This window comes from Salvia miltiorrhiza, chromosome 7 (assembly GCF_028751815.1).
Source record: "Salvia miltiorrhiza cultivar Shanhuang (shh) chromosome 7, IMPLAD_Smil_shh, whole genome shotgun sequence".
In the NCBI taxonomy this organism is placed as follows: domain Eukaryota; kingdom Viridiplantae; phylum Streptophyta; class Magnoliopsida; order Lamiales; family Lamiaceae; genus Salvia; species Salvia miltiorrhiza.
Genome location: NC_080393.1, coordinates 14,533,674 through 14,642,678, shown reverse-complemented (window position 1 = coordinate 14,642,678; position 109,005 = coordinate 14,533,674). Strand labels below are relative to the sequence as shown.

Here is a 109,005-nt window from a genome sequence, read left to right as displayed (position 1 = left end):
GGGTGGAATACTATCGGTCTGGAGCAAGGATAAGTTTGTGGCAACTAGTAAATGGAACGTGACGGGGGCTGTTATTGTTAATGGGATTTGGCTACAAGGAGGCCTGAATTGTTGTTTTGTTAATGTGTATGCGCCCATGGGTACCACCGAAAAGGAATCTTTGTGGGATACATTACAGCTCATTGCTCTTCAAAACAAAGAATCTTGCCTGTGTTTTCTTGGCGACTTCAACGCAGTGCGTGATCCGGGAGAAAGGGTGGGGAAAGGTGCTGTCTTTAATCAAGCAGATGCAAGGTCTTTTGACGCTTTTATTCGGCAAAGTAATCTGCTGGAAATCAGAACACAGGGGAGAAAGTTTACGTGGTATCAACCTGGTGGAGGATGTAAGAGCAAACTAGACAGATTTATGGTCAACGAGAAATGGATGCAGGAATGGCCGGACACAGTCGGAAGGGGGCTTCAGAGATCAGTGTCGGATCATTGTCCGATCTTCCTGACTACAAAAACCAAGAACTGGGGACCCAAACCTTTTAGGTTCCTCAATTCTTGGCTCTCCCACCCAGATTTTGGCGCGTTGGTAAGGAAATCTTGGGATGAAGCTAAGATTGAAGGATGGAGCTGCTTTGTGTTCAAAGAGAAATTGAAATTGGTGAAGAGTGCGTTGAAAGAGTGGAATCTGAGGATTTATGGCAACATTGAGCACGGATTGACAGATCTTAAGGATGAACTTCAGGAGCTGGACATTTTTGATGACACCTTTGGTCTTGAGGAGAGTGAGACAATCAGGAGAAATGAATTACGAGCAAAGATTTTCCTTAAATCTAAAGAAAAATGTAGTCTTCTCCAACAAAAGGCGAAAGTCAAATGGGTCAAGGAGGGCGATCTGAATACTAGTTTTTATCACAAAGCAATTGTTGGGAGAAGAAAGAAGAATGAAATTGCAGGGCTTGATGTTGGGGGCTGCTGGATCGAGGATCCAAAGACCATTAAGGAGAACGTCAAAACGTTCTTCGAGAATCACTTCAAGAAGACGCCGCGTGTCCTACCTATGATACCGGGAGATTTCACTGCTCGGAGAGTTTCTGCAGCGAATAATGCGGAGCTGATCAAAACTTTTTCAGAATCAGAAATTAAAGAGGCCATTTGGAGCTGTGACGGTGACAAGAGCCCGGGACCGGATGGCTTTAACCTCAAGTTCTGGAAAGCGTCATGGGAGATTATCAAGAAAGATTTTTTAAAGGTGATGACTGAATTTCACTCCAATGGCAAAATCCCTCGGGGATGTAACTCTTCATTCATCGTTCTCATTCCTAAAAAAGAAGGAGCTTCCTCACTTGAGGAGTTTAGGCCTATTTCACTTATTTGTAGCCTCTACAAAGTCATAGCGAAGGTTTTGGCGAATAGGATGAAACAGGTCATGGATTCAGTTATTTCGGATAATCAGAGTGCCTTCATTGGCGGTCGTTACATCCTTGATGGGGTCGTGGTTCTAAATGAAGCAATCGCGGAGGCTACTAAGAAGAGAAAAGGGAGGATTATCTTCAAGGTGGATTTCGCGAAAGCATATGACTCCGTCGAGTGGGATTTCTTGGATTTAATGCTTGAAAGAATGGATTTTGAACCATTATGGAGGAAATGGATCCGAGGTTGTATCTCCTCGGCGACGACGAATATTTTGGTGAATGGTTCTCCATCTGGTGAGGTGTGTTTAGAAAGAGGATTACGGCAGGGGGATCCGCTTTCCCCATTTCTATTTCTTATTGCAGCGGAGGGGCTCCACTCTTTGATCACGAGAGCTGTTGAGAAGGAGCTGATTAAGCCGGTAAAGGTAGGAAATGATTACATTTCAATTACGCACCTCCAATACGCCGATGACACGGTCTTCTTGATGGAGGATGATGAAAAAAATGCAGTGGTAGTTAAAAGGATTCTCAGAGTGTTCCAGCTACTGTCAGGGCTTTCTGTGAATTTCAAAAAATGTTGTCTCTTCGGAGTTGGGGTCGAGGAGGATAAGATCGAGAGGATGGCGGCTGTTTTGGGTTGTGATGTAGGCTCCTTACCTTTCAATTACCTCGGTATTAAAGTGGGTAGCAGGGGCAAAAAGGTTGCTGATTGGAAATACTTGGTTGAGAAGGTGAGAAAGAAAATCGATTCGTGGAAAAATGGGAAGTTCTCTCTCGCGGGCCGAGTGACCTTGGTGAAGGCTGTGCTTCAATCTATACCGATTTACCAGCTCTCTTTTACCTGTTTACCAAAATCAATTGTGAGTTCTCTAAATGCTTTACTTGGTAATTTTCTGTGGGGAGGGGGTTCTAGTAAAAGTGCGATTGCTTGGGTGAAATGGAAGGTGCTTTGTGCTTCAAAAGATGAAGGAGGCTTGGGGCTTAAAAATATTGAGTGGTTTAATCAGGCACTTGTCGTTAAATGGTTGTGGCGGTACCTTACTGGAAGGGACATGCTTTGGGCTAAAATTGTTAGGTCCATTTATGGTGAGGTTGAGTGGGGAGAGACAGGTATGGAAAACGCGGGGAAAGGTAGATTTAGAGATGGGTGGTGGCCGAAGATCGTTTCTGCGGCGGGAGGGGCGAGCAATCTTTGGTTTGTTCAAAATTTGAAGCCAAAGGTGGGGGATGGGAAGACCTTTAAATTCTGGAGTCAGTGGTGGGTTGGACAAAAGCCGTTGAAGTTTACTTTTCCTAGACTTTTTCAGTTGAGTGCTAATAAAGAAGCTGCAATCTGTGAAGTTGGGGAATGGACTGATACTGGATGGTGTTGGGATTTAAGGTGGAGAAGAGAGCTATTTGAGAGAGAGAGGGAAGGAGTTTCGGAGTTGCTTAGCCTTGTTTCTGGTACTAATCTGTGTGCAGGTAACAAGGATGGATGGACATGGAGTGGCGACATCGGGAGAGGCTTTACAACCAAGTCTGCTTATGAAGCTATTAAAGATCAAGCAAACGAGACTACGGAGGCGGTGGAGGAAACTGATATGAGTACGAAGGTGTGGAAGATCCCTATTCCAAACAAAGTCAAGCTTACCGTATGGAGAATTTTGAAGAACAGAATTCCGACGTGTGACAATCTCTCGAGAAGAAATGTGAAGTTGTGTGAAGTCGAGGTGGGATGTAACGCCTGTTTTCATCGGCAGGAATCCACGAACCACTTGTTGATTCACTGTCCAAAGACCTCAAAGGTATGGGAAGCAATCTTTCAATGGCTCGGAGTTAGCATGGCGCAGCCATACGACGTGTCCTCGCACTTCCAGTTCTTTACTAGTTTGAGTGGCCGGAAAAGAAATAAGAAGCTATTGATGGCTCTTTGGTGTTGTACTACGTGGCTTATTTGGAAAATGCGTAATGAGAGTAGATTTGAGAACAAAATATGGGAGAGTGCAAACTTGTTTGGAGAAATCAAAGCTAGAGTGTGGAGTTGGGGTAGAATTTTTGGTTTTGTTAATGATGGAGTTGGGATTCATAGGTGGATGTCGAATGATGAACCACCGATGATTTTGTAATCTTCTTGGTACTACTGGTGCCTTTTCGTTCTATAATATTTACTTTCCTTATCAAAAAAAAAAAAAGTTAATTCCACGTAAATAAGATTTTGAAAAGCATGATTTTGACAAATAACAAAATATTTGATGATTATCCAAAATCATTCATATTCGACATTTTCACATGGCTTTTGAAATGTTCCGTTTGTACCTTCTTTTAGATTTTTTATAAAGTTATAATATCCACAATTTTTCCAACCAAATTAGATCAATGTAGGGGTGGAGCAAAATATCGAAAAATCGGTATACCGCACTTACCGTACCGAAAAAATACCAAAAATACCAAAATTTTCGGTATGACAACGGTATCATTTTCCCCATACCGCGGTATACCGATATATACCGATATCGTAGTATATGCCGAAAAACCGGTATATACCGTTGTTTCGGTATATACCATGCTACGATATATACCGCGGTATCGGTATATACCGAAAAAACCCGTATACCGTCAGAATAAATTATATATATATATATATATATAGTGGTAAATTATTAAAAAGTTTTTTTTCATAATTACTAAAAAATTAATGACAACTTATAAAATATATATTTATTAATAATTAAAAACATGTAAATAAATTGAATAAATATAAAATAAATTGCATCTATGTTATTTAACTAAAGGACTTTGAAAAATATACAAGTATATTATATAACTATACAAGTATGAGCTACATATATATCTATATTTATATGTCTACATACTATAATTCTAATTCTAGAATAACTATATCTCTAGAATAAGTTACATTCATGTTATATATTAAATTAACTAATAGATAATAATAAGTCATAAGTAAATTTTGAAAAGTAAATAAATTGAGTAAATATAAAACTCAAGCAATAATTACAAGGTCTACTAGGTTATTGATGAAACTAGAATATCACTATATAGTCAATTATAATATATAACTATATAAGTGTGAGCTATATAGTTATATTATATATGTAGACTATAACTATAATTTTAGAATAAGTTATTTCTACGGATGTAAAGTAAACAAATCGAATTGAAGCGAATATTATTGAATTCGATTCACATTCGTAAAAATAATTTCATATTCCAATGGTTACTCGAATATCTTTCAAATTTTATTTGATATTCATATTCTATTCGTACACTGATTCTTGAATATTCGAATCGAATCAAATATCCGTTTCAATTGTTTACAAGTATATTTTAAACAATATAAATCGAAATAGTACTTCCTACTATTTCATTTGACTTCTTACTATTTAATTCAAAATATGAAATACTTTCGTATAAATTGAATTTGAAATCAATGTTTTTAATGCTTTGATTAATATTAATTTTTATTTAAGTAAATATTATTTTTTTTTCTTTATTTTACTTTATATCTATTTTATTCTTTATTTTTAAATACTTAATCGAGCATTATGATTTTAGAATCATATTTGATAACTAATCAAATCAAACAAGATATTCATATTTGTATTCGAGTTAATCACAAAATTTCGTATTTGAATATCAAAAATTTGAATTGAATACCAAACAGAACCAAAAATATTTGATTCATTTAATTAAGGGGAAAAAATATAATTATGTCATTTTTCTAATATAAATAAAAGCAATTAATATCAAACAATGAAATACTTACTATATTTTCATTAAATTATTATTCAATACTCATTAAATCCTTGAATATAAATAAAAATAATATAATGCATTATTTAACAATATATCTCATAAAAAGATAAACAATAATATAACTATTTATTAAGTATTAGATACATAATATATATAATTTCATTGTTATCTAAGTTGATAATTTAACTTAATTATAGCGTACTAAAATAATTTTAAAAGTTATAGGGTTACGTATATATTATGTTATATATAATAAAAAACTATATACGTATTATATATTACATATATTGATATTAATACACCAATAATTTCGATATACCGTAAGGTATGGTATACCGACTTTCGGTATGCTATACCGCACTATCGGTACGACAACGGTATGGAAATTCTCATACCGAAATTTTCGGTATGCCGATCTTCGGTATACCGAAAAGTACGGTACGGCAACGGTATGGAAATTCTCATACCGTAATTTACGGTATGGTATACGGTATGACGGAAAATTTTCGGCATACCGTACCGATCCACCCCTAGATCAATGTATACCCCAAAACTTTGTATCTATGAAACAGAGTATTCTTTTTTTTCTAATAGGAATATTGTGAATAATTAAAAATAATATTCTTATAATTCTCATGAATATTTTAAATTCATAATTGTAAATTCAAGTAAAAGTTGTGTTAGTATTTTCAATAAATAATACTAATAGTTTTTATTTTACAAGTGTTATCATTTCTTTGTAAAGTTTGTAATTTTCTTATTATGTTGCACATGTGTGTGTCTATATAGGGGTGAGTTAAAATAAGAACATTTTTAAGTGTATAAAATAGGAACAAATCCTGTTCATTAGATCTTGGTTGATCTTGTGGCTTGAAATTTGCCTAATCAGAACATAATTCATAACAAAAGAACTTCAGATTCGTGCATAGAATATAATTCGTAATAAAAGTACTTTCAATTAGTAATAAGAAAAACGTATGAATTGCAAGGGAAACAGTTACGAATTTCGGATCTCCATATAATTTGATTTGGACCATTAATTCATTATGATCTAATGGACATCATTTGTTCATATTTTATACATTTAAAAGTGTTTTCATGGTAGCTCACCCCTATATATATATATATATATATATATAGGGAGAGGTTCAGGAAAGAACCATAAATAAAAGAAGACCGGAGAACCATTTTCAGCCATTCGATCATCAAGATCTACGGTGGATGCATCATCTTGTTGGATGAATGCAGATCCTGGGTTCGAATCCTGAAGGGAGCATTTTTTTTTATTTTTTTTAGTGCATTAATTTTAACAGCGGATGCATTAATTTTTACAATGAATGCTTTAGATTTGATGGTTCTCCCGTTCTCACAAATAATGTAGTTCTCTCTGGAACCACACCCTATATATATATATATATATATATATATATATATATATATATATATATGTTTATTCTTATTTTGATTCATTTTTATGTGCATGCATATGATGCTTTATTGATGTGTCCTTGCTCAAGTTGAGGGTGTTTTTGAGATTGTTTTGGCTTGATTGTAGGTTCGTAGTGGCGGTGGATAAGGAAGGAAGAGTGTGCGCATTGTGAGAAATTTTTAGCCTTTTTTCAACCCGGAGCACAGGGGCCGCAGTGACCCCTGCGCCTGCAGTGGGCTGCGCTCGCACCAAGCCTATGCCCGCACAGTTCAAGAGCCGTAAGCACACCTCTGCGGCCTTCGTGCACAAGTTTTGGAGCAGTTATTATTTTGAAAGGGTGCCAGTTTTAGAGAGATAGACTTAGGGCTCCAAAATTCTCTTGTTTTCCTGATGAATTTCCTTGTGTTTTAGGATTGAAAAACAGATTGTGAACTTAGATTTAAGATTTCTGTAGTTTAATTGTGCTTTGTTGCGTACTTTAAGTTTGGAAGTAATTAGATATTTTTTGCTTTTCTGTGATGCTGTGTATCCGATCAGATTCCGATATCTTCTAGTAATTTATTTCAGAATGTTTCCTACTTGCGTAATTAAGAATTTGAGTTTTACTATTTTTGATTATGTATTTATTTATAGTATTTACTGTGCATTAAGATTCTAGGGTTCATTTATGCAAAATTAATTTTTAGCTTTTACGTAATTGAATTTCTTTTCAATTCTTATCTGCTTATGAATTCATGCTTTATAGGATTTAGAATTATCTGCAAGTTTATCTTCATTGATGTAATCACGTATTTATTTTCTTCTTAGATTCTGCTCTAGTTTTTATTTTTCAGTACAGTAGAGTTAGGAGCCAGACCCAAACTGTGATTAGAATGTTTATGATTTATTTCCTTTCTCTTTCTGTGTGTGTAGTACAAGTGTTCTCCCTGTTTAGCTTTCCTTGAGAATCGACTTGGGTTAGCTTACTACACTATAACTGATCTCGTTCTCTTGCGAGTCAACTTAGGTGTTTTAAGTTGAAACAATATATATATAGGGGATCGCTCCAATAAGACCCCATATTTTTAGTGAGACCTGAGACACGATCTCGTGCGTTTATTTCATCAATCCTATGGCTGATATTGTATCTAGAGGGAGAATTTTTTTTCTCAGGGTTCGAATCTTGGAGGGACCGAAATATTTTAAATTTTGTTATTCATCAGTATTTAGTACATTGTTCATTGGTATATATTTCCTTGTTCATCAGTTTATATGTCTTATTCATTACCAATTTTTTAAATTTCGTTATTCATCAGTATATACTGCCTTGTGGCCATTGTTCATCGGTATATGCGTCTTATTCATTGTACTCAATATCTCACGAAAAATAAAGGGTCTCATTGGAGTGCACCCCTATATATATATATATATATATATATATATATATATATAGGAAGAGGTTCTAATAAAAACCTCTGTTAAAATGAGAACTAGGAACCTAATCTTGACCTTTTAAATATTAGATCTAGTGGTTAGGATTTAGTCAACAAAAGAAACTGTGCATCTATTATATTTTATTGTGCAATTAAAAAATATGCAATTTATGCAATTGAAACCAACAATGCAAAATACTCAAGCAAATCGAAATTGTGCATCTATGCAATTGAAACTGTGCATCTATGCAATCGAAATTGTGCATCTGTAGTTTAATCTCAGCCCTCTATTTTATTTAAATCAATGGTTTTAAATTGGTTCCTAGTTTCATCTTAAGAGGTGTTTTTATATTAACCCTACCCTATATATATATATATATATATGGAGAGGTTCAAATAAGAACCACTAATAAAATAAGAACGGAGAACCATTTTAAGCCATTCGATCATCAAGATCTACGGTGGATGCATCATCTTGATGGATGGATGCAGGTGCTGGGTTCGAATCCTGAAGAGAGCAAAAAAATTATTTTTTTCGGATGCATTAAATTTAATAGCGGATGCATTAATTTGTATAGCAGATGCAGTAATTTTATTGGTTCTTATGTTCTCACGATAATTGTGGTTCTCACTATAACCGCACCATATATATATATATATATATATATATATATATATATATATATATATAGGGTTGGGTTCCGGTGGATCCCTATGCTTATAATAGATCCGTAGATCCAAATCTAGACCACACATTTATGACATGTGGCGCATCAAGATGGTGACACGTGGCAAGGCATTTCAAGGCAAAATCTGGAGAGGGGTAAAATTGGAATGTAATTTTCGAAATTCAAAAAAAAAAAAAAATTATATTTTCTCAAAATAGGTATATTTTAGACGCATAAAGTTTCATACGAGAATGCATGCACTTTCATATAAAAATGCATAAAGTTTCATATAAATATGCATAAGATTTCACCCCACCCCAACCCCACCCCCCACACCCCAGAACCCCACCCCACCCCAGAACCCCACCCCCACCCACCCCCCACCCACCCCCCCCAAAAAAAAAAAAAATTTTATTTTTTTAAAAACTGATTTTCTGACCACTGACCCACCCCTACCCCCACCCCCACCCCCCTACCCCCCCCCCCCCAAAAAAAAATTTTTTTTTTTAATTTTTTTATTTTCTCAAAAACTGATTTTCTGACCACTGACCCCCCACCCCCCCCACCCACCCACCCCCCACCCCCCCAAAAAAAAATTTTTTTTTTTGAAAATCAGTTTTTAAAAAAATAAAAAAATAAAAAAAAAATTGGGGGGGGTGGGGGGGTGGGGGTGGGGGTGGGTCGGTGGGGGGTGGGGGTGGGCCAGCAATTAGAAAATCAGTTTTTGAAAAAAAAAAAAAATTTGGGGTGGGGGGGGGGGTGGGGGGTGGGGGGGTGGGTCGGTGGGGGGTGGGGGTGGGGGTGGGCCAGCAATTAGAAAATCAGTTTTTGAAAAAAAAAAAAAAAAAATTGGGGGGGGGGGGGTGGGGGTGGGGAGGCAGGGGGCAGGGGCTGGGGTGGGGTGGCGAAACTACCAGATTTATTAAAATGAAATGCATTTTTTGTATAGTTTAATGCATTTTATGTGAAAACTTTATGCATTTTTGTTTGATTTTATATGCATGTGAAACATGCCTATTTTTGGGGGGTGGTAATGGGGAGGGTTGGGGGGTGGTGTGGGCTGGATTGGGGGGTGGTATGGGGTGGGGTGGTGAAAATACCAAAACTGGAAAAATTAAATGCATTTTTCTGTTCAAAGTTATGCATTTCATGTGAAAACTTTATGCATCTTTGTGTGAAACTATATGCATCTAAAATATATCTATTTTGAGAAAATCTAAAAAAATATATATTTTTTTTAATTATTAAATCCGAAAATTACATTCCAATTTTACCCCTCCAGATTTTGCCTTGGAATCCTTGCCACGTGTCACCATCTTGATGCGCCACATGTCATAAATGTGTGGTCAAGATTTGGATCTAGGGATCTATTATAAGCATTGGGATCTATATGATCCCATTCCTATATATATATATATATATATATATATATATATATATAGCTCAGGATTTCTCCCCGCTAATGGATCAGATTGCACCAATAGAAACCCGTTTTCTCCTATTTATTCCAAAATAAGAATTCAACAACCTCTTAATCAAAATAACAAAACTATTCATACGTTGTTGAATAGAAATAAGGGATTCCAATCGCTGATAATTTTGTCATCATCCAATTGTTTTTGAATAGGTCCATTAATGATGTAAAATATCACAATCATAATCCGATAAAAGAATCAATTCAAATTACAAAAGATCCTGTAATTCCAATTAAGAATTTGTCGAGGCCTTTAGGAATTTGTACCCTTCTCCAGACACCTTAGACAATTTGTAGAACCCTCGATAAAGGAATTAGAGTCCGGGAATTCATTAGAGGAATGTTTCCAATTAAAATAGTTTGTTCTTGCATATCTCTACTAATTTTCCAAATTAATCTCACGGATACATATAATTCAGAAGAATGTGTGAGTGATTCATACACAACATTTTGAATCTTATCAAGTGGCTTTTTTATAGCCGAAATAAACGAAATTGGAGTTTTCTTTTTTGTATTAATTGTTGCTTGTTTTCTTTCATTATTGTAAATAAATTTATCAATAAATTTTTTTGTTAATTTAAGAAAAAATTCTGTATTTATTCTGGGAATATTAATGATAGATACAAATATATCTGTATACCCTCTATTTTTCGTGAAATATTGAGTACAATGAATAAGACATATATACTGATGAACAAGACAATATATATTGATGAATAACGAAATTTATAAAATTGGTAAGTAATAAGACATATATACTGATGAACAAGGTAGTATATATTGATGAATAACGAAATTTAAAATTTTTCGCTCTCTCCAGAATTCAAACCCTGAGAAAAAAAATTCGTCCTCTAGGTACAATATTAGTCAATAGGATTGATAAAATAAACGCAAGAGATCGTGTCTAAGATCTCACTAAAAATAGGGGGTCTCATTGGAGCGCTCCCATATATATATATATATATATATATATATATATATATATGGGGCCGCTCCAATGAGACCCCATAATTTTAGTGAGATATAGGGTACGATCTGGTGCGTTTATTTTATCAATCCTATGGCTGATATTGTATCTGGAGGGAGATTTTTTTTCGCAGGGTTCGAATCCTGGAGGGAGCAGAATATTTTAAATTTTATTATTCATCAGTATATATTGGATTGTTCATCAGTATATATGTCTTATTCATTACCAATTTTTTAAATTTCGTTTTTCATCAGTATATAAATCTTGTTCGTTAGATATACGTCTTGTTCATTAGTATTATATGTCTTATTCATTGTCCTCATATTACACGAAAAATAGGGGGTCTCACTCTCCAGTATAGTGGTAAAGTGTATTGGTTTTTTTTTTATCAAGTAAAATTTTATTAGAAAAAGGACAAGGTACCAGCAGTACCAATACTAGAACAAGAAGGGGATCTTGTACTCACAGGAGCACCAGGTAGAGAGAAACATTTTCTCCCACAATTTGAAACCACTTGTTCCAACTCCACATACGTCCTTTAATTTCTAAAACAAGATGATGAACTTCCCAAGCCTTACCCTCGAACCTACTCTCATTCCTACTTTTCCAGAGCAGCCAGATTGTCCCAACCCAAAGAGCCTTAAGAAATTTTCTGCTCTTTTTTCCCCTACCACTGTGAATGAACGAAGTAAAGTGTTGAGATAAACCTTGGGGCTTCGCGGTTTTGATGTTGATCCACTGCTGAATTTGATCCCAAACTAACTCAACCTTCGGGCAGTGTAGGAAGATATGCTCCGCCGTCTCTTCTCGTATCACGCATCCATTGCACCACTTCTCTTCAATTCCGATCCCCACATTTCTCTTCAACAAGTTGTCACACGTCGCCAGTCGGTTTCTCAAGCATCTCCACGCAGTCACCCTAGCCTTATGTGGAGTCGGCACCTCCCAAACTTGAGCCAACACCTCGTTATGAATTGAAGGTGCCTCGCCTTTCGCCGTCACAGCTGTATCATACGCCGACTTGGTTGAAAAGACTCCGTCTTTTGCCGCCTTCCACTTCCAGCCATCCTTCTTTCCTGGACAAGGAGCAAGTGCAGAAATAGACAACATTAGAGAATCGACCATACCTTTCTCCCTCTCAAGCAGCTTCCTTCTCCATGCAACCTCCCACACCCACTTCCCTCCCTCCCAACTTCCACACTCCCCGACCAACCCGTTTTTATTCACACACAAATTGTACAGCCTCGGAAACACAAATCTAAGTGGTTTACTATCCACCCACACATCATCCCAAAATCTAATGCTCAAACCGTCCCCGAGAAAGCGAGAAATATTTTCAGAAAACCACCCTTCCTCCACCCCCCCTCCCTTCTCCACAATCTTCGACCACCACCCATTGTTCCTGCCTCTCGCTCCAAGCGTGAACCCCCCCTCTTCCTTCCAAACCAGGTTGCCATAAATAGATTTGACAACCCTCGCCTACAACGCCTCGCCCCCCACCAAGAACCTCCACAACCATTTCATCACCAACGCTCTATTAAACCATTCTAAATTCCTAAACCCCAAACCACCATCTCGCTTACAAGAACACAAATCACTCCATTTAATCCACGCAATAAACCCGGTGTCCCTGCTTTCCCCCCACAAGAATTTTCTAACAACTGAGTTAAGAGAATTCACGACTGTTTTAGGAATAAAGGAAAAGGACAGTTGAAAGACTGGAATAGCTTGCAAAACCGTTTTCACCAGAGTGATGCGCCCTGCCAAAGAGATAGCTCTTTTCTTCCAACCTGCGATTTTCTTTGAAAGACTGGTAAAGTGTATTGGTAGTGGAGAAAAATATGTTATAATTAGTATTGAGAGTGGTGAAAATGTGAAAAAGTGTTATAAATAGTATTGGGAGTGGTAAAAAAGTGAAAAGTAAGAATAAATAAAGTATTATTAGTGGTGGGGTAGTTGTCCAAAAAATGAAAAGAAAGAAAGATGAACTTATTTGGAGGACGTCCCAAAAAGGGAAAAGAGAAACTTATTTCAGGGACGGAGGGAGTATATATTTAGAGAATGCAGAATGCGTACAAATAAGTCAATAATTTTTTCGAATAAATCAAATGTTCCGGATGAATATATATTTTCATTTAGATTCAAATTTTAGAGGGGACGAGTTTTTCAATATATTAAATAAATTCGTCTGTTCATGAGTTAAATTTTTTAGCAATCCTCGTAGTTGTCCGTTCAATATATTTTCGTTTGGTATATGTATTCGTTATTCTCTCGATATATAGCAATCCTCGCGAAACCACACTATATTATATATTATATATCAGCGTTTGTAATGCTTGTAATATTTTTTAAGATAAATTAAATTTTTGTATATATTACAAAAAGTGAGAACGGTCACGAGCAGCAAGTTACCAGATTGATTTAGGTAAAGTGTGAATAGTCCCACAAACTAAGATCGAATTGTGTGCCAGATGAGCATTTCGTTAGCATGAGAATTACAAAATCGACCACCCCAACAAAACAAGATATCATCAAAAAACACAGAGAAATAATATATATATATACACACATATGCCACCAGAGTTCATTAAATAAAAAAATAATGCTTCTAATCTCTAATCACTGAATACAGATTGAAAAGAATATTGACATCATTCGTTTTGCTTGTATGCCAATCTACTTCACAAATATATACCAGAGAGTGTAGTGGTGGTGGATGCGATTAGAACAAAATAGTCGCCTACTTATTCGTTTGATTTTATTTTTAAAATCTACAAAATTCAAAAATATTTGTTGGATTTTTTTTCTGAATACATTTTATAATGTAGAAATAGAGGTAGGCGTGTGGTATTTAGTATATATAAGCAAAAGAGGAAAATCGCTCCCATATATAGCACAATGATCAACTTTGATATTTTGTGAATTTACCATTATGTGAAGGGAAAAAAAAAGATGACCGACTCTCAAAGGAGATTTAATGAGTACTAAATTTTCCGTATCATAAAATTGGTGGGACTTTAATTCCAAGCGCAGGACGAATTAGGAAATAATTGTATTTCGAAAGTGGGGTCACCAATTATGCAGTGCCACGTGGAAGGTTGATAAGTGCATTTAGGGATGCGACAAGTGGGAATTTCATGGAGAGGGTGTCACAAATTTAGAGTATAAGCTCTCTTTTATTAATGGAGGCTGTTTATTTCATTATTATTTGAAAATTTTATTCGATAAATTTCAGTATTATCTACACAAATTGGAAACTAATCCTTAGATAACCTTTGAATTTTTACTTTCTACCCCCGACATCATGAATCTTGTGACAAACATATTGTTACATTTTTTCATCTATTTTATTCAAGTATGGATAGAAGCAAATTTATGCTAAAAATATAAATAATTTTGACATAAAATATTCCTAAAGAAAAAGTTAGTTAAATTTATGGCAACATTCATGTTCCAATCCATGCATCCAAGAATTCATGTGCACTCTTTACTACAATAAAAGCATAGCTGACTCAAAAGAGCATTAAAGCATGAATCTTGCAGCTCACAATTTAGGGTTTACAGTACTTTAGATTTTTCTATCTATTACATATAATTAAATATTCAAAAAAATTTATCTAATTCAATATATATATATATATATATATATATATCGAATTACTCAACAGATATTATCTTTAATTTGTAAGAATAACATGCCTCTATATTTACGCACCAGTATTTTTTTTTTTAGAATATTTACGCACCAGTATTAATTACTTGTTTTATATTGATATTTTTAGCCTTGGCAAATTATTTTCATTTTAACTGTCGATCTTTTTCAAAGATTCATGAAGTCAGCAACTCTTCACAATATTCGTGTGATAAAACTCAATATAGTAATTGATGGTTAAGTCATCGTAGTTGTTTTTGAGTTAGTTTCTTTTGTGATGATTCATGCTCATCGTAGATATTTATATTCATTCAAATTTAGACGTTTTAATTTATTATATGAATGGGAAATTATTGCTCTTACAAACACAAATAATTCTTTTTCATGGAGTATATGGTTGCAGAAAATTAATTATTTACTTTTTTTTAAGTTAAAATAATCCTAAATTAGAAAAATTATTCTCAAGTGGACCTTTCAAATCTAGTACGCAACCGGAAACCCCTACATACCATATATCTCTAACTAGATACTTACTACTTCCATCGATCATAACGAACCAATCTTGTCTGTGTTTGAAAAATAATAATTACAGAATTTTAACCTAACTTTTGGGCAGCTTTCACTTAATTTCGTTCCAAAATTAATTATTTCGCCTTTTTCAGTTGGGGCAGGGGAGGGGAGAAATAATTGTGACTAAATCCGAAACTTCTCACTCTTTCTTATGTACGTATTTTTTAATTTAACATTATGGATTTTGAACCAAAATTTTTGTTTCAAATTTAAAAATAATTTAGTTAGTTTTTGTACTTTCAATAAATTTAAAAATAATTAATATGATCATTTTTATTATTTTTTGCAGTTTTTGCACTTTAAAAATAATAAAAATTAAAAAGGTAATTACAAAAAATCTACATTGTGGAGAAAAAAATAAAACTAACTAAATTCTTTTTTATTTTGAACTAAAAAACTTAAATAAATTTATTTTTAAAAGTATTTAACCATATTTTGTCCGGACATATAATTTTATCTAAATAACATTATTGATTTTTTAACACTGAGAATATTATCGTCGCATGAATGTTCTGAACGCAAAAATCCATTCAAGAAGAAATTGATCACGATATGTGGGGATTTAGGAGGTTCTTTCCCCACAACAATTTAAAATAAATTAAAATTGCTAACCTTTTATTTAGTACTATTTCTTAAAAAAAAAATAGCACCTCATGTTGCCGATTTTTTTTTTAATTTTAGTTCCCCACAAATTATTTCAAATTCCGCCCTCTATCACAATCATGAGATTGCTGTCACTATATCTTATATTCCAACCAATTAATTTTCCTAATATGAATTAATTATATCCTTCAACGTTCTGCATTACCTCATACTTTATTCTTTAAATATACTTCCCCTAAAACAATAACAGTATCTACTGGTAATGTAATCATTAACCACATAATTTGAATGCATCATATAAGCATTAATAATATAATTATTATGCTACCTCCAAGCATTAAAATATGGGCGCATACATGCAGTACATAATAATGGGCGGGGGTCCAAATTCTTGAAAAGTACTAATAATAATTGAAACAATACATTAACTTTGCAACATATAATATTCAATTCTTTTACCTACGGAATCTAAATAATTTTTTTTATTTATTATTAATTTCATTATCGTTAAAAAAAAAAACAGAGCTGCTACAAATTAATAAATTAATGCGAGGCAGTATGATAATAAATCAATAGTACAATAATTCGACATTCTTTCTTTCTTTTTATCTACATTTCGAAGTGGATTTTTGGATCTATTAATGTGGTTAGAAGTTGAAGATGGAAATTAAGAATCATGCAGAATTATAGTTCTTATATTAATTATTGACTGTTGAAATCTGAGGCAATTTGCTGGCAATTCAAATCAATAATTCTGTTCATCCACAGGATTAGGGGGTTATTGGGGGATTAATCTTTCATTGAGTGTAGATATTGCGTTAATGTAAGACGGCATAATCTTGTAAATATAATAATATCGAGTGAAATATTAGATATTCTTCATTAACTTACATAAATAGTATTAATCGAGCATTTGGATTTTCGTCGTTTAATGTATTTTAGGCGAGTTTCATAAAGTTGGCGGGCTTCACCATTTTTATGGAGTATTATTTACTTGTTTTTCTTACGATTCTCATCATAAATAACCTTAGTCGCTAATTTAATGATGTTTGCTGACACTAATTCAATTTGACGTATCATATCAGTACCATATATCTATACATAATCCAAAATGCCAGGATTATAGGAGAAGTAAAACAAGAATTAGAAGCAAAATCTGATAAAAATGTATAAATTTTTTAAATAAAATATTGAAGTTAATTGGGTATATGTTTTAAAATATCACAATTGTACCCAAAGGCTGTATTGAATATACTATTAATTATATATAGTTTTTTCAAAAGATTGCATCGAGTTGAGCTACTCTAATTCGATATTCAAATTAATTATAATTTCATAAAGAAAAAAGGATGAAGTAAACAAAGATTAAGACAATCTTTGTATATTATTTGAAGCTAAAATCTGAAATATATATGTTGACACTCGTCCATGAGATATATCTACTCGACGAAACTCTACACGTACTCTCATTGTTTATATGAAGTTCATCTTATGTAAATATATTGTACTACAATATTTTATATAGAATTCTCATTTACCTTCCGTGTATTAGTTGTTATAAAACATATTTACCAGTTGAGTTTTAATATATTTTGAATATTTTCAAAAGAAATCACTAAATAACATAAGGGGCTAGTACCGCTCAAAAAAAAAAAAACATAAGGGGCTAGTAATATAAAATTTTAGTGCGTATGTGTTGATCTAGTGGTAGTGTGGAAATAATGCCTAAAGTTAAAGGTAAAAAATTCCAAGTTCGAGTCTACTATCACGCTATCTTTAAATTTGCTTGTTGATAACGCGTTAAAAAATGTACAATTTTATCTTTTGTATTTAGGGTTAATTTCATATAAATACATGAAGTATATTCAATTTGATTTTTACTAACACCGTTTTTTTTTTGTTCAATTAAAATACATGAACTCTTAACATTTTGAAATTTGGTTCAAATTGAAATTCCGACAACAATTAATCCTATGTGGATGCCAAAATTTTATAGGTAGCATTTCAGCAGATAATTAAAACAATGTGTTTTATATAACATAAAAACGATGTCATTTTCTTTCACTAAAATCATGTTCTCTGAACTCTACTCACAATACAAATGAAAGACAAAGAAAACAATATAATTTTATGTAATAGAAAAAATACAGTGTTTTATTTTCCTGCTAAATTGCCATATCATAAAATTATGCCGTTTACGTAGAATTAATTGTTGTGAAATTTTTAATTACAATAAAATTTTAAATTATTAAAAATTCAAGGATTAATTGATCGAAGTATAAGAGCATCTCCAGCCGTAGAGCCTCTTTGGGGGGCTCTAAGGAGATAGTCACCTTAGACCATATCCCACATTCATGAGCTCTAATTGTTTCATTTTCATTTTATTCTATTTTACCTCTTTAATTTTGAAATCTAACATTTCATTAAAATAATAATAAAAAATAACTAAAACGAAATTGCAACAATTAAATAATATTAAATAATTAAAATAAAAGTTATATTATAAATTAAGTAAAAAAAATCGAAAGAATTGGAAAATTTGATTTTGTATTATATCACACGTCGAAAGTGTAAACTTATCTACAATATGTAGTATACTATAAAACAGAAGCTACAATATATTGATTTCGTATTGTATCTCAAATTGGAAAGTGCATGCTTCTCTACAATGCAATGCACTATAAAATGAGAAGATATATTAAGATGATTTTGTATTGAATTCGACATCGAAAAGTGTAAGCTTATCTATAATGTGTAATACACTATAAAAAATTAAGCTATATTTAATTAAAACTAAAATTAAACACAATTTTTTTTAAAAAAAAAAATCAACTTAAAAAAAAAATTAAAGGTGCGTACAAGCATGCACCGTAGACTTTTACCTTAAAGTCGAGTGTGAATTTTGGAGCTGAAGATCGAGTCAGGGGTGCAAGCGCGGCGGGGTGCGATGCGAGGCAAATCGAGCCTTTGCACTCGGTGGAGATGCTCTGAGTATTAATTAAAAGTTAAAATATGATGCAATTAATCCTTTTATTTATTTATCTAGAAAGAAAAGTAGTATGAAATGTCCGGTAAATTTTGTGAAAAGTACCAACAACGCTGCATGGTGATGAAATTTAATAAAAAGGGATAATAAAGGTGCGATTCCACGCAAAACAGATTTACATATGTCTTCTTCTTGTCGAGTCAAAATCATACGCTAAGGCGTCTTAATTCTATCTTCGAAATTTTTAAAACGTGTACATTCATCATTCTATAGTTTCCAAACATAGAATTAAATACGGATTTAGATGTAATTATATGTGTAAATAATTTCTTTGATTGTGGTAAAAATTCCCAAAATATGAAATGTTACAATTAATGTAGTACTAAACGATTTTATATTGGTAAGGAATTTTCACAGGTTATTATTATGAGTGGCCGTAGGCCGTAGAGTAGCTAATGACCTCTTTCTCTCTCTACAATTTAAAGCAGAGAGAGAGAGAGAGAGAGAATCTGATGCCAGCGATGAAGTAGAAGGATGAAAGGTTTCTCTGTGAGGCCAAAGCTGGCATTTGTTGTTTAAAGCCCCTATCCTCCTCTTCTCTCCTATTTACTTGCCTCACTCTCTCTCTTCTTCATTTCTCTCAGATTTGCAGTTCCTCCCTCTCCATAAGAGGGTAAATCCTCATTAAAATGTGACTACTTTTTCACCCATATATAACACAGCCGCAGCCGGAGCCAGTTCTTCACGGTTAATTCTTCCAATCCACCAATGGCTGTAGCATCTACATCTTCCACCACCGCCGCCGCCGAGAAGAAACACTGGTGGCTCACCAATAGAAAGGTATACGGTTCACTCAATTTCTCCTCAACCAATTTTATGTTATTTTTGCACAACACGGTATTTGATTTAGCGAATGCAGATTGTGGAGAGATACGTGAGGGAAGCGAGGATGTTGATCGCGACGCAGGAGCAGAGCGAGATTGCGGCGGCGCTCCGCCTCCTCGAAGCGGCGCTGGCTGTCGCGCCGCGCATGGAGGTGGCGCTCGAGCTTAAGGCACGGAGCCTGCTGTACCTCCGCCGGTTTAAGGAGGTGGCGGACATGCTTCAGGACTACATTCCTAGTCTGAAAATGGTGATCTCCGACGACGCGTCGACCACCGGCTCGTCCGATAACTCCTCGACTCAGCTGTCTAGGGAACGAGTCACGCTCCTTTCCTCCGGCGGCGGGTCCGAGCCGGCGTGTACATGCTTCTCTGTCTCGGATTTGAAGAAGAAAGTTATCACCGGTTTATTTAAGAACGTGGAGGAAGCTGGTCAATGGAGGTATGAAATGACAATTACATTTTGTATTTTTGTATGAATCGATACTAGTATAAAATGGAGTAATAATTAACGATTAATATTGACTGATACAGTACAAATTTAATTGAGAGATGAAATTTCAAAAACAATAGCTTGTAGATCACGCGAAACCACTGGCCGCCATTAATGAAATCTCACCAAATCATATTTGATCAGATTCAATAATTTTATGAAAAACGAGTTATAGTGGAGTTACAGCTGACTCGGTCTGTTACGCATTTCATCGAACAGGTACTCGGTGTTAGGCCAAGCATGCTGCCACCTAGGTTTAATGGAGGACGCATTGGTGCTCCTGCAGACCGGAAAACGCATGGCCACCGCCGCGTTCCGCCGCGAGAGCATTTCTCTCTCCGACGACATCTTCTCTTCCAACAAGCACCCGCTCTCCGGCGAGAATCACCAGCCGGAGAGGCCTCCGAAAACCGAATTCGAGAGCATCTCACACCTCCTCTGCCACATCAAACTCCTAATCCGCCGCAAGACGGCCGCGATCGCAGCCCTCGACGCCGGACTCTACTCCGAAGCCGTCAGGCACTTCTCGAAAATCCTCGACGGCCGCCGCGGCGCGCCGCAGGGATTTCTGTCGGAGTGCTACGTCCACCGCGCCTCCGCCTTCCGATTGGCCGGGCGAATAGCGGAGGCCATCGCGGACTGCAACAGAGCCCTAGCGCTGGACACATCATGCATCGACGCGCTCGCCATTAGAGCGACATTGTTCGAATTGATAAGGTGCTTGCCGGATAGCCTCCACGACCTGGAGCATTTGAAATTATTGTACAATTCGATTTTGCGCGACAGGAAATTGCCAGGCCCTGCTTGGAAGCGGCAGAACGTTCAATACAGAGAAATTCCGGGCAAATTGTGCTCATTGGCGGCAAAAATCCAGCAGCTGAAGCAGCGGCTGGCCGCCGGCGAAACAGGAAACGTCGATTATTACGCCTTGATCGGATTGAGGAGAGGTTGCTCCAGATCGGAATTGGAAAGAGCTCATTTGCTGCTCATGCTGAGACACAAGCCTGATAAATCTTGGAATTTCATCGATAAATGCGAATTCGCGGATGAGAAGGACGTGGATTCAGTGAGAGATCGGGCGAAAATGTCGGCGTTGCTGTTGTACAGAATGATTCAGAGGGGGTATAGTAGTTTAATGGCGACGATTTTGGAGGATGAGGCGGCAGAGAAGCAGCGGAAGAAGGCGACGGAGGTGGCAGAGGTTTCTGCCGCGGTTGCGGCGTCGTTTCAAGGAGTGTTTTGCCGGGATCTTGCAACGGTTGGGAGTTTGCTTTCCCAAACCGGGTTCAATAATCCGATCCCGGTGAAATACGAGGCACTGAGTTGTTAATTAATAGTAATACACTTGAACTTGAGGGGCATTGATGATGAAGGATAACGATCATAACGTAATCTAGTACTACAAAAGAAGATGCAATGCAAGGGACTAATTTCTCGTGGGCGGGACAAATTTTGCTTAGATTTATCATATTTTGTGTTTGCAAAACAATATTGGTATAATTCTATTTTGGTATATGTACAGATTTTATCTGAATGATGATAGCTCATATAAAATTCTAGTTTGGAGCAATATTGTTTAGGTGTAGAATTAGTTGCGCGTCGTTATCTGTGACTTTGAGAAACCTCAAAAAATGGGTGGTGGGAATTAATGAGAGGAGTAGGGTATGGGTGAGCCATTATTACTGTTGCCAATTGCCAGAGTTCATGGGTTGTGACAATCACTTCTTTTGCATGACATCTTCAATTTATTACATCCATATCTTCTCAAATTATTATACGGATAAGCCCATCAACTCTCTACAAATTGTCAAATGCTGCACAATTCTAAGATTTTGGTCGATACCAAATTACCAATACAATACAATTATACAAGAATCAATTCTGATATTCCCCAAGCGTGCTACTGCAATATATATTCTTATCCGGAATCTTATGTAGGCAAATGGGCTTTATCTCTTTGGGATGATAATCTAGTTGTAAAATGAATATTTTTTTTAATTAAAAGTCTTAAGTTTTAATCTTATCAATGATGCATTTATAGGTTTTAGTCTGTTATATTTGGATTTCAATAATACTTTTATAGATTTTAATGTTTTTCAAGTATAATTTACGTACCGATCTTGTGCAATTTGCAAACAATTCCACAAGAACATGAGAATGTGCATCATAATTTGCAAAACGATTGCACAAGATGGATTTTATCACATTGTCCGTGAGAGTACTAATGCATCCACTTGTTGTCGTTTAGTTCTAAAATCACAATAGAATTCATTACTATCAAAATTGCTTAATTTTGCTATTGAATAGTGTAAGAGTTCATCAAGTAGAATTTTTTTTGGACTTTCTTGTGTAGTTTTGGTAGTGACAAGCTAAAGAAATTGTCCATATTCAAGCTAGGCAACCACCTTCATAAAAAGCTTTTGGCTTTTCAAAAGCGAATAAGTAAAAAATCTCTTGAACCAAAGTCAAACCATAATAAGAAATGCATGTGTCCAAGTTGAACGAAATTTTTCTCTGAAAAGAAAAAAAAAAAGAAAAAAAAAAGCAAAGGAAATCTCTAGAATTACCATAAAACATTTCTTACTTTGTAGTTGTCGACTAAATCGGTTGAATTGCCGAAGCAGCATATGCATTTGATACTTTTTTCTGAAACATCTTTTGCCTATATTTCATCATTATTTATTTACGGAATTATAAATTTGTAAGATTGAATGATTGATGCACCCAACTATAAAAAATCAGGGAGAATAAAATGCAATTCAATTGGAAAAAATGCTTAAACCTTACTTTCTTCGGCTCATTAAATATGATTTATTTCTTTTCTATATGGAAATTAAGAAGATGTAAATTCGATAAAAATGGTAAAACACGCAATTTTTTAAAAATTAAATATTGTCTTTGTAAAAATGAGTCATTTTCAGTGGAATGACTTAAAAAAAAAAGTCATCATCAATAAGACGAATGAAGTAATAAATAAGTTGGTGATTAGAATCACTATGAAGATAAATGTGGAACTAAATCCTTCTTTAAAAAAAGGAAGAAAGATAACTATAATAAATATGGGTCTAAAACATTTTTCGATATAAAAAGTGGAGTATAACTATTGAAGGCTTCTATCTCAATAATAATAAACTACTAGTTGTATCTCCATGTAGAGGGCGGGATAGCATGATATTAATATGTACTCTCTTCCTCTCCTAAAATTATCCTAAAATTATGTTTTTTTTGTTGAAATATATGTTATTTTTATTTTTGGATACTATTTTATATATAATTTAATAAATTTTTCTTTAATGATCTAATAATTTTAATATGGGATCATTTTTTCACTATCAAAATCTTTTATATTTATTTACAACACACTCAATAACTTTTTCAATCGATCACTTTTATTAAAACTTGCGCCAAAAGATTCTAGATATCCATATAAGGGATGGAGTAATTGAGTAAGTATTGTTTTGAGAATATGCACCCATATAGCAATATTTGGAATTGAAACCCAATATTTGGCCCTCTCATCTTAAAAACACAAATTTCGATCATTTTTTACAATTTCGAATTGTATTATTCTTACTTTGAGCGGACCAGATCGGAATGGGCGCGCGGGTTCGGGTGGTACTTTTGACACTAATGTTATAATTTATTATTAATAATTCATTATCATGAACAATTTCCCTAATTAATTATAATTGATCACTAATTTTTAAACTAATACTATTAAATTTAATAAATAAAAAAATGAAAAAATTACTTAATTACAAATAGCCCTAGGGCTGACAATTTTTGACACGACACAAAAGCACGATACAAAACTATCCAAAATTAATGGGTTAGTGTCAAGCCATATCAGGTTCGTATCCTTATCGTGTCGACCTGATAATTTCGTGTCAGGTTCGTGTCACCTGATAGAGTTAATATTATTATTTTTATTAAATATTTATTTTATATTTTTAATTCTTTCTACACTTTAACCTTTAGGGTTTCGGTGTTTAATCAAGTTTTAATCAGATCGTGTCGTTATCGTATCGTGTCAACACGATTCAAATCGTATTGTTATCGTATTCGTGTCGGGTTCGAGTTTGAGTAAATCGTGTCGGGTTCATGTTTGTGTCGAGCACTTCCTTAACAGATCGTATTTAGACTTGGCCTCATCAGATCGTGTCGATATCAGATTGACCCGATAACAATTCGACACGCACGATTTGACAGCCCTAAATAGCCCCCTTCAAGTAATTAATGTAGAGTTATGTTTTCCATTAAATGATTAAACTAAATGCCCATGTCTGCCAAATTAGTTAAGAAATAAAAATTTATATTAAAAATTAAATAAATGTAGAAAATAATACTCCATTCGTTCACGATATCGTTTCCATATTGTGGACGACACGAGTTTTAAGAAAATTATATTTGTGGATAGTAATTGATAATAGTGGGTATTGGTGTGAGTGGAGTTTGAGTCACACTGTAAATATGTGCAGGAAAATAAAGTGTTATATGGACCATACTGCTATAAATGGAAGTGGAAATGGTATTATGGATTAATTAAAATGTCAAAAGTGGAAAATGATATTGTGGACGGATGGAGTAGTTTAAATGAAATTAAAATTATTAGCAAGAAATATACTATTGATTTGAGTATTTTATCATATGAATTATGCAATCTCAAAAAAGAGAACAAAGAACACTTAATTGGAAACTATAATTTCGGACAACATTGGAAGCAGATTGCAAGAAAGATGAATAAATAATTAAAACTTTAATTAGTGAATGAAATTAAAAAAAAAAATCATAATTTATACTAGCTAGTTCATAAATAGATAAAATCTTTTGGTATAATATGCCAATTTTTCTTGGTTTTACACTGTGCATATTCTTACTGTTTTTCTTTTAGAGAAGAAAAAATTTATTAAACAAAATCAATTATATAGATAGATTATAGATAGATACAGTATATGTATGTATTCGTGATAGCATGGGAGATGATGGACGATTTGAACTTCATTTGAAATATGAACAGAAACCTTTAAAATTTATGGGAATTGAAAGGGTGTGGTTCTAGAGAGAACTACATTATTGTGAGAACGTGAGAACCCTCAAATCTAATGCATTCACTGTAAAAGTTAATGCACTCAAAAAAATAAAAAAAAAAATTGCTCCATTCAGTATTCGAACCCAGGATCTGCATTCATCCAATAAGATGATACATCTACCGTAGATCTTGATAATCAAATGGCTGAAAATGGTTCTCCGTTCTTTTTTTTATTTATGGTTCTTTCTTGAACCTCTCCCTATATATATATATATATATATATATATATATATATATATAGGGTGCAGTTATAATGAGAACCACAATTATCGTGAGAACATAAGAACCAATAAAATTACTGCATCTGCTATACAAATTAATGCATCCGCTATTAAATTTAATGCATCCGAAAAAAATAATTTTTTTGCTCCCTTCAGGATTCGAACCAGCACCTGCATCCATCCACCAAGATGATGCATCCACCGTAGATCTTGATGATCGAATGGCTTAAAATGGTTCTCCGTTCTTATTTTATTAGTGGTTCTTATTTGAACCTCTCTCTCTATATATATATATATATATATTGAAGAAGAAGAAAAAACAAATAAAAAAAAATTAAACTTTCATTTTGGCTTAATGCGAAAGTTTAGACCCACAACTCTTCTTTAGTAAAATTATTAATTAATTAGTAATATAACTCGATTTAAAAGACGAAGTTTGGAAGTACAGAGTTACTTTTGTTGGTTTTAATTTTATATTGAAATTTGAAAAGAAGAATTAAATGTGTAATGACAGTACATGTTGAAATGGGAAAGCAGCATTAATGAAAATTGAAATGAGCCAACCTGTAGCTGTAGCTACTTCGTCACCATCACTCATATCACCACTAAATTCATGAATCAAAAAAATTAAAACCAAAATATTATCTTCCTCCTATTATCAACGATTGTTATTGTTCACACTTCACACGATTATTAAAAAAATTAATGATAATGATTAAAGGATAAAAATAATAAAAATGAATAGATCGACTTAAAGATAGTGGTAACCATGAACTTGAATATAAAACTTTTGACCGCATTTTTTTAACATGTGCTTAAATTTTGTTCATTGCTTCTTATAAATTGCAGATGGATCTCATCGTTAACTGCATTTTTTACATATACGTAAATTATGTTCATTAATTTTGTGGGAATTCATAATTAGCTATAGATATCTTCTTGAAGATTGGGGATCCATATTTACCAACTACTTAATTACTGTAATCATTTCTTTGAGTTCTATAATTAGAAGTGATACTACATCATCTATACTAATATAAAAGCAGAGTTTTCTGCAGCAGCCATTTCCCGCCAATCAGCCCAGCCTTTAGCCCAATGGATTTTGCTTGATTATCGTGCACTGGATTAAGAGAGGGTCTGCATTTTGGCTCCAACATCAGCACGATTTTGAATTTGAAATTTGGAGCCCAAATTTCAGCAGCCATTTCCCGCCAATCAGCCCAATGGATTTTGCTTGATTATCGTGCACTGGATTAAGAGAGGGTCTGCATTTTGGCTCCAACATCAGCACGATTTTGAATTTGAAATTTGGAGCCCAAATTTCTTTTCAGCCAACTGTTTTCGAAATTCTATAAATACCACTTCATTATCTTCTAATTCTTCACACTTAACTTCTGGGATTTAACATTTGTAATATTTCTCATCCTTCTTTTTTCCAAAAAAATTATCTGATTTCGCACTTGCAATATTCTTTTGTCTTCTTCGAAAATTTCTATATGTTTCCTTTTGAATCATTTCTCTAATTGCTGCAGAGAGCCTTTCCATGGAAAGAGTTATTCCACTTATAAGTGGCAATGAGATGATTTATCTGATTTCGTACTTTAAAGATTCTCTTGTCTTCTTCAAAAATCTTCAAAAATTTCTATTTGTTTCATTTTTAATCATTTCTCAATATTGCTGCAGAGAGCCTTTCCATGGAAAGAGCTATTCCACTGATAAGTGGCAGTGAGAATGATGAATATTCTTTATGCTGATTTTTCAAACTTCACTGCATTTCGAAAAATTCTTTTTGTTGTCTATTTGAAAACTTTTTGTTTGATTTTCTATAATGAATATTCTGTATGCTCATTTTTCTATCTTTACTACTTTTCAAAAATTTCTTTTTCTTTGTCTACTTGAAAACTTTTTGTTTGCTTTTTCAAAAAGATGTTTGTTTGGAAATGGCTAAGCTATTCTGCAATGACAAAGTTGAATACATGATCATTTGTACAAAAATAAAGTACTTTGCGTTATTGCAGAAAGAATTTTCATAAAGTGATATGTAATCATTTTTTCCATGTTAGAATGTTTATATGCTAAGATATAATTTTTCGTATCACATTTTTAAGGAACCAAAAAAGGATCTAATATTTGTTTAATTTTTTTAAATGATTTTAGAAAAAAGTTGAAGATGGCTCCCCTGTACACCAATATTGATGCACTGGTGACAAATAAAACAACTCAAGCCATAAAAGTGCGCTGTGTGCGAGTGTACAATAGATACGTTGCTGGCTCAAAGTCCGAAATAATTCGAATTGAGTGTGTTGTGCATGATGAACAGGTTTTTGTAGTGTGTGTGTGTAATTGTATTTGGTATCAGATAATTTATTACAAAATAGTATTATATTAAAAAAAACTATGAAAGATATATGCATGTTCATTTATAAAAATATTGTTCAAACTGTTATATTTGAGTGTGTTGTGCATGATGAACAGGTTTTTGTAGTGTGTGTGTGTAATTGTATTTGGTATCAGATAATTTATTACAAAATAGTATTATATTAAAAAAAACTATGAAAGATATATGCATGTTCATTTATAAAAATATTGTCCAAACTGTTATATTTGAATGTGTTGTGCATGATGAACATGTTTTTGTAGTGTGTGTGTAATTTTGTTAATTTATTACAAAATAGTATTATATTAAAAAAAATTATGTAAGATATATGCCTGTTCATTTTTATGCAAATACCCACCTGCTTACCAATAAATACTAATATGCTTACCAATACTTCCCTGCAAATACTTCCCTTCATTTAAAAAAAAAAACTTTTTTCGTATGTCTATGAAAATACTTCCCTGCTTACCAATAAAATATGCAGTACAGTGTTGTCCTTTACCTGAATCAGTGCAAATCAGTGCATTCCTGTTGCATAACAATTCACATGTTAATATATTTGTAGGGAACACGGATACAATTGAGTGTGCCAAACAAACTAACCAAAATGTTTGGAAACAAACTTAAAGAAGGTTTGGTTTATCAAATAATGAATTTCATGGTCAAGAGAAATGGTACGAAGTGGAAGGTGACAGATCATGTGCATCGTCTTGAACTCACGCCAAAAACCATGATTTCGGAAGTATTTCCAAAGTGTTTTCCAAACTATAAGTTCTCATTCAAATCATTTGAGGATATTTCTTCAATTCAGACTACTGATTCAGTAGGAATGTTTGGTATGTGTTTTATTTTTTTGGTATTTGTGGGTTTATTGGTACTACAATGTGCAGTTTGGTAACCTTGGATTATTTTGTAGATGTTATTGGAGTGATAGCAGGGAAAGGGTTTGTGAAGAATGACTCCGAGTCAAAAATGGTTGAATTAAAGTTGGAGGATCAAAAGTATATGTTAATCTTTATTTAAGTTTTCACAGTATAATCATTATGTAGGTTTTTTGTTATTATAATATGATTTTATTTAACAGCCACAATCAAATCTACTGCACTCTATGGGAGGACTATGTTGATATGTTCCTCAATCAAGCTGATGCTGCAGACACAAGGGTTCAGATTATTATTATTCAGCTTTGTCGCCCTAACTTTTATCGTGGTATGAATTTTGTTTGATTTTTTCAGGTTGTATGTTGTGGATAATATTAATAGCTAACTTTGATTGTATGTAGGTGAGATGCGAGCATGCACATCTTACAATGCTTCTCAGATTTTTCTAAATTCTGATATTCCCGAAATAGAAGATTTTAGGAAGCAGTAAGTGTTTCATGATTGTGTAGTGTTGATATGCATTTTATAATTGTTGTTTTTCTTTAGTAATGTGTTGTTTATGTGTAGGATCATTGGGAATCAGTCATTTTCAGCCAGGCTTGAATTATCATTTGAAAAAAGTGTTGTTCAAACTGATGATTTCTTCAATGGAAACATAGTTGTTAAAACGCTCGATGATATTTTCACAGTTGAGGTAATGCATTTAATAGCTAAGAAGAGTAAATTTAGGAAAGATTATGTGTTTTAACAAAAGAACAGTTTCTTTGTTATGATTTTTGGCAGGATGGGGAGCATTGGATCTGTGCCAAAATAGACAATGTTGACTGTTATGCACAATGGTGTTATAACGCTTGCAGAAAATGCACAAGAAAAGTGGAAAAGAAAACTGGAAGATTTTATTGTGGTAACTGTGACAAATATGATGCAGTAGTTAATAAGAGGTTAAGTATATTAAATGCCATTAGTATTTAATTTATTCAATATGATTTAATAGGATGTATTGTACAAGTTTATTAAATTTTTCATATGTGATTTATATCTATTATAGGTATCAACTGATTTTGAATGTGGTTGATTGTACCAATAATGCTTCTTTATTGGTGTGGGATAAGGAGGCTGTGGCCTTGGTTGGGAAAAAAGCTGTGCAAATATCAATGAATGACAAAGAGGCAGCTGATGCCAAGATTGTTCCAAAGGAGATTGATGTAGCTTTGAATGAACGAGTTGTTATGTTTAAGATACAGATGAGATCAGAAGCATCTTTTGTGGAGGATAAGCCATACACAGTTACTAAAGTTTGCACTGACCAACTGGTCATTAATCATTTCTGGAAAGAGAACGATGTTTGTGGGCTTTCTGCGACCCTGGAGGATTTGTCTGACAAAGGTTATTTAGAGCAGTGTGAGTCTTTATCTCAAATTTCAGATATAACAATGGCTGGAGACCTTGGAAAGGTATTGTGTACTTGTGTATTTAAATTGTTGTGTTTCTTACAATTGGTTTAGTCACTGAAACCTAATTTCATTTACTTAAATAGGATTATGGAGATGGGAAAAGCACCCCCATGACTGTTTCACTTGCAGAGTCGCATGTTTTATCAAAGATTTCCCAAATTACAGATATATCAGCTGCTGAAGAGCTTGGGAAGGTATTGTATACTTGTGTATATTAATTGTTGTGTTTTTTACAATTGGTTTAGACATTGAAATGTATTTCATTTCCTTAAATAGGATTATGGAGATGGGTTGAGCACCCCCATGAATGTTTCACTTGCTGAGGTTTCAATGTCAGCTTTCGGGAAGGTATTGCATGATTTATGCATATCAGTATTTGTACTTTTTAATTAGTGTTTAGTTACTTTAAAATTATTTATTGTTTACTGAAATAGGATGGTGATGGGATGATCACCCCAAAGGGTGAAACATTAACCCAGAGTGCTGCATCATTGAAGATTATTAAGGAACCTAATTGCCATGAATTAGTGAAGAGGAAGCTGCTAACTAAGGCTGATATTTGTGGGATGTCTGCATCTGCAGAGAATTTGTTTGACAAAGGTTACTTGGAAGATTGTGAGTCCTTATCACATAACACTGATGTTTCAATGGCTACAGTTTTTGGGAAGGTATTGTATGATTTATGAATATTAATATTTGTACTTTAAATTAGTGTTTAGTTACTTTAACATTTTTTATTGTTTACTGAAATAGGATTGTGAAGATGGGATGATCACCCCAAAGAAGGTTACACAGACTGGGAGTGATGCATCATCGAAGATTATTAAGGAACCTAAGTGCCATGAATCTGTGAAGAGGAAGCTGTTGGATGATTTCACAAATGAAGAAAATGATAGGAAGAAGAAGGCGAGAGCTGTGAAAGTGAAGATTGAAAAGAATTGACGAAGCAAATCCTTTTGTTTTTTGAACTGATCTGTCTAAGGTTCTAAGTAGGAATGGTCATCTTAACTGTTATTTCTATTACAAACTCTATGTTGCAGTACTTTTGTTATGTTAGTTTTGGTTTGATTGCAAATATTGATGCTTACTTGAGTAAGCATCATATAATTTGCAGTCAATAGATTTAGATGACCTTATGTATGAATCTAGCAGTTTGTGTTGGTAGTAATTATTTTGTTTAATCTGCATGACCTTATGTATGAATTTGCCAGTTTGTGTTGGTAGTAACTATTTAATTTTATCTGGTAAATGTGATTTAGTTTTAAATGTTATTTCTATACATTTATAATCATGTTTAACCAGCATCATTAACTAAAGTACATAATTTGCTAAGAATTATAATATTGTATATATGCTATAATTATTTCAGTTTTATGTTACAGGCCTATGAACTTAACTAAATATTAACTTATACTAATTTACTTTACTGGTGTAAGTCAAAGTTAATAATTTGTACTATATCTATTTACTGTGGTTTAATAGATAGAAAGTACAATCCTATATGAGTTACATATTCAATTTACATCAAATTTCTCTTGACCATGAATCTTATTTTCCAAAGTATTAATTACAGCTTTTATATATTTGAAAGTTTGATATTTAATGCACCTATAGATTTATTTTTTAATTATGAGATTTGAAGTTTGGATTGTATTCGATTTTTTTTATTATTACAAGTTTCATATTTAATGTACATATTTTTTTAACAGAGACAATATTTTACATGCAGAGATACTATAATTAATGCAGATATTGTATTTTAAATATTTATGTTATCAAACTGATGTTATAATGTATTAACGTTGAGTTGCTGAATTGAAATTTTATTGAGAAAAAGAAAAACGAAAGTAACAAAGAAAATAATGTATTAACGTTGAGTTATTACATAAATAGATAGTAACAGGGAATTAAAAACATCTATTCAGTAATTTCTTAACTCATTTCAAGTTTTTGAAAATAAATATATCATTAAAAATATTTTCAATTCAAGTTATTAAGAAGTCTTATATCTAATATAGGATATCATATAAAAAATATGATCTTTTTTTTTCAAATACAGAAATTATAATCTTATATGAATTACCTCTTCAGTTTATATTAATTTAATGTAAACTGAATTTGTTTTTTTGAAGTGTGAATTTAATTACTATTTCTTGTGTATTTGAAGCTGATATCATATGATTTAATGCAGAAGTAGTTTTATTTTTTCGTTAAATGTCATTCAGTGTCTATGTTTAATATTTATGTTATCAAACATAAACAAATGACCGCCGGGCAGGTCTACTCCATTAAATTTGAAAAAAAAATCACATAATTGACCACCAGGCAGGGCTACTCCATTAAATTTGAAAAAAATAATCACATAATTGACCACCAGGCAGGCCATCTCCGTGATCACCAGGCAGATCACACTCCATTCAAAGTCTAACATAATTTACAAGTAAGGTGATGTTACCTTATGCATAGTAGCCACAATATTTCATAAGGATTTTGTATGGTGTTTTGATCTTGGAGCCACAACATCAGTATATGACCTGTATTTTTAAGCATATAAATCAGTAAAATAGGAGATAGAGATATTTATGGGTAGATCATAAGTATATGGGCTGTACTTTCAACACAGTAAACTTTTCATAAATTTAAAGATATCTATGGTTTAAGATACTAATGAACTCAAAATTGAGAAATATGAAAGTGAGGATTCAATGAACTCAATACTAATGAAACTTTACATAAAGTTAAAATTTCTGTATTATGAAAGTGAGAATTCAATGAACTCAATATTGAAAAATATAAAAAGGAACCCAAAATTCCCAAAATGTCACATAAGATATATAAATTTAGTTTTATGAATATAATATTAAAATTTATAAAATTCTATTATGTATATATATATGTGAGTATAAGTCTGATCTGGGTTTTAAAAAGCCCGAGGCGCATGAGGCGCAAACATGCCTCGGAGCCTAGGCGCAGGGCTTTAAGCGCAGGCGCGGGCTTTTCGTAGGCGAGGCGCAGTAAAGCCTAAAAAATTCTAATATATTTACCTAAGGTAAGTGACGAACTGACTTCTAGAATTTAGATAATGGGTAATTCACTAATTTGTATATAAATTAATATTTAATAGATTAGTTCATATAGTACTAGAATATCCTAATATTTTAGAATAAATGAGCTGTATACCTCCTGCACACCACACTAATTTGCCTCACTCTTAATTAATAATATTTTATTAGAATAGTGGAATATCCTAATATTTTAGAATAAATGATATACAGCTGTATACCTCCTGCACACCACACTAATTTGCCTCACACTTAATTAATAATATTTTATTAATTAAGCCCACACTCCATGCGCCTCGCTTAGGAAAAAAGTTAGCATGTGTTGTTATTTCCTAGGAACTGTGAGGAGGTATTATCTGTACTGTCTTGACATTTGAATACTTGCAGGTTAATAACCACTGGATATTAGCTAATTAACTTTTATATAAATAAGTTTTGTAATAAAGGCTCATTTTTTCTCATCTGCAGATTCACTTACAGTGCTCATATTAGCAAATCTCAGAAGCTTATATTACTCAAGAACAGTAAAGTTGAAGTTTCTTTACTTTTAACCATTTTTGTTGTGAAAGTGATTATATTATTCTTCACCTTTTTTTTATACGAGTTTTTTTATTGAGGAATTTTTTTTATAAATTTTTACTAATTTTTTCACATATTTTACAGGTGATTCTAAATGAGAAAGCTAACAAAATCGTTGAAGATTACTGGCGTCAGATCAAATGCAGAAAATTCTACTGGTATTTATTATATTTCTATCTTTGTGAATAATGTATGAAAATGAGTTCTTATCTTGATATTGGTTCTTCATTTTTGCTGTAGATCTTGAGTAGACAGTGAAGTTTTTATCTGCATAATAAACTTCAGTAGATCTTCACGTTTCTGTTTTTTGCTCTCCATTATTTTTTACATTTCTGTAAGAAAATCACATAAGTTTGAGTATTAGTAAGGAATGTCTTAGATAAAGTGAAAAATATACAACAAAGAAATTAAGTACACAGGAGGTAAGATACTTATCTTTTTTTGGCGGATTTTTGTACATGAAAATTGTGCTTAAACTGTTTGGAAGGACATTTAGTTAGTAAGTATCGAATTTCTGGTAATACAATTTATTGATGAATATATTGAGCTATAAATTACTACCTCTTTGGCCTTCTTATAAAGCCATTCCATAGGTAATTGTTCCTTCCTGTAGATCGAACTGGGGGCTCTGAAATTTTTAAATCAGCGTCTTCAAATCTGAAAAGGATTCGTGTTTTGGTGTTAGTTAATTTTGAAACTTTAGTGTAAGTCTAAAGTAAGGGTTAAGAAATCTCGGTATTTGTACCTTTTTGCTCATACTCTTCGGATCTGAAAGGATTCGGCGTTTCTGGTTCTTGGCTTCACCAATTGTGCATGTAGTGTCGGTAGGCGTGGCTGCACTTGCGAGAGACTTTCAGATGTTGTGAGTTTTAGGCTCTGTATTTGTACACACTGAATAAGCGAGATTTCTAAGTTTTCGAAGGGATTTGGATCAAAAAATTGGTAGTTGTGTAGCTGTAATTGAAGTTTGTGGATGGTATTGTGGAATAGTTTTCAGATTTGGATGTGGAGAAGGATGGGATATGCGGGGTATGGAATTAGGGTAAGAATTTAGAGAGAAGACTCTAGAATTCTAGAGTGAAGCGGCGCCTCCTAACCTTTAGAATGAAGGTGGACTTGAAACCCTAGAAATGAAGTTCTCTCTATTTATATTATTGTATCTTTATGGCATAATAAATTTAGTTGTTGTGGTAGTTGGCAGCCATATAAGATAATTATAATTTATAGTTTTTTGTGGTAATAAGAATGATAGGATATTAGATTGTAGTGGGTTCGAGAATAATAAGCCTGATGGGCTTCATATATGAAAAATCATGGCGTTAATTTATTTAATTCATGTCCAAAATTATTATTTTTAGTTTGGGTCATTTGTTTGGATTATCATCTTTTTTCTATTATATTGCTTCTATTTTTTGTTTGTTAAATAAGAAGGCCCGCATTAAGCGAGAGGCCTGCTCTTATATCATTGTTCCACTAAAAAATTTAATATCTCCTCCCCTGATATTATTTAGCTAGGTATTATTTATCTTAGTTTTATTTATCACCATTTATCTCAATTTATATATCAAACACTGTGTTCAAAATTATCATATTAATGTGAGTTGTTGATTCGTATGAAAATACGTGGATTATTGAATATTTTGCATTATTTGTTCAATTCCAATATACGTAACTATCTATTATGAACAACAACTTAATCAAAAATAGCAGAAGTATTATCATTTAAAAAATAATTAGAAACAACATAAGTATTGATACACATATATGAAACTATGTAATTTATATACAACAAAGTTAAACTGATAATTCAAATGTGACATTAAATTGAGTGTGTATATATATATATATATATATATATATATATATATATATATATATATACACGCATATCAAACTATTATACTATAATTTTTTATACAGTATACTTATATGTATATTGTCCAATCACTATGAAAAACAAGTTTTAGTTAATTAGGGTTTATTATATTATTTTGTGTTTGTGTGTGTCTGTGAAAATGAATAACAGACTTTTTAATTTTAATAAATTTATGTCGAAAATTCTTGATATATTCAACTATTCTATATTATATTTTTATGCCAGATTTGCTAAAATATGTATACTTCAGTGTTAAATTTAAAGCGATTAACTTATAAAATTCTTATTTTGTGTTGTCATTATTTGTAGATGTTGAAAGGTCTATCTCTTCAAATGTTGTGGAGAATGTAGATAGTGTTGTTGATTTTGAAGACAATGGTTCGAAATTTATCATTATTGATAAATTTAAAAAGCAAAAGAGATCTTTTTGTGTATCTTCATCTCCAAGTGATAATTCCATTATTGATCGTCGCAAGAAGAAGAAAGTTGAAAGTCAAGGTGATTAGTTATTGTTTAGTAGTATAAATTTATAATGATGTTATCTATATATACATGTCAATTAATATTTAATTTTATAAGTGTTGTGTTGTTTACAAATGAATATATATATATATATATATATATATATATATATATATATATATAAAGAACATATGTTTCCTATAATTTGTGAGTTTATATATATTTATCGATTAATTTTTTATATATGTTATGTTTCTATCATGTTTTATATATAGTTTACATTGTTTAGTAGTAATTCTTTAATGCCTCAAAAGTAATTTATATATATATATATATATATATATATGTGTGTGTGTGTGTGTGTGTGTGTGTGTGTGTTAAAATTTTAATTTATATTTATATTATGTTAGTTATTTTTGTGTAATACTATTGCAAGTCTTTGAAAGGATTCCAATTTTGCTTACTGTGAACATATTAAGCAAGTGTATTATATTTTTAGGTAATTCTTTATATTAAGGAGTACAACTTATGAAATTCAAATATGTTTACAATAAGTAAGTACATAGTTTTTTTAAAATATATGAATGATAGCATACATTGTATGAATAATTTAGTGAATGCTATTTGAGTAGAAGTTTTTTTACCGATTGGGTACTTATATTTTAGTTGCTTTTTGAAAATAAGTATGATAGTGCTTTGCATTTTCTTTTAACTTATTTTTGTACTTTCGAGTTATTTATATTGACAAATATATTTTGATTTTTTTTTTTTCAGAATATTGGGATATTGGAGATGTTGTTCATGAATGTGAACATTGTTTTGCATTTTTTTGGTATGAAGAAAGATTGGCGAAGACTGTTAATTCTACAAAACCCAAATATTCATTGTGTTGCATGCATGGAAAAATTGAACTTCCAAAAGCTATGTGTCCGCCAAAAGTATTATATGATCTTATTTTTGGAAATAATGCCAAAAGTAAGCATTATCTCCAAAATATTAGATCTTATAATAATATGTTTGGATTCACATCAATGGGTGGTAAAATTGATCACTCGATAAATCAAGGCAATACCCCTCCGATTTTTCGATTGCATGGGCAAAACTATCATCTCATTGGTAGTTTGATGCCTATGGAAGGTTGTCCTCCAAAGTTTGCGCAGTTGTATATCTATGACACAGATAATGAAGTTCACAATAGAATACTTTCAGTGAGGTAATTTATTTCATTTGTGGTTTTTTTTTTACAATATTTTATACATGTAATTACTTTATATTTATAGTATTTTAATATTGTTTCAGGGATGTTGGAAATTTTAATGAATTACATACTGAAATTGTGCGTGATTTGCAAGCAATGCTTGATGAACAAAATGTGTTGGCGAAGTCATTTAGGATGGCTAAGGATCGATTAAGGGATGCAATCCAGCCAGATGTGAAATTGAGATTGATTAGTGAAAGAGGGAAAGATGCTCGAACTTATAATTTGCCGTCTACGTCCGAAGTAGCTGCACTTATTGTTGGAGACATAGATGATTCAATGGGCAATAGAGATATTGTTATTGAGTTCAAGAGTGGAAAATTGAAACGAATTAATGAGCTTCATCCATCGTATCTTGCATTACAATATCCATTGTTGTTTCCATATGGAGAAGATGGGTATAAATGTGACATTCCATTTGCAAAGGGTGTTGAAGAAAGCAAATTTTCGCGGAAGAAAATAAGTGTGAAGGAATTTTTGGCCTATCGATTGCATGAAAGACGTGGAGAATTTTCTATATTGTTCTATTGTCGACGTTTGTTTCAGCAGTTTATTGTTGATAGTTACACTATGGTGGAAGCTGGTAGATTGAACTTTTTTCGTTATAATCAAAATAAATTGCGATGTGATATGTATAAAGGTTTAGCAGATGCTTTGATACGAGGTGAGAGGGATCCAGCTATGCAGGGAAAACGAGTGATTTTGCCGTCTTCTTTCATTGGTGGTGCACGATATATGATTCAAAATTACCAAGATGCTATGACTATTTGTAGTTGGGCTGGATATCCGGATTTGTTTATCACTTTTACTTGCAATCCAAAGTGGCCAGAGTTAGTTAGATATCTTGATGCTAAAGGTCTAAAGTCAGAGGATCGGCCCGATATAGTTTCCAGAGTTTTCAAAATAAAGTTAGACAATCTAATTCATAGTGTTCGCAATGATCGAGTATTCGGTGTGGTCCGAGCAGGTATTTATATAGATTATTTTCTTTATACATATATTTTCATGAATTCAATATATATTCTAAATTAAACTTTCTTTTCTTAGTTGTTTACACAATTGAATTCCAAAAACGAGGATTGCCACATGCGCATATTTTGCTATTTATGGCAAAAGAGGATAAACATCCTGATGCTGAAGATATAGATAAGATCATTTCAGCGGAAATTCCAGATCCAATAGATGATGCTCAATATTATGAAGCTGTTAAAGAATTCATGGTTCATGGTCCATGTGGTGCCCTCAGAATTTCATCGCCGTGTATGATGAATGGTCGTTGTACGAAGTATTTTCCAAAGAAATATGTTGATGCAACAACTGTTGATGATGACGGATATCCTGTATATAGAAGGCGGAATAATGGGCGCGTTATATTGAAGAATGGTATATCTTTGGACAATAGATATGTTGTGCCTCACAATCGTGGTTTGCTTTTGAAGTATGGTGCTCATATTAATGTAGAATGGTGTAATCAATCACGATCGATCAAGTATTTATTCAAGTATATTAATAAAGGCAATGATCGTGTTACTGCATCATTTTATAATTCAAGCGAAGAAGATGATGAAGGGAGGGGCATAGATGAGGTGAATCAGTATTATGATTGTAGATACATCTCACCATGTGAAGCTGCTTGGAGAGTATTTGGATTTGAAATCCAATACAAAAAACCTTCTGTGGAGAGATTGAGTTACCATTTACCTGGTGAGCATGCGGTTATATTTTCAGAGGCAGATCGGCTTGAAAATATTTTGAATAGGGAAACTATTCATGAAAGTATGTTCTTAGGTTGGTTTGAAGCAAACAAAATGTATGCAGAAGCTAAGGAGTTTACATATCCTGAATTTCCTACAAAATTTGTTTGGAAAATTACGGAAAATCATCGGAGATGGGAACCAAGGAAACAAGGAGTTTCTATAGGTAGATTGTATTATGTTCCACCAGGTTCGGGTGAATCATTTTACTTAAGATGTTTGTTGAATATTGTTCGAGGTGCGACTTCTTATGAGGATATTAGATGTGTAAATGGTGTACAATATTCAACATTTCGTGAGGCTTGCTATGCTTTGGGTTTGTTAGAAGATGATAAAGAATATATTGATGGGATTGTTGAAGCAAGTAATTGGGCTTCTGCTTCATCTTTGAGAAGGTTATTTGTGACGTTGCTTACTTCAAGTTCCATGAGTCGGCCTGAAAATGTGTGGAGCAGTACTTGGAATTTATTAGGCGATGATATCTTATATCAACAGAGATTGGTATTACGATATCCAGGTATGTTTTTATGATGCTTTGTTATTAGTTAAAGCACTCCTTTTGTGATAATAATGAGTAAATTTATATGAATATGTGAATGTATATACATTGAAAATATATGGTATGTTTTTATATTATATATTGAAAAATGACTTATAAAAGTGGAATAATTAAACTATTGATATATAATTTGATAGCATAAATAGAATTCCATATTTTAAAAATATTGAAACATAATTCAATCATTTAAAATTGATCTATAAGTGAACGCATTAATTAAAAATAGGGATATATATGGTGATTGTAAAAAATATATATTATAATATTTTATTATTTAGTAAGCTAAATAATATTTGTTGGTATCAAGTTTAGTATCATATGCAATTCATTTTTCATCAAGTATGTCTGCCTGTAATACTTCTATTTAAATATATGTATATATATTTGTTTGTATATATATATATATATATATATATATATATATATATATATATGGGCGCGCTCCAGTGAGATCCCCTATTTTTCGTGAAACACTGAGGATAATGAATAAGACATATAATATTAATGAACAAGACGTATATCTAACGAACAAAATGTATACACTGATGAGAAATAAAATTTAAATAATTGGTAATGAATAAGACATATATACTGATCAACAAGGCAGTATATACTGATGAACAATGCAGTATAAACTGTTGAATAACAAAATTTAAAATTTTTTGGTTCCTCTAGGATTCGAAACCTGTGAAAAAAATTCTCCCTCCAGATACAATATCAGCCATAGGATTGATAAAATAAACGCACCAGATCGTGCTCTAGATCTCATTAAAATTAGGGGGTCTCATTGGCGCGACCCCCTATATATATATATATATATATATATATATATATATATATATATATATATTATTGGCAAGTGTGTAAAAATGTAGCGTAATTAAAGATATTTTTTGTGCAAATGTAGTGTACCGTCTGTTTAGGATAGGTTTCAAAAGTGTACTTTGATGAAAAATATTAAAATAATATGAATTATAAGTATATCTATTAAATGTAATTCTATATTATTTTGCAACTAATTCCTTTTATTTTGGAAATATTTTTGTGTAGATTTGAAGCTTACAGATATTGAAATTCAAAATTTTACATTGGTTGAAATTGAGAAGTTATTGGGTGAGCTTGGTAAGAGTTTGCGTGATTTTGAAACAATGCCATTTCCATCTTCGGAATTCTTGGATATGAGCAATGATAGGTTGATCTATGATGAGTTAGCATATGATCGTGAACAATTGGCTAAAGATCATCTTGAATATCTTGAGAAATTTACTGATGAGCAGCATGGAGTTTACAATACAATTATGACTTCAGTGGAATCTGAGTTTGGTGGTATATTTTTTGTGTATGGGTATGGAGGAACTGGAAAAACTTTTATATGGAAGTCATTGTCTGCTGCTATTCGTTCAAAGGGGGAAATTGTTTTGAATGTTGCATCAAGTGGAATTGCTTCATTGCTATTGCCAGGTGGAAGAACAGCGCATTCACGTTTCAAGATTCCTATTAGTATTAATGAGGATTCTATGTGTAATATAAAACCAGGAAGTCCGTTGGCAGAGCTAATTTTGATGGCAAAGCTTATTATATGGGATGAAGCTCCTATGGTGCACAAGTATTGTTTTGAAGCATTAGACAGAAGTATTCGTGATATAATGCGAGTTCGTGATGAATCAAGGTTAGATGTGCCATTTGGTGGTAAAACTGTTGTACTTGGTGGTGATTTTCGGCAAATATTACCTGTTATCCCTAAAGGTAATAGGCATGATATAGTTAATGCAACGATCAATTCATCTTACCTTTGGAACAGTTGCAAAGTGTTGAGGTTGACAAAGAATATGCGTTTACGACAAGTGTCTGAGAATATGGCCACTGAATTGGAAGAATTTTCGAGTTGGATAGCTGATGTTGGAGATGGATTAATTGGGAGTTGTGGTGATGGTGTTTCTGTGATTAGATTACCTGACGATATTGTGCTTAAGAGTAATGATGATCCGTTAAGAACTATCGTATCTAGCACATATCCGTTGTTCCATAGTGATAACTCTGATTTGTCTTACTTGGATAATAGGGCAATACTTGCTCCTACTTTAGATGTAGTTCATTCCATTAATGAATACATGATTAATTTCAGGGGTGGAGATGGTAAAATGTACTTTAGCTCAAACAGTTCTTGCAGATCTGATTCAGGTAGCAGCTTGATCAACGATATTCACACTCCTGAGTTTTTGAATAGTTTGAAGTGTTCTGGTTTACCAAATCATGAATTGTTCTTGAAAGTTGGGACTCCAGTAATGTTGTTGAGAAATATTGATCATCATAATGGGTTGTGTAATGGCACTCGACTTGTGATTACAAGGTTGGGTTCTCATATGTTGGAGGGAAAATTACTAAGTGGTCACAATGTTGGCCAATTAGTTTTGATCCCTAGGCTCAATATGATACCTTCTGATATAAGATTGCCTTTCAAATTTCAAAGACGACAATTTCCATTGGTTGTTTCATATGCAATGACCATTAATAAAAGTCAAGGACAATCATTGGCACATGTGGGCTTGTATTTGAAGAAACCTGTGTTCAGCCATGGTCAACTTTATGTTGCTATCTCAAGGGTCACCAGTCGACAAGGTTTGAAAATATTGGTATGTGGTGATAGTGATGAAGAATGTAATAGTACTGATAATGTAGTTTATAAAGAAGTTTTTCGAAATTTGTAATTTATATTTGACTACTTTGTTTAATGGAAGAGACCACGACTAGATTATGTTGTTTGTTGTAGTTTTTAAGATAATTTTATCATAATTATGCACCTAAATAAAAAAGTTCAATGGTATTATATATTTTCAAATAATTTTTATTCCAACTTAAGTATAGGTTACATTAATCTGCATCTCCTTATTTCATTGTCAAATTAGTATATTTATTAGCTTCATTATCGAAAGTATAATGGGCTGTTATTAGTTACTACATCATTAAATGTACCAAAAATTCATTAATCTTATTAATTGTTAGTATATGAAATTAGTATATCCCTTTGTATTGCGCATATGGCATCTCTTTATGAGGTGCATATTTATGTATTATTACTGTAAACATAATTTAAAAATATTTAAAAACATTATGGTATTGAATGTTTTTACTTAGCCATATTGTGGAAAGTTATAGTAATGATGTTTTGTAAAAAAGTGACAAAAACCATGGAGAATAGTACGTCTAATTGCAAAATGGTAATACAAATACAAGATTAATTTATATTTTGCCATAATAAAAATAGATGATAAACACGTGTACTTGCAAATTTAATATATGTACAACATAAAGATTTGTTAATTGCAAATTAACAAATTTTTAATTACTTTATTTAGTATAATGTAGAATTATTGATGTTATAAGTCTGTGCGTGTTTTATTTTTTCTATATTTTAAATTTTGTTTTAAGAAAAAATTTATTATTTTATTTTTTTGACTTAGGGGAGTTGGAGAGGGAGAGCAATGAGATTTGAACCCGAGACCTCACAGTTCACAACCAGGAGGTCGCACCGCTTGGAGTCCCCTTGGGGACTTAAGAAAAAATGTTGTTGATCTTAAGGAAACATGTTATTTTATTCTATATTTTAATATTGAAATTGGACTTAATTTTTACTATTTTAATTCGTAAAAATTAATAATTTTAAGAAATATATGAAAATAACAAATTGTCTCTTATTTATTTTTTAAAGAGATATAGTCACTATCACTAATTTAATATTCTATGTATATCATTATATTTGTGTCGTGCTGTCGTCTTTTAATATGAATTGTATGATATGAAAGTCTTTTATTATTTTAATTCCTATTTTTTGTATTATGTAATATAAATTATTAATTTTCTTTAATTTCTTTCTATTATGTTTTGTATATATCACTTAATATATATTTTTACAATTCTATAGTACTACTACTATACTTCGCAAATACGTATGAATATTCGTACCGTGCGAAGCACGGGTATAACACTAGTTATTTCATAATTTATGCAGTACTCATAATCATATGCTTTTTTAATGCCATTAAGACCATCCATAAAATGTCGATGCTTCCTATTTCTACAATTTGGGCCATCAAGGGGTAAAATAATATCGTATCACCGTTCATTATTAGAATTCACTAAGAGATCACTACATCAATTATTATTTTCATAGTATTATAAAAGGATAATTGTATATAAATTACTAAACTTTCAACAAATTCTCATTTTGCAAATAAATTTTAAAAATTTTATTAAAGTTACTCAACTATTAATTTCTTCTCATTTTGCATATTTATCCGGCCAAACTTTGGGCATGAAATGACGTTGTTTTCATCCGGCTATACATTACAACGGCGGTTCTATTTTTTTTATATGGTTATATTTATGCTACGCAAGCATATTCATGTCAAGTAAGTATATTTATGCTATGTCACCACAATGAAAAATAGGCAAATATATAAAATGAGAAAAAAATTAATACTAGTTGAGTAATTTTAATAAAGATTTTAAAATTCGTATGCAAAATGATAATTTAGTAATTTATATGCAATTAACCCTATTGTAAACTAGGGGATTTTGTGTGTGACAGTTTGATGAGTCATGATTTGAATTCAAATACTCAACCCGTCCACAAAAAAAAAATCATACTTATTCATTTCTTTTGTCCATAAAAAAGAGTCATACTTACCATTGTTTTTCATGAAAAAGAGTTTCATCTCACCTTTTAAACTATCACATACCTTCTCTCATATATTTAACTATAAATTGTACTTTTATTCCATTTTTTAACTACTAATATACTTTTATTCTATTTTTTTGTACTAACATTACTACTACAATTAATTGTATTTTTATTTTGCTTACAATAATTTTAATAAATTTATTAAAACTCGTGTCCAATATAAAATGGAACTATTTTCATGGACGGAGGGAGTAGTATTAACTATTAGTAAAATTGCAAATATGTTAGGGCTCGTTTGGATTTCAGTAAATGATTATGTAGGATAATTTGTAACCATGATATTTAGCGTGGATAATGACAGATTATTAATACTGAGTTGGTGTTTGCTATCATGGCTAAATACAGAATATCCTAGTTTAAGTTAATCCTATGGGGGAGGTGGTATTATTAATCCTAAGAAATCTGGATTAATAATACTGGATCGTGGGATTAAACCCGATCATCCACATTATTACTAAATAATACCAAACACTAAACTGCTTTTTACTAAATTAGGTAATACAGTGTATTAACCAATATCAAACCCGAGAATCCAAACTACAAGCAAAGCAACTATAGTGATCAAAAGAGATCGATTTATTCTTTTTTAATTAAAGCTACTATTTGTGTGGTAATTAAGCTGCTTTTTCCTGAAGGTTTTGGATTTCTTGTACTATTATTTGGTTGATAATTATAGTATTTAACTGTGGACGCACCGTAAATCAAGGTGAAAAGAAGCACTAATCTTATCATTAAAAGTTAATAACCTGCTTGATTTATGCTAACAACCTGCACGAAGTTTTATCGTCATGATTTTTATTTTTATTTTTATTTTTTTATTTTTTTTTGGTTGTTACAAAACACCCTAAGGGTGAGGGGTTAGGCAGACCCCAACCTGTAGATAATCATCAACCAATATCACATACATAGCGTTGCCCAAAAGTGACAATGCCCAACAGAGACCAAAAAAATAAACAAGAACCAGACAAAACATGACTATACAGAGATGTGGTCCAAAAGAGACTACATCCCGAAGATAAAGGAGACAAAATCAAACGAAAGTAAAATAGAACAAAACTAGCTATCAACATGATATAAAAACCTGAAGTTAGGATAACCGAACTGATCCATCCTAAACAAAGCAAGAAAATAATGAGGAGCAGACTCTGAATAAAAAATAGTCAGTGCTTGGGCCTGTGTTGCCCATGCCTAGCCATAAAATCGGCAGGACGATTTCCCTCGCGACGGATATGAGTGAATCGAACTTGTCGGTGTCGAATAAGCTGTCGAATCCAGACAACTGAATGTCGGATACTAGCATGATCATGATGCCCAGCAGATATGAGCAAAACGAGCGTCGCAGCATCCAGCTCAACTCAGATATGAGAAGACAACGTAACAGCTAACTTAAGACCCTCAAGCAATGCAGCAAGCTCAGCTCAAAACTAGAGGAGGCCGCGTATAGAGTGCAGAAAGCAAGCAGAAGCGCGCCAGTATGATCACGTACCACTCCTCCACTCGCGCCATGATGCACTTGCGAGTCATAAGAGTCATCAGTGTTCAGCTTCACCCAAGGAAAATCAGGCGGGAGCGAACTATTAATCATTCTCAAGTAGTATATATTCCATTTATAATTATGATTTTTGCGACAAGTTGGCAAATAAATCATTTGAGGACTTAATTATTGCCAACTATTCCGGTACAAGGTAAGAAATTAAATGTCTTTCGAAATTATTTTCAGTTTATGAAAATTCAGTTACACGAGTCTCTAATGATTGTATGAAATGTAGGTTTTTTTTTTTTTAAGACCTTTTTTTAATGTGCCCTTTGCTTTACCTAACGATTTCGTAATATAATACTAATATATATATATCCGTGACTTCCCTTGGAAGTGAGAGTGTTATTACGCACATTACTCAACAAAAATAAATAACCAACTTGATATGTGGTGGTCTTTTTCTTCCACACTACTCAACAAATGGATGATTCCCCAAGAATTGTGGTGTTATTATTTAATTATTATGGAATTGGAGAATAATATTAATTAATTTTAAAGAGCTGGGCCCATCTCTCTTAGCTTCCCTTTAAAGTCCCCCTGTGAACAATATACATTCATATTATATAAAATTTATTTATATTTTATGATAACGAAGATATTGTCTTTATATATACAATATAATATGGAGTATAAATCCAATATAAACGGAAATTGTACTAGAAAAACATATAGGGTCGAACTTGAAATATTGTGCATCTATTATGTAAATGCATGCATGCATGTATCAATAATCATGATTATATATATATGCCATGAATTTCTTGTTTTAAATGAATTCTTATGGTATTGTGCATTCTGGGACACCATAAACTTTTCTTTTTTTTTTGATAAATTACATAAGTAAAAAAAATTTAAACATCGCACTACGGTATATTCAAACCCAGAACCTCAGGTTTTGTACATTAACCACCTATCGCTAGGTCAATATGCACACACTCTGTACGTTACACTACTTTGTCTTAGTTTTATGTTAATAATTTACAATGTTATTTCATCACCTAAAGCAAGATATATAGTTTTGAGTTACGATAGTAATATATCTGTGATAGAAATGAGGTTTATTGAACATATATAAACGAAAATTATCCCGGAGTGTACCAACAAATACGAGATCTCATAGTTCAATTAAAAAATTTAAAAAAAAATAAGAGAGAAGAAGAAGAAGAGGAAAATTAATATGAGTAAAAAGAGTCATGTACAGACCTAAATTAGTACATGCAATACTCTGTATGAAATCTCCACCTCTCAGAAAAAAAGAAAAAAGAAAAGAAAAAGGATAGCAAAAAATAAAGAAGAAATAAAAAAGTGAATTGGTTAATAGAAAATGGTTCTTCAATTATTATCATTAATTATGGTTGTCCAAATTTAGGGCAACAAATATATTAAAGGGTTAATTGTATATAAATTATTTAAATTCAATAAATTATCACTTTTCACGCCAACTTTAAAATATGTATTAAAATTAAAAGTTACTCAATTAATTTTTTCTCATTTTGCATATATATTCGTCCATTTTTTCTCATATCCAGGAGACCGGCTATTTCTATTGGTTTATTCCTAGCTATGCGGAATAAGATTTTAATTTACATTTCCTTAACATTTTTCTTCTTTTTTTATAAGAAAAAAAAACTTGAAACAATTATATAGTTATATGTTTTTTTATTGCTAATAGTATTAAATTATTTGAGAACCCACTATAAATTTACGTATTTTGTTTCGGGCTTTCGGAAAAAAAGAATATAGTAATAGTTGGGTTGAAACCAAAAAGCCTACAATTTTTTTTTTTTTTTTTTTTTTGAGGAAGGTGTGTATTTGTTTTTTGCTTTTCTTTTGATTCTATACCTTCTGAGAAGTGGCTTGTGAGTTTTGGGCTTCTTATCTTGTCGGACTATAATTAATAATTGTATATTTGGAAATATTAAACCAGTCGCTCCAAAAAGAAAAAAAAAAGAAAAAAAAAATAAACTAGTGGCTTTTATCTATAAGATATAAAAATAAAAGGAGATGCACCGCCAAAATAAATTGAGAAATTACAAATTATTAATAAACCGATTATACATAAACGGCCAACGAAAATAGAATGACAGAATTGGAGAAGTCTTCGACGGCTAGAATGGATCAATTATTCATAGTCTCAGACCCAAAATAGTTCCCCAATGTTTGAATCCAATAATATCTTCTATATTCCCTAAAAAAAATATCCTCTATATAATATTATATGCTCGACCATAAAATAGTAACTACACACATGTACAGAAGTCCTAAATTCCTAATTGTGTTAAAAACTTCCTTAAACTAATTTAAATTATTAATCATACTAACTCATTACAAATGTTAGATTTTTTTTTAAAGCCAAATAATAGAGTTTGATTGCTCACTTATCTAAATAATTTTATAGTATCTCACCATACTCCTATAGTCCTATAATAATATATAGAGAGAGAGAGAGTAATATCGTAAGTAAACAAATCTATTTTTTATGCCAATTGCTTAAGCGTGATTCTATTCATAACCCCCATTTTACTCCGTATAGCCCCTACTTAAAATAATAATAAATAAATAATTATAAATTTACTATTTTATCCTATAGTCCATAGCCCCAAATTAAATTCTTAATTCTTCGGACGAGATTAGCTTAAGTGTTCTTGAAGACCACCTTACCGGACATGGAAGATCTGAGCATATATAATAGGCAATGGCTTCTACATGAAGGGAGTCGCATACTAGCTCACTCGAAACGCCGTTTGGAGATCAACATTGAGATAACGATGATTAAGTTTGAGGATTGCTGTCGTTTTACTGTTTTTGTGGTTGGTGGTCATCGTGAAAGGTTAATTGGAGTTATTGGTTTATTTGGTTGATTGGTTCCAATTGTTGTGGCGCAAAAGACAAAAAAAAAGTGTGTTAAGCAAATTTAATTTGCTTTTTGCTGTCATGGTTTTGGAATTGAAGGTGACAATAGATTGTGGAGGCGCACCGATTGGCCAAGATTCAACATTGACACAAGAAATTTAAAGGAAAAAAAAGAAAGAAAAGAAATTGTGTTGGTTTGTTTTACAGCGTGAAGAATTGTTCGACTTGAATGCTTATGTTGAAGAATTATGACAGTATACATAAATGCACTCAGATTTGGTTTGGTGCAGGAGATGATGATCTTAGACGTTCAAATCAATAAATATTTTATGAATTATAGGGTTTTTAATTTGGGGCTATGGCCTATAGGGTAAAATAGTAAATTTATAATGATTCATTATTATTATTTTAAATAGGGGGCTATGAGGAGTAAAATGGTGGCTATGAATAGAATTACCCATTGCTTAAACAATTGATGAAGCCATAAATCAGACCTTGACATAGTAATTCATTCTAAAGACTAATCTAAACTGATGAAAGAAATGCATTCGTATTTCATATCACGGGACATTAATTTCCCATAACTTAAGGTTGTCACATCGGCCCAATCATACATACAACATGGTTTTTCTCTAACCATTTACATCTTTATATATCCCTACATCAATCAAGAATTTTATTATGTAAATATAGGATATGTTAGCGTTGCTTCTCGTTCTTCAACTAATGTTGATGGAGCTGCCCAGAGCAGGGAACATAAGCACCGCAAGCAAATGCATATGCTGCGACGCAACCAGCCGTTTCAACGACTCCCGCCCCGTCCGGACCATGCCGGAGAAGTTGAACGGCCCTTGCCCTATCATAACCGGCCTCCTCACAATCACACCCCCACTAGGCGCCACACCCGGCCACCAAACTCTCTGACGCTCTTCCCTCCTGGCTCTCCTCGCGCGGTTGAGGTCATGGCGGATGACGTTCCTCACAGACTTGAGATACGATAGCATGTCGTGGTCTCTCTGAATGCTGCCCTCGGAGCCATATGCAGACCGGTCACTCAGTATCTCGAGAGGGTGTGGCGAGTTCAGAAACACAGCTTGTGCAGCACGCACCTGCTTCTCTGCCTCGGCCATGTCTGAAGCCGGGCATGTCAGAAGATACAGACCGCTGCCCGGAGGAAGGAGGTCGTGGTTTGGAGAGAATTTTTCGTCTGGTTGGAGAATCAGAAGCTCTCCCATAGGCGTGTATAAAAGCTTCTGTTGACATGGCGCAAAAGCAAGTGATGTTGTTAGTTGAAATGTGGCAAATTTGAGAGAGTAGTAAATTAACTAACTACCTGTTTATCAAGACAGGGATGATTGCGGAAATTCCCATTCACAGCCTTGAGAAATTCAGCAACGTGGTTTGGATAATTGCAAGAGAAAGCTCTAGGAACAATGTCTCGATGCATTGTGATCGACCTAACATGATCCCGTGGCAACCCAAGGTTATGAAGCAGGCGATCCCCACCGCACATGATAGATGGTGCTCCATAGGTTATAACCGGAAGCAATGAAGAACGAGGCGCTCCGCCTCTTATCAGCAGCATGAGATTCACAAGCACTGATAAACTCCCACCAAGAGAATGCCCCGTGAAACGGAATCTGGCACGATCTCCGTGAGCCTCGAGGTGTGAATGAATGGCAGGCAACATATGCTCGTAGATCCCTTTTGCAGCCTCGTAGATACCTCTGTGGACGAGAACATTGAGTCCCTAAACAAAGAGTAGACGATTCAGATTCGATTCAGATTTATATCTACCAACAGAAATGATTTTGGCAGGAAGGAATTCCTCTAATGCATCACAGACACTATTACCTCATAGATGTAACTCTTAAAATATTCGAGAAAAATTGATCACAAACTATAACACAGGATAGATAACTACCTCAAACTGAATTGGCTCGAAAAGTAGATTGGCCTTCCATGAAGCCAGTGACTCAGATCCCTGAAAGAAATAGGAAAAAGTATGACATAAACCACATGTATGTGCCAATTGGTTTGTATATTTAGATTGAAACCTCAAAACACAAATGAAATGTAATATCCTTCATAGGCATAACTACTCATAAATGATGCTTAGTTGTTCCACCTGTACAACGAAGAATCTTGTTGCAGTTTGATCATCATCACAAATAAACCACTCGCATGGGGGTGAGAGGGTCGAGTTCAGACCATCAGCCATAGCCTGCTTTACTTCCTCCTCCGCAGCAACAACTGCAGTCATTGAATCAGTAGTTGCCATCAATGAGGCCATATCATGATTCATCATATCAACACTTGTATCTACTACGCAATTCTCATCCAGCTTCGATTTGGAGGATTTCAAGTTAAGGATGACCTTCGTATGAGAATGGAAATAAGAAGCAGCCGAAGCAGCAATCTGATAAGCAGCAGAAGAAACACGGTTTCTTTCAGCCTCCGCCTCAATGCCTTGTCTGGTTTCATTACTCTCGACATTCTCAGCTTCAGCTGCTGCACTTGCTGATTCCTTCTCTTTCTCAATCTTCAGTGCCAACTCTTTCTTCTCTATAGATGAAGTCACCAACTTGAATCCATTATATCTCAGAAGATTCCCAGGCTGTAGCATCATTCCATATAGCAATTAAATAAAAATCACATCATAACTACGACCTAAAATCTCCAACAAAAATGTGTAATTTTTCAAGATCACAACACCAGAGTCGATTGCAATTCATGAAATCCGCAGTATTAGGTATACATATATGAGCTAGAATCTTAATTCGAACCACATCATTGCAAAACTGAAAACTACCTAGCTGCATTGAACCAAATTCACACATCTAAATAAGTGAAAGTTGAAGAAAATTATACCTTGATTTGAGGTATGCAATAAGCCAAGCTCCCCAAATAAGATAATTGAGCATATAATCTCGATTCCGCCAGAGACACCTTTCGAAGCAGCTTCGAAAACGACTCCCTGTCAAATTCAATCTTCTCACCATCGTCTTCGTCAACCGCACACACATCACAATCTTCATTCTCAGCACAGAAATTCTCCTCCTCCTTGACATAATTTCCACATTTTCCCTCCAATTTCGCCCTCATTTCCTCTCCTTTTCTCGACGAATTGATACGCAGAACCTTCGAAACCCAATTCTCATCCACACTCTCCACAACATCATCCTTCTCCGCCAAAACGGCGTCGTCCATCGCAATAGCTGATTCCAACCGGATTTTGGTCCCCGGCCACAATGATCTCAGCGGCCGCCGGAAAGTAAAGCCCCAAGGGAAATTCCTCGGCGACGCAGAAGGCCCCTCCGCCGCCGCAGCACTAAGACGGAGCTCCACATTCCCGGTGGCGTCGATCGGCGGCGCTGTGATTCCGTGAATCCCTGCCTTGATACAGAAAGCATCCATTGCCATAAGAGAATCCGCAAGAAGCCTAATTCGTTCTGGAAATCAAAGTTGCTCAAGTTGCGGAATACGATTGATTAGATATATATTGTGTGTGCGTGAGAATGGTTATATAGATAGACGAAGGGCGTTGTTGAATGCTAACAACGTAAAACCTCAGTGTTTGAATTTTTGGAGTCTATGCTATGCAGGGAAGGAGGGGCTGGGGCACTTCTACTTCTATATACTCTTTCCGTCCATGATAATGTCCCGCTACTTGCAAGTACAAAAAATAAAAAAATACTCCATAATTAATATATTAAATTAAATTGATAAAAAAAATATTTAAAAAATATTTTAAATGAGTTTATGTATAATGACCTGAGCCCACTAATAATAATATTTTAAAAAATTAATTTTTACCAAATATATATAAAATAACTTGAGCCCACTAATATATATAGTTACTTTATACTCCCTCTGTCCTATCTCCATAGTCCGCTTCACTTTCTCACACATATTAAGAAAATGCAATAAATAGTGCTTGAAGAATTCAAATAGTACTTGAAAAATACAAAATATATATATAATTATTCAATTTTGCCCTTATTTATTCTAGGTTTAAGTACCATTTCCCCTCTATCGTTGGCGTCCCTATCGCGTCTAGGACCCTAAAGTCAGGGTTAGCGTTGTTTACTACCTCAACGTGGCAAAATCGAAGCAAATACACCCCCGCGTTTTAACACCGTTAAAACGCTGTTAGAAAAATATTTTTTTTTTAATTTTTAATTCAGGTGGGCCCCAGCTCTCTCTCTCTCTCTCCTCCCTAGTTCTTTCCACCACCGCACTCCTCTCTCTTCCAAACCACCACCGCAAGCTCCACCACCCTCTACCAAACCACCGCCGCACGCCACCACTCATCTCTCTCAAGCTCCACCGTCGGGGCTCCTCCACTGCCGTGCCCTAGCATCCCTCATCCCTCACCAACTATCGACCTTTCTCTATTCCCCTCAAATATCGTCTCACTCTACACATCAGATTTTTTGAAGAAAGCAGCAGCAGCGCCGTCGACATCGCCTTGAGCACCCTCGTCTCTGCTCTCTCTCACTCTTCATTTACCCTCTATTCCAGCCATCACCGCCACCTCTAACTCAAGCAACGGCCCACCCTCTTATCCAAATCCTATATCTCGACTCTACCGTATCTCAAGCAGCGGCCCACCCTCTTCTCCAAATCCTAGATCTCGGCTCTACTGTATCTAAAGCAGCGGCCCACCCTCATCTCCACTTGAATTGCGATTTGTTTTTGCTATTTCTTCAATTCGGGTGAAGGGGAAGACGACGATGCCTAGAGAGAGGAGAGAGAAGTAGAGGACGGGGATGTGGAGGGAGGCCGGGGAGAGGATGAAGGCAACACCGTTGTTGGATATGAGGGGTTTCAGGGAAGAGGCGGCGGTGGTCTGGAAGAAGGTGGTGGAGCTTGCGGCGGTGGTCTGGAAGAGAGAGGAGTGCGGTGGTGGAGAGAACGGGGGAGGAGAGAGAGAGAGTTGGGGCCCACCTAAATTAAAAATTAAAAAAAATATTTTTTTATAACGGCGTTTTAACACCGTTAAAACGCGGGGGTGTATTTGCTTCGATTTTGCCACGTTGAGGTAGTAAACAACGCTAACCCTGGCTTTAGGATCCTAAGCGCGATAGGGAAGCCAACGATAGGGGGAAAATGGTACTTAACCCTTTATTCTATGTTTGACTATATTTAAATAAGATTACTTTGGTAAAAAAAAAATGTTAATTTAATTTAGAAAATGGACTATATTGTGGGACATCTAAAAAATGAATAAGGGACTATGAAGGTGGGACGGGAGGAGTAATTTATAATTTCAAAAAATGAAAAACATCAAATTTTAAAATTTAATCGTCTAGATATCATGTGAAAAAATCAAGTAAATATTATATGCTTCCGATAATAAATATATTGTAACATATATATTTTATAGTACATAGTTAATAGATTGATTTATGTTCTTTTTAGTTGATAAATTTATCATCAGATATTTAGATTTAATAAAAATTTATTCCTTTAAATGTCTTTTTTCCCCTCGTTTTTTATAATAAAGAATTTCAAAAGTTCGTATTCATTCATTTCATTTCAAGAAATAGAGAGATAATATTATCCATTCTTGAAATGAAATGGTGAAATTCTCTTGTATAGAAAATGAGATTTAAATAAAGAATTTTTTGTTATTCCTTAATTTTTTATGATAAATTCATCAATTAAAAAGAAAGAGTTAAAAAAATTTAGATGGGGCAGTTAAGAAATATTCCCTCCATCCCACCTGAGTACTTTCTTTTTGGATTATCCCATTCGATTTGATATACTTTTTTTTAGATAATTAAATTTTTATTATAATAAAAATGATTAAAACACACACACACATACATATGGAAAGGTTCAAATAAGAACCTCTAAATAAAATAGGAACAGAGAACCATTTTAAGTCATTCGATCATCAAGATCTATGGTGAATACATCATCTTGATGGATGAATACAGAACCTGGGTTCGAGTTCTGAACGGAACAAAAAATTTATTTTTTTCGAATGCAGTAAATTTAACAGCGAATGAATTAATGTATATTAGATGCAGTAATTTTAATAGTTCTCATATTCTCACAAAAATTATGGTTCTCACTAGAACCGCACCCTATATATATATATATATATATATATTTATTTATTTATACTATATAATCTTTTTTACCTAAATAATTGTATCAAAAAATAATATTAATGATTAGACGAAGGGGGTATCTATTAGCACAAGAGGTGGTCTTGGGTACACTCGGGTTGACCCGCACCCAAATCCTAATCCGCATCCTAACTCAAATCGTGTAAATGACATTATTCAGTTATACAACACAGTCTGTAATTGACACTATTCTGTTATACAAATGACACTGCGTATAGATGACACTATAACATTATAAATGACACAGTGTATAATTGACACTATTTAAAAATATAAATGATACTTCTTATAATTGACACTATAATATTTTAAATAACAATATAAGATTCTAAATGACATTATAGCATTTTAAAATGTTACAATGTCATTTATATAGTTGAATAGTGTTAATTATAAGCAATGTCATTTCTATAACTGAATAGTGTCATTTACACAATTTAGATCAGAATATAGATTTGAATTAGCATGCGGGTCAGAATTTAGGTACTGGTCAGTTCGAATGTACGGTACACCCGGGTGTACTGAAGATTTTGTGTTAGCACAAATGGTGTCGCCCCCCTTATACTTTTAGAGGCACTCTCCTGTGTATGTTGAAGTAGTGTTATTCAGAAATGTTCAAGTATCATTTTTCGAATGAAGTAGTGTCATTTTGGAAATCAGTTGCACGGTGCAACCGGTTGCACATGAGTATTTGTGATACTTTTATACTTTTGTTACGTTGTTTTCATAAAGTACCACCTTATTTTTGTTAAATAATGTAATATCTATCAAAACAAAAATCTTACATATACAGAATTTTTCGAATATAGTTTACAATGTTTTTAAATAATGACAAGGAATTTCATTGTAAGAAGAAAAGAAAATGCTAAAGGTTTGAGTTCGAATTCAAGATGAACGAGTCTTTTAAATTTTTTTATTTAATTATTAAATTATCATTAGAAAGACAGAAAAGAGTTTGGACAGAAATATAGAGATATGAAGATATGTCTGGTGTATATCTAAGACGAGTGAGTCATTTTTGTCGGGAAACTTAGGAAACGCGTGGTAGAGAAGTGGATATTGCATGAATGCCACGTCATATCTTATGCAGATGGAACTATAATGCCCAAGTGGAACTATAATGCTAAAAGTGGATGTGTATATTTACAGATCGACTATTTCTTTATTCATTTATAAATATAGTGCTCCACGATTTTCAAATTAATGTATATTGGTATGATTAATAATTATGTATTTATGTGACTCGTAGTATTAGATTTCAAAAGGATCAAAGCGAGCACATTAATTTAGTAAGTACCAAGTCTATATCAGTATTCATATTTTTGTTAATACCATTATTTATTTTAGTACTTAAAAATTTGTTATTGAAATTATAAATTATACGACTTGCATAAAACTTAAAAGTTTGATTAATTATTTTTTCTTTAATTTTAAAAGATAAATATATAAGTTTAATTAAAAAATTAAATGATGCTTTGATTTTATATAATTTATAAATTTTATGATCACATTAATAATTAATAAAAAATAATATTAACAAATATCAACAGTATTTACAAAAATTACAATAATTAAAATAAAAATTAATTTCAAAAAATGTCAACAGTATCAGAAAAAGTGCTCATAAATGATAAGCCGCCCATATAGATACTCTTAGATTTCATTAAATAAAATAAATATAAACTCTGATTGACTTATTTTTTAAGTTAATTAATACGTGATTCGGTGCTATGCACGGATCATTATTAATAAATTTATAATTTAAAAAATATAAATTATGCAAAAATATTAAAAGGCTGAGAAACAGACTCCCAAGACTGAAACGAGTATTAACGCTCAGGCTGTGAGAGTGATGGCTCGAGAGGATAAAATCAATTCGGCGAAGCTTACGGTTGAACAGCAGAAAGAGCTGTACCTCGAAAACTCTTTAAAAGCTCGACCATGTTCTAGTTTTCTTATGAATGTTGGGAGCATAAGTCTGCCCGAGGCAGGCTCCTCCCATCATGCGTGTGTTTTGGTTTGTTTTGTTTTCTCTCGCCCTTCAGGGTCTTCATTTAGACGAGTACTCTTTGTTTTAGCGAGGCTTGGTCCTTAGTCTGTTTTTTTGTGCTTTCAAGGGTGTCTTAATTAGATTTTTTTTTTTTTAATAAAATCTCAATTTAATTAATATTGGTGGTGTTTCGATTGCGCACACAAGCATATAGCATTATATTGATTGTCGATCTGACATTGTTTGAACGTAAATTTTAGATAAAGAACCACAATGTAGATATGATGATGATGAATTGATGATCGATATTTAAAAATAAATTTTAAGTGAATGAGATTATGGTAGCAGTTGTGATTTTAATATTTTATCAAGTAGTTGTTACCATTCATATAATGTGATGAATTATAATATAGTACAAATTTTTTTAATTGCTACAATAAATTATATGGGGCATTACAATAAAAGTGTTTAGATGTAGAGAAAAAAATGTCCCACAATCGGTTCTCTAATTTATATGCTCTCCACATTCCAATTCAATAGGCCACAAGGCTTGAGCACGGATGTTAAGAAATAAATAATTTATTGTAATAAAATAGGTTAGAGAAAGTACTAACTTTTTTTAAGGATATATTTGTCCAAAAAGTAGGAGAGAAAAATTTAGAATAGATAATTATGAGTGAGGTACAATGATATTTGATGTAAATAATTAATTTTGTGTAGATATTTGTTATGTATTGACTTTCCATTTTAGAAAGTGACCTATTGAAATGGGACGTCCAAATAAAGAAATATATGACTTATTGATAGGGGTGAGCAAAATCGGACCAAAACCGACGGACCGGACCGAACCGAACCGATCGATTTTTTTGGTCTGGATCGGTTTTGGTCCATGTATTGGACTACAAAAACTACAGTGTTGAGAAAAAATCTAAAAGGTTATTTAAAAATTACAAAAACTACAGTGTTGAGAAAACAATAAAACTAACCAAATTCTTTTTATTTTGAACCAAAATTTTTAATTTATTTTTTTAAATATTTAATTATATATTATCCAAACATATTTTATTATCCAAATAGCATTATTGATTTGTGAAATAGTACTTGTCATCTCGAAACTAATCTATAAGATCACCTTATTTCAAGGCTAAACAAGCACCTAGCTATGAGGTAGTATTTCTCCTTTTCTACTCATAATGCATGTTTAAATTCATAGGTCGTGACCATCTAGAGCTAAGAATTTTGCGACCTAAATATACATGTAACTATTTTCTTGTGACATCTTTTATATGTATATATACACATACTTTATGATTAGGAAAATATAAAAATTATATAGTTTAGGTCATAACTTAAATTCATTTCTGCACGTTTGCTAATAGATGACTTAGGGTGCCTCCAGTGCTATGGAAGCTATATTCTATATCATTGAAAAAACAAAAAATTAGTAGTTTTTTTCTAAAAAAAAAGTTATGAAATTAATTTTCAACTAGAAACTAGAAATTATGCTGACCATATTATGGCCAAATAGCACCATTCTTTTTAGTCTTACAGTGAACCCTCCCAAAATTAGAAATTGATGCTCTTTCCGTCTCACAAAACATGAATATTTTTTCGTTTCGGGAGTTTCACAAAAATATGAATACTTTTATTTCTGTACACTATCCCACCACAATCCCTTTACTTTTTATCTCTATTTTTCATAAAGTGAAATCCATTTTTCACTCACAATATACTTTTATCTAACATTTATTAAAATATGTGTCACTTGTAAATGTTCATGTTTTTGTGAGACAAATGGAGTATATTATTAGAATGTTAGATAAGTTCTCAAAGCTGATATGACAATTTAGAAGCTGAAATTTTAGTTCACTGCGAGGCAAGAATCGATCACCTTATCAGTCTAAATTGTATTGTGAATTTGCAAGCAGAAAATCTAGATGAAATTGATAATAATGCAAGCACAAGCTCTGTCCTTACTGGCCCTGAAATTTTGTTTATTGCCCACAAAATATACCTGATCCGTGTTAATGTTATGCACGGGACGGCGTACCAATTCTAATTAAAAATTAATAAATTTTAATTACAATTCTAATCAATCTCTAACTAAATTAGTAATTGCATTTGGACGGCTGCATATGAGTTTTTGTTCATAAAATACATGTAATGAGATCCTCAAAAGATGCATCTATTGTACGTGAATGACAGTTATAATAAATAATGTATTAAATGATATTCAAATGTCCCAAATCTATCTAGCTACATAATTTGTGCATGATGCTTTATGTTCACCGTCCATAAAAATGTCTTTTTTCTTTTAATTTTGAGTCGTTTTCAGAAGATGGGCTTATGTGTTTATTTTTAGTTTCACAATATATATATTTCAATTTTTTATTGAACTATCCGGAACATATCCTTAAGATCTATTCAAAACGCAATGTTACATAGCAACGGCACGTAACTAGAAAAATACATAATATACAACAGTACGTCGAGCATATCTAACCTGTTAGCATACAAAATGGTTGCAAGGATGCAAGACTTCTAATCGCAGCGACTACAAATCCTCTTAACAGCTCTCATCTCGCACAAGGAGTTAGCTACACATAAAAAACGCAGGCAAAAAAATGACGCCATCAAAGCAAAACAACATCCTACTATCTTGTGAACTTAGATGAGGGAAAAAAAAAATCAATACCAGATCTTGTAAGGCATTGCGGTTCTCTAACCAAGAATCTCTTTTATCTTTGTCTTTTGATCCTCTGTTAGTGAAGTCGGGAAAAGGACTTCAAACGCAACATACAGATCGCCCTTCTTGTTACTAAAATGCAATGGCATCCCTTCGCCTTTGAACTTTTTCACTTCTTTAGGTTTCGTGATACCCTGAGGCGAAAGAAGCATAGGTAAAATGAAATGGTTGAATAATTGAAATTTGAGATTATTCAGGAATAACCATTGAATGCTGAAATTCTCTGAGCGGAGAAGTCATTTTTGGAGGAGAAACTATGCGTTTTAGTCCCAAGGTATAGAATCCCAAAAAGACACTGGCCTGATCATTTGATTGGACTTAAATTTGGAATGGTATACCCAAACAGAAACTAAGCTCCCACTCACGACCCATGTAACAAGGTAGGAATTAGGATTGCCCCCTAACACAGAACCTCTAGGTGTAACCTTTTGCTCAATATCATTCACACAACATTCATTTTACTTACACGATCAATGAGTGTATGTGCTACTAGTTTTCTTGTTGCAGCAGAGAGTTGTGTAAACTAACCTTGGTGCTGATATCCACCAGATGTCCGTCAAGGTGTTTAATCGTCTTGTCAAAACCAACCAGAGCTTGCATCTGCAGTAGACATTTGAGACTTATGTTTAGAAACACACAAACTATTTTACAATTCATATAGAATTGTACATTTTTGGAAAAGAAATTTCCACAGAGAGTGACAAGACAAGTAACCACCGAAAAATAGGGAATTGATGGGTATAAATGTTCTAAAGAGAGTGAAATTTTCTAGGAAAATGCTACTAGTTGGAAGGTGCCATATTGAAGAAGTAGTAATACGAAGATCCAAGATACTGAACTATGCTTCAATGAACGATCTACTTTGCCAAACAATAAAAAAAATGGCTTCTTGAGGAAAAATCAATTTTATGACGAACCACTTCCATGCAAGCTTGTCAGCTTGTCTGAATATATTGTCAATTTGACAGGAAAAAAATCTTAGAGAACTGTAGCATAGTTGCAAACAATCACACAATTCTTATTTGTGTCAGGTCATGTAGGTTGGCAATAACAAGAGATCATTAGAATCCGAAAGAGAGTGCAATAAGGGTCAAACAGCATTACCAAAGTAATAGTTACAGTTGTGTGTAAATTGTTGCCTTCCCTCCTGAAGCGATCGTGAGGGGCAGTGCGGATATGAAACTGCAGAGACAGGAATAACATATCAAATGAATGGATGTCGTTTAGATTAGGAAAAACTCAATGAACTATGTGCACATTCAAATAGCACAAGGAATAAGATCAAACCTTCAAATCTCCAGCTTCACCGTCAATTTTGGGCTCACCTTCTTCATAAAATAATACTTCCTGTAAAATGGGGACTGTAAGGACTTTTTTTCTGAAAATAAAATAAACATAATGCACAAGGGGATATGAGAAAATGATGCAGTAGAAAAATTAGTGAAATAAAATAACAGCTGTAAGAAAAAAAAATTGTCATCCTTTTTTTGGGAAAAAATCTGATCATATTAAAAACTCCCCATATTCACATAACAGCATGTCAGCAACACATTGTTTTTGGAAAATTTGACCTTAACAACCCTTTATTTGGAAGGCAAAAGAAATTAGGGGTATGGTTGATCCTAATAATTTATCAACTGGCAAAACAACTTAGCTAAATGAAAAATAAAAACATTAGAAATGTGTACAAATTACAGGTTAAGCAGATGATTTTTACGAAACAAATCATGTTGGGATTGGTTGAACTTGCAGGATGAGTAATATGGTATTCCTTCTGCAAGCATTATTTGAATTCAGTTAACAGATTACTATAAAACCCATTATCAAGCGAGCCATATAAAATTTCTACAACCTGCACTAGTGCACCATGGTTCTCATGCCCAATCACTAAAGTGGAATTAAATGTAAACATTTATACCAAGCAATAGCAAAGGTTGCTGATAGGAATTAAATCTTTCCTTCAAGTTGTGTAGGAAAGAAAATTTGATATCGGTAGGAATATTAATCTTTGCTTATGGTTGTATACTTGTATACCAACTAAGGGAAAGAAAATCAATCAAATCTGTTGATTGACAGATTTATAAACAGTTGTGGTTTAATTACTTATTTCAAGGATATCCTATATTCTTATTTATAGAGGTTGGAAGGTGTGGAAGATTCTAGTTGTGAATAGACATTATTGCTTGGGCAGGAGGTTCATTGTGAACTCTTAGGAGGTTTTCTCGTAATTTCAAGATTATCAGTTGTTGCCTCGGATCTTCCTTAGTAAAGAGAGTATTTTATAGGCTATGAACACCCTTGCCTCTATCATGTGCTGCTTGTACAGACACAATCAAAACTAGGCATTACAATGTTAAAAAAAAAAAAATCAAATGGATAAAGAAGCTTACTTGACCATCCTTCATTCCTTTTTCAATGTCCACGGTGATAAAATCACTCTCCCTTTCAAACTTTACATTTGGGCACTGTTCACATACCTGCAATGTATATCAGAAAACTAATACGTGAGACCAAGAAGAGTCAAAGACAATATTGGAATGTAAATGACATTTTCCTCTGCAAGATATACATAAATAAAGTTTCTCTTAAGAAAATAATAGCTGACCTCCTCTGTCATCTGCTGAAACATTCCAGGACCGATTTGCCTGTGATAAACCTCATTTCTACAGTTGCACCGTCTCTTCCCCGCGGCTGGCTTTATTACATTTTTTGTCCTCCAAACCTGATAGCTCCACATTCACACATGAGTGATGAGTCAACTATGTCAACATTACTATAGATCAAACTGCAATCTAAAATTAATGGACTGTCATTGTTTTTTTGTGCAAGCCTTAATGCAGAAATACAGAATAATGAATAAAATCTGAGATCATAACTATCAGTACTCCCCCTTCTCAGGAATATATATATATATATATATATATATATATATATATAGGGAATGGTTCCAATGAGATTCCTCATGTATGGTGAGATCTTAGATTGATTTGTAGGTATTGATTTAATGTATCATGTGGCTGATATTTATCTGGAGGGGGAAAAATTTTAATTGGGTTTGAATCTTGGAGGGAGCGAAAAATTTTACTAATTTTTTGAATATCGTTATTCAATACCATATACTGCCTTATTCATTAGTCTCACATCTCATGAAAAATAGCAATCTCATTAGAATCTAACCACATATATATATTAAAGCCCCAAATGGGATTAATCCACATTAGTTCCTCCACAAATGCAACAGAACTTTTGTTTGTGAACACTGCAAGTGCAGCTACAAATTATAGTCAAATGTCATACTAATTAATACAGTTGAGAAAAGGACATGACGAGTCTTGCTCTATTCAATGTTAAGTGGGTAATTATTTTTAGAGAAAAAACTGTCTATTGCACTTCGAAATGCTAACAAACAAGTCTGCAGCATAGATACCAATTGATTCAATCTGCATATATGGTTTTTTCTCTATGCTATATGCATCGAATGCAGTACCTTCAAGGTGCCCCCCATGTAGAGATCTTCAAGTGTTGCATCTAATTCAACAATAACATCATCACCCTTTACTACCTTCTCTTCTTCCTCTTCCATAGTACCCCCACCAAAAAATCTGGAGATATTCAATGTTAGTATATCAATTATACAATTCAAATAATGATAATAACAAGAAAAAGGAAAAAAAAATATAGAGAAATTAAACAATGTTAAGTGCATGAGCTTCCCTATCCTATGGGATAATTACTGATTTAATATTACATATGACCAAGAATGAATTGACTGATATAAAATGCAAGCTCCAGATAGTCTCTTTAATATATTCTCACAGTACATACAATCATATTCAACTCCAATAAATCCTCCATTTTTACTCCAACAAGAGCAAATGCACTAAGAGATTAAATAAACATTGCTTAAAACACAAGTAAAAATAACAAACTGAAAAGAAACTTACGAGCTAAAGATGTCTTGCATATTCATTCCACCTCCACGACCACCACTAGCAGCATGCTGCTTAAGTCCTTCCTCGCCATATCTATCATATATACCTCTCTTTTCACTATCCGACAGCACCTCGTAAGCTACAAACATCCGAGCATCAAATCCAAGTTAAACCTTCTAACTTAAAGCTAAAGCACTACTAACACAATCAGGTGTAATCAATGCTTCTGCTGTCAAACACCAGTTACTACATCCACCATCCAAGAAGGCACAAATACAGATATACACTTCGGGGGCATTTACTTTGCATGATTGAGTATTTTATCCTCAAAACTAGAATTTCTCTAATCTCACCCTTCTAATGGGATATGAATTAAGCAAAACTAGCTCAAATGATAGAAATAATCAGGGGTTGCAACCCATCTTAGTAAACAAGGGATTAGTCTTACTAGTTTTATCTATCAAGGCTAATCCTAAAAAGTAAACACCGTGTTCATGTACTAAGCTATAAATATCCAAGCATCTAATCAAGATCAAAATTTCGAAATAAATGCCACAGCTCTGAAACAACCAAGTCTTATCAATGCTGCACCTGGTGAACACCAGGCGCTACATCCACTCTCCAATAAGATACAATAGCATACATATCAGCATGTATTAAGCTACAAATATTCGAAGCACTGAATCCAAGTCGAAGTAAATGCTACAGCATTGACACGATCCGCTTTTATCAATGCTGCACCTGGTGAACACTAGATGCGACATCCACTATCCATAACCACACAATCACATACATACCTGCACATATACATGCAAAATAACCAATAATAGGCTGTTAAAAAAATAAAGAAAATGAGTGATACCGTTGTTGATTTCCGCGAATTTCTTGTTAGCCTCTTCGTTCCCTTGATTCTTGTCCGGGTGATACTTCAACGCCAGCTTCCTGTACGCTCGCTTTATTTGGTCGTCCGAAGCGCCTTTCGGAACTTGGAGCACATCGTAATAACTCTTTCTGTTAAATCACCAAACTCCGTCAGCAGAACTCACACAAAAAACTGCCATCCACAATCCACGAAATCATACTACTTACGCAGCAAAGGCAATCAGATAGTGACATAAACAGCACAAAACGAGCAACAATTTTGATCTGCGATGCGCCATTTGCTGTGGCGCGGAAATCAAAATTGTGTATCTAGCTAGGGCTTCGGATGAATAAGCGAGCTAATTCAGTGATCAATCCGCTGCAAATGCAAATTGTTGATGGAATTAATAGCTGTTATGGTATTATACAGTGTTGTATACGTACAAATTATGTAGGTGAAATGAGAAAGAATGCTGAATCGCGGAAGGTAAGGGAGCTCCGGAGCTTAGAAATGCGAGATTTAAATATGAATCCGCTTCGGACGTGGTGCAGGGAGAACGGACCAATCAGAGCGCGGTATAACTCATATAGACCAATAGCTGCTTGCCGCGTGTCGGGGTTTTCATGTTTTTCAGTTGAGTGGACCCAATGTATTCATTCTCAGTTACAAAGCACTACAGACTTGCTCCAAATCCAAATACGAAATACTCTCTCTGTTCCACTTCAATAGGCTCATCTCTTTTAGACAAGAAAATTAAAATAAATTATTTTTTAATAGAAAAGTGATAGTAAAGTGGTGTGGTCCACATCAATTAAGTACAACTTTTTTACCTAAAAAAAAATGAGCCTATTGAAGTGAGACATCCCAAAAACGAAAATGAGCCTATTGGAGTGGGACGGAGAGAGTATCATCCTAAAATAATACTCGTTCAATATCACAAAAAAATTAAATATTTAGAAAATAGGTCTCACTTTATTAATAATAAAGATAAAAAGTAAAAAAATTGTGATGGGTAGTGTACAGAAATAGAAATATTCATATTTTTGTGAGACGGATAAATAATAAAAAAAAAGTATATATATATTGGGATTGTAAGCTCTTTTAAAATAATTTATAAATTTCTAAAAAAATTATAAGCTCTTTAAAATATAAATTTTTGAATCCTAACTTATTTTTTTATAATTTTATAAGTAATAAATATTTTACAAAATAATTCTATTGTAATTTGTTATACCATTCCATTTTTCATATTTCTATATTTTTTTTTCTCTCTAACTCATAATTCTTTCCATCTAACTTATAAATTCAATTATCTATTATTTTTTTTATATTATGGATGTCAATTCCTCAAATATAAAAATGAAAAGTGCAATTATTAAAGAAAATATGGATGTAAGGTTGTGCGAGTATAAAGGAACCTGAAATGAAGGTGGATAGTCTCTCCCTCTGGCATTGCAACCTGATGTAGCAGCATAACGAAGGACTATTCTAGCGGCGGACACGTCGTATTGACAATGTATTTAACGATCGAAAGCATTAACGTGAAATGTAAATTTTTTATTTTAAATTTAATTTTTAATCAAATAGAAAAGGCCATATGTAGATTACAAACAAAAGCCATGCATGTCGGCTTGCCAGTTTGAACACTCAGTAGTACACAGTAGAGAATTTTGGCGGGACACAAATAACTCAACTTTCATATATTGGGTATATTTTGCACTTATCTCAATAGTGAGACATTTTCATTAAAATATTAAAACGATGGGATAAAGTTCAGATAATTACCTTTTATTTTATTTTATCCAATCTCCACCAATGTATTATGAACTGATTTGGTATGTGTGATTAGGCTGTATAATATACTTATGACATCTTAATATCTTGTTTGATACAAAAAACATGATCTTTTATATATCAAAAGCTCAAAAATATTATACAATTTTGAGTGATATGTCATATTAATATCATGTTTGATAAAATGCATTAAAATATCTACAAAAAATATAATAGGGCTAATTGCATTTAAATCCATAACGTATTTAGCTTTTGGAAATTGCATTTATTTTCAAAAACTGACTTCAAAATCCATAGCAATTCATTTTCGTCTCAAAGTTGTCCGGTGATCAGTCAATTTCCTACGTGGACGTCGAAAATTAATATAGAAGCAGTCGAAAATGACACTGTGGCCGCCGGAAATGATACTTGGACACATTTATGACATGCGGAATATATATATATATATATATATATATATATATAAAAACAAAAAATAAACAAAACCCCTTACCCATCGTCTTCTCCATTCTCCCACCCCCCAAACCCTAATTTTCCCTCCCCCATCCGCCACCACCACCGTTGGCGCGGCTTCTACACCCACGACGATGGCTTCTGCATCAAATCCGCATTCTCTTCATCTTACCACCGCTATCTCAATGTCCTCGTCTCTCAATCCCAGTCCCTCGTCGTCTCTATCAAGTACAGGCTCGCCCCGGAGCACCCCATCGTCTTCCCTCACCCCCAAACCTTAATTTTCCTCCCCCCTGCCGCCACCACCGCTAGCGCCTGCTGCCACACCAGAAACACACAAACACACATCTTGCACGCTCGAGCAAAATCCCTAAGAAGCGATTACACACACACCCAAATTAAATAGAGGTTGAGCCCTAGCCTCTCCCAAAAATAAAGAAATTGGCTGCCCATTTATCTTTCGCTGAATTTGGCGTCGCCGCTTTGCAGAACCGCCACCCCTCATCTGAAATTCGGTGAGGGGTCGTCATTAATCCCATATTCACCTCGTCCATGTCTCTCTCTCTTCTCAATTTATCTGAACCACGCATAATCGTGGCCAAATGGCGATCCTTAATTCATCTCGGTTCAGGCGGAATTATCATTGTCACCACAAAGTTCGTTCGTTGCGTTGCCAGTCTTTGGGATCTGTGAGCTGCCGACGTCGCAATGTTCCTTTCTCTCTCTCTCTATCTCTCTCTCTCTCTCTTCATCTTCCTCTCTCTCTCTTCCATTGTGTGTGTGAATAATAGAGGGTGGCAGCGACAGCGGGTGGGAGAAGGGAAATTAGGGTTTGGTGGTGGGGGAGGGGGACGATGGGTAGGGGGTTTTATTTATTTATCTTATTTTTTTATATTTTACACATGTCATAAATGTGTTCAAGTGTCATTTTCGGTGGCCACCGTGTCATTTTTGGTTGCCTCTGTGTTAATTTCCGACGTCCACGTAGGAAATTGACGATCATTGGACAAATTTCAAATGAAAATGAAAGGTTATGGATTTTGAAGTCAGTTTTTGAAATAGATGCAATTTCCAAAAACCGAAATACATTATGAATTTACATGCAATTAGCCCAATATAATATGCTACTCCCTCCGTCCGCCAAGATTATGTAAAATTGCTTGGGCACGAGATTTAATAAAATTGGTGATGATTTTGATGTAGTGGAGAAAGGGTCCCACCACTTTATGAGATGTGTGGTTGAGATTGAATTTTGAGTGGTTTTTTTGTAAATAAAGAGTGCTAGTAAGGATAAAATATTAAAGAAGATGGTGGGACCATTGCCATAAAAGGAAAGTGACATAATCTTGGCGGACGCCAAATATAGTAATTTTTACATAATCTTGGCGGACGGAGGGAGTATATAATATGGTGTATTAAGATTATATAAAGTTAATAATAATTGTAATTAAGATTTGTATTACGTTAGGCGGTATACATAATCACTCAAATCAGTATAATATTATTGGGCTTTTGATTTATAAAGAGTTGTGTGTTTTGTATTACTTCTTACCAAACAATATATTAGGATGTCATAGGTATATTATACATCTCAATCACCCGTACTGCCCTAGAGAGAATGTATATGTAATGCAAATCATAATTATAACCATTATTAACGTTATACAATCTTAATAAATCATACCAAACGACATATTATACTTTACAGATATTTTAATACGTTATACCAAACCTGATACCATGATAAAAGGTATCTCAATCAAACATATCATATCTTATTATACATATTGTATACCAAACAAGCCCTACAAATATAGGGTTAATATCATGAAGAAGTTTAACATATATTTGGGGCCTCAATTTTCTAAGGAAACTGAAGGGCCTTGAATGCGAGGAAACTCAAATCTTTAATTCTCTACATGATTATTGATATATAATATTCAGTCCAACAACACATATTTGGAGAAACTTTCTGTTATAGGAGATATCATTGATTAAGATAACACATGTTTTTGCATTTAGATTTTCTTATAATACGTGTGTTAATTATGTGTTCTACTAAATAATCCTAAACATTTATATTTTGGTGCGATGAATATTAGTAATTGCTTGTTGACATGCTTGGCACTAACTAGGAAACATTAGCTCTCTTGGTCTGCTTTGAATGGAAAACCATTTCAATCTCCATACCTATACCATGATTGCTATATATACGTGTATGTCGGTTTTTTTCTACGCCATCCCAAACCGAGGTTTATGAGATGAGAGCTTGGTGATGTGGTGGCATAAGCTAGAGCAAATGAAGTATTGATTACAATTTTTGTCATCCATAAGCAATGTTTATATTACTTAATTGTTTCTAATTAAACACAAAACAATTGAACTTTCAAACGCTTAATGCACACGGATTACTCGTGTAGCTGCTCAATCTTTCTAAGAGCCTCATCCAAACCTAACCTCTTGTCTAGCTCCTCTTGGCAGCACCCTATTCCAATTTGCAAAAGCTTCTCCATCTCCACCTCCGCCTCGACGCTTATCTCCATATCTTTGTCGAACACCCCTACCGCCCCTTTAGCGTTTGCTTCCTCAACGATGCCTTTCACCCACCCGGCCAACTTCGGACCGTACTGCTGGCCGAGTTGCTTGTCCACGGGCTTGCCCGTCAGGGTCTCCAGTATCAATATCCCCAAGCACCATACATCAGATTTCCTGGAAGTCTGACCGGTGAGGGCGTACTCGGGGCATTTGTAGGCCACCAGCGCTTGGCTGATCTGGGTGGGGTTGACGATGGGGCTGAGGGTGTAGTCCATGAGCAGGGCGTTGTAGTTGCTATCGAGCAAGACGTTGGAGGATTTCAAGTGGCCGTGGGGAGCGTCTAGGGCAGGCAGCTCTGCGTGGAGGTAAGCCAGCCCCCTCAGCACTCCTTTGATAGCTTTGAGTCGACACGGCCAATTGAAGGGCTTGGGCCACTCCTCGGGGCGTTTCCCGTCATCGTGGAGGTGCTTTCCCAAGCTGTTGTTGGTGATGAAGTCGAAAACCAGAAGCTTTTCCTCTTTGCGGTAGAGGTAGGCTACCAAGGGCAACAAATTGGGGTGTTTGAGCCTGCTTAGTCTCCTCATGTGGTCGTGGAAATCCTCCTTGCTAATGTTGGTCATCTGTTTGAATCTCTTGACGACCAGCGCCTCCCCGTCCACCAACACCGCCTTGTACGATGCCCCGAAGCTCCCGCTGCCTAGCATCTCTGCTGAGGCTCTCATCAAGTCCTGCAGGTCGAACTTCTGCCTGTCGTCCCTCACAAACGACAACTTCGTTGCTTGCTGCTGTGGGGAAGCGCCTACGGATACGGAAACTGCCCCTCGCGGCAGTGGACTCCTCATCTCTGATTTCATCATCCCCTGCCGCGGGGTCTCACTCTCATCATCATCATCATCATCATCCATGCACCACCACCGACACAACAGAAGAAGCAATAGGAGCAGAAACAAAGCCAACATGACACTGAGTACGATTATAGCTATTATTGCAGGAGATATTTTTTTGCGTTTAGCTTGGGAAGGAGGGAGAGGATGAAGAATCGGCTCCATGTCTGGTGGGGGTTCGCACGATGCTCCCTCGCATAACGCTGTGTTACCTGCAAAAACAATCCATCAAACCAAACTATATATATATATATACATATACATATTATATACAATATAATTGATTATAAAGAGTACCTGTAAAAGATGAGGGATCCAACTTGAGCATAGACGGGGGAATGGGACCCTGCAGCTGGTTGTTGGACACGTTGAAGACCTGAAGATTCTCGGAGCTAAAATGTGGTATGCCACCGGAGAACTGGTTGTTGGCAAGGCCGAGCTCCACCATCCTAGGTGACGCCAATGAAGCTGGGATAGGACCAGTGAATTTGTTGTCAGATAGATACACCTTCTTTAACGAGTCCATGCCATTAAAAGCATCGTCGGGGATCTGGCCAGAGAACTGGTTGCCGGAGAGATACAAGGAGGTGAGTGTGGGGAGCTTCCGCCAGTCAGGCATGGGCCCTTGGAAGTCGTTGTTGGTGAAGCTCAACGTGCGTAGAAACTGCAGGCCCGTGAGGGTGTCGACGTCGATCTGTCCTTGCAGGCCCATGTTGTCGAGCTGCAACCCCACCACGTACCCGTTGAAGCACAACACGCCCGCCCAGTTGCCAGTGTTCCCCGTGCACGGCGCCGTCGATGGGTTCCAGTTCCCCAGCGCCGGATCTGCCTTCACTAGGGCAGTTTTGAATTTGAGGAGAGCATCTGCAGCATTTTCTTGCCCCAACACGTGTGACGACACCACCACCAGCGCCACCATCACCACCACCATTAAGTTCATGATTAATTTTGATACACGATTATGCAGTTGCTTGTTTGAAATGAGACATGGTCATTGATTGGTATCTGTCTAGGAGAAAGTATGAGAGAGAGAGAGAGAGAGAGAGAGAGAGAAGTGAAGATTAGTGGCAGTGCGAATACATGTGAAGTGGGATCTGAGAAGTGAGAAGTGAGACACGAGGTTTGGGGAGATACTGTAGGCTCACCATTATTATTCTTTACTATAATTAGACAACTCCTTTGGTCAACAAAAATAAAACAAGTTAGATAACTTGCCTCATTTGCCCAATAAACTATATTTATTTTCACTTATCTGTAGCCTAAGATAATTTTTGACTTCGTATAAGAGTATAATTACAAATGGTTTGATGCATAATAGTAGCCGATTCCTTGTAGGTGCAAATGCAACTTAGAGACTAATGTTCGTGACTCAACTCATAGTTTAGACCGTTGATTGATATTTACCTTTTAAAAATGTGCCGATAAATATATAGTTATATATGATTCATTTTTTAAATATATTAAATTATACTCCTTCCATCTATAAAAATTATTTTCAATTTTTATTTTTCGTTCATTCATAAAAAAATTATTCCTATTCAACATTTTGTAGATAATCTCACTAATTATTGTCTTTAATATTTTCGTATTGTTATTATTGAATTCACGTAAATCTACCAACTATTATTATTTTTTTAAAAAAAATCATGGAGCTTTTTCTAATCAAATATACAATAATTTTTTGTTAAAATATGTGTCTATCTCTGTTTTGGAAAAGTTTTGATGGAGAAAGGAAGTATTTTATTTAGTTTGTCCCCTAAGGGTGTGTTTGCTTTTTATCCCTCTAAATGAAGTGATTATATAATGAAGTATAAATTTATCACTTAAAGTGGGGATCACATTTTTTATAATTTATTTAATTTGAAGGATGATATATTTATCCACTCCTTATAAGGTGGTATAAAATTATACCACCCTCTCTTAGGTATAAAATCATGTGAGAATTATCACATATAGTCATCTTTCATAAAAACATAAATTTTATAGCCCTAGTTTATAATAGATAAGTTATATAGCCATTTTAGACTTAAAAGACTATAATACCCTTTGACTTTTTTGTACTCGATGGCACCATCGAGTACTCGAAGTACTCGATGGTGTACACGATGGTGCCATCGAGTAATGAAAAAACTGAAGATTTTTTATAACACCATTGAGTAATCGAAGTACTCGATGGTGTGCACGATGACACCACCGTGTACACCATCGAGTTCAAAAATGTCAAAGGGTGTTATGGCCTTTAAAACTTAAAATGGCTATATAACTTATCTATTATAAACTAGGGTTATAAAACTTATGTTTTTATGAAAGATGACTATAATAAGATTTTCCTCTCAAATTATCTCTTTCTCAAGGGATAAAGAGCTGCCTGAAAACATATCTGAATTTTTTACATAAAAGCAAACGAGGTATAATGTGATAAATGTTGCTTATCCCTTCCTTATACCTCAAAGCAAACACACCCTAAACTTAAAAAAAACTTCTTTATAATAGCAAAACAACTTATCCTATGTGGCATGCTTAAAATTATTCTATTTCAAAATTTACCATATATAATCTTCATCATTTATTAATTAATTAACTATTACATTCCATATAAAGATTCATTAATCTTAATAAATACAATTAATAATAAATGTAGATATAATAATAATAATAATAATAATAATAATAATAATAATAACTTTACATATAATCTAAATCAATAAATTTAATTATTTATTTTATCTAGATAAAAATTATATTTACATGTCCGACAAGAAAAAAATTACTACAATATAAATGATTTTAATTGAATGTTAGTGATTAGATGCATATTTGTTATTAATTTTATATTTCTCAAAAGCGTATATATTATATGTATATGTTGCAATATAGTATATTATACTGTATGAATTTATATATATATATATATATATATATATATATATTATAATATTTATCTTCTTAATTTTCAATAAAATCAATTTTAATTTGAGTTAGAATTGAGACATGCACGTGTATGTAAATTATAAACGGTTCCGGTCATTGATTTACATGTTTGCATAATAAGGTACAAATTCTATAAACTGATTACTTTAGAACAAAATCTTATTTTACATCTATCAAAATAATTAAAATTTTATTTTTATTTTTTATAAAATATATGCGTAAGAAAAATATATTTTCATATCTAAAAAATTTATTTGTTTCAATTTCGTCCATTACAATAATAATAATAATAATAATAATAATAATAATAATAATAATATTATTATTATTATTATTATTATTATTATTATTATTATTATTATTATTATTATTATTATTATTATTATTATTATTATGAAATTAGTAATGCATAAATGAAGAATTTAGTTAAAGAACAATAGATGATATGATGTTAACATATATTAGAAATCTTTAATCATGTATCAAATTTATAATAATCTCAATCAAGTGAAGAATTCATATAAATCACCTCATTTCACATTGATTTTTTTATAAGATTTCACCAGAATAAAACTTATACAAGAAGAAGCTCTTGCTCTCCAAATTAAAAACGTACATTTGATTGGCGGAATGATTGAGACTAATACAATTTGAATGGTTTTTTCAATTCAATTTGACTAAATTTATTTAATTAAATAAATAATCTAATTAATTTAATTTTAAAAAATAAATTGGTGTGATTAAGTAAATTATTTCTTCAATTTAATTTGGTTATAAAATAATATATTTTGTATAAATTTTAAAAAATAAAATTTGGATTCAACATAGATTTTTTATGAAAATTTATCAATTAAATTACTAAATAAATTAATACAATTTGCATCTCGCATCAACTTTCTTAAGCTACACACGAGATGATTTTCAGAACTTAGTTGCGGTCTTTCAAACTTCAAATGAAATAATGTTTACGAGTCAATTTTATTCTTTCAAATTTCAAACGGGATGATGCTCGAAACTCAATTATGATATTTCAAGCTCCACATAAAATAATGTACAAAAATTTGTCAAGATTTTTCAATCTGCATACAAGATGATGTTTAGAAGTTAGTTATGATCTTACAAGCTCAATATGATAATGATCTTCAAAGCTACACACTAGATAATTCTTGTAACTTAGTTGTGGTCATTCAAAGTTGAAATGAGATGATACTCACAAGTTAAATTTGTTCATTTAAACTCCAAACGAGATTATTCTTGGAACCCAATTATAATATTTAAAGCTAATAATGCATAAAAGTTTGTCAAGATTATTTCACGTTCCATAAATGATATTTACAAGTTAGTTATGATGTTAGAAGCTCCAAATCATACAATCTCACAAGTCAACTTTGATTTTTAAAGCTCCAGATAACGATGTTAAAAAAATTGACGCATAAAAGTTCATTTTTTGTATTTTATGGTCTAGACGAGATGACGATCAAAAGTCTGGTGTTCAAACGTTAAATGTCGTCTTCCGGGCTTTAGATGATGATACGATCCTACATGGTTCAGACGAGATGATGCTCAGATGAAATAAAATCTTCAATATCGACCTTGATGATGGGGGCAGTATGTATCCCTCTAAGATCATGACACGTGGCCTACCTTATTGAGCATACGATCACAAGAGATCGGTAGTATTGAGGAACGCTTAACCCCAGATCAGATCAGAGTCGGGTCAAGGATAGGCTGGGTCAGATCAGAGCGCACCAGAGCAACATGTACTCGACCAAGCCCAAGGACAGAGCAGAAAAGCCATCGCTGAAAAGACGATTTCAAGGCGGAACTGAGAGATAACACCAGAGGCAAAGATTGAAGACAATATCCCGACAAAGAATCTGACACTCCTTTTTCTAGATAAATTCGCTTAGACCTAGCTAGTTAAGTTCTGTAGCGCATGTATTAGCATAAAATTACTATTTTATCCCCTTTGTAACCTCTATAAACAGGGACACCCTTGAAATAAAATGGATACTCTCTCTATTTTTTCCACTATCCGACTCTCTTGAACTTTCTGATATTTTCGCCTAACCATGGGAACACAGGTAGATAATAGAAAACTTTCCACCGTAGATCTGATAGGTTCAATTCTAGATTCACCAAACCTTTTCCAAAACATTATTAAATAAAAATTTATATAAAAAGAATATTTATTATTCTAACAAAAGGTTAACATTTAATATTATTCTAACAAAATGTTAACATTTAATTGAGCAAGATGATTCCAGATTAATATAATTTCAACTATATTACCTTAAATTAAATTTTTTAAATAGAAATTTTATTAAAAATAAAAAAGAGATAAAAGTAGGGGTGGTAATTCGGTTTTGGTTAATCGGTTATAACCGAACCGAACCGAAAAACCGATTTTTACCGGTTCGGTTTGATTACCGATTATTAGTTTTTAAATATATTGGTTATTCGGTTTAATCGGTAGGTTACCGGTTAAACCGAATTAACCAATTTTTGTAAATAAGTAATTTAAAATATGTATTTTATTATTAATTTTATTTCAAAAGTTAATTATAATAGCCAAATAGGGCTATCTCCAGAAACCAAAACCAAATTGAGATTCTCGTTCTCGATTTCCCTCCCAACCTCCCAGCGATGGCGCCTCCCCTCCCAATCGGCGCCCCCAGAGGCAAGGATGGCGGGCGGCAGTCGGATGCAGGCGTGGTGAGCGTAGGTGGCAAAGGCGGCAAGTTACAGCAGTCCTGGAGAGAAAAGGAAGACACACTCTGGCGGCTGGGCTTGAGCGAATATGGTGGAGCGCGGCAGACGGCGTCTGGTCCGTCTGGAGAAGGCAGCGGCGCTGTGGTGAGGAGTGGGCGGCGAGGATGGTTGGCGATGGAAGGAAATGGGCTGTTGAGGGCGGCTGGAGTGAGATGAGTGGCTGAATTAGGGCTCCACTTTGATTCACGATTTTCACCTTCCGCCGGCAGCAGGGGCTTTAGGTTGCTTACCAGAAGCGGGATTCAAATGGATTTTTTGGATTTAAAGGGCTTGTGGAGAGGAATGAAAGAAGACGAGGAGTGAGGGTGAAAGGTGCTGGATTTGAAGAGAGTAGATAAAGAGAGAGAAGCTGATGTTATTGCCATTGTTGGTTTCTCATAAACCAGATAGGGAGGTGGGTTTAATTAGCGAATCTATTTGTTGTCTGTGTTTGTTTTGTTAAACGCGATTTTTTTTAAATGCAAGGATATTGGTTGACCACGCCCAGTCTGCCAAGAATGTGAATTCCCACCGGCCTGATTGGGATTATTGTGTGTTAATTTACGAATTCTGCCATCAGTTAACCGGTTAATTCGGTTAATCGATTAACCGATCTGGTTAACCGAATCGAAAATTGGTTCGGTGTTTGATTAGTTTATTCGGTGTTAATCGGTTTCGATTAACCGATTTTTCGATTCGGTTATAACCAAACCGGACTGATTCCCAGCCTTAGATAAAAGGGACCTAAAAACCCCTGAGAGCACAACGCTAAGAAAGAGCTAGGTCACAAAGGATCCGTCTAAAAGCAAAGTAAAAAAACGTGTAAAAATGACCGTAAAGGACCACGGGTAGTCAAATGTAAAGAAAACGAAGACTAAGAGAAAAAATTTAAAAAGGCGTCCTCGTCCCCATCATCTTCGTCATCCAACATATCTCCCCATTTTTTCTTTTTTGTAGATACCACTGCCGACATAGTTCGGGCAGCGTCGGAAGAGGAGTGAATCATAAAGTTTTGCAGAATCGCTCCTCCAGACTGAGCATGCTGCACTTTATTCAAGAACTCCACCGGCGACGGAGTGTCAAGAACGGCGCCTTGCAAAACGGCACCATCAGCACGGCCTGCTGCTTTTTGAAAATCCGAAGACATACCATTCTTGATTATACGCCGGAGTCGGTGCTTGATAGAGGAATCAGAAACCTTCCCCTTCTTGGTAGCCCCCTTTGGTCGCCCTCGGCCGCGAGTTATGGGGGGATCCTTCATCGTCGCATTTCCTAACGTCACAAACAAAGTCAGATCTAGATTGCTACTATCAATCTCGGGAACAACAGTATCCGTCGGTTGTGGAACAATCTCCCCACCAGCCGCTATCTTCATATCATCTCCACCATGACTATCCTGAATGATGAAAGACTCAAGTACAACAAATCGGCCTCCAACGACAGCCGGATGAGATATGTCTTGTCGCGGGGCAGCCCTATGCGTAGCTTCCTTTTGAACCGGCAAAGATACAGCCTCCCCCGACGGGCGGCCTTCCGAGGGGAAGTCCATCTCATCATCCCAGAGTGAAGGATCCCGAGTCGTGGGAATCGGAATCCCCCCTTCATCAGTAGCAACAACCTCAAGAGAAACAGGCTTAGGTCCCACCTTGCGCCAACCAGATCGCTGCTGCTGGCCGAGGGCCGTCCCGCGGCCCCTTTTCCATTAGCATTTGTCTGATCCGTAGTGTCTTTGCCCTCTTTAGACCTTCTGCAAGAGTTAGTATCATGACCAACAACACAACAAGAATGACAATAATACGGCAGATCCTCATAACCAAACTCAACCACAAAAACACGATCACCGCATTTAGCATCAAAATAATTATACGTCCATCTCGACCAAAACTCTAGCAAAATGACCCACAACAGCATGCGCAGAAAAACCATCAACAACTAAAGGGGCGCCAACATGTCTAGCAATCCCCGAGAGCACCTCCGGGTGCCAATACTCATGAGGTAAATTGAAAATATAGATCCAGACCTGGGATAAGGAAGTTGACGCCTTTGTATGGATCAAAATTCGGGATCTAGGCTTGCAGATGGAGAAAATTAGGCCTCAGACGCCACGTGGTTTTCACAAAAGCGATTGCCATGTCTGCGCGGAGGAGAATTTGAAAGTAAAGTACCCTTTCCCAAGTGGAATTATCTGCCAAGGTAGCTCAGGCCGCCATATTTGTTGGAGTTCTGCATGAAGGTCAGCGGCAAACCGAGGCCGATCACTTTTGCGAAGGATGATCCAGCTGTGAAGGGCATGAGTAGGGATGTCAATCGGGCCAGCCCACTCGGTTTCGGGTTATTTTCAGTTCGGGCTAGTCGGTTTTTTTATTTTTTGGACTAAAAATTTTCGACCCTAACCCTAACCCACTCGGTTTCAGGCTAGCCCGTTCGGGCCCGCAAGTTTTACGATTTTTTTATATGTTTATTTTTTGTATAGATAATCATATTCTTGTAATAAAAATATGTCGTATTTTTTAAATCAAGACATTTCGCTTTATTTTAGATACAAAAATTAGTGTTATTTTAACATAAAGTTTACATAATATCTAACTTTAATTTCTTTTCTGATAAAAATTATATATAGATTTAACATAAATGACTATCTTTCTTTGACTTTTATATCATAAATGTTTACCGTTGGAAAAAATCAAACATATTCTACTAGCATCAAAATGTTATTATCGAATTAAAAAGTGAAGTATTAAAGTTTAAAAATCAATTATTAAGAATATGTTTGGTTAATCGGGCCAATCCACTCGGTTTTTGGGCCAACCCTATCGGGCTCGGGCTATTTTCGGTTCGGGCCATTCGAGCTAAAAATTTTCAGCGCTAACCCACATTTTTATCGGTCTATTCGGGTCGACCCGTCGGTTTCGAATTTTCTTGACATCCCTAGGCATGAGTGAAAGACCGAATTTGTCGTTTGTGAAAGTCTTCAGAGAGAATAAGACACGACTTGTCATAGACCATGGTCGGAGTAAGGACAGTAAAGTCATGCGCGGGTAGATCAGCCGACCGACTCTCCTTTGACTTTAGAGTATTTGCGAAAGATTTGTTGGTTTTTTGCACCGTCTCATATCCCTTCCCCGTAGGATCAGTCGGCTGCATTGGGCTTCTACCGTCAGCCCGAAGAAACCTTTCCACCCGATTCACGGGAGCATCGCGCGGCGGAGCCAACGTCGTGGTCTGCGGCAGTTCAGTGCGGCCGACAGAGGCAACCTCATGAGGTATCAACATAGGCTCACTGTTGCAAAAAAAGGGGGGGAACTTCGGACGCTAGCATCGCCGACATGCTTGGTGGCTTTAGCGTTAGTCTCCGGAGAAGAAAAGCTAGGAACCCTAGTTGGCGACGCACATAATTCATGGAACAAATCAAGCGTTCGATCGTGAACAACAGCGTTATCATCGCCGCCATGGCTGGAAGTGTGGCAGACCGGCGAGGCACAAATCGCCGAAACAGCAGAAGACGACCGTCGAGGCGGGAGTTCAAAACTGGAGGACGACATGAGAGCGCCGCCTCGGTGAAGTTCGAAGCCGGGCGGCGAAACAGGAAGTCCGAGGAGCTAAGTGGCGGCGGCCCTGAACCCTAGGGCGCGCATTCTTCCCAAATTTTTCATAGGCCACTTAGAGCATCCTTTTAAATTCTAACCGTTTTTTCACTCTCTTTGCATTTTATGTAAAGTGGGATCATATTACTTCAAATTAAATAAATTTATATATAAATATTTATTTATACTAAAATAATATCATATAGTTTAAATAATAATTTAAATATTATATATAATAATTTAAAATAATTGAATTTCGACGGTTAAGCACTAGCTAATTAAAAGTAAAGTGACTGGTAGGTGTAAGATGAAATACTACATACTACTCCTATACTTCAACTGTAGCAGCATCAGAGAACACAAATGAAGAAAATTAAAGGGTACATCGGTCATTTGCGAGTAAAACCAGAGGGTTTATGATGTGGGCTTAAAACCCAAAACTAGAAGGGAAAAGAAGAAAACATCGACTTCTTCCCCAAGCTTGGCATCACTCTTTAATGGCGGTTCCCACCCTTTAATCCAAATCAGCTTGAAACCCTATTTCATTACAATCAAATTATCCATGTTGAAGGCCCTCTCCGCCAGGTGCAGCTCGCACGTGGCATTTGGGGCTCACGTCCGCCGCTATGTGCCCGTTGGGGAGCCTGCATCGCCGTTGCTCCGTCGCATTCTCGGACAGAATAAGAGAAGCCTATATATCATCCGGAGGTTTTGCTCTGATTCCAACGATGGCTCCGACCCGGACGACGCATCAACGCCGGTCAAGTCGGGCGATGACGCTGCGGAGTCTAAGTCTTCGTCCGCTATTGTGCCTACTCTTGTTAGACCTGAAGATTGTTTAACGGTTAGTTGTTCTCGAATTTTAGCTGTCATACTATTATGCTCTGCATTGACTTCTCATAAATGTCAATAACATTTTTGTTTTCCTACTTTTTACTTGTGCAGGTTGTAGCCTTGCCGCTGTCACATAGGCCATTATTTCCAGGATTCTACATGCCAGTGTATGTAAAGGTGTGGTGGCTTCTGTTTTTTGACTTGATTCTAGTTTTGTGTTATAGCTTACGCTATTATGTCCTTGCTTCGATTGCATCACCGCACATTTTAGCATCAGATCCCTTAGTTCCCGAATTCTATGTGCCGATACATGTTCCTTCTAGTTCTGACTTGTCTGTATTTTTTATTTTAATAAATAAATGTGTGAGACCTTTTTATTACGAGCATGATGGCATGTAGTGTGTTGTTGCCATTTAGTGATGTTTCTTTCATGTTCATTTTTTTATACATAAATAGTTCCAGAAACGAAGGGAAACGTAGCAGTTGTTCATCGCCGACTATGACTTCAATTCTGAATGTTTATTGTTGCATTTTGTATTTGTCTGTTCCTGAAAAAAAAACATTATCTGGCTTGTGGTTCCTCCTCTTTTTGTTGGTTATGGGATAGTGGAATTTGATTGCATTCACAGGATCCGAAGTTGTTAGCAGCATTAATAGAGAGTAGAAAAAGGCAAGCCCCTTATACTGGTGCCTTCCTTCTTAAAGATGAGGAAGGGACTGACGGTTCAGATTCAGAAAAGAATATTTATAATCTCAAAGGAAAAGATCTATTCAATCGCCTTCATGAAATTGGCACACTAGCTCAGGTAATTTTCTACTTTTTGCTGAGCTGTGTCATGCCTTCATATCTATAACAGATGAATTTGGATTAACCAAGTTGGTTTGATGACAGATTACAAGCATACAAGGGGATCAGGTTGTTCTCATTGGTCACAGACGACTCCGAATCACGGAGATGGTGGGCACAACTCCGTTGATCTTGATTTTATTTTTATTATGATTCTGTCTGAAGATGGATTCTACAAGAATCCTGTTAATTACTTTTCTTACAGGCTAATTTACACACACATATAATACTATTGAGCTGAAACAGGATTATGAAACGAGTCGATTGTTGGCTTATGTGCATTGACACACATACATACTAATATCTATTTTGGTGCGTGCTTCTTCTGACTAAGAACCTGTCTTATGCAGGTCAGTGAAGATCCTCTGACAGTCAAAGTTGATCATCTCAAGGTATTTTTCGTATACCTTTTGCACTTGACTATTCCATTGAAGAGAAGTTCAGCTTATCCATTGATTCTTGTTTCAGGAAATACCATATGATAAGGATGATGACATCCTCAAGGCTACTTCATTTGAAGTTATATCAACCCTTAGAGATGTTTTGAAAACAAGTCCGCTTTGGCGAGATCATGCACAAACTTATATTCAGGTCTGTCCACCTCCCCCCCCCCAAAAAAAAAAGTCAGCTTCTTCTGTTGAAAAAACAGAATGGCTTGTGACTTGTTGCATCTAGTTATTGGTATTTAGGTACTGGAGAGTCTTTTCAACAACACAGACTTGCAGGCTTTTGGGGACCAGTATATATAAGCTCTATTAGTGTAGTAGCTTAACTCTATAGTTCCTGATGAAGTGGAAGTTCTCATGCACATGTCCTCACATTGATTTCATCTTAAACAATATGAACTAGTTACTCCTGACTATCACCAGGAAAGTTCTGATAGCTTACCAGTAGACCATGGTTGAGATGCAATTAGTTCACTCATTGAAAATTCTTAACTAAAGATATATGTTTTAGAGGATTGTGTTTGGAAAAAACTTTACTTCTTATACACCTTAGAACTGAAAGACATTAGCCTAACATTTTTAATAGCATGTTTTTTTTTCCCCTCTTGTTCTTAACTCAATTCAGAATCATCATATTACGACATGATTTTCAAATTAAAGTGATGAATATTGTGTACTTGCATAGAAGTTTTCGTTTATCTGTTTTATGACCAGGTTTTTCGTTCTGTCTGAAATTCCTACAGCATGTAGGTGATTTTACGTATCCTAGAGTGGCAGATTTTGGAGCTGCAATATCTGGGGCAAATAAGCAGCAATGTCAACAAGTGCTTGAAGAACTTGATGTAAGTAGTCTACCAACTACTAGTAAGAGAAAATTATTCCAGTCTTAGCTTACATGAGCTTAATGTGGTGTCTTCAGTGTTGTAAAAAGCTGTTGAGGCTTACGCCTTGAGGCCCGCCTCGAGGCGAGGCTATCAGAAAATGCGTCAGGGCTTATGCCTTTGTGGCTGCTGGTGAGGCCATACGCCTCAGGGTAAAATGCCCCAAGGCGTGAAGCCCGCCTCACCAAAAGGCAGCATTCAAGGTTTTTGGGCTTAGTTGGATCAGATTTTTTTGGCCTAACTAATTCAAAAACTAAAAAAATTAAATGCCCAATAACTATTAAACATAAACTCCCTATCTAAAGTCGAATACTAATTATAACCCTAACTAAACAAAAAGAAAAGAAAGTTATGCAGTGGCATCAATCCTCCTATTGTTGAGGAGATGCAACGAACAAGATTGGACATAGATGTGTACTAATGAGGACTCTAATGGTGTTGTTGATGATGAGTTAGATGACTATGATGTTTGATTATGATTTGATCTTATTATTGAGTAACAAAACAATATTATGAACACTTTATGTCTTTAATTTGATGTTTTTGAGACTTCTAAACAATTAAGTTTAATGTTTGGTCTGTTATCTATGTTATATAATTATTTTATGATTTTTATTAACTTTTTTGTCTTTAGTCCAAGGCTTAAACCTCCCCTCGCTATGACAAAATGCTTTAAAACTTTTACAACATTGGGTGTCTTGAACGCTTTTTAGGGGTACTAATTGGTTTATTGAGGGACCAATCATGCATTCCTGTTCCCTAGTCTCTTGCTCAAGTAATAAGAATATAAGATTTTTGGACCAAAAATTTCCGCTGAAACAATAGACAAACTTGCTCTTGATATGGGTGCTCAAGGTTCTAGGAGTAAACGGTTGTGCCCTTACATGGTTGGGTTCTTTGGGGTTTACTTTTTGTTAAAAAATTTATCACACAAATTTTGTAACTTCACTTTCTCCGACTATACATTTAGGTGCATAAACGGCTGAAACTCACCTTGGAGTTGGTGAAGAAAGAAATGGAGATTAGCAAGATACAGGTATGACACTTAGGAAAATATTTCAATTTAAGTGTTTTGTATTTGCTTATATTTGCTTATTACTTTTCCATGCTTATTGGTTGCACTCAGGAATCAATAGCCAAGGCTATTGAAGAGAAGATAAGTGGGGAGCAAAGACGCTATCTACTTAACGAACAGCTTAAAGCTATAAAGAAGGTAATGTGATCAGTTTAAACATCTTCCTGGTTTAATGTACATTAGTTGAATTTCATGTAGTACTTTTACTTCGAACTCTTCTTGGATCTGCCTCATAGCAAATTGATGTCTGATGATGTGAAATAAGTATAAAATTATATATTGTGCAGGAGCTGGGATTGGAGACCGATGACAAAACTGCTCTATCTGGTTTGATATCTTACATCAACTTTTCTTTTACTTAAGTTGTATTTCTGAAACCCATTTACCTTTTGCTTGTACTTCACTTTTTTGGTTCTCCCCTTCTGGTAACTGTGTATTGTGTGATGTAAGTGTACAGAAACATATTACTTAAATTTTACTATCTTGTGGCAACCATTAGTAAAATTCTGAAAATTTTGACTAAAGTGGGCAACTCTTTTCGTCTTCTTAAACAGCAAAGTTCAGAGAAAGGCTCGACCCAAAGAAGGAGAAAATCCCTGCTCATGTTTTGCAAGTCATAGAAGAGGAACTGACAAAGTTGCAATTATTGGAAGCCAGTTCTAGTGAATTTAATGTGACCAGGAATTATCTTGATTGGTTGACTGCTTTGCCTTGGGGAGAATACAGGTTTGTTACTCAGTTATCATCTTCTGTTGCTATTGCTCAATTCTGTCCAAATTTCACAGCATTGTTAGGTAGTTTGTTGACCATTTCTTAAAGTGAAAATCTTAAAACTTACGCATGTAAATTTTGCATGCTGAAAGCTATTTCCTATTTGTAATATTGCTTCCTTTATAAATCTAAAACTATAGGTTTTTTCATGAAACGTTTACTCAAAGACAAATAAACTAACCTACATTTGCTCTGAAACTCTGTAAAGACAGAAATGAATTTCTGTACTTAGTTTCCTTCCGAGGTTGTGATCTTTCTACACACTGTCAAATACCCTTCTCGTACATCTCTAATTTACTCTAATAAACCTACATTTGCCCTGAAACTGTGGGTGCAATAATTTGTAAAGACTGGAATGGATTTCTTTTTTCCTTTCAAGGTTGTGGCCTTTCTAAAGAGTATAGAGTGCCAATAACCTTTCTTAATCTTATGTACATGTCTACAGTACGGGCTTCCATTCCAACTGTCTTTATCTTTAGATGGTTCTTCGAGACCACCTAAATTCGGCAAAAAGTTGATCATTGGCTGAACATGGCTACATCCATTGTAAGACCAACTTTCTTAGCACTCATAACGTGAGAGACGAGAAAATTTTAAAAAAATATATTAGTTGGTTGTACATCAGGAACCAAAAGAGATCCATCCTCTAATATGGTTCGGTTGCATATCTTCTTCTCTTCTTAAAATCCCGTATCATCACCTTGATGAAACCTAATTTTGCGAAACCAGAAAGATCAATGGAGTCGAATTATGGTAACTTCCCTGGGCCGAATAGTTGTTACAGCTTGCTAGTTCCCCCTTGTATTTCTTTGTACATCCGAGAGAACTGTATTTTAGAAACAACTATGAGATGTTATAACATGTAACTAAAACTCTGGTGCCCCTCTCATATAAAATTCAACATCCTGGCAGACGCTGAAGAGACCTCCCACATAATGAAGTTCCCATCTCAACATAGCTGTATTGTGGAGTCCGTAATATACTAGATTAACCTTATTACAGTTTTCAAATAATGGAAAGGCCCTATTTCATGCATGTTAAACGTTAACAAGGAAAAAAATGTACAAGGTATGGAAGACTACAACAAGTGCAGTTGGTGGTGAGTTGGGGCACTGATGGGTTTCTTGAAAGGTCTCCGAGAAAGTGGATAGGTAGAAATCATTGATGGGGTCATGGTGGTTGAGAGATCAATTATACTGTATCTGAAGAACCAATGTTGTAAAAGTCTTAAGTTTGAGGCGTTTTGTCTCGACGAGGCGTAAGCCCCAAGGTGGTCCGAAGCGTAAGTCTCATACTAAAGACAAACAAGTTCATAAAAATTATAAAATAGTTATATAACATAGACAACAAACCAAATGTTATACTTGATTGGTTAGAACTATCAAAAACATCAAACTAATCTTGAATGCTGCTTTTTGGTGATGCGGGCTTCACGTCTTGGGGCATATTACCCTGAGACGTGTACCTCAACTTGATAAGGTGTAGGCCTCACCAGCAGTCACAAAGGCGTAAGCCGTGAGGCATTTTCCGATAGCCTCGCCTTGAGGCGGGCCTCAAGGCTTAAACCTCAACAGCTTTTTACATCACTGTGAAGAACTAGACAGGCAGATACAAACTCTCCAAAAATACTAATATGTGACCTTCAGTAAGGTGGTGAAGGAAAGGAAAATGTAATTGATATCTTTCTAACGAGAATGCTAGGAAGAAATTTTGTGTAAAGTTCACTTTGTTGTAGAATGAAAAAGTGTGAATTTCTGTGAAGGTCGCCTCTCTTTAGACTGAAAAAGTGCCTTTTTTCCACTGGAACTTAGGCGAATCCTTTTGTTCGAGCATAAGTTTGATTTTGCTCTCTTTCCTACCTTAATTGAAATGCAAGAACACTGTTGTTTGCCTCCTATATTACTGGCTGTTCAGCTCATATTCCTTGAAAGTGTTCTCGTTAAATATATTTGGTTTTTTCCCGACACTTCTCATCATTTTTCTTGATGTTCAGTGATGAGAACTTTGATGTGCTTCGTGCTCAAGAAATTTTAGATGAAGACCATTATGGGTTAACGGATGTCAAGGAAAGGATATTGGAGTTCATAGCAGTGGGGAAACTGAGGGGAACCTCACAAGGTTAGACAGTTATTTAAACTTTGCTTCATCTTGTCTATTTTCTTGGAATAATGTTGGCATTCTTGAATTATGTTACTCCAACTTTCTTAAGTTGAATGGATTATGGTCGCACGATAATCTCCTTTTCGCAATTATCATTTGAAAGGATATACTATTTGCATGTGAAATCATGCACAAGAGCAACTTGATTATTGTATTAAAGAACCAAATGTCGTTTTGGTTTCCTTCAGTGGATTTTGTACACACTTCAACAGCAGATGGGCAAAATTGCTTTCCTTTATTTTTAATAGAAATCAGTAAAATTTGTTATAAAATTATACTGTTAGTACAAAGGAATGACGAATACCAAGTAAAACAAAAAAAACTAGATAGCTCAACTCCAGCGTATAAAAGTACCAAATACAAGGAAAATTTTGAAACTAACAGGGGACCCAAATTTAATGCGATACCTAAGTGTCATTTCACTTCCAATTTTTAGATCGAAAGATATTCAGCGATTTGTTAGCTTTTTGGTGTGAGTCAAGTTTTATATCATCCCTTAGGCTTCAATCTTAATTGATAGGGCATAAATTTAGAAGAATTTGGAATAAACTTTCAGTGAGATCAAAATTTCCTGGGCAAACCAGAATCCCTCTAGTTCTCCCTGATGAACTTGTGATGCATTTCCTGCAAGAAAGAGATCTTAGCACTAGCTTGTTCCTTAAATTTTTACAGGTAAAATTGTATGCCTCTCTGGTCCTCCTGGAGTGGGAAAAACTAGTATTGGTCGTTCCATTGCTCGGGCCTTGAACCGTAAATTTTACAGGTTTTCGGTTGGAGGTCTTTCTGATGTTGCTGAAATCAAAGTGAGCATTAGATTTTATTATTGCTTTAGGTAATGTTCAAGCTTTACAAATTATCATACAAGCCTGTAACAGTGAGATAAATATCAGGGGCATCGCCGAACCTATATTGGTGCCATGCCGGGGAAGATGGTGCAGTGTCTTAAAAGTGTGGGAACAGCTAACCCTCTTGTTCTGATTGATGAGATTGACAAGGTATTTATGCTATATTTAGGTGATTGTATTGATGACCACATTTAATTTGTGATTGTACTTTATTTTTGTAAATATTGTGAAATTTACTCTAAACTATTTTGAGGAAACTCATATAAATGCATCTGCTGGCAGTTGGGAAGGGGACATGCAGGTGATCCTGCAAGTGCAATGCTGGAACTCCTTGATCCGGAGCAGAATGCAAATTTTCTAGACCACTATCTTGATGTTCCAATTGATTTGTCCAAGGTCAGTGTCAAGCAGACTTGTTTATATATATAAGATTCTTCACTGCTGACATGTGTGTGGTGGCATTTTCCCCTAGCAAATGGTTTACTTTATTTCTGTGACAGTGTAGATATATGTTAATTGAAGCAGCGTCTGGACTAATTTACCCTGTTTTCCAATGTGGTCGAATATCTTTTGGTCATACTCCGACTCATATTTTGTGATCTCCCTATTATACTAAGATTTATCTTGCTTCACTATTCTTTAGTAGGAAAGGATAGCTGTTTATGTTAATCAACTTTCTTGAAGGGCACATGGCAGTTTAGTTTCTGTGTTTAATGTGAATGATAAAGTTTTACAACTGAAATATTATGCTCTTTGGATATGGTTGAATAAGGAGATATATTCATGGGGTTTTGCTGATTTGGAACTTGGAAGTTTTGTGGGGAAACATGTGCAAGAATGGCATTTTCTTTTTCTGCGCAGCCACTGCAAGTTTTATGTTGTCTAGTAGGATGTAGTTGCGTATATATCATGAATTCTCCAACTTCGTTTTTCCAGACTATTTTATTTAAAAACTTCTGGTATAGTTTTGACCTTTCTTGAGTTTGATATGGGTGAGTGTCTATATGTCATAATATCTTATCTCATTTTATCTATGTACTTTTGAGTTTTGACTAACAGTTAAAAAGCATAGGAGAATACAACTAGACTATGTTCCCTCCTCTGTAGAATTAATACTTTGATTTTTGTCAAGCCATAGGTAGATTTGGTAGGAATACCAACTTTTATAGTTTCTCCTAGAAATTGGCTACACATCTGTATCTCGAGGACATCATCACTATGACAGGTGGGAAGGTTCTAGCAGAACCATTACTTTAAGCATAATTTGAGAGATGGGCCAAATAAATATTGCTTTTGTAACGAACTTCCTCTGTTGATAGTCTTAAAAATTATGTTACTGACATATAGCTGTAGTAGATATAGATATGAATGCTTGTTTCCACTTCTATGTGACAAATTCCTGCATCTTTATGCTGCATGGTTCATGATATGTGCAGGGCATCAAGAGTTGATCCATATTTGTTTAGCAAGGGGATTTTCCTATAGCTTTTTATGGCTGAGTTGCTCCATATTTGTTATTCGTGTTTTTTGCTTCAATTTGGATTGCTCTCAATAGATTCTCTCCTTCATGTCATAGTGAATTAAAAAACAGTTATGCTTGTGCTTCATGCAGGTTTTGTTTGTGTGCACAGCAAATGTCGTCGAAATGATACCAAACCCCCTTTTGGATAGAATGGAGGTGATATCTATTGCTGGGTATATTACTGACGAGAAAATGCACATTGCGAGAGATTACTTGGAGAAAGCAACTAGAGAAGCATGTGGTATCAAGTCAGAACAAGTAACTCCTACCTTACTGTTCTCTGTAGACATGCAGTTATACATATCACATACATTCATTAAGATGATCGTCAGTCTCTCTATATTTTCATGCACTTGTCATGTCTGGCAAATGAGGACACACAATTGGTCAGAGTCGAGCATTCTTCTAATCGCATTACCCCATTAAGTCTCTCATTCGTCATCAAATCAGATGTGATGCTATGCTTTTAATAATTTATGTTTGAGAGATGTGATTTTTGCTCAAAAAGAGTAAGGTAGAAGGAAATAATTTAAGCTTTAGAGCAGTGGCTAAAAGATCTTTTTTTTGGTGGAGGCTAACATAATACATTTCTTTCTAAAGGGACAATAACATAAATGAAATGTTTAATTTCTATTAAATATTCTTGCATCAGTGGCCTGCTGTCAGAAGAATCTCAACTCTTGTGCTCAATCTAAGAACTTAAGATGGTGTTCTTCAGTTCTTTTCTTTGTTTAGTTTGTTTTGGACATGAAAATGTACTTAAGCTTCAACTGCTAAATCATGAATTGTAATGCTATGCATACTTTTTATATATTATTAAAAAATAATTTACGTATGTGCTGTCTCTGTTTGGAAACTGTTTGTCATTTATTATGGTTTTTGATCCAGGTTGAGGTCACAGATCCAGCTCTTCTTGCTCTGATTGAAAATTATTGCAGAGAAGCAGGGGTTCGGAATCTTCAAAAGCAGATTGAGAAAATATACCGAAAGGTTTGTCATTGATTTGTGATTTGCTTGTGCATACCAATCAGAGTTTCAGTATATGTTTGAGGTGCCTTTAATTGATTATATACTTTACTACCTTGTTTATTTGATCCTACTCTTATGTTACTGCCCAGATTGCTCTACAACTTGTACGACAAGGAGGAAATATGGAGCCTTTAAATGATGGAACCCAGGTCCAACTCGGTGAGGATAAGGCAGAGTCCGGTTCTTTGTCTAATGAAGCCGTGGTTGGAGCTGAAACATCTGAAAAAGCTGTGGAAGCTGAAATTGTCGACTCCCCAGCTAATCAGGTACACACTTTTTATAATATGTACTTGTATTGCACATATGATCGTGTCAATTTGTACCATCTTATTTCTTCATGAATAATGCGTTGATTCGGATTCATAACTTGGATGTCAATCTGAGCAGGATGATACTCTAGAAGCTGAGAAGAAAGAGGCCAGCAAAGCTGCTAAAAAAGTTGAAAAGGTTTTAGTTGACTCATCGAACCTCTTGGACTTTGTTGGCAAGCCTGTTTTCCATGCTGAGCGCATATATGAGCGAACTCCAGTGGGAGTTGTGATGGGTCTTGCTTGGACCGCAATGGGCGGGTCCACACTGTACATAGAGACTAGTCAGGTCGAGCAAGGTGAAGGTAAAGGAACCCTCAATCTCACCGGACAACTTGGAGATGTCATGAAGGAAAGCGCCCAGATTGCTCATACCGTCGCCAGAGCCATAATGCTAGAGAAGGATCCAGAGAATCAATTCTTCACCAACACAAAGATTCACCTTCACGTCCCAGCAGGCGCTACCCCTAAGGACGGTCCAAGTGCCGGTTGCACCATGATAACATCCCTGCTATCTCTTGCCATGAATAAACCTGTTAAGAAGGACCTTGCAATGACCGGAGAAGTCACATTGACGAGAAAAATTCTTCCTATTGGCGGGGTATGTCCATTTCTGTGAATATTCTGAAAGAAGGTTCATCATCTTTGTTAGCTCACGTTTGTTATGTTTGATGTCAGGTGAAGGAAAAGACAATTGCTGCAAGGCGGAGCCAAGTGAAGAGCATCGTGTTTCCTGCAGCGAACCGGAGGGATTTTGACGAGCTAGCAGCTAATGTGAAGGAGGGCCTCGACGTACATTTTGTTGATGACTACTCCCAAATATATGATTTGGCTTTCGACGATTGACAAGAATAAGTTTTTGTGTAAACAAGTTTATATCATTGATTGATTGATAATCTTAGCCATGTAACAACCAGTAATTCTCCAAAAAAATATCCTACTGTAATGTCCATTGTTCTAAGATTTTCAATTTTAGGCGGATGTAATAATCTAAGAATATGGATTCTCGGTTTTTGAAGCTCGAGTAATGAAAATGCTTATGTATATTTGGTGTACGTTGTTACTCTGGGATAATTCATGCTGTTAGGGGTTGTTTGCTATAAGTGATAATGATGTAGTATAATATATTTATAACATTCTAATATATATTATTTGCTTCATAATACAATATTTTTTAGGAGGAATTCATGTATAGCCTAAATAATAAGTGATACTCTCTGTCCACGAGAAGTTTGCCATAATTTCTTTTTTGGTTCGTTCACAAAAAAATTATTAATTTCGTTTATAATGGTAAGATTCACACTATTTCATTAACATTTAATGTTAGATCTCTATTTCACTAACTTCTTTCAAATTTTATTAAAACTCTTACTGTTCACAATTAGGGGTGGATCAAAATACCGAAAAATCGGTATACCGTACTTATCGTATCAAAAAAATACCGAAAATATCGAATTTTTTGTATACCGTAAATTTCGGTACGGTATGGTACCGTACCGAAAAGTTTCGGTACGATAATAGTATCAATTTTCTCATACCGCGATATACCGATACCGCAGTATATACCTGTTATTTTGGTATATACCGGTATTTCGGTGTATGCCGCGGTACCGATATATATCGAATACCGATATACCGTATCGATTGAAATAAATTATATATATATATATATATATATATATATATAATTAATGATAAATTATAAATTTATTTTCATAATTATATAATTATATTTATTTGATGTAATTTTGGTATGTACAGATATACGGTATACCGTAAAATTTTGGTAATTTAGACATAAAACGATATACCAATAATTTCGGTATACCAAACTTTGGTACAGTATACCGCACTATTGGTACGACATCGGCATGAAAAAGTTCATACCGATTTTTTCGGTATACCGATCTTCAATATGCCAAAGAGTTTGGTACGATAACGGTATAAAAAATTTCATACCGCAATTTACGGTATGGTATACGGTATGGCGAAAAAACTTCGGCATATTGTACTGGTCCACCCCTATTCACAATGACAAATGGGGGGTGGGGGGGCAAAGCTTCCATTTTTTGAATCAATCTTATCTTTTCAACGAATTTATTTGTTTCACAAAGAATTCGTGATACAATGTGTTCACAATTATATTTTAAAATGGTTGCCTCAATATATATATATATATATATTTTAAAATTGATCGTAACTTAACCCTACACGATCTATATATACAAAATCGAGTCAAGTGAAGGAAGCAAGCTCAGTTTGTAATAACTTGAACTAAAATTAGTATTTTGGAAAAAGAATAAAACAAATGGTACTATTTTGGAATGTCACTATTAGGACATGACATGGCCAAGATGGTAGGAGTATTTTAAATATATAGTTGTAATTACGTAGTGGAGGATGAAGATGGTGATTCACTTATTGGGATTAGGGATGGCAGTGGATCTTGGACCCGGTCCAGATTACGGATCTGGATCTCAATTTTTTGGACCCGACGGATCTGGATCTGGATCTGGATCTCAGTTTTGAAAACGGATCTGGATCTGGATCTTGAAATTTTAGATCCGGATCCAGCCCAGATCCGACCCGTGGATCCGTTTTATTTTATATATATATTTTATATTTTATATTTAGTTTACTAATAATATTAACTTAATTAAAAATAATAAATAAATTATATTTAAAAGAATAAAAACTAAAAGTAATTAGTTAAAAGTATTTTGTGTTATATTTTTCATGATGGAAATTAAATGTTGTTGATTTTGTGAATTTTTTTAATTTAATTTGAAAATAGTAGATCCATGGATCTGGACCCGTGGACCCGCGGATCTGACGGATCTGGATCTGGATCCAAAATTTTCAGATCCACGGATCTGGATCTGAATCTGGATCTAGTATATGAAAACGGATCTGGATCTGGTATTGGCCAGACCCGGTCCAGATCCGGCCCGTTGCCATCCCTAATTGGGATCGTATCTTTGTCTCCAATTTTGTATGTTATATTTAACTGTTATATTTGGGGCCTCCACTCAATTGCCGCCGCAAATTTAAATACAGTAAGTATTCAATAAACATATATATACCGGTAATAGTCAAACACGAGTACACCACAACGTCAATTTATTAAGATGATAAGTGGCATTGTGGCAATAACAAAATGAGATATTTATCGTAAAATACATTATTTTTTAATAATAAATTATAATTTTTTTCATAATTTTTAAAATTAAAAAAAAATACATTACATTTCGATTTTTTTTATTTTTCCCACGATTATGAAATTCCCCAAAGCTGATTTTAAGACTTTTTAACTTAGATTTTTTTGATACTGCTTGTAAAGAATTTTCAATTCACATATACATCGACTTTATTATGCCACCTTTATTATCTCTCACGCTTCTAAGTCAAAACCTCTAAAAACAGCTTCTATTTGAAGGTAGTATTTCATCCTTGTGGAAAATTAAAATCAGAAAAAAAATAAAAATGAAAGATGGTGTATTCTTTTTTTAAAAATTTAAATGTCATTGAAAAAATCAGAATTTGTTGAAAGTTCGTGTATTTTACGGCAAATATCTATAAGAAAATTAATCCGCATGTCTGGTTAATTTTTGCGATTGAGACCCATCATTCATGCCAAGCATCCTTCGTTAATTTGTAGGGTTAGTGATTGTCACAATTTTAGGGGTTTTTTTTGGGTAAATTGTCACAATTTTAGGGTGACGAGTATTCGTTTGTCTCATGATATATAGTACACAAGTTAAATTTCATGAACACTGTATGTCCTTATTTATCATATCAACAAATCCTTTTCTTGGTTAAAAAAAAAAATCATTTCTCATTAGAGTCGTTAAATTGCCCAAAAATAAATAAAAATTCAAATCTTATTTGTTTTCAATTTTCGACAATTGCAATAAAAATATAACATCACTTTTCAATTTATAACAAAAAAAAATAAAATAGATACGTCCAATAAATTTAGACATCTTTTCGAACTCAAGACTCACATGACTTTTGTCTTGTGTGGAGTCATACTCATACGTGAGTGCACATTAATTTTTTAGAAAGTTCACACGACATGTTTTGGATTGTCAATAAAGTTTGAGTCTGTATTTTAGTAAAAATTGAAAAAATGATGTTATCATTAAAATAATTCTTAAAACATGTCGAAATTGAAGGCATGGAATTTTTAGTAATGAAGCATTTTCATTAAAAAAACGTAACGATGAAATGATAGAAATAATACTAAATGATAAATAATCTTTGAATCGATAAATTAAAACGCAGTGGAATTATAAATAAGCGGTGGAATGATATAAATTAAATGAAATTAGTTTTATAATTAAGTTTGTCTTTTTCCTCTAAGCAATCCGACATGTAGTGGCCGGAGAGGTGGGGCAGGGCGAGGACGACGTCGGCGAGGGAGATGGACGCCCCAAAAGGAGGCGCTTGACGGTGGAGACGCCACGACAACGTCTACTCATTAGCCAACGTGGCGAATACAGCCACCACAAAATGTGTATTTCCATTTCTGCCCCGCATTCATTCCAAGTGTCTCTCTCACTCACTCGTCTCTATATATGCACGTATAAATCATCACCACCTCTCTCTCCTACACCAAAACATAAATCACCACTCGACAAAACTCTGTGTAATAAAAGTTCAACGCCTACAATAATGCACTTAATTTAATTTCTATTGTATATTTCCTTAGTCAAGAATTTATTTATTTATTTGAGAATTTAAGGTGGAGCATATCATATATACTCTTGCCTCCTCCTGTCTTGTATTTATAAGTATATATTGCAGCCAAAAAGGAAAAGGCTTTGTTGTTGTCTAGAGAGAGATGGGAAGAGCGCCGTGCTGTGAGAAAGTGGGGTTGAGGAGAGGGAGATGGACTGCAGAAGAAGACGAAAAGCTTACAAAATATATTGAGGAAAATGGTGAAGGCTCATGGAGATCATTGCCCAAGAATGCAGGTATGTTATGATTACTGTGTTTGAAGGAAATGTAATTCATTTTTATAATTTTACTGCTGTGTTTTAATATATATTTTTGTGGGCCTTTTTTTAGGGTTACTTAGATGTGGAAAGAGTTGCAGACTGAGATGGATCAATTATTTGAGGTCTGATGTTAAGAGAGGAAATATATCTGCTGAAGAAGAAGAAATCATCATTAATCTCCATGCATCTAAGGGGAACAGGTTTTTCTTTCTTTTTAAGAAAATTTTAACCTCAATAATGCAATCAAATATAAGGGCAAATATCAATTATTGAACTAATATTTACGCAAATTAGTGAAAATATTGTTTCAATATAAATATAATTACAAACTAGTACTCAACATCTCCAAAAAATCTAGCTTGTGTCCAAAAATTATTTTCCACGCCCAACAAATGACATGTTTCATCATCTAAGCACGCATGTGGCATATGTGACGCAGACTAAAAATCTAATGTGCAAGTATTATGTTAACTAGTATTATTTTTTAGGGCTTAATTTTCGAAATTTTTTTATAAAAATTATATGACTTCCAGATAAAAATTTTAGCCAATGGGCCTTATAGGTGATTTTATTGAAATATTGACTCTTTTTTTGTTTTTTGCATTATGCTTACATTGGAATACTTGTGTTAATTCGCACAAACATTAGTTAGGGCGATAGCTGACATTTATCGCTAAATGTAACACACACACACATATATATAGGTATAGGGTAGAGATCCATAGAGAATCCCTAGGTATATATATATATATATATATATATATATATATATATATATATATATAGGGAGAGGTTCAAATAAGAACCACTAAATAAAATTAGAACAAAGAACCATTTTAAACCATTCGATCATCAAGATCTACGGTGGATGCATCATCTTGGTGGATGAATGCAGATCCTGGGTTCGAATCCTGAAGGGAGCAAAAAATTTATTATTTTCGGATGCATTAAATTTAATAGCGAATGCATTAATTTATATAATAGATGCATTGATTTTAATGGTTCTTATGTTCTCACGATAAGTGTGGTTCTCACTATAACCGCACCCTATATATATATATATATATATATATAGGGTGCGGTTATAGTGAGAACCACAATTATCGTGAGAACATAAGAACCAATAAAATTACTGCATCTGCTATACAAATTAATGCATCCGCTATTAAATTTAATGCATCCAAAAAAAGTAATTTTTTTGCTCCCTTCAGGATTCGAACCCAGCATCTGCATCCATCCACCAAGATGATGCATCCACCGTAGATCTTGATGATCGAATGGCTTAAAATGGTTCTCTGTTCTTATTTTATAAATGGTTCTTATTTGAACCTCTCCCTATATATATATATATATATATATATATATATATAATTAAAAATGGTCAACTGGTAATAGAGTGAGTCAAACCAATTGTCAAGTATGTTTTGTTGTATTACATTGGTATTATATTTTAGGGATAATTGTTTATAAATATATTAATTATATTCAAATTTTAGTTTTTAATTAAATCTATTTTTTTACTAAAATACTTTTTTTTTTTTAATTTGATATGAGCCCAAAGGTACCGTGGCTAATAATTTAATTATCAGGAGTCTGATGGTAAATCCAAAGGTACCGTTAGAAATCTTTTGATGTTATCTTTCTAATGATACTTATATTGTTGGATTTTGGCCATCAGAAATGGTCGAAAAGTAGTATAAAAGTTGATGTCATGAAACTCTATATTTTTTCTTTTTTCTCAACCACTTTCGATGACCATGATTCAATAACATGAGTTGATTTAGGTAGCTATCACCAAAAGGTTCCTAATAGTACCTTTGAATAATCTGTCGGGTTCTGGACAATCAAGTTATTGGCAGCAAATTTTTGGAGTCAGGTTAAATTTTTAAATAATTAAAAATTTATGTATTTTTTTATCAAAAAAATAAATTTGATTAAAAATCAAAATTTGAATATAATTCATGCATTTATAGGCGATTAACAGTATATTTTATGTTTAATAGGGGAGTCTTAATTATCAAAACACAAAACTCCAAATGAAATTTAAATGTGGGCTAAGCTAGCTAGAAAATGTACTATTCACCGGTCCATTATAAATTTAATAATCGCACACTCTCATTCTCATAGTCCATGCGGCTATTTATTGCTAATAAAATTAGTTTAACTTTATTTTCATTAATTTCACGACGTGTCCACCACCATATTGGTTCATATTACAAGTGACGTGTATTTTATGACATATACTTGTTAGGGTATTAATGTGAAATGACTTTTCTAATAGTAAAAGATGAGCAGTTTAGTATTGTTTTTAGCCTCATATTTAGTATAGAGAATAAGATTGATGCATTGTCATCGCGTATATTCGAAAGTTGAACGTTGAAGAAATTAAGCAGTATATAATTAAATTTTGAAATCGATGACGTGGTGCGGTCATTAACTTGTTAATTAAGTGAAAAACAAGCTTAACTTGATTGAAAAGCGTTAATCCTTCCTTATTTAATTGATTTGTAGGTGGTCACTAATCGCGGCGCATTTGCCGGGTAGAACAGACAATGAAATAAAAAACTACTGGAATTCCCATTTGAGCAGAAAAATCCACAGTTTCCGGCGCCCCAATCCCAACTTCATCCCGCCGCCGCCGTCGAGCAAGAAGGCCACGAGCGTTAACCGAAGAGGCAGCCGGAAGCGCCCGGGGCATCAGGAAGACGCCGCCGTTGTCATGCCGACTACTCCGACTCCGGAAAGGGAGGCGGCCGGAAGAATCGCGACGGAGGAGAGAGAGAGCGGCAGCTCCATCTCCATGCTGGGAGATATTGTGGAGGATTTGAGCGGGCTTTGGGGCCCGGAATTCGAGATATCGCGGGTCGGGCCGGGAAGTGAAAACGGGGACACGGGTGAGACTTCGTTTAAATGTAACGAGTTCGGGCTCGGGGAAACGGGTTCGGGCCTAGGGGTGTCCTCGGAAATTTACGAAAACACATTTTCGTGGATGTTAGATGATGACTGCGATGAAATCTGGGATTCCACCCACCAAGGCTTGGACGATGTCATGTTTTCATGGCTGCTATCATAAAATAGATCCATTTTTCTTAATTTTTTTTACAAGGGATGTGAAATGTCATAAATTGTGATTACTTTAAAGTCCCAAATCATAAAATGATTGGATTGAATTTACAATTGCGGTTGGGTGTAATTGGATGAGTGAAGTGGTAGCTTTGTCTTTTGTGGAGTTACATTAATAGATTTGAATGTAGAAATGTAGTTTGAGTGTATCAAAAGATGTTGTCGCTCTAACCAAAACAAATGCTAGATGAATCTTATATTTGTTTAGAGAAGAATTTATATGCGATCCCGACAATAATATTTACTAATTTTTTAAGCAAATATAATATTTCATTAAGCCTCATTTCCTACGTATGATAAATGTGGGATAGATACAACACTTTAGTATGTTGTTTGCTTCAAGACTCAAAAGCCTTTTTAAATTAATGACTCGTTATTTATTGTTCATATTTTTTGGATTTTGTATGACACTTGAGAAGTGTGATGGCATAATTTTATTATATATATATATAAATCTAACCAAATATGATATTGATGTTTAATAAATTAATATTTTCTCCGTCCCACTAAAAGTGACCGTCTTATTATAAGTGGTTTGTTTTCATAAATAGAAAAATTTAACCTTTTAAAAAGTATAGGTCCCATTATTTTTAATTAATTTACACATTTTGTTTTAATTTTCGTGCTAAAAAATTTTAAACTATTTATAATAGAATAGAAAAAATAATAAATATTATAATTAAATATATCACGTCTTATCTCATGTCACGTAACAAACGAATCAGATGGTGGTGGATTTAAAACGAATACTAGTCAATTAGTAGTACAGGGCTGGTATCAGAGTTCACATACCCCATATTAGGAGGCAAGTCTTTATAAAAATGTTGGAATAATAGATGAAGCGTAGGTTATAGGGAAGAAGATTTAAATAGAGCCACATCGTTGTATATGCGCCGCAGAAAAACGGAGCCTTAAATTTGTATAGCTTCTAGAAATTATGTAAAATAATTAATAGCCTAATTTGAAGTTTATGCTTTTTGGACTGGGGTTATAAATTATAATATCATTTTGGATTAATTTGTCCATTTAGGAGTAGGATACCACCTCACTATACAATTCCGATTTCTAGTTTACTTGCTATTATAAAAGAAAAGGATTACACTACAAAATACAGTTATTATTTATGTATAAATGTACATATTTATCTATAGGGTGCATTTATTTTAATTATAAAATTTTCATTGAAAAATGATGAATAAGAAAAGATGAGAAAATGATTTCAAAAAAAAAGAGAAAATATTATTATTTTTTTCTCCTTTTTTTGTCGTATGTTTATTAGAGATTAAAAAATGAGAAAATATTGAAAATTATTTTCACACCACTACCCAAATATAATATTATCCAACATTGTAGATAAAATATTTCATACTACTATCTAAAGAAAATTTTCTATCATAATAAATATGTGAAAATATGTATTTTTTCCTCATTTTCCATCAAAGTAAACACATCCTTAATATAATTATTTTTACGAATTCTCTCGCTTTTACAATTTCGCAAATGTTCGCGAAATCGTGCAATAGTTCATTTCGTAAAATCATATAAAATAATTTAAAATGAACTGTTAAATTTTAAATTTTTACCTGTAAAACTCAAAATATATATGCCGTTTGAATTGTGACCAATGATTTGAAGTTCAAAGCTTATGAGGAGGTATACGTGTGCTGGCCTAGCGATAGAGTGGTTAATATCTAATGTCAAAGATATTGAATTCGAATCCATTGTGATGTGATGTGATTTTTAAATTTCTTTGTTTAATAATTAATTTATCTATTAAAAAAAACAACAACAACAAGAAGCTAGTCAGGGAATATTGGTCTTGGTTGTAGCTCCCCCCTAACGTTTATGAATGTTCATAACTTCCGGTCATGAAAGGGGCAATCACGGGCGGACTGAGCATGGAGCATTGAAAGTATAATTGTACCCTCAAAAACAAATTATTAGTAGTATTATATAGGAGTAATATTTTATATTTAGTGTAATATTTTTAGTATTTTGTATCCTCTAAAAAATTTCAATTTTTCCTTTAATTCTAGACTCCTTTTTATTCTTTATTTTTTCTCATTACAAACATGAGCATAGAATAAATCATCGATAAAAAAGGCGGCATACACAATCTGGATTTCACTTTTTTTTTTATAATTATGTATTTATTTATTGTATCTTTAAATTTAAAATCATGGATCCGGCCGCTTGGGACAATGGCTTTGATTCCCCTTTTTTTCACCTAATGTTCATAACTTTCATAACTTCCGGCCACATATCTATCACATCTTTCTTTCTCTCCGGGGGCGGTTCTGGGGGAGTGCGAGGTGGTCGATCGCACAGGGCCCCGAAAAAATAGAGGCCCCAAAAATATAGATCCATATATATTATGTATATATTAAATAAAACCTATAAAATCATTAAATTTTGTAAGATAGCGCAGTGGAGAAGGCCGAAGGGCCATTTTTGGGACTTTGTTTATCTGTGATCGAATCCTACTTGTAGCAATTTTTTGCGATTTTTTTTTCAGCTTCTTTTTTCCTTTAGCGATTTTTCATTTCTAATTATTTTTGCGATTTATTTATCATGCAGCACGAGGCACACTATTATTTTCTAAAACTTTTTTTTTTCAGCTTCTTTTTTCTTTTAGCAATTTTTCATTTTTTATAAAGATTAAAAGCAAGATAATTTCTTTTAAAATTTTTAATTAGATCAACACTTTGTAAGTGAATGACATATTTTTTTATTTATTAAGTAAATTCTTGGGACGGAGGGAGTATTGTTTATTCAAATATTTTTCTTTCATCTTATCTTTTCTTTCAGCAATTTTTCAATTCTAGAGATTATCAAGGTAATTTCTTTAAGAGTTAGTCTCTGGTGCGGTGACCGCATGGTATGCGGTGCGGTCACCCTGATCCGAATTTACACAATATATTATAGAATTTCGTAAACAAAATCAAAGCTTTATATGTGGTCCAGTGGATAAGTGCGCCTCCAGCTTTTAACTTAAAGGGGAGGGGTTCGTATCCCCTTGCCCCTTTTTTTTTGTTTCTATTTTGGTTCTTTCTTTGCTTTTCATTTTTTTTGTTCTTTTTTTTTTCCCAGCTTTTTATCTTTTTCATTTTTGCTATTTTTCAGTTTAAATTTTTTTACATAATAATAATAATTACTTTTTTCTAATTTTTTATTTTGTTTTGTTTGTATTTTTTTTATTTTTACATTATTCCAAAGTAATTATTATTATGACAAAAAGTAATTATTCACAAAAAAAGAAAAGTAATTTTTTTAAAGCATTATTTTTCATTATTTCAATAATTACTTTTTCTTATAACAATGATTACATGAATAATTATTTGATTATTTTTTCTGTATTTTATTTATTTCTACGTTATTTAATAAGTATAAAATATACATTTGTTAGCACAAATGTAAACTTATGTTAATATAAATATTTTTTTTCATTCAATATAAAACATTATATTTTCTAAACCCTAAACACTAAACCCTAAACACTAAATCTTAAACTCTAATAGAAATATTTACTTTTAATAAGTACAGAATATACATTTGTTAGCACAAATGTATATTTATGTTATTATAATATTTACCTTTCATTCAATAAAAAGTGTTATATTTTCTCAATTCTAAACCCTGAAAACTAAACCCTAAAACCTGAACACTAAATCATGAATTCTAATAGGAATATTTACTTTTAATTAGTATAATGTATAAATTTGTTCCCACAATTGTGTACATTTGTTTATAATAATTGTTACTTTAATTCAAGTAATCATTGTCGTAATGAAAAGTAACTATTGGTATGATGTAATGTAACGTTTCTAAATTATTACATTTGTTCACAATAATTGTTACTTTTATTATGAGAATTTGTACTTTTATTTATTTGCTCAAATAAATATTTTTGTAAGTAAAAGTAGTTATTAATGTGAAGAAAAGTAATGTTATTTTCACTTGTTAATACTTTTATTCTTAACAATTTGGTCAAGTAACAATTATTGTGAACAAATGTAACAATTTAGAAACATTACATTTCATTGTAACAATAATTACTTTTTATTTGATTAAAAAAATTACTTTTTATTACGACAATAATTACTTGACCAAATAGCTAAGAATAAAAGTTCTAGCGAGTGAAAATACCATTAATTTTCTTCACATCAATAATTACTTTTACTTACAAAAATAATTACTGGAGAAAATAACTAAAAGTAAAAGTTCTTATGAACAAAAATAAATATTATTGTGAAGAAATGTAATATTATTAAAACATTACCTTTTATCATATCAATGGTTACTTTTTCTTAGGACAATTTTTACTTGACTAAATAACTAAAAATATAAGTTTTAATGAATAAAAATAAGCACTACTTTTATTCATATCAATAATTATTTTTTCGTACTATAATAATTACTTAATCAAATAATTAACAGTATAAGTTCTAATAAATAAAAGTAACTATTATCATAAACAAATGTAATAATTTTGAAACATTTGTTCACGAATTGTTATTTTTACTCACAAGAACTTATACTTTTAGTTATTTGCTCAAATAATTATTGTCGTAAAAAAAAGTAATTATTGTTATGAAGAATGTAATATTTTAAAAGTATTACATTTTTCACAAAAATATATAAAACAATGCAAAAGAAAAACAATAAATAAAAAACAAAGAACAAAGAAAATACCATAAAGGATAAAAAAACCAAAATATAAAAACAAAATGCCAAATAAAAACAGTAAAAAGAAAAAAAAGAAAATACTAAAAAGAAAATAAAAAGTAAATATATAAAAAAAATACAAAAAATGAAGATAACAGGAAAAGGGAAAAAAACATAAAAAATGGAAAAACCAGAAAAAAAAACCTAAAATAAATAAATAAAAGGGAAAAAAATTTCAAAAAACCTAAAAATGAAAAAAACCGAAAAAGGCAAAAAAAAAGAACATAAAAAAAATTGGAAACAAAACCAGAAGAAAAAAAAAAGAAAAAAAATCGAAAAGTGGGGGTAAGGAGTGTCGAACGCGTGACCTCTGGAAAATAATGAGACACCTCTACCACTGCACCACTACTTTACTCTTTATTTTCTCGAAAACTGGCAAATATATGTGCATAAATGGGTCAACCGCATAGTATGCGGTTGACCGCACACAATAATTTGTGTTTCTTTAAAACTTGTTAGTAGAGCAAATTTCTTTAAAAGTGTGAATGACATAGTTTTTTATATATTTGTTAAGTAATTTGACAAAAAAAATATATTATTTAATCAAATATTTTTATAATACATTTCTTTTTAATTATGAATAGAGGGTCCAAATTTCAGAATTCGCACAGGGCCTATGTCTTTAGCTTGCTATATATGTTATGTTTCTTGTATTGAAGGGTGCGATTCCAGTTTATGAAAATGAATACAATATCAACTTAATGCATTACACATTATAGTTAGAGAAGCCTACACTCTTCAATGTGAGATTCAATACAAAATCAACTTAATGTAGCTTCACTTTTTGTAGTGTATTACACATTGTAGAAAACCTACACTTTTCAATGTGAGATTCAATACAAAATGAATTTAATGGAGCTTCTCTTCTTATAGTGCAGTATACATTGTAGATGAACATACACTTTTAGATGTGAGATTTAATACAGAATCAACTTAATTTAGCTTCCAAATAGTTTTATTTGTAATTTTTAATTTTTAATTTTTTTAATTATTGTTTTTCTTTTCGAATTATTGTAACTTTTGAATTTACATTTAATTATAGTTTAATCTAATTTTAAAAAATTATTGTAATATTTTTTATTATATTTAATTTTAAATTAATATACTGTTGAAATTTTAAATTTAATGAAATGCTCGATTTTAAAATTTAATAAATTAATATGAATGAAATGAAAAAAAAAGTTAGAGCTTTGGAACACATTTTTTTTATTTCGATAAATTAACAAATAAATAAAAAAACATTAAAGATCGTGTCATGATGAACTCGAATTCAAGATTTCCAACCTTAAAAGTAACTACACTAACGCTAAATCAACACACGCACGCTCTCGGCACGGCCAGCTTTGGAGAACATTGATGCACAGGGACAGGAGGGATGGGCTCTTGTAAGGACCACTATTTTAGAGCCCCAAAAGGACTGTACCGGTGAGATGCTCACATCTGATACTTTTTTAGGGGCCTCCTTTTCCCCATCATTCATGATGTACAACAAGTTGGCATGTTATAATTAATTCCATAATATAAATTCAATTAATTCCATAATATAAATTCATTTAATTTATTGTCGATAAATATTAAATATAATAACCTATGCTTTTTAATTAAGCTTAATTATATATTATGAACACCAATACAAGAATTCGTTTACAAGAATATTGAATGTATACTATTATCATTATTAAGTTCATTAACGTTACTGATGTAAGGCTCAATGCTGGGTTGGGACCATTCTATTTATGGATATTCTTATGGTTTCTTAGTTTGCCAGCCTACACTATTTATCACCACACCGCAAAATAGTACCCTGAACAAAACATTAATTATATACCGAAAAATAAGAATTTTCTTTATTTTTTATATCATAAAAAATTATGATAAATTCATTATTTTGATAAATTAATTAATGATTCTGAATTTGAATCTTAGAGGTGGCTAGGGCATCGTTTTTCATCAAAAATATCTGACAGTCAGTCAGTATGCTCACACTATACGAACATCAGCAATCAAATCGTTTTCCAAAGGATTGACAAGAATTTATTCAATTAAAGCCTACAAGTAACCCACTAAATTTGATAATTAAATTTAAAAACTACTAGACCCAAAACCAAATAAATAAAATTCAAAAAATTTGCAATATTTCTAATTCTAAAGAATAAATAAATAATTTCAACAATTAAGAAAGAATTCCAGTATCCAATTAAGTCAACTCAAACTTAATTATTCTGATCATTGATGCATGTATAACTTTAATTCATACAAACAAATCAGTTATAACCACCAAAGGCGCTTCTGACATGATCTTATTCTCTTTAATTATTTGATAATTAAGAAGACGTTTCACTAATTATTACCATAATCAATTGATAATAGTGATAGATATTTTATAGATTTAATGAGTCGACAATATTAATTTTTAGAGAAATTCAATTTAAAATCAATAAAACAAAAAAAAAGAAATAAATTGTGAAGAAGAATGATGAAAGAAATAAAACTTGAATAAATGTTGAAGTTCACGTCAAAAGCTCCTGGCCAAAGAATGCGTGTGTAATCTGGTAGCATACATTTCCTACCTTTATAATAAGATAAAAAACTAAGTCTAATACTAATAGGAAAGATAAACAAGCCTTAAGCAATAAATTCAGGCCCAAAATAAAGAATTAAATTCAGCTCAAAACAAGAGTTAAAGGCATCAACCCACTAATTTATCGCTAACTTCAATTCGGAATGCACTTCAGATGGTTTGGGCACACGGACCAGCTTCATGGGTCGATCAGTTTTTCCTTTGCTCACCTTATCACTTCAAATCTCTTTTTAAAATCGAACTTTTTTCTCCATAATCTACCAAAAATATCAAAGAAATTCATTAAAACTGAAATTACATCCAAAAAAATGATATTTGACATGAACGAAGCATATAAATCATCCAAAAACACCAAGAATATGCGTATCAAATGCGCCCCAGTGGCTATTTTTTTTTTAATCATAAAAATCTACAGTGGATATATCATCTTGATGGATTAATACAAGACTTGGGTTCACATCTTGGAGGAATCGATTTTTTTTCATTTTCTTTGGTTGGATGAATATATATATATATATATATATATATATATATATATATATATATATATATATATAGGGAGTGGTTCAATTGAGAAGCTCAAATATGTTGAGAAGTTGAGAAGCAATGTAAAAGATGAACATGTTAGTACATTTTGATGAACATGGTAATTAGACCCCGGATCAATAAATTCTTTGAACATACCAAATATAACTGACGAACATACGAATCTATTTAATTTGTTAAAAAATACGTCACCGCCAAGGATCGAACCCCAGATCAAACTCGTGTTCATAAAAACTAATTGGCATGTTCATCTATTAGATTGCTTCTCAACTTCTCAACACATTTGAGCTTCTCAATATAACCTAACCCTATATATATATATATATATATATATATATATATATATATAGGGGAGGGCTAAAATAAATATACTTTTTAAGATATAAAATAATAATCATTTTCTGCCCTTAGATCATCAAGATTTACAGTTGATTCATTATCTTGTTGGATGAATTCATGGTCCCGAGTTCGAATCCCAAATGTAGCAAAAATTTATTTTTCGCAATTCATACATGTTCTACATAAAATTCATACATTTTTCCTAGTTCTTATTTCTTATTTTAAGAGGTGCTCTCACAGTAGCCCTTCCTTATATATAAATATAAGGAAGGGCTACTGTGATAGCACCTCTTAAAATAAGAATATATATATATATATGTGTGTGTGTGTGTGTGTGTGAAATTGTAATTTAAAATGATAACTGAGAATGAGAACAGTGCAATGACATGTAAAGTTACTGTATTCATTGTGCAATGAACTGCACCCAGAGAAAAAAAAATACTCATTTCAGAATTCGGATCTAGGTAGTGCATTCATCAATCAAGATAGTGAATCCACCTTCATGATCTAAGGATTGATAATGGTTCTCCGTTCTCGTTTCAAATAAAAGATATATATATATATATATATATATATATATATATATATATATATAGGGGCGGTTATTCAATAAACCACCCTTATTTTAATAATTACGAACCAGCAAAAATGCATGAATTTTATGTATAACACGCATGAATAAACTGTATAAAGGCATGAATTATGAAAAATAATTTTTTGCTACCTTTGGGATTCGAACTCAGGACCATGAATTTATCCAATAAGGTGATGAATCAACCGTAGATCTTGATGATCTAAGGGCTGAAAATGGTTCCTAATTTATATTTTAAGATGCGTTCTTATTTTAGCCTTCCCCTATATATATATATAGGGAGAGGTTCAAATAAGAACCACTAATAAAATAAGAACAGAGAACCATTTTAAGCCCTTCGATCATCAAGATCTACGGTGGATGTATCATCTTGGTGGATGGATGCAGATGCTGGGTTCGAATCCTGAAGGGAGCAAAAAAATTATTTTTTTTGGATGCATTAATTTGTATAGCAGATGCAGTAATTTTATTGGTTCTTATGTTCTCACGATAATTGTGGTTCTCACTATAACCGCACCCTATATATATATATATATATATATATATATATATATATATATATATATATAGGGGAGTACTGTTCCAATGAGATCTCTTATATGTGGAGATATTTTAGATTAATTTATAAGTGTTGATTTAATGTATCCTATGACTGATATTTATTTGGAGGGGGAAAATTTTTACCTTGGTTCGAATCCTGTGGGGAGCAAAATTTTTACTATTTTTTTAAATATCGTTATTCAACATTATATAGTGCCTTATTCAACATTATATATTGTCTTATTCATTAGTCTTATGATCTCACGAAAAATAGCAATCTCATTGCAATCTCATTAGATCTCACGATCACTCTCTCTCTCTCTCTCTCTCTCTCTCTATATATATATATATATATATATATATATATATATATATAGAGAGAGAGAGAGAGAATGATCCGATGAGAATGATATCTTTCGTGATAATGAGAATGAATTAATTTTATAGTAGATGCAGTAATTTTAATGGTTATCACGTTTTATGAAAATTACAATTTTTACTAGAACCACACCCTAAACAAGGAATAATTATAATCGAAGTGCAACCAATTCATAGGATAATAAGTTGGGCAACACCCCTTTAAACAGAGAAAGAAAGGCATCGAATGATGTTAGCCAATCAACAACATAGCTAAGCCTTAGTACCACAAGTTTGGTTTCATGCTTCTGATAACCAACATTCTTTAACAATGCTGAAAGTCAGGATTCTAAGCTTGACAAAAGATTTCGCTCAAAATACAACATAGAAGCCTTAAGTTATATAAACGAAAGACAGATAAGAAATAGTGCTACAATGAAAATCAACATACATAGTTGAATCCTAGCCTCAACTCTACCTTGTCAACATCAGCCTCTCAACTTAAAAACATTTGAAAATATTTGAGTCATGTACTAACGTACTTAGTGGGCATGCGGATTTTAAAATAATTCACATTTTTGTAAAAGCAGTTAATCCAATCATTCACGACATAACTTAGAAGGTTTTGAAATAAAAGTATTTCTAAGCATGTTAAAGCATTTCGTTTTATTAGCACACTATTGTCACACTCTATTATGTTACCCACTGTGATCATAGACCTTTACCCACTGTCGGATTGCTTCCACCTCTTTCTTGACTTGAGGGCGTAACCTAGACAAACTTAATTTGACCTCAGGACACTACCCAAGCAGGTCTTACATGTCACATGCTCTAAAACAAGTCAGAATACCTTTATAATACTTCTAGTTAGTGCCCGATGAA

The 109,005-nt window shown here is 33.6% G+C and overlaps 8 protein-coding genes across 8 annotated transcripts; 5 read left to right on the top strand and 3 right to left on the bottom strand.

The window, feature by feature from the left end:
- The first annotated feature begins 18,845 nt into the window (after positions 1 to 18,845).
- On the top strand, positions 18,846 to 21,867 carry LOC130995410 (uncharacterized). Its single transcript, XM_057920681.1, has 3 exons — positions 18,846 to 19,763; positions 19,843 to 20,246; positions 20,517 to 21,867. The coding sequence occupies exons 1-3, from the start codon at positions 19,692 to 19,694 to the stop codon at positions 21,625 to 21,627; spliced, it is 1,587 nt and encodes a 528-aa protein (XP_057776664.1). The 5' UTR covers positions 18,846 to 19,691; the 3' UTR covers positions 21,628 to 21,867.
- Positions 21,868 to 28,518: 6,651 nt separating this feature from the next.
- On the top strand, positions 28,519 to 31,506 carry LOC130993864 (uncharacterized). Its single transcript, XM_057918900.1, has 11 exons — positions 28,519 to 28,820; positions 28,901 to 28,985; positions 29,069 to 29,193; positions 29,267 to 29,351; positions 29,433 to 29,559; positions 29,649 to 29,806; positions 29,914 to 30,319; positions 30,403 to 30,513; positions 30,596 to 30,667; positions 30,754 to 30,987; positions 31,073 to 31,506. The coding sequence occupies exons 1-11, from the start codon at positions 28,592 to 28,594 to the stop codon at positions 31,259 to 31,261; spliced, it is 1,821 nt and encodes a 606-aa protein (XP_057774883.1). The 5' UTR covers positions 28,519 to 28,591; the 3' UTR covers positions 31,262 to 31,506.
- A 2,311-nt stretch (positions 31,507 to 33,817) lies between these two features.
- On the top strand, positions 33,818 to 42,577 carry LOC130993863 (uncharacterized). The gene is made up of 6 exons (XM_057918899.1): positions 33,818 to 34,118; positions 36,146 to 36,334; positions 37,073 to 37,511; positions 37,598 to 38,523; positions 38,604 to 39,827; positions 40,920 to 42,577. The coding sequence occupies exons 1-6, from the start codon at positions 34,055 to 34,057 to the stop codon at positions 42,575 to 42,577; spliced, it is 4,500 nt and encodes a 1,499-aa protein (XP_057774882.1). The 5' UTR covers positions 33,818 to 34,054.
- Positions 42,578 to 49,531: 6,954 nt separating this feature from the next.
- LOC130995409 (phospholipase A1 PLIP2, chloroplastic-like) lies at positions 49,532 to 52,629 on the bottom strand. Its single transcript, XM_057920680.1, has 5 exons — positions 51,872 to 52,629; positions 51,129 to 51,617; positions 50,925 to 50,984; positions 50,334 to 50,750; positions 49,532 to 50,253 (listed from the first exon to the last, which is right to left on the bottom strand). The coding sequence occupies exons 1-5, from the start codon at positions 52,421 to 52,423 to the stop codon at positions 49,720 to 49,722; spliced, it is 2,052 nt and encodes a 683-aa protein (XP_057776663.1). The 5' UTR covers positions 52,424 to 52,629; the 3' UTR covers positions 49,532 to 49,719.
- A 6,852-nt stretch (positions 52,630 to 59,481) lies between these two features.
- LOC130995408 (dnaJ protein ERDJ3B-like) lies at positions 59,482 to 65,223 on the bottom strand. The gene is made up of 11 exons (XM_057920679.1): positions 64,898 to 65,223; positions 64,671 to 64,819; positions 63,821 to 63,947; positions 63,364 to 63,478; positions 62,482 to 62,598; positions 62,267 to 62,353; positions 61,164 to 61,223; positions 60,981 to 61,058; positions 60,405 to 60,476; positions 59,826 to 60,010; positions 59,482 to 59,727 (listed from the first exon to the last, which is right to left on the bottom strand). Exons 1-10 carry the CDS (start codon positions 64,966 to 64,968, stop codon positions 59,852 to 59,854), a joined length of 1,035 nt encoding a protein of 344 aa, XP_057776662.1. The 5' UTR covers positions 64,969 to 65,223; the 3' UTR covers positions 59,482 to 59,727; positions 59,826 to 59,851.
- Positions 65,224 to 69,133: 3,910 nt separating this feature from the next.
- Positions 69,134 to 71,397, bottom strand: LOC130995407 (pollen receptor-like kinase 4). The gene is made up of 2 exons (XM_057920677.1): positions 70,634 to 71,397; positions 69,134 to 70,548 (listed from the first exon to the last, which is right to left on the bottom strand). Exons 1-2 carry the CDS (start codon positions 71,274 to 71,276, stop codon positions 69,326 to 69,328), a joined length of 1,866 nt encoding a protein of 621 aa, XP_057776660.1. The 5' UTR covers positions 71,277 to 71,397; the 3' UTR covers positions 69,134 to 69,325.
- Positions 71,398 to 79,911: 8,514 nt separating this feature from the next.
- On the top strand, positions 79,912 to 91,364 carry LOC130995406 (lon protease homolog 1, mitochondrial-like). The gene is made up of 20 exons (XM_057920676.1): positions 79,912 to 80,446; positions 80,548 to 80,613; positions 81,066 to 81,242; positions 81,329 to 81,394; positions 81,634 to 81,675; positions 81,752 to 81,874; positions 82,473 to 82,571; positions 83,581 to 83,646; positions 83,737 to 83,823; positions 83,973 to 84,012; positions 84,240 to 84,411; positions 86,450 to 86,574; positions 87,289 to 87,419; positions 87,507 to 87,611; positions 87,744 to 87,857; positions 89,074 to 89,241; positions 89,872 to 89,973; positions 90,102 to 90,278; positions 90,400 to 90,921; positions 90,999 to 91,364. The coding sequence occupies exons 1-20, from the start codon at positions 80,165 to 80,167 to the stop codon at positions 91,164 to 91,166; spliced, it is 2,832 nt and encodes a 943-aa protein (XP_057776659.1). The 5' UTR covers positions 79,912 to 80,164; the 3' UTR covers positions 91,167 to 91,364.
- Positions 91,365 to 94,918: 3,554 nt separating this feature from the next.
- Positions 94,919 to 98,540, top strand: LOC130995405 (transcription factor MYB12-like). The gene is made up of 3 exons (XM_057920675.1): positions 94,919 to 95,296; positions 95,391 to 95,520; positions 97,832 to 98,540. The coding sequence occupies exons 1-3, from the start codon at positions 95,164 to 95,166 to the stop codon at positions 98,391 to 98,393; spliced, it is 825 nt and encodes a 274-aa protein (XP_057776658.1). The 5' UTR covers positions 94,919 to 95,163; the 3' UTR covers positions 98,394 to 98,540.
- Positions 98,541 to 109,005: the final 10,465 nt, after the last annotated feature.

Coding starts and splice junctions, on each gene's coding strand:
- LOC130993864 (XM_057918900.1), top strand. CDS start 28,592: ATGTTTGGAAACAAACTTAAAGAAGGTTTGGTTTATCAAATAATGAAT. Junction 28,821..28,900: donor TGATTCAGTAGGAATGTTTG/GTATGTGTTTTA, acceptor ATTATTTTGTAG/ATGTTATTGGAGTGATAGCA. Junction 29,194..29,266: donor TCGCCCTAACTTTTATCGTG/GTATGAATTTTG, acceptor GATTGTATGTAG/GTGAGATGCGAGCATGCACA.
- LOC130995405 (XM_057920675.1), top strand. CDS start 95,164: ATGGGAAGAGCGCCGTGCTGTGAGAAAGTGGGGTTGAGGAGAGGGAGA. Junction 95,297..95,390: donor ATCATTGCCCAAGAATGCAG/GTATGTTATGAT, acceptor GCCTTTTTTTAG/GGTTACTTAGATGTGGAAAG. Junction 95,521..97,831: donor CATGCATCTAAGGGGAACAG/GTTTTTCTTTCT, acceptor ATTGATTTGTAG/GTGGTCACTAATCGCGGCGC.
- LOC130995406 (XM_057920676.1), top strand. CDS start 80,165: ATGTTGAAGGCCCTCTCCGCCAGGTGCAGCTCGCACGTGGCATTTGGG. Junction 82,572..83,580: donor AAGTGCTTGAAGAACTTGAT/GTAAGTAGTCTA, acceptor CTATACATTTAG/GTGCATAAACGGCTGAAACT. Junction 86,575..87,288: donor ACTGAGGGGAACCTCACAAG/GTTAGACAGTTA, acceptor AAATTTTTACAG/GTAAAATTGTATGCCTCTCT.
- LOC130995408 (XM_057920679.1), bottom strand. CDS start 64,968: ATGGCGCATCGCAGATCAAAATTGTTGCTCGTTTTGTGCTGTTTATGT. Junction 61,059..61,163: donor GTGAAGCTGGAGATTTGAAG/GTTTGATCTTAT, acceptor CTGTCTCTGCAG/TTTCATATCCGCACTGCCCC. Junction 60,011..60,404: donor TGGTGGATATCAGCACCAAG/GTTAGTTTACAC, acceptor CTTTCGCCTCAG/GGTATCACGAAACCTAAAGA.
- LOC130993863 (XM_057918899.1), top strand. CDS start 34,055: ATGAGAAAGCTAACAAAATCGTTGAAGATTACTGGCGTCAGATCAAAT. Junction 34,119..36,145: donor AAATGCAGAAAATTCTACTG/GTATTTATTATA, acceptor CATTATTTGTAG/ATGTTGAAAGGTCTATCTCT. Junction 36,335..37,072: donor GAAGAAAGTTGAAAGTCAAG/GTGATTAGTTAT, acceptor TTTTTTTTTCAG/AATATTGGGATATTGGAGAT.
- LOC130995410 (XM_057920681.1), top strand. CDS start 19,692: ATGGCTGTAGCATCTACATCTTCCACCACCGCCGCCGCCGAGAAGAAA. Junction 19,764..19,842: donor GGTGGCTCACCAATAGAAAG/GTATACGGTTCA, acceptor TAGCGAATGCAG/ATTGTGGAGAGATACGTGAG. Junction 20,247..20,516: donor GAGGAAGCTGGTCAATGGAG/GTATGAAATGAC, acceptor TTCATCGAACAG/GTACTCGGTGTTAGGCCAAG.
- LOC130995407 (XM_057920677.1), bottom strand. CDS start 71,276: ATGAACTTAATGGTGGTGGTGATGGTGGCGCTGGTGGTGGTGTCGTCA. Junction 70,549..70,633: donor GGATCCCTCATCTTTTACAG/GTACTCTTTATA, acceptor TTGTTTTTGCAG/GTAACACAGCGTTATGCGAG.
- LOC130995409 (XM_057920680.1), bottom strand. CDS start 52,423: ATGGCAATGGATGCTTTCTGTATCAAGGCAGGGATTCACGGAATCACA. Junction 50,751..50,924: donor TCGAGCCAATTCAGTTTGAG/GTAGTTATCTAT, acceptor CTCTTTGTTTAG/GGACTCAATGTTCTCGTCCA. Junction 50,254..50,333: donor ATCCCTGTCTTGATAAACAG/GTAGTTAGTTAA, acceptor CCATGTCAACAG/AAGCTTTTATACACGCCTAT.